Below are 143,555 nucleotides of genomic sequence, written 5' to 3'. Positions count from 1 at the left end.
TATAACAGCACAGTTACTGGGTTTTGATCAGTAGAACAAGGCATTAGTATAAACTGATCTCTGGTGTGACCTTCTTGGCCAGCTTTTTGCTTTGCTTTGTTTTTGTTTTCTTTTGCCAGCTCTTATTTATACTTGGCTTCACCAGTATTTCTTTGCTGCTGCTACTTTTCTTTCATTTATTCTCTCTGATGTGTTGATATTTAGGCTCCCAGACAAGAGTAGGTGGGAACCAGAAGAACAGTCAAGATAACAGGCGAATTTAAGTAAAAAAAAAAAAAAAATCGTCTTCCTCTTTCATTGATAATGTCTTATTTCATGAAGACTTGCATTGTTATGATTGTCTTCTCACAGTTCAAATGACAATACCAGTGTCAGTACAGTTATGAATAATATACTAATACCTAATATGGCTTTAAAATAACTTTTAGACATTTAGAAATCACTGGACCCCATCCAGGTTCTATCTGACTTGTTAAATGTACTTTGACTATACTTTTACTTACTAATGTCAAGTGGGGAGTCTAGAACTGGAGTGGGAGTCAGGACACCAGCTCTTCTCCATTAATAAGTTGTATAGTCTTTTGATCCTAATAAGGGTTGGACTAGTTGATCTCCAAGTAGATCTATAGCTCTAATTAAAAATTAAGTCAGGGGCGCCTGGGTGGCTCAGTCGGTTAAGCGCCTGCCTTCGGCTCAGGTCATGATCCCAGGGTCCTGGAATTGAGCCCCACGTTGGGCTCCCTGCTCAGCAGAGAGCCTGTTTCCCCTCTCCCTCTGCTACCCCCCACTGCTTGTGCTCTCTCTCTCTGACAAATAAATAAAATCTTTAAAAAAATATGTATTGTGGGTTTACTGTATTTTAGGTATTGCAGTTGGTCAGAGGCATGGGATGAAGTTGTAGCTTTTGGTTCCTTCCCTAAATCTGGTAAGGAAGGGAGACTATTCAAAGGGAATAAACAGAGTCCTCTGTTGGAATGAAGATGGAAGACAACAGTTCTCCTCAAGGTTGTGAAGGTACACAGGCTATAACAGAAAATGCTGCTTTAAAATTCTGACCCTATAATCCTCCTTGGATCTAGAGAGGAGAGCAACATCTGTAGATCTCCTTCTTATACCCAACTGTTCTCTAACTGTTCTTCTTCCTGTATTACTGTCCCTGTCATTTATTAGGTTTCGGCTACACTGCCTTCCCATTCCTGGAAAGAACTAAGCTTTTTCCTAGCTCAGAACCTTAGCATTCACTGTTCTGCCTGGGATGGACCTCTTCCTTCAGTTCTTCTAATAGGTGACTCCTCCCTTCAGATTTCAGTTTCAATGTCACTTTCCCACCACCCTATCTAAAAATAGCTCTTTTCCACTCATGTCACCATGTTTATTTCTTTTTAGTGCTTTCTTCTAATTGAAACTATTATATTTAATTACTTTTTCTATACTCCAATATAAGCTTCTTGGGGACAAGAACAACTTCCTCCTCCTCCTCTCTCTTCCTCCTCTTCTTCTTCTTTTCTAATTGACTCTATCTCCGCAGCTTAAAACAACACCTGCCATTTAGTGAGCACTCATTAAACATATGTTTAATGAACAAATATTTGGATCCCTGTTTGGATCCCAGAATCCAAATATCTGGCTCCAGGAAATACTCTCATTTATTTGATCTATCTATCTATCTATCTATCATCTATCATCTATCTATCATCATCTATCTATCTTCTATATCTATCTATCTATCTATCTATCATCTATCATCTATCATTATCTATAGATACACTACTTAGAAGGGGAAAACATAAAACACATTCCTTCTTAGATTTATCCTTGCTTTCTTTGCAGCCTTAGACTAAAAGTTTCATTTATTTTCATTTCATTTCACTTTATCTATATTTTAATGCTGATTTGAGCATCAACAATAACAGAGATGAACTTTATTTTTTTATTTTTTTTAACGATTTTATTTGACAGAGAGAGAGGGAGAGAGAGAGAGAGAGAGGAAGCACAATCAGAGGTTGTGGCGGAGGGAGAGGGAAAGGGAAATGGAGAAGGCTCCCTGCTGAGCAGGGAGCCCAATGTGGGGCTCCATCCTGGGACCCTGGGATCATGACCTGAGCTGAAGGCAGACACTTAACTGACTGAGCCACCCAGGTGCCTCCAGAGATGAACTTTAAAACATATATAAAGGTGTTGTCCCACTCCACTAAATAGGAATTTTATAGGTACACAAAGAACACATTTAACTAGTGTGGGGCCAACCCACAGATCATGGATTTTACAGAAATTTCTGCCTTATAAACTTGGTTTAGGATTTTTGCAGCTAAGTTAATGAAGGATATTGATATGCAGTTTTCTTTCCTGTAATGTCCTTGTCAGAGTTTGGTATCAGGGTTATGCTGGCCTCAGAAAAGGAGTTGGCAAGTGTTCTCTCCTCCTATATTATCTTAAAAAGTTTGTATAGATTGGGGTACCTGGGTGGCTCAGTTGGTTAAGCGTTTGCCTTCAGCTCAGGTCATGATTCCAGAGTCCTGGGATTGAGCCCCACATGGGGCTCCTTGCTCAGCGTTGGTATTATTTCTTCCTTACATTTTGGTAGAACTTACCAGGGAATTCTGTAGCCTAGAGGAGTTTTGGGGTGGGAAGATTTTAAATTTTCTGTTCAATTTCATTGATGTAAGATGTTCAGATTTTGTATTTCCTCTTATGTTCATTTCAGAAAGTTTTTTTTTTTAAAGATCGATTTATTTATTTGAAAGAGAGAGAATGCACACAAGTGGGGGGAAGGGCAGAGGAGAGACTCTTCAGGCAGACTTCCTGCTGAGCGTGGAGCCCGATGTGGGGATTGATCACACAACCCATGAGATCACGACCTGAGCAGAAACCAAGAGCCAGATGCTTAACTGACTGACCCACCCAGGCACCCCTCAGAAAGTTGTTTTAATGGAAGGTGTCCATTTCCCCTAAGTTGTCAAACTTACTGGCATGAAAGTTGTTCATATATTTCTCTATTATCCTTTTGATGTCTGTAGGATTTGAAGTGATGTCTTCTTTCCCATTCCTAATATTGTTAATTTACATTTTCTCTTATTTTCTTGATTAGTATTGCCAGGGGCTTATCAACATTATTAATCTTTTTAAAGAACCAACTATTGCATTTCTTTTTTTTTTTCTTAACATGTTTTGATCGTATCAATACAATCATCAGGTGACACTTTGGAGACTGATTAGTATATCCTGTGAGGTACTATAAGTAAAACCAAAACTCTCATCAGCCTGTGATCGATAGTATTTTCCTACATAGGTTTGACATAAAATCACTGCCTGATGTTACTGTGACTTTTTATCAAGATCATCTGTCATCACGTTACTCACATCCAAGCTTCTGCAGGTCTGAAATTTTCTTCCCACTTGCATATGAAGTGGGAATTCCAGTTGATAACATTTTTGTTAAAAAAAGAAAGAAAGAATGAATGAATGAAAGAAAGAAAGAAGGAAAGAAAGAAAGAAAAAGGAAAGAAAAGAATCAACTGAGTCAAGTTGTCTTAGTCTTAAGAATTTCTGGATTTCGTCCTTGGAGGAGGTTGGGATCTTCCCAAGGTCTGGGTCCTCGAATATTCTTCCAGTCATCAAAAGCAGAATCCTTTATTTTCTCATGCTCTGATTCCAATGATACTTTATTTATTTTCAGTTTTTTTTTCTAATTCAGGATCAATCTTAATTTTCACAGCATCATAGCAGATTTGTGAAAATTCACAAAGACCAAAAGAACCTCCAACAATCAGCAACAGCATGGGGACTCCATAGCAAAGTGTCTTGTTCTTGCACAAGGTGTGCATCACCGCACGTACAGACATGCCTGAACTCTCCCACGCGTGGACGCCTAGTCCAACAGGCCCAACGCGGCCTCCCGAATCCAAGCTCCCTCCCCAGGAGGAAGTCCTTGACTCGCCTCCTTTCCTTGGCCTCCAGCTATTGCATTTCTTGATCTTCTCTATTGCTTGCCTATTTCTATTCCATTGACTTCTATTCTTATCTTTGTCTTCCTTCTTTCTACTCTGCATTTAATTTTTTTTATTGTGGTAAGGAACACACAAAATTTACCATCCTAACCATTTTTAAGTGTGCAGTTCGGTAGCAGTTAAGTATATTCACATTGCTGTGAGACAGATCTCCAGAACATTTCCATCTGGCAAATCTGAAACTCTATATCCATTAAATAGTAACTTCTCTTTCCCCCTTCCCCCAGCTTCTGGTAACCACCATTCTATTTTCTGTGTCTATGAATTTGACTTAGATACCTTATATAAGTGGAATCGTATGGTATTTGTCTTTTTGTGACTGGCCTATTTCACTTAGCACAGTGTCCTCAGGGTTCATTTATGTTCTAGTGTGTGACAGGATTCCTTTCCTTTTGAAGATGGATTAATATTCCATTTATCTGTCCGTGGACATTTGGGTTCCTTCTACCTCTTGGCTGTTATGAATGAACATGAGCATTCATATGTGCTATGAATGTGAATATGCAAATATTTCTGAGACCCTACTTTCAATTCTTTTGGATATATAGCCAGAAGTGAGATTGTTGGGTCATGACAGTTCTAGTTTCAATTTTTTGAAGAACCTCCATACTGTTTTCCATAGGGGGCTCACCATCTTGCAATCCCACCAACAGTGCACAAAGGTTCCAATTTCTCCACATCCTCACTCACACTTATTATTTTTTTTAATAGTAACCATCCTAATAGGTGTGAGATGCTACCTTGTGGTTTTGATTTGCATTTATCCGAATGTTGAGTATCTTTTCATATGCTTATTGGGCATTTGTACATCATCTTTGGAGAAATGTTTGTACAAGTCCTTTCCCACTGTTTAACTGGGTTATTTGATTTTTTGTTATTGTTGTAGTCATTCTTCATATATTCTAGATATTAAGAATATATATTGAGTTGAAGGAGTAACATATATTCTGGATATCTTATCAGATATATGATTTGCAAATATTTTCTCCCTTTCCATAGGTTTCCCTTCCACTCTGTTGTGTCCTTTGATGAAGAAAAGTTTTGAAGTTTGATACAGTTCCATTTGTCTATCTTTGCTCTTGTTGCCTGTGCTGTGTGTCATTTTTGTTGAAATCATTGCCAAGTCCAAAGATTTTCCCCCTATGTTTTCTCCTACAAGTTTTACAGTTTTAGGTCTTAAACCCATTTTGAGTGAATTTTTTGTATATGGTGTAACATAATGGTCCAACTTCATTCTTCTGCAAGTGGATATTGTTTTCCCAACACCATTTGTTGAGAAGACTGTCCTTTCCCCATAGATTTGTCATGGCACCTTTGTTTGAAGATAATGTAATCACCTACGTGAGGGCTTTTAATTTTTTTTTTATTATTTCAGAGAAATTTTAAGTTCACAGCAAAGTTGAGTGGGAAGTACAGTTCCCATATATCCCCTGCTCCCCTCCACATGGTAGTATGGTTTTATTTCCTGATGTGAACTTACACTGCTGATTTTAAAACTCTTCTTTTCAAATATATGCATTGAAAGCTACCGATCTCCCTGTAAATACTACTTCAGCTGTATCCCATAAATTCTATTATAATTTTCTTCTAGTTCAAACTATTTTTAAGTTTCCACTGTCTTCTTTGACATAGAGGTTTAGAACTACGTTGCGTAGTTACCATATATTTGTGGATTTTCTGACTATCTTTTTGTTATCTCTAGGTGAATTTCATTGTGGTTAGAGACCATGCTCTAATTTCAAGCCTTTTAAAATTTTACACGTGCTTTATGACCCTGCCTCACAAACTTGATTTTGTTTTGTTATGATGGGGTAATGATGGTGCGTTCAGATGAGCATTTTTTCTGCTTTGGTCATGTATACACTGTGGTGGTTCAACACTGCTTTTAAAAACTAAAACAGCACCCCATTAATCTGGAGGGCCTCTAGGCTCATACCACAGTGTCTGGATGCGGTCAAAGCCAGAGTACTGGCTAGCTGCACCACCTGTTTTAGGAAGCCCCCCCACCCCTCACGTACTGGCCGGACAGCACAGCTCAGGTGGCTAGATTGCAAGATATCCGTGTACTTTACAAAGCAACGGATGTAGCACTCTCACATTTTCCCCACTGGCCGGCTCTTCAGAGGCTACAGTGCTAACAAGTTCTCAAAACCCAGCAGCTCTCAGTGGGAGAGGGAGCTGGATAGTTCCAGAAAGATGAAAGAAGAATGCCTCCTCCCTGGATGAAGAGAACATGTACCTTGCAAGGCCTAAGGAAGCAGCGCCTCGGGTAACAGCTCCCCTTCGCCTCAGCTGCCCAGTAACCCACCCGGGGAGAGGGCCTGCAGGGCGGAACAAACCCCTCCCGCCTTCTTCTCCAGCTACTCAAACTTCCACAGGGAAGAGGAACTGGGAGTGGCAAAAAAGCCCGTCAGCGAACCGCTCCCCACGTGACCGAAGAGAGGGCGAGGAGGGCCTGAGGAGCCTGCGTCCACTCAGGCCCCTCCCACCTTACGGCACTCGGTGGCCCCGCCCCCTAGGGTATAGGGTGGAGCACGAGGCCCCGCCTCCAAACTGCCTCTCCTCGAGAGCCAGGCTGGCCAGTGGGGCGGGGCAAGAGGCCGGGAGGGGACTGGAGCAGGGGGAGGAGAGGAAAGGAAGGGAGGGATCACGTGCGGCCAGCGGCTCGAGGTCACGTGACGGGCGCTTGGGCGGAGGGAATCTGGACTAGGAGTTCTGAGGGAAGCGGAGTGAGGTGGTGGGGACGCGGCGGCGGCGCTGACAATGGTGAGTGCGCGGTGCTGCCCGCGCGCTCGCCTCCAGCTCTGGCCTCAGAGCGCGCGGCGGGACGGCCAACGGCTGGCTTGGTGTCCCGGGTGGGGCGGAGGGCAACGTCAGGAGGGGGGCAGCCAGCAGGGCGGGGAGCGGGGTTAGGCCTGTCTGGCCGCCGCGGGATCGGGGAAGGGCGGGCGGCAGTGCCGCCTCTTCCCGGTCTCGCAGAGGCCCGAGCACCTGCGGGCGGTGGCGCGCTCTCCTGGCCATGTCGGAGCCTCTGCCCGCCTTCCTCGACCGGCTTTGGGGGCCCTGGCTGGGTACTCGGACCCCGCCTGTGCGGGGGCTCAGCGCCGCCTCCCCTTCCAAGGTAGCCAGTCCCTCCGCTCCTTCCGGACAGCCTTGCTTCCCTTCAGGTGGAGTGACCCGGGAGTCCCCCAGTTCCGGGCTGGGGTGGGGGGGACTGGGTCACTCTCTTCCAGTGTGTCACGGGATTGATAAACTCCACGTTTTTGTTTTTATCTCGATGTGGTGACATTCGGCGATATCTTGACCCCAGTTCAGCCTTGATGTTGACACTTGTAGAACGGGAGAGAAAAAGGAAAGGACATTGAAGTGGGGACGTCTTTAATTCAAAGCACACTGGTTTTGTGCCCGCTAGTTTAAGCTCTGGCTCTCATTTCCTTCCCCAAGCCATTTTCTTGAAACTTAACGCTTTGGGATGTTGAAATGGCCTAGGGAACAGAGAAGGGAGGGAAGTCAGAGTACTCTAACCAGTTAGTGGGAAGCACTGGCGTGGGCACGATACCTTTAACTTTGTGTTGGCTATCTCCTCTAGATTGGATCTCATTTAGCTCACTTTATGGTATTCGTTTCATTTAGCAAGCATACGTTGAGCGCCTACTGTGTGCTCTCCTGATACTATCAGCTTTCCCAAAACTCACCGGTTCAGTAAACTGCTTGAGACTTTTGGCTGAAGACGAAGCTAGGTTTACTTAAAAAAAAAAAAAAAAAAAAAGTTGTTTTGAATAAATGCATTTTAAACTCAGAAGGCGTGTTGATTTGATTAAAATTAGAAAAGTAAAGACAGGCATATTCATTCTTAAACTTGGGGCCTTTTTTTTCATGCAACAAATAATTATTTGGGCGTACCCAAGGGCCGCTAGCAAAACTGAAACAGCCCTTGCTCTCTTGTAGCTTACAGTCTAGAGGGAGGTAAACATCTCTATTTGTGTAATTATTTGTTTAACGTGGAAATAACAGTTGTGATAAATCTAACAAGTATTGGGAGACCTTGCCTAGTCAGAGAGGGAAGTCTTCTTTAATTGAATATACTTTGCCAAGAAGACTTAAAAGCTTTTTTGCTTATTTTAAAAATTAGTTTAAGAGCAATTTTCAAGTTACTCGTCAAACATTAAATTGTAAAGCTTTATAACACTGAAATGGGCATAAATGCAATCTGTGCATGAAAATTTGCTGTTTCATTGCTTGTGTAAATTTTGAGAGTCTCCCTTTCCACTCACCTTGAGTTGCATTTCTTTACATCCACTGGAAGGAGTGAAATTTCTTCAGTGAGGGCTAGAAAATTTGTTGACTTTTAACATCCACATGCAATTTTGCTGGATGGTAATGCTCAGTAGGGGTTTATGAATTATATGAAAAATCTTAAATTGACCTACAGGTGATAATGAGGGTTAGGCTACAAGTAGAAAACTGTAAAAACAATGCTATAATCTTTTAATAGTCATATATATTGCAGTCTAGTTATTTAAAGGCTACCTGAGTTTTGACTTGTATATTCCTGTCTAATACTGCTCCTGAAAATCTCATATTCTGAATGCTCACTTAAGCTATCTTTGCCAGAACTGAGTAGTCTTTCACTGTAAAATTTTTTTTTGTAATTTCAGCAAAAGTCTGTGTTAATGTATCCTAACCTTTACAGTTTGCATTCCCTTTCCACCTCTTAGTCTTCACCATCCTGTCAGTTATGTATTTTGTTTCCTCTCTATATATCAGGAGAATTATTATAATTTGTGAATAATTTTAAAAAAAGATCTTAAGTTTTCTTTTACATTTTCTTTGAAATGACAGAAGATGCACATCTTGCAATAGAAACTTCAAAAGCAAGACTTTGGGTAGAGAAATCTTTTTCTTTCAACTCCTTTTAGAAGGAAAACAAAAAAGACAAACTTTTCTCAGATATTTTTTCTCTTTGTCGTCTACTTGTTAAATGTAAGACATCAACAGTTTTCTTGAGACTTTTAGTAAGACTAGTTCATTTTTGATGTGTCCTAGTGTGAAAAACTGGATGTTAACCTGGTGCTCAATTCTCTGTAAACCTTGTCAAGGTACTGTAGCTTATTACTCAACCTATTAGGCATGTGTTGTAACTAAGCTTTTAAAAATACCTTCTAGTCTCTCCCCATCTTAGTGTTTTGATTGTGTTGAAAAGTAAGTGCTTTTTAAATTTTTAGTTATGAAATACTTCGTGCATACAAAAAGTAATAGAGGGTAACACATAGCTTTCACATATTTTTAATGCCTAGGAATTTTTCATTTTTATCTATGGTGTCAAAATAAGACTGTTTACGTTATTGGTTAATTGTGAAGTTTTATAAGACTTCAGTCTCTTACACCACTTTAATTAGTGGCAATTTTGATTTTGTTATTTTTGATTACTTGATCTTTTATTTTTATTTTTTTTTAAATATTTTATTTACTTGACAGAGAGAGACACAGCGAGAGAGGGAACACAAGCAGGGGCAGTGGGAGAGGGAGAAGCAGGCTTCCCGCGGAGCAGGGAGCCCGATGTGGGGCTCGATCCCAGGACCCCGGGATCATGACCTGAGCCACCCAGGTGCCCCTGATTACTTGGTCTTTTAATATCAGCTTTCAAATCCCAAGTTCAGCACTTTGTGTTAAGTATCCATATGTGGAAAAAGTTACCATAGTATTTCCTTTTATCCGTAAAACAATTTTTATAGTTTTCAAATCTCATTTTTCCCAGAAGCATCTCTGGGATGTTTTAAGGGGGGATGAGAAAATTAAATTTTATTTTCCTGCTTCTATTTTATCTTAAATGAGGCTGTTGTCTTCTACCCTTTCAGAATTGCTCTTCCCATAGCAGCTTCCCCCTACCCTGGCTGGCTCTGTAGTTTGCACATAGTCGAGAATTAGTAAATATCAGCAGCCTGATTTTTGAGCTGCTGTACATTTTCATATCTGTAGCCCTTAGGAAAAAATACACCATTTTGAGCAAGTTTGGAGTACAAAACTTGGAGTATGAAAGCTGACTGGGAAGGGGCATTGCATGTGACCTATCATTGATGTTTTTCATTCTAAGTTCAGAATAGTTTTCTGATTAAAATTAATTTTATGGTTAAAATTGACTTTGTTATTTGTAATGTTGCCAGGAAAGATTAAAACATTGGTGTTATGCACAAACAATGAAACATGGAACACTACATCCAAAACTAATGATGTGGTGATTAACATAACAATAAAAATAAGAAAAACATTGTTGAAAGGAAAAAATGCTGTGTCTTTGTAGTATGTCACAAGTACAAATCTGGCAATTCTTTGAGTTGATTTCTTGAAATTATAATCTTTTTGTTAATAAAGGATTAATAACAAAAAAGCAAGCTCAGAGTTTAAGGAAACACTGTCTACTTTGATCATAGTATCACCCTGTGTCCTGCAGAGTTTTAAGAGGATCATTAGCTTGCTTGCTGTTACTCTGCCACCTGAGGACAGAACTGAGGCTTGATGCAAGTTCTTGCTCTAGACTTAGCTACTGCACCAAAGCTAACTTCCTCAGGGAGGTCTCGTCTTTCCAGATATTCCGGATTTAACTAATTTCTTTTGTGTATCCATTTATTTTTTATTATCAGGACAGTATGTGTTTTATTCAAAATTAATTTAACACTCAATAGGTATTTGAATGCTTTCTACTAAATGCCACACACTACCCCTAGCCACTGTCTTCAGTGATGAGCAAAGGATAAAGTATCTGTCCTCATGGAGTTTACAGTTCAGTCAGGGATTCAGGTATTGAATAATCACATGTTATCACAAATGATGAAGTAATAAAACTACATGGTGTTGTGAGGCCTAAATTTGGAGACTCTGGTTTCAATTTAGGAAGGTATGGGAGGCCTCTTTATGGAAATAAGTCAGACTGAGACTCACAGGCTGAATTAGGTTAAAGATACTTGGTCTAGGACAAGAAGGAACCTGGCAAATTTGATTAACTTGGATAATTTGAGACTGGTGTGGCTGGAGAGATGGATAGAGCCAGATATATGTAGGCCACGTTAGGGAATACAGTGTGTGTGTGTGTGTGTGTGTGCGCGTGCACACACGTGCACATGTTTAACATTGAAGTACAAAAAAGTGTGCAAATAAGTATATAGCTTGATGTATTTTCACAAAGTGAACAAACCTATGTGTGAAGTGCTCAGATAAACAACTTAATTAGCACCCCAGAAACTCCCTCTGTGCTTTCTTCTAACCACTTCCTGACTTCTGATGCTATAATGTATGCTACATGTTTTTGGCTTTTTAATAAATGGAATTATATAGTATGTGTGAAAGTTATCCTGTGTATAGTTGTGTCTCATTTCTTTGCCTACTGTATGAATATAGAATAAAATTTATGTATCCATTCTCTTGTTGGTGGATGTGTAACACATCCTGTTCAGACCTATATAGCAGTACGTTTTATAGTAAATAGTACATTGTAATAATTCATTTGGATTTGTACACATAATTTGGATTGTATGAGTTCTGCATATGAAATAACAGCATAGAAGTATAACTAAAGGTAACTTTTCAAATCCAGATGTTAAGAATTAATTTTTTAGATTTTTGGTATATGGTAGTAATTGATTATTTATAGTGGTTACCTATGGAAATGATTGAAATTATAGCATGTTTAAATTTTAATTTTCTTTTTGTTTTTTAAAAAACTGGTAAAAAACATACAATATGAATTTGTCCTCTAACAAATTTTAATGTACAGTACAGTATTAGCTGTATGTACCTTGTTATACTAAATTTGTTTAGTTTTGATGTAGAATTTAATATAAGTTCTTATTTCCATGTTGTACTTACAGATTTGTAGTCTGTTTAACTGTAGGTCAGAGATAGATAGATTTGAATTACAAAATGTAGTGACAAAACATAATTATGAGCATTTTCCTTTTATTTCAGAGTTTTCTTGGAGGCTTTTTTGGACCCATTTGTGAGATCGATGTTGTCCTTAATGATGGAGAAACCAGGAAAATGGCCGAAATGAAAACTGAAGATGGCAAAGTAGAAAAACACTATCTTTTTTATGACGGAGAATCTGTTTCAGGAAAGGTAAATCTTTTGTTTGTGAGAAGTACCTAGTTGTAGGATATTAGAATTAGTCATCAAAGTTGTCTGTACTGTTTCTAAATATGAATGATTTTGTTAGAGATGGAAAGTTTTTTTAGAAGGTCAGCTAAAATCCTTGATTCATTAGAACATTAAAGGAAAGATTCTTAAACCGGAAGGGTTACAGGGGCAGAGTCTAAAATTGCAAGCAGAATTTTGTGTTTGTGACTGTGCATCTGTTTTGCTTCACTTTCTCCAATGGGGCTGTGATCCACTCAGAGTTTGTTTCTCCTTTTATACATTAAGTTGAGTTAGATTGGAGATAACTCTTTAGTATATCTTTAAATGTTTCATTCTTTATAGCTTATCTCTCTGCACTACTACCATTGTGTCTGTTGATCTCATTCCTTGGTACTCTGTAGAGGACTTAATGTACATTTGGAATGTATCTGTGCATGGTCAGGTACATCTGTGATCCCTTCTGTAAGGTTTCACTTTTCCCTCTTTTCCTTATCAAGTGAGGTATAAAAGTAATCTTATACCTTAGCGAATATGATTAATACTCATTAATCATAATTTTTTTTTAAGTAGGCTCCAAGCCAAACATAGGGCTTGAACTCACGACCCTGACTGAGATCAAGAGTCCAGTGCTCTAGGGGTGCCTGGGTGGCTCAGTTGGTTGGGCATCCGACTCTTGACCCCAGCTGAGGTCTTGATCTAGGTGTGGTGAATTCAAGTCTCACATTGGGCCAGGTGTGGAGCCCACCTGAAAAAAAGAAAAGTCACGTGCTCTACTGGCTGAGCCAGCCAGGTGCCCCTTTTTTGTTTGTTTTTAAGTCTAGTAGGGAACAATTACTGTCTGGTTTAAAGTGATCTTATGTCATCTGGGCTAGTTAGGAGTTTGTGGCTGATGTTTTTAGGACAAATAAAGGAAGATGGGAATTGAAGGGGAATAAAAGCTACTTCAGTGTGGTTTATAGAAAATAGTGTACCTTCAGATTACATTTTTGGCGTCATATGTAGTCCTAATCAATAACTACAGATTACATTTTAAAAAATGATAATTTATGGATAAATATTTTCTGTTACTTAGAAGATACTGTATCTGGAATCTGATTATTTATTGACCTGAAATTTTTTTCATTTTTAACCTTTTATTGTAAAATAAAACACATATTGAAAACCACAAAACAAATAATCATAAGGCATGTTTTCTTGTAATCACTATTCAAGGAGAACTTTGCCAGCTACCCCTGTGTCTGATCCCAAACATAGCCTCTTCCTCTCAAAAGAAATCACTATGCTGATTTTATAATAATAAAGTTCCTTGTGTTTCTTAATTGTTTAGTCTTGCTCCCTTAAACAGATTGATATGGCTTTTAAATCTCTTTTAATCTCACATTCCCTCTTCATGCCTTTCTGTTCTTATACTTTGAAGAACCTGAGACACTCAAACTATAGAGTTCTCTGTGATTGCATACTCATGATACAGTTGTTGCCTGTAAATTGGTAGCTGTTTCTAGAAGCTTGATCAGAGTCAAGTTCAGTTCTTTTGGCAAGAGTATGTGTGGTGGTGTGTTTTTTTTTTCCAGAGGGGTACATGATGTTTGGTTTTCTCTTTTTTGCAAGTGTTGTAACTGCTATTAATATTGATTCCTGGCATACCTTTAGAATAGGTTATTAAATAGGTGACTTATGAGTACTTTGAAAAGAAAACTTTAAAGAAAGAGAGGAAAACAAGCATTGGTTACCTGTGACCCAGCATGTTCTCTAAGAACAAGTCTAGGCTTTCTGAAATACCTGAGTATAATAAAAAGATCATTGGGTTAGAGTTGGAAGATCTAGTCTTGACTTTACCCCTGACTTGGTAGGTAACTCTGGGCAGTCATTTAACTTTGTGGATCTCACTTTAAAATTAGGGAAGTTGGACTGAATAATTGGTTTCCAAACTTGGTTTTGCATTATAGTGTCTTTGCATAAAAATCCTTCATACCTTAGATATGATTTTGGATTTCTGAGAGTCTGACATCCCAACCAAAGCAAGAATAAATTCCTTTTATGATTCTTGACATGTGAATTTCTGTCTGCACACTTTTTTTCCAAATCTTTTTTTTTTTAAAGAATTATTTTTTTAGAGCAGTTTTAGGTTTATAACAAAATTGAGAGGGAAGTACAGGTATTTTCTATATGCCTCCTGCCCCTACACATGCATAGCCTCTCCCATTATTGATCTCATTCACCAGACGGCACAGTTTTTACCAAGGGTGAACCTACATTGACACATTATAATCACCCAGTCCGTAGTTTACCTGAGGGTTCGCTCTTGGTGTTGTTATTCTGTGGGTTTGGACAAATGTATAATGATATATGTCCATCCTTATCATGTATTTTCATTGCCCTAAAAATCCTCTTTGTTCTGCCTGTTCATCTTTCCTGTCTTGCCTGCCAAACCACTGACCTTTATATTGTTCCATAGTTTTGCTTTTTGCAGAATGTCATGTAGTTGGAATCATACAGTATCTAGCCTCTTCATACTGGCTTCTTTCATTTAGTAATACACATTTAAGGTTCCTCTGTGTCTTTACAGCTTTATAGCTCATTTCTCTTTAGTGTTGAATAATATTCCATTATCAAGATGTACCACAGTTTATTTATCTGTTCACTTACTGAAGGACATCTTGGTTGCTTCCAAGTTTTGGCAGTTATGAACGAAGCTGCTGTAAAATCTGTGTGCACGTTTTTATATAGGCATAAGTTTTCAACCCATTTGGATGAATACCTAGCAGTGTGCTTGCTGGATTGTATGGTAAGCCTATCTTTAGCTCTATAAGAAACTGCCAAACTGTCTTCCAGTGTAATGCTACTATTTTGCATTCCTTCAGCAATGACTGAGAGTTCCTGTTGCTCCACATCCTTGCCAACATTTGATGTTGTTAGCATTCCGGATTTGGTCTATTTTAATAGGTGTGTAGTTGGTAATATGATGTTGAACATTTTTTCTATGTTTATTTGCCAAGTGTGTATCTTCTTTAGTGAGGTGCCTGTTCAGATCTTCTGCCTATTTTTTATTTTTTTTTTAATTTATTTTTTTCCACAGTTCACAGCACTCACCATAGCACATACCCTCCCCAATGTCCATCACCCAGCCACCCCATCCCTCCCGCCCCCCTTCACTCTATCAACCCTCAGTTTGTTTCCTGAGATTAAAAGTCTCTTATGGTTTGTCTCCCTCTCTGGTTTCGTCTTGATACATTTTTCCCTCCCTTCCCCTATGATGCTCTGTCTTGTTTCTCAAATTGCACATATTAGTGAGATTATATGATAATTGTCTTTCTCTGATTGACTTATTTCGCTTAGCATAATACCCTCTAGTTCTATCCACGTCATTGCAAATGGCAAGATTTCATTTTTTTGATGGCTGCATAATGTTCCATTGTATATATATACACCACATCTTCTTTATTCATTCATCTGTGGATGGACATCTAGGCTCTTTCCACAGGTTGGCTATTGTGGACATTGCTGCTATAAATATTGGGATGCAGGTGCCCCTTTGGATCACTACATTTGTTTCTTTGGGGTAAATACCCAGTATTGCAATTGCTGGGTCGTAGGATAACTCTATTTTCAACTTTTTTTTTTTTTTAAAGATTTTATTTATTTATTTGTCAGAGAGAGTGAGAGCAGGGGGAGTGGTAGACAGGGGCAGAGGGAGAAGCAGGCGCCCTGCTGAGCAAGAAGCCCGATGTGGGACTCAATCCCAAGAGCCTGGGATCATGACCTGAGCCAAAGGCAGACGCTTAACTGACTGAGCCACCCAGGTGCCCACTGTTTTCAACTTTTTGAGGAACCTCCATACTGTTTTCCAGAGTGGCTGCACCAGCTTGGATTCCCACCAACAGTGTAGGAGGGTTCCCCTTTCTCCACATCCTCGCCAACATCTGTCATTTCCTGACTTGTTAATTTTAGCCATTCTGACTGGTGTGAGGTGGTATCTCATTGAGATTTTGATTTGTGTTTCCCTAATGCTGAGTGATGTTGAGCACTTTTTCACATGTCTGTTGGCCATTTGGATGTCGTCTTTGCAGAACTGTCTGTTCATGTCTTCTGCCCATTTCTTGATTGGATTATTTGTTCCTTGGGTATTGAGTTTGATAAGTTCTTTATAGATTTTGGATACTAGCCCTTTATCTGATATGTCATTTGCAAATGTCCCATTCTGTCGGTTGTCTTTTGGTTGTGTTGACTGTTTCCTTTGCTGTGCAAAAGCTTTTTATCTTGATGAAGTCCCAGTAGTTCATTTTTGCCCTTGCTTCCCTTGCCTTTGGTGATGTTTCTAGGAAGAAGTGGCTGCGGCTGAGGTCGAAGAGGTTGCTGCCTGCGTTCTCCTCAAGGATTTTGATGGATTCCGGTCTCGCATTTAGGTCTTTCATCCATTTTGAATCTATTTTTGTGTGAGGTGTAAGGAAACGGTCCAGTTTCATTTTTTTGCATGTGGTTGTCCAGTTTTCCCAACACCATTTGTTGAAGAGACTGTCTTTTTTCCATTGGACAGTCTTTCCTGCTTCGACAAAGATTAGTTGTCCATGTAGTTGAGGGTCCATTTCTGGGCTCTCTATTCTGTTCCATTGATCTATGTGTCTGTTTTTGTGCCAGTACCGTACTGTTTAGATGATTACAGCTTTGTAATAGAGCTTGAAGTCCGGAATTGTGATACCACCAGCTTTGCTTTTCTTTTCCAACAGTCCTCTGGCTATTTGGGGTCTTTTTCTGGTTCCATACACATTTTAGGGATATTTGTTCCATTTCTTTGAAAGAAGTTGATGGTATTTTGATAGGGATTTCTGCCTACTTTTTAATTGGATTGTTTGTTTTCTTGTTGAGTTTTAAGAGTTCTTTGTATGTTTTGGGTAACAGTCCTTTACCAGATGTGTCTTCTGCAAATGTTTTTTCTTAGTCTATGGCTTTTCTTCTCATGGTATCATTCTCTTGGTTGTTACATGGTATTAATTTTGATTTCCCTGACATCCGTTGAAATTGAGCAACCTTTCGTAGACTTATTGACCATTTTATATCTTTCATGAAGTGCCTATTTTTGGGGGGTGAGGAGAGCTCGTTTTTCTACTCAGTTGACTTTTTTTCTTATTGGTGTGTAATAGTTTTTTGTGTGTTCTTGATAAGAGGCTTTTATGCTTCTCAATGTAGGGTCCTTTGTATATGTGTTGTAAATATTTTCTCTCACTTTCTGGTGTGACTTTGCACTATCTTACTGGTGTCTTTTGATGAATAGTTCTTAATTTTAATACACGGTAAATGTTATGTTTCCTTTTTGTTTGTGTGTTTTGTATCCTATTTAAGAAATCTTTGCCTACCTTCATGAAGATATCCTCCTGTTAGCTTTCTCCTGTAATTTTTTTATTTTACACTTCACATTTAGATCCTCAGTTTGTTTGGGGTTGCTTTTGTCTTTGCGACCTAGGAGTTAAGCCTAGTTTTTTTTTTTTTTTTACTCCCCTGTGTGGATATCTCATGAACCCAAAACATTTATCCTTTCCCTCACAGCACTGCAGTATCACCTTTGTCAAAAACAGAGATTGTGTGTTCTGTTCCATTGGTCAATTTGCAACATTTACTTTCTTTTCAAAAAAAAAAAAGATAGCCTATTGAGTATAATTCATATACCAAGAAATTCACCCTATTAAAATGTACAAGTCAGTGTTTTTTCTTTGTGCAGCCATCACCACTAATCCCATAACATTTCATCACCCCAAAAGAAACACCATACCATTAGCATTTACTTCCTTAGTGCCATAGACTGAATGTTTGTGCCCTCATAAAATTTGTGTTGAAACCTAATCCTCAGTGTGATGGTATTTGGAGATGGGACCTTTGGGACATGATTAGGTCATGAGGACAGAGCCCTTGAGAATGGGATTAGTGCTCTTATCTCCCTTATACCTTCAGCCATGTAAGAACACAGTGAACATAGCCATCTGTGAATCAGAAAGAGAGCTCTCACCACATCTGCTGGCCCACTGATCTTCAACTTCCCAGCCTCCTGAACTGTGAGCAGTAAATTTCTGTTGTTTATAAGCCACCCTGTATACAGTATTTTGTGACAGCAACCTGAATGAACTGAGACACCTAGCAACCACTAATCTACAAATCTGATTTCTTTCTGTATGGATTGACCTATTCTGGACATTTTATATAAATGGAATCATACAATATATAGCCTTTTCTGTCTGGCTCCTTTCACTTAGCAGTTGCTTTAAAGGTTCATTCCTTTCAAAAAAATTGGTAAAAATTATATATAATAAAATTTGCCATTTTAACCATTTTTAAGTGTACAGTTCAGTGGCATTAATTACATTCACAAGGTTGTAGAAGCATCACCATTATTTCCAAAATTTATGCATCACCCCACACAGAAACTTTGTAGCCATTAAACAATAACTACCCATTTCCTTTTTCTCCCAGTCCCTGGATACTTCTGGTCCACTTTGTTTTTCTGTAAATTTGTTCTAGTTATTTCTTAAAGATGGTCATATAAGATTTGTCCTTTTGTGTCTGACTTATTTCCTTTAGCATAATGTTTTCAAGGTTTGTTCATATAGTATGTATCAAACCATCCTTTCTTATGATTAATATTCCAATATATATCCATGTGGAATATGGATATACCACATTTCCTTTATCTTTTCATCAGTTGCAGACGGTTGGGTTTCTACTTTTTGACTATTATGAATAATGCTATACATTTGTGCACAAGTTTTTGTGTGAATATATGTTTTCATTTCTCTTGTGTGTATATGTAGGAGTGGAACTGCTGGGTCATATGTTAACTTTGTGTTTAACTTTTAGAGGAACTGCCAATCTTATCTAAAGCAGCTGCACTATTTTACATTCTTTCTAGCAATCTGTGTGGGTTCCAGTTTCTTCAGTTTCTTGGCAGCACTTAGTGTATGTATTTATTATGGCCATTTTAGTGGGTATGAAGTGGTGTCTCATTATGGTTTTGGTTTGCATTTCCCTAACGACTAATACTGAGCACCTTTTCACATGCTTGCTGCTGGAGAAATCTTTGGAGAAAAGTCTAATCATATCCTTTGACCTTTTTTTATTTGGTTGTCTTTTTATTGTGAGTTACAAGAGTTCTTTACATATGCTGGATACAAGTCCATTATCAGTTATATTTCACAAACATTTTCTCCTGTTCTCTGAATTGCCTTTTTCTTTCTTTTCTTTTCTTTTCTTTTCTTTCTTTCTTTCTTTCTTTCTTTCTTTCTTTCTTTCTTTTTCTTTCTTTTTCTTTCTTTCTTTCTTTCTTTCTTTCTTTCTTTCTTTCTTTCTTTCTTTCTTTTTTTCTTTTCTTTCTTTCTTTCTTTCTTTCTTTCTTTCTTTCTTTCTCTCTCTCTCTCTCTCTCTCTCTCTCTCTCTTTCTTTCTCTCTCTCTCTCTCTCTCTCTCTTTCTTTCTCTCTCTCTCTCTCTCTCTCTCTCTCTCTCTCTCTCTCTTTCTTCCTTCTTTCTTTCTTTCCTGTTTTCTTTTTGGGTCTTCACTTTCTTGATGGTGTCTTTGAAGCACTAAAGTTTTAAAATTTTGATGAAGTCCCAATTTATCTATTTTTTTGTTTGGTTGCTCATGCATTGGTGTTATCTAAGAAACCATTGTCCATCCAAAGCAGTGAAGATTTATACCTCTGTTTTCTTCTGAGAATTTTGTAATTGTGCTTCTTACATTTAGGTCTTTGATCCATTTCAAATTTGTATATGGCATGAGGTAGGGATCCAACTTCATTCCTTTGTATGTTGATATTCAGTTGTTCCAGCACTGTTGTTAAAAAGAATATTCATTCCCCGTTGAATTGTTTGGGGACTCCTGGGGACTCTTAGAGCATATACATTTTAAAGTTAAAATTAATTGTTATCTGCTAAAAGTTTTTTGAGAGTTTTTGAGGCATTTTTTTTTTTTAAGATTTTATTTATTCATTTGAGAGAGGGAGAGAGCATGAGCAGGAGGAGGGGCAGAAGGAGAGGGAGAAGCAGACTCACCCCCTAAACAGGGAGCCTGACGCAGGGCTTGATCCCAGGACCCTGGGATCATGACCTGAGCCGAAGGCAGACACTTAACCAACTGAGCCACCCAGGTGCCCCATTTTTGAAGCATTTCTTAAGACAAGTGGGACTGTGTAGATTATTACAAGATAAATAGAGAAATTCTGAAAAGGTACTTACTCAGATTTTTTTTTAATCCTTGGGTAGAGTATTTACTGCTTTGGTTCATGTTCAAGTGACAATTCTTCTTTAAGTCTAGAACAGTTGGACTGTATCCTAAATTTTTTATGATATATATTTGAGCTAGGTTTCCTCTTTTTGAAATACAGCTTGTATCACTATTTACCTTCTGAATAATTTTGAGAGAGTCTTACTGATTGCATGTTTAATTATTGAGGCACAATAATTGTGAAAAATTTGATAGTCATTTGGGTATATTTTTGGTGGGTTCATAAGGTATAATTCCTTAAGATTCTTTTAGGTTGGTCAGTGATAAGTAAATTGTCTTGAAGTGGTGTTGCCAGGGCCAAGCCACCTATAATGAACTCTCTATTCCTTGTTACAAAAGTGAACAAAGGTATATGTTTATTCTGAGATTGTAGGGCTTTATAGTTTTAATTCCTTATCTTTTTTAAAAGATTTTATTTATTTATTTATTTGAGAGAGCACATGAGAGGGGGGAGGGTCAGAGGGAGAAGCAGACTCCCCGCTGAGCAGGGAGCCTCATGCGGGACTCAATCCTGGGACTCCAGGATCATGACCCAAGCTGAAGGCAGTTGCTCAACCAACTGAGCCACCCAGGCGCCCTATAGTTTAATTCTTTAAACAAAGAATATTATCGCAGTATCTTTCATCAATATGAATATGGACCACATTCTTCTGGTAGCAGTTGGAAATTAATTTTGGATAACCACAGTATTCAGCAACAATAAAGTGCAGATATCTCAGTAATTCATTGTAAATGATACTATAAATGGTGTGTAGTACGTTGATGGACGTGTGTCTTAAACACAGTGTAGATGAATTTTACTCCTTACACAGCTCCTGAAGACAGCATTATTTGAGACATCTACAGAATATTAGATGCTGAAAAATGAGTTTGAGATTGGCTTGTTAAGGCAGTGAATATGTTTTATATACAGTTTCCCTATGTTTTGTTTTCATGGCCTTTTAAAGAGGTATACATTGTCTCACATTTCTCAAATTACTTATAATAAAGGGAAAAAATAGTAACTTTAAATTGGAGAAACCTGGTAGATCACCTTGATTAAGTGATCAAAGTTAAAATCACGCTTGGCATCATGTACTTCCTAATAAGATACACTGAGAAGGACACAACTTCATTTCTGTGGTATTCTTGCCAAAAATGCATAAGCTGAGTCTAACTGTGATAAAATATCAAACAAACCCAAATTGAGGGCTGTTCAACAAAATAAGTGACCTGTATTAAAAAACATCAAGGTCAAGAAAGGCAATGATTGCGGGCACATGGATGGCTCAGTTGGTTAAGCGTCCGATTCTTGATTGTGGCTCAGGTCATGATCTCTGGGTCCTGAGATTCAGGATTCAGTCCCATGTTGGGCTCAGTGCTGAGCCTAGACGTTCTCTTTCTCTGCCTCTCCCCACCTGCTTGTGCGTGTGCTCTCACCAAAAAAAAAAAAAAAAAGCAATGACTGAGGAATGTTTGAGATTAAAGGAGACTAAAGAGACATAACTAAAAGTAATGTGATCCTGGATTGGAGCCTGGATAGGAGGAAAAAAGGGTGTAAAGTACGTTATTGGCACAGTGTTGGAATTTGAATATAATCTATGGAGTTATAAGTTTCCTGATTTTGATATTTGCACTGTGATTAAAAGATTATTTTCTTAGGTACACATGAAGTGTTTATGGGTAGGGGAGCATGATGTCTCCAAATTATTCTCAACTGTGGAAAAAAAGTTGTATATGTATGCACAGACGTCTATATATAGAGAGAGAGATGATAAATCATATAGGACAAAACATAAACATGATGAATCTGAATAAAGATTATGTAGGATTTCCTTGTGCTGTTCTTGGAACTATTTTATGTTTGAAATTATAAAAGTTACAAAAGTGTAGGAGTTAGTATTAAAATTCTTTAACTCAGTTCACATAGTTTCATTTATGTTTCTATGCTCCCTTGCAGAACAGCTTTTAAATAAAAATGCTTAATTATGCCTTCCAACCCTGGGATCCTTCAGATTCCAGAATATCTTGCATTAAGCTTAAAAGCAATTGTGTTTTGACATCAGTGGGAGACCAAGGACAATTTCAGAGTTTAGGCAATTTGGTAGAAAAATGGAATAACTTTAAATTTCTACCTTAATAGTATGGTTTCAAAGTATTTTTTGAAGAACTGTAAATTTAAAAATATCAGACACAGCCATGTTTCGATGAAGACATTCCCCAAATCTGTTGCCAGATAGACATTTTAAGAAGTACTCTGTTTTTATGTGCTTTATTAGTGTAAATTAGAGAGTAGCTCTAATTACTGCCTGGCTTGTGAAATAGCTGGGAGTTAGGCTTGTATTATTTGTAGTTCAAACCTAAAATTCAACTTGTTAGTATATGTGAATCCTCTGATATACTTTTTTCAAGTATTTTTCTGACTTTGAAAGTATTGACCATTGTAAAAAAACAAAACCTTGAAAATTACGAAGAAGACAAAATTACTCATAATTATACATTCCAGAAGTAACTGCTTTAAGAGTATTTCTTTTGTGTAATTAAAAAAAATATAATTGGCATTATGCTTGTATACAATTTGACCATGCTTCCTTCATGTAACATATCATGCACATCTTCCCACATCATTAAAAATTCTTTGATCTTATTATTTTTAAACATTAATAATATTCCATCATATGATGTACCACTATTTAATTATTTGCTTCTTTCTCTGAGATATTAATTTGGAAGGCAAGTAACTAACTCATTCTGGTTACAGTATGGAAGATAAAGAAAAGTGAATAATTTTAGTTAATATAGTTTACAAACAGAAGTAATTGGATCTCTGTTTTTATTGGCCCTTGATTACTGTTACCTTTTGAGAAGCATTAGTTAAAAAAGCTTTTGAGAGTCATGTTAATATTTTTTATAGTAAAGAATAAATCTGAAAGTATGTTTTTATGTATGTTAGCTAATCCTTAAACATTTGGAAAATTTTTTTAATATGTCTGTACTTTATAGATACTTTGTCAAACTAAAAGATTTATAAAATTAAGGCTTCTATTTGGCAGATGTAAATTTAGGATTTCAAGGTTATATATTTTACTTCCAAAATATGTAAGGTAAATCATACAAATACAAAATTTCAGTCTTTGGACATTCTGTTTTTAGAGTGAGTAGCAGATTCAGGGGAATAAACATTGCTTTTAAGGTTAGGAAATATAATATATTTTTGGTTACAGAGAGCTAAAGTGGTCTTTTAGGTAAATTCCTGAAATTAGTGATTACCTTACATTAAAATGCTATTGTGTAGAATTGTTTAACTATTTGACCAGAAAACACATTTGATTAGTTGCAAATTTTCCCTTTTTTTGATTTGAGTCTTTATAGTTCTCCAACTTAGAAAGGATTCCTTCCTAACAAAGCAGGTGCTTTTAAGTGTATGTGTAAGTGATTGTATATGAGTAAGTTATACCTTCTCTGGTGCTGTAAAGTCATAATGATCTAGGTATGTGGTGGTGTCTCAAACTTCAGAAATGAATACCTGAAATATTTATATATTGCATTCATCTGGAAGGAATCTATCAGTAGGCCCACTCAAAGGATTGTTAACATATTTTATAATTTCATGTTTTGGCAGGTAAACCTAGCCTTTAAGCAACCTGGAAAGAGGCTAGAGCACCAAGGAATTAGAATTGAATTTGTAGGTCAAATTGGTGAGTTTTAAAATAGTATTACTTTTTTTTTTTTTTTTAATAACTGAGTTTGAAGAGGGTTGGATTTGGCACTTAAATTCTTGAATTACAAATTAGTTTTGTGGAAAGAAGGAATTGATTTTGCATAATAAAGGAGAGGATTTATTTTATAAACATTAAATCATGTTTCTTTGAATTGTGTTAAATACTTGACTCATCCTGCCTTTATTTGTTATTAAACTTAATTACTAAAAATGAAAGGAGTTATGTAAATTACCAGCCTTGAAAAATAATTCGAGTAAATTAGTTGACTCACTGAAATTTCCATCTGCCTACATTTTTCACCAGCTTTACAATTACCAGTGTCACCTTCATCCTTCACTTTCTAATTACCCACGCCATTTGTCTTCCTAACCTAGTGTGTGCCTGTAGCCAGACTCACCTGTCAGAAAATTCCATGTGAAAAAGAAAGGTGTAATTTCTTCTTGACTTAGATCAGCTTGTGTACATTTCCACACATGTATTTCAGAGGCATTCTTGGTTTAGTAGGAGTTAAACTGTATAAATCTTTTGGTATGGCAGATTGAAAAAGAGAAAAAAAATGGATCTTTCTATTACAGTATACATAACTAGGTTTTAAATCTTGCTTTCTAAGATGTACTATACATGTTTAAAGTATCAAAATTGGAATTGGTAGATATTTGTTTATATATCTATTCCAGATGAGATTATACTTGAGGGGCAAGTTATAGTAATTCACTGATAGTTGGTAAGTCTTTTGTATATTATAGTTTTATCAAGGTAATATATTTGCCTAACTAAAGCAAAACAATAAATGCTTTTTGCCTTGAAGGGAGGAAGTTCAAATAATTCCTGGAAATGTGTCTGTTAAAGCAGCTTCATTTTGGGCAAGCCTTAACTACATTAAAGGAATGAATACATCTTTTATAATAGAAATTTTCATTGTGCTGTGCGACTGAATTTTTTTTTTATGCTTAGGTGGAGCATAATGAGGATAATGGAATTTATTTCATAGCTCTAGTATATTAAAGACAAATCCAACTAATTCTTTTGGTAAAAATTATTTGCTTTGGAGGTAGAAGTTTGGGTTTTAATGAAATAGGTATTAAATGTAATTGGTCTTTTTTGCTTTTTAAAATTTTGTAGAACTTTTCAATGACAAGAGTAATACTCATGAATTTGTAAACCTAGTGAAAGAACTAGCCTTGCCTGGAGAATTAACTCAGAGCAGAAGTTATGATTTTGAATTTATGCAAGTTGAAAAGCCATATGAATCTTACATCGGTGCCAATGTCCGCTTGAGGTATGAATATGTATTGACAAACTGTAGATGGTGTCAAAACCAGAAAGTAATGGCTACTATTGAATGTCTTATTAGAATTTCTGATTATAATTCTGGACTGATAGACTTCAGATTTTTAAGAATTCTGCCAAATATTTTGTCTTGTCTAGCTAATGTTCACCTGAGGTAATAAGAGCCTTCTATCGTAGATTTAGAGACTGCCATCCTGAGAAGTTTTAGTCATATAATTCCTTTGTATGAATCATCCCCTAGGTACTTCCTTTTGTCTTGTAAACAGAATTACCTCAAAATCCATTAGTTTCCCAGCAAATCTCATTTGGTATATGGTAAGAAGTGATAGAGATTGGGAGGGAAATCGGAGGAGGAGACGAACCATGAGAGACTATGGACTCTGAGAAACAAACTGAGGGTTCTAGAGGGGAGGGGAGTGGGGGGATGGGTTAGCCTGTTGATGGGTATTAAGGAGGGCACGTACTGCATGGAGCACTGGGTGTTATACACAAACAATGAATCATGGAACACTACATCAAAAACTAATGATGTAATGTATGGTGATTAACATAACAATAAAATTAAAAAAAAAGTGGTAGAGATTTCCTCAGGAAGGCATGACCATAGCACTTCAAATGCATCTAAAAATACGTACACTCTTCTTAAAATTGCACTTTGTATTTTTTTTTTTTTTGATAGTGGGAGCATTTAAAGATTAGAACTCTTTAATGAAGTAAGTTGATCCCAAAGGATCAGTAAGGAGAAAGCTGAGTTGCAGTCAATGTTTGCTTATTTAAAACACTAAAATTTATAATAGGAGATTTAACTTATCTCTCTGTTGGCTTTGTAGGTATTTTCTTAAAGTGACAATAGTAAGAAGACTGACAGATTTGATAAAAGAATATGATCTTATTGTTCACCAGCTTGCCACATATCCTGATGTTAACAACTCTATTAAGATGGAAGTGGGCATTGAAGATTGTCTACACATAGAATTTGAATATAATAAATCAAAGTAAGTACCTTTAACAACAGATAACTTAAATGATCAGGGAAAATTTAAGAAATAAGCTTTTCAGGTCTTTGTAAATTGGTCAGAGTAGGGATAGAACTGACATTAATTTGATGTTAACAGCCCAACGAAATCTCTGAGCAGAAAAACTATCTTCTTGACTCAGTGTAGGTGTCTTTCATATTCAATTCCTAGTAAGTCTCTGCTTGGTCATTTTTTGTAGGGGATCTTACCATCTCAGAAGGCAACTAATCCCTTCTGTCTGTAAAAATTTTCCTTACTGGGTTGGTATAACTTTAGCTTAGTCATTTCTTTAAAACTGAACAAAAATGCTTTTTTCTGCCTACATAAGCAGTACATTTTCATTATTGAAAATTTTGGCAATGTAGGGGCGCCTGGGTGGCTCAGTCAGTTAAGCGTCTGCCTTCGGCTCAGGTCATGATCCCAGGGTCCTGGGATCAAGCCCCGTGTCCAGCTCCCTGATCAGCAGGGAGCCTGCTTCTCCCTCTCCTCTCCACTTGTGTTTTATCTCTGTCTCTCTCTCTCAAATAAATAATTAAATAAAATCTTAAAAAAAAATAAATAAGAAAATTTTGGCAGTGTAAAAAGATCACATTTTTAATTTTTTTATTTTTTGTTTTACCGCTTAATCATAAGATCTCTTGCATATCTTTTCACAAGAGAGGGAAAGGTATATATTATGTTTATATAATGTATTTTTACAGAAATAGGCTCCTGCTTTGCTTATTGTTGAATACCTTTTTAAACTTTATTATGGAAAAATTCAAGCATAGACCAAAGTGTATGAGCAGTACAGTGAATCCTCAGGTACCCAGCGCCCAGCTCCAGTACTTGTCAGTATACGGTCAGATCTGTTTTACCTGGATCCAGCCCCACACTCCCAACAGATTATATTGAAGCCAATTCCAGACATAGAACTTCATCCATAAAAATTGTGTATTATTTTAAATATAATACTGTTATATTTAAAAATATTAATAATTTCTTAATACCTGTACATATCCAGTCAATGTTCACATTTCCTTGATTATCTCATAAAATGTCTTTTTTCACCTACATGGTTTATTCACATCAGTATCCAAACAAGATTTGTTCAAATCCAGGGCATCCGGACACATTGCATTTGGTTGTTTGACTCTTAAATTTCTTTTAATTTATTGTAAGTTTCCCCCTTATTTTTTTCCACTAAAGTTTATTTGTTGAAGAAATGGATGTATATTCTTTTATCCCCTTCCTGTGTGTTCTTCTGTTACATGACTTGTCACTCACCAATTTATATTACTAAAAATGTGATATAAACATGCCTTCAGAGTCTTAAATTATATTGTTAATAAAATTATCAAATTGTTTAGGACCTAAAACTTTGTCACTGGAAGCCTCCCTTCAGGCCAGCATAATACATTGATCAACTCCTGGGATATTATTTTGAGATTCAAACCTGGGAGAAGGTTGAAAAGCCCTCTGGGGATTGTAGTAATTTCCAGATTTATTAGCACGTCATTCCAGAGTAATTGGGAAAGGACTTTGATGATTAGATATCATAGCAACAAACTCAGCCTGTGGAATGTCTCTTTGTGGGCAAGTGCTTTGTTAGCTGCACTACTCTAGCACTTAGAGTAATAAGGACACTAAACTCTTGTGTAGAGTTTTAATGTTCAGAAACATCTTTATACACCAAATAAATATTGCAGGCATAACAATCTTAATTTTCTCTGCTTAAGTTCTTTGGACTCTAACTTCTAAGTAAAGGACCCACAGTTAATCAGGCTAATTCTTCCCTTTGAGGTGTATTGATGGTCAAGTTAAAGCTTGATTCCTATTTTTATAGCAAAGTGGTGAATACTTTTTTGAAAAAAAAACATTAAATAATATGACTAGCCAAAATGGTATTTTTTAAAAAGATTTTATTTATTTGAGAGACAGCAAAAGCAGAGGGAGGGACAGAGGGAGAGGAGCAGACTCCCCGCTGAATGGGAAGCCACACACAGGGCTTGATCCCAGGACCCTGAGATCATAACCTGAGCTGAAGGCAGACGCTTGACCAACTGAGCCACCCATCTGCCCCCAAAATGGTATTCTTAAATAGTTACTGTCATAAAGATGTCTGACATAAAGAGGTCTACTAAAGCCTTTCAGGACATATTTCACTCTCTTTTTTTTTTAATATTTATTTATTTTAGAGACAGATGAGAGAGAGAGAGCGAGAATGAGCGGGAGGGGAAGGGGGAGAGGAAGAGAGAATCCAAAGCAGACTCTGCACTGAGCATAGAGCCTAACATGGGGTTCAGTCTCACAACCCTGAGATTGAGACCTGAGTTGAATCCAAGTCAGACACTTAACCGACTGCACCTCTCAGGTGCCCCTTTTTGATTGTTTTTTTAAACTGATACTTGGTAAATGAGGTATGTTCTTTCCCCAAAGGTATCATCTAAAGGATGTGATTGTTGGAAAAATTTACTTTTTATTAGTAAGAATAAAAATCCAACATATGGAGTTGCAACTGATCAAAAAAGAGATCACAGGAATTGGTAAGTTAAAAAGAGTATTTGAATTAAAATACCTGTTTTAAAAAATTTTTAAATCTTAAAATATTGTTTAGATATACAATAAATATACATACTGGATACTAACTTTGATACTTAATATTGCTTAATATTTGTGCTTTCTTAAAAATTAATTTTTGAATAGGTTACACATTCACATGGTTCAAAAATAAAGTGTAAAAGACTATATAGTAAAAAGTGTCCTATTTGTGTACTCCAGCTACTCATAGGTCATATGTTTATAAGTTTTTATTTTTTTTAAGATTTTATTTATTTATTTGATAGAGAGATAGCGAGAGCAGGAACACAAGCAGGGGGAGTGGGAGAGGGAGAAGCAGGCTCCCCACAGAGCAGGGAGCCCGATGCGGGACTCGATCCCAGGACCCTGGGATCATGACCTGGGCTGAAGGCAGACGCTTAACCGGCTGAGCCACCCAGGCGCCCATATGTTTATAAGTTTTAAAATGCTTCTTGATATTTATACATATACAATAACTACCTTTATATTATACCCTTCCCCCTGCTTTTAAGTTAAATGTTTATGTACAATATATATTTTGCTTTTTCACTTAATATGTCTTAGAGATCTTTCCATATCAATGTGTAGAGTACTTCCTCATCTTTTTTATAGTATTCCTTTCTATGGATATACTAGAATTTAACCAGTCTGCTACAGGTTGTTTCCAGTCACTTGCTATTCCACACAGTGCTAAACTTAATGTCATTTTGTATGTGTGCAGGTGTGTGTGGGAGATAAAAATCTTAAAAGTAGAATTGTTATTTCAAAGAGTATATTCATTTGTAATTTTGATACGTATCAGTTTATCCTCTTTAGGGGTTGTATCAATTTGTATTATTACCAGCAAGGAATGTAGAAGAATGCCTCTTTTTCCTCTTATTCTTTTTTTTTTTAAAGATTTTATTTATTTATTTGAGTGAGCTAGAGAGAGAGTATGAGGAGGGGGATGGGGCAGAGGGAGAGGGAGAAGCAGACTCCCCACTGAGCAGAGAGCCTGACAAGGACCCTGGGATCATGACCTGAGCCGAAGGCAGACGCTTAACTGACTGAGACACCCAGTTGCCCCTTTTCCTCCTATTCTTACCAATACAACATTAGAAAATTTTTAGCTGATCTGATGAGTAGGGAGAGAAAGTTCCTCGTTGTAGTTTTAATTTAGTTTTTTCATTCTGAATGAGGGTAAGCATCTTTTCATGTGTATAAAAGCTATTTTTATTTCTTTTCTATAAACACTGCCTATCTATATCCTATGTTCCATCTCTTTTGGATTATTAGTCTTTCCTTACTGATTTGTAGAAACTCTTTATATATTAGGGAAATCAATTCCTTTTCCTGTATTAAAAGCAGCAAAAGGGGCACCTGGGTGACTCAGTTGATTAAGCATCTGCCTTTGGCTCAGGTCATGATCCAGGGGTCCTGGGATTGAGCCCCATGGTTGGGCTCCCTGCTTCTCCCTCTCCCTCTGCTGCTCTCCCTGGTTATGCTCTCTTGCTTGCTTTCTCTGTCAAATAAATAAATAAAATCCTTCTAAATGAATGAATGCAGCAAAAATTTCCTTAATTTGTCTTGCTAATGATGGCTTTTGCCATGTAGTTCTTTTTGTGTAGTCAAATTTACCAGTTTTTCCTTTTATAGACTCTAGGTTTTATGCCACAGAAAGGCCTTTTTCACACTGATGTTCTAAAAGTAATTTTCTGTGCTTGATTCTCCTAAAATAATATAATCTGGGGATTTTGTTTAAATTTTTAATTTCTTCGGAATTTGTCTTGATATGGATTCAACTTTAGTTTTTTCCAGATGGCTGACCATTTGCCCCAGATTTATTTATAATTGCTTTTTAATTTTAATTAGTGTATAGATTTAATTTGTCTCATTTGTTGGATTTTTGCTGAAAATAATTTTAGGCAACACTCTTTAAGAATTTATAATTGGAATCATAATTAGAATCATCTGTGATTTCTTAATCTCCATTTTCACCTGCTAATAAAAGTTTTAAGGGATTTAAAGATATTAAAATCAAATGTCAGGTTCCTTTTTCTTTTTTTTTTTTCGCATTTTTTAAAAAATTTTATTATGTTATGTTAGACACCATACAATACATCATTAGTTTTTGATGTGGTGATCCACGATCCATTGTTTTCCTATAACACCGGGTGCTCCATGCAGTACCTGCCCTCCTTAATACCCGTCACCGGGCTATCCAACCCCCCCTTCATCCCCCCCAAAACCCTCAGAGTCCATAGTGTCTCATGGTTCATCTCCTCCTCTAATTCCCCCCCTTCATTTTTCCCTTCCTTCTCCTAATGTCCTCCATACTATTCCTTATGTTCCACAAATAAGTGAAACCATATGATAATTGACTTTCTCTGCTTGACTTATTTCACTTAGCATAATCTCCTCCAGTCCCATCCATGTTGATGTAAAACTTGGGTATTCATCCTTTCTAATGGCTGAGTAATATTCCATTGTATATATGGACCACATCTTCTTTATCCATTCATCTGTTGAAGGGCATCTCGGCTCTTTCCACAGTTTGGCTATTGCAGACATTGCTGCTATGAACATTGGGGTGCATATGGCCCTTCTTTTCACTACATCTGTGTCTTTGGGGTAAATACCCAGGAGTACAATTGCTGGGTCATAGCGTAGCTCTATTTTTAACTTTTTGAGGAACCTCCACACTGTTTCCCAAAGTGGCTGTACCAACTTGCATTCCCACCAACAGTGTAAGAGGGTTCCCCTTTCTCCACAACCTCTCCAACATTTGTTGTTTCTTTCCCCCGTCCATTTTTGCCATTCTGACTGGTGTAAGGTGATATCTCAACGTGGTTTTGATTTGAATTTCCCTGATGGCTAATGATGATGAACGTTTTTCATGTGTCTGTTAGCCATTTGAATGTCTTATTCAGAGAAGTGTCTTTTCATATGTTCTGCCCACTTTTTTACTTGATTATTTGTTTTTTGGGAGTTGAGTTTGAGAAGTTCTTTATAGATCTTGGATACCAGCCCTTTGTCTGTAGTGTCATTTGCAAATATCTTCTCCCATTCTGTGGGTTGCCTCTTTGTTTTGTTGACTGTTGCCTTTGCTGTGCAGAAGCTTTTTATCATGATGAAGTCCCAAAAGTTCATTTTTGCTTTTGTTTCACTAGCTTTTGGAGATGTACTTGAAAGAAGTTGATGTGGGCGATGTCAGAGAGGTTACTGCCTATGTTCTCCTCTAGGATTTTGATGGATTCCTGTCTCACATTGAGGTCTTTCATCCACTTTGAGTTTATCTTTGTGAATGGTGTTAGAGAATGGTCGAGTTTCATTCTTCTGCATGTGGCTGTCCAATTTTCCCAGCACCATTTATTGAAGAGACTGTCTTTTTTCCATTGCATATTTTTTCCTGCTTTGTCAAAGATTATTTGACCGTAGAGTTGAGGGTCCATATCTGGGTTCTCTGTTCTGTTCCATTGGTCTATATGTCAGTTTTTGTGCCAGTACCATGCTGTCTTAGTGATCACAGCTTTGTAATATAGCTTGAAATTGGGCAACGTGATGCTCCCAGCTTTGTTTTTCTTTTTTGACATTTTCTTGGCGATTCGGGGTCTTTTCTGATTCCATACAAATTTTAGGATTGTTTGTTCCAGCACTTTGAAAAATGTCATTGGAATTTTGATCAGGATGGCATTGAAGGTTGCTCTGGGTAGCATAGACATTTTAACAATGTTTATTCTTCCGATCCATGAGCATGGAATATTTTTCCATCTTTTTGTGTCTTCTTCAATTTCTTTCATGAGTGTTCTGTAGTTCCTGGAGATCCTTTCATGAGTGTTCTGTAGTTCCTGTAGATCCTTTACCTCTTTGGCTAGGTTTATTCCGAGGTATCTTATGGTTTTTGGTGCTATTGTAAATGGAATCGTTTCTTTAATTTCTCTTTCTACAGTTGTATTGTTAGTGTATAAGAAAGCAACTGATTTCTGTGCATTGATTTTGTATCCTGCCACATTACTGAATTGCTGTATGAGTTCTAGTAATTTGGGGGTGGAGTCTTTTGGGTTTTCCACATAAAATATCATATTGTCTGTGAAAAGAGAGAGTTTGACTTCTTCTTTGCCAATGTGAATACCTTTTATTTCTTTTTGTTGTCTGATTGCTGTTGCTAGGACTTCTAGTACTATGTTGAACAATAGTGGCGAGAGTGGGCATCCTTGACGTGTTCCTGATCTTAAGGGAAAGGCTCTCAGCTTTTCCCCATTGAGGATGATATTCGCTGTGGGTTTTTCATAGGTGGATTTTATGAACTTGAGGAATGTTCCCTCATCCTTATACTCTGACGAGTTTTAATCAGGAAAGGATGTTGTATTTTGTCAAATGCTTTTCTGCATCGATTGAGAGGACCATATGGTACTTCTTCCTCCTTTTATTAATGTGTTCTGTCCCATTGATTGATTTGCAAATGTTGAACCACCCTTGCATCCTGGGGGTAAATCCCACTTGGTCGTGGTGGATGGTTCTTTGTATTGTTGGATCCTATTAGCTAGGATTTTGTTGAGGATTTTGGAATCCATATTCATCAGGGATATCGGTCTGAAATTCTCCTTTTTGATGGGGTCTTTGCCTGGTTTGGGGATTAGGGTAATGCTGGCTTCATAGAATGAGTTTGGAAGTTTTCCTTCTGTTTCTATTTTTTGAAACAGCTTCAGTAGAATAGGTATTATTTCTTCTTTGAATGTTTGGTAGAATTCCCCAGGTAATCCATCAGGCCCTGAACTCCTGTTTTTTGGGAGGTTTTTGATCATTGGTTCAATCTCGTTACTGGTTATTGGCCTATTCAGGTTGTCAGTTTCTTCCCGTTTCAGTCTTGGCAGCTTATAGGTTTCCAGGAAGGCCTCCATTTCATCCAGATTGCTCAGTTTATTGGCATATAGTTGTTGATAATAATTTCTAATAATTGTTTCTATATTCTTGGTGTTAGTTGTGATCTCTCCCCTTTCATTCATAAGTCTATTAATTTGGGTCCTTTCTCTTTTCTTTTGGATAAGTCTGGCCAGTGGTTTATTGATCTTATTAATTCTTTCAAAGAACCAACTTCTAGTTTCGTTGACCTGATCTACTGTGTTTCTGGTTTCTAATTCATTGATTTCTGCTTTAATTTTAACTATTTCTCTTCTAATGCGTGGCTTAGGCATCGTTTGTTGCTTTTTCTCTAGTTCTTTAAGGTGTAGAGTTAGTTGGTGAATTTGGGATTTTTCTATTTTTTTGAGTGAGGCTTGGATGGCTGTGTATTTCCCCGTTGGGACCGCCTTTGCAGTATCCCATAGGTTTTGGACCGATGTGTTTTCGTTCTCATTGATTTCCATGAATTGTTTGAGTTCTTTGATTTCCTGGTTGACCCAAACATTCTTGAGCAGAGTGGTCTTTAGCTTCCAAGTGTTTGAATTTCTGCCAAATTTTTTCTTGTGATTGAGTTCCAGTTTTAAAGCATTGTGGTCTGAGAATATGCAGGGAATAATCTCAATCTTTTGGTATCAGTTGAGACCTGATTTGTGACCCAGTATGTGGTCTATTCTGGAGAAAGTTCCATGTGCGCTCAAGAAGAATGAGTATTCTCTTGTTTTAGGGTGGAATGTTCTGTAAATATCTATGAGGTCCATCTGGTCCAGTGTATCATTCAAAGCTCCTGTTTCCTTGTTGATTTTCTGCTTAGATGATCTGTCCATTGCTGAGAGTAGAGTATTGAGGTCTCCTACAATTAATGTATTATTATCAGTATGACTCTTTATTTTGGTTAACAGTTGGCTTATGTAGATGGCTGCTCCCATGTTGGGGGCGTAGATATTTACAGTTGTTAGATCTTCTTGTTGGATAGACCCTTTAAGAATGATATAGTGTCAAAAAAAATGATATAGTGTCCTTCTGTGTCTCTAATTACGGACTTTAGTTTACAATCTAATTTGTCTGATATAAGAATTGCTATCCCAGCTTTCTTTTGAGGTCCGCTGGCATGGAAGATGGATCTCCATCCCTTCACTTTCAGTCTGGATGTATCTTTAGGTTCAACATGAGTCTCTCATAGGCAGCATATGGATGGGTCCTGTCTTTTTATCCAATCTGCAACCCTGTGCTGTTTTATGGGAGCATTTAGGCCATTCACCTTGAGCGTGATTATTGAAAGATATGAATTGTCATCATGTTGCCTGTTGTTTTTATAGATTGTCCCTGTAAATTTCTTTTATATATCACTCTGGGGGGCTTTCTCCTTTTATAGAACCCCCCCTTAATATTTCTTGCAGGGCCGGCTTAGTGGTCACATATTCTTTCAGTTTCTGTCGGTTGTGGAAGCTCTGCATCTCTCCATCCATTCTAAATGACAGCCTTGCCGGATAAAGTATTCTTGGCTGCATGTTCTTCTCATTTAGTACCCTGAATATGTCTTGCCAGGCCTTTCTGGCTTGCCAGGTCTCTGTGGATAGGTCTGACGTTATTCTGATGTTCCTCCCTTTGTACGTAAGGAATCTCTTCCCCCTAATTGCCCTTAAGATGGTTTCCTTGGTTCTAAGATTTGCAAGTTTTACTGTTACATGCCGGGGTGTTGGCCTGTTTTCCTTGATCTTGGGAGGGGTCCTCTCTGCCTCTAGGAAGCAAATGTTTGTTTCATTCCCCAGATTAGGGAAATTCTCAGCATGATTTGCTCAAATACATCTTCTAGTCCTCTCTCTCTTTCCACTCCCTCCGGGATTCCAATTATTCTGACATTGGAATGCTTCATGGTGTCACTTATTTCTCTGATTCTATTTTCATGGATTCTGAGTTGTTTTCCCTGGCCTCTTTTCCCTTTTTATCTATTATATTGTCTTCCAGGTCCCTTATTCGTCCTTCTGCCTCACTTACCCTAGCTGTTAGATTACCTAGATTGGATTGGATCTCATTTATAGCATTTTTAAGTTCTGCTAATTCAGCTTTCATTTCTGTCCTTAGAGACTCTATGTTGCCATTAATTGATTTCTCCATTCTAGCCATTGTCTTCACAATTGCTAGCCTAAATTCCATCTCGGACATCTTGGTTATATCTGCATCCATTTGTAAATCTGTGGCATAAGTCATAATCTCTGAGTCTTTTCTATTTTGGGGGTTCATCCTCCTAGTCATTCTGTTGATGGGTGTTTGAGGGAATGCATAGAGTCCAAATTATTGACCAGAACCCAAGCAAGATGCACCTCTTTTCTTGGGACCTTAGGGTTGCTGGCCTCTTGTTTTCCCAGCCGGTTTTCTGCGGGAGGGGCCTGCGGCACTGTTACTCAGGCAACCCTGTTTGGGCGAAGTTGCCCTGCCCCCCTGTGGCGGGGGATGGGCTCAGCGGGAATCAGTTTTTGGGGCTTTTGTTCTCTGGCGGCTTTCCGCATCTCTTCGCGAATCAGAGAAGAGACTGTTTCCAACCCTCTGCCTCAGAGCAGAGACCGCAGTCTGTTCTTCAGTGAGCTCTCCAGGCCACACTGTCTCCGTTTCTGTCTGTGCTGCTATAAACTGCAGAGTCCTGGATTGTGCACCCCTCCGCAGCGCTCCCAGTCCTGCCTCCAGGTCGGGGCACGTCTCTGACCTTTGTGCTTCTAAAACCGCCAGCTGCCCCCAGATCGCTCGCTGGACCCCACCGCTCCGGGTTTCCGCACCGGGGGCTGCCCTAAAGTCCTTTCCCTGCCACTACCGGTCTGTGAGTCTGTACCCCATCCCCAGCGCGCCAGGCTGTCGCTCACCGGCGGTGTAGGATCCCCACGGCCAGGCACCCTCCTGCTGCCGTTTATCCTTGGATACCTGTCCGCTGAATCAGGGCTCCCCACTTCCTACCTCAAAACCAACCGCCTGCGATATTCAGTTTGTAGAGCTCCAGATCTTCCTACGTCTCAGGCCGGTTTCGTGGGTGCTCATAGTTGTCTGGTAGATACCCAGCTCAATTCTGGGGACCAGTTGAAATAGGGTCCCCTACTCCTCCGCCATCTTTCCTTCCTCTCTCCTTTTTCTTGTTTAAAAGAAATTAAACATTTTTTCTGGTTAAAAATTGTGTTGATTCTAGAAAAGTTTAAATAAAAAATAATCTGTTTGGATTATTTTTTATATATTATATATAGTAAAACTTGCAAATCTTAGAACCAAGGAAACCATGTTAAGGGCAGATTATATAATTATAATCAATTCAGAACAGAGTTTAATTGTCTTTGCATATTATATGTTTTACAGCATTGGGATCATTAATGTATGTTTTGATATACTTTTTTCATTTATCATATCATTGACTTTTTACAGATGTCTGGGGTCAAATAATCTCTTATTAGATGAACATCCAAACTTAAAAGAACTATGTCAATCAAGTACTCAGTTTGATGTTTTCTCCAAGTTAGAGTTAACTAACTCTGAAAGAAGACAGTTTGAATGTTGCAGAGAAAACTAGCATGACAGTGGTTATTTCTTATGTGTATTGCTAGTTTCTATTTTAGCAGATACTAGAAATGATAGAAGGAACTCTATGGAGAAGATTCTGAACTATATATATGGTAAGAAGAGAGTGAAACATTCAGTCAAGTGATAAGTATGTTAAGTGTAGATCAAGAAATAGAAAAAAATGATTTTCACAAAATGGGAAGATAAATTAATACTAAAATAATGTAGTTGCAAAATAAGATATAAGGTTGGAAATTGTATTTTGGAAATATTTAACTTAATGTCATTTACATTATTATTTTTAACATCGTTTACATTATTGTGCTAGGACCCAGTACCACCACAGAAACAGAAACAATTGCTAAATATGAAATAATGGATGGTGCACCAGTAAAAGGTAACATACTTTTCATTTACTTCTTTTGTGTGATAGGTAGTATAAACGGCAGTGTTCATGGCAGTTTAATTAGCAATAATCGTGCCTCGGATAAACCTCATTGGCTACGATACTGCCACTGCACAAAGCTTTGTTCATGGCAGTTTAGTTTGAAAGTGTTTATGCAGTGTAAAAGTATTTGTGAATTCTTAAAGTGGTTCTGATGATGATGTTTTTAAGATCGTCTTTGTATAGATACTGAAAGACTGTAATAGTACTTCCTAGTCTGAAATAAGGTTTAATTTTTTACGCAGTTTAAATTTTAGTATTTAGGGGCACATGGGTGGCTCAGTTGGTTAAGCCTCTGTGTCTTGATCTTAGCTCAGGTCTTGATCTCAGGGTTGTGAGTTCAAGGCTGGCACTGGGCTCCATGCTGCGCGTGGAGCCTACTTAAAAAAAAAAGAAAGAGAGAGAGAGAAAGAAAGAAAAAGAAAGAAAAAATCTTTAGTATTTAGAAGAGACATTTATATATTATCTCTTATCTAATTCTGAATTTGTAATATTTTGATTGTCTTCTGTTATGATAGTTTATCTTGGTAAGTCTTTTTTACTCATGCTGAATACAAGGTGCTGTTTAGCTGAGCATTAATTTCTGTGGGATTCTGTAATCCTTATAGCTCCCAAGAAAACAAGCAGTTCCATTATTATCTTCAGTATCCAAGATAATAAAGCCAGTATTTATAATTTTACCTTTTTAAAGATTTTTAATTTTTTTTGAGTAATCTATATACCCAACAAGGGGCTCGAATTTACAACCCTGAGATCAAGAGTCACATGTTCAGGACTCCTGGGTGGCTCAGTCAGTTAAGCGTCTGCCTTCAGCTCAAGTCATGATCCCAGGGTTCCAGGATCCAGACTGACGTCAGGCTCTCTGCTCAATGGGGAGCCTGCTTCCTCTCTCTCTCTGCCTGCCACTCTCCCTGTTTGTGTTCTCTGTCTCCCTTGTCAAATAAATAAATAAAATCTTAAAAAAAAAAAAAAGTCACATGCTCTACTTACTGAGCCAGCCAGGTACCTCAGTATTTATCATTTTACATCTATATCTTTGGCTTTTTCTCATTCGGTTAGTAATTATTTCAAAAAGTAGTTATCATTTACTGAGTGCCAACTATAGATGAGGCATTGTACTCTGAGGTGCTCCAATGTTTCCTTTGAGTTAGGTGATGGTATCTTATTCTACAGATTAAACAGATACAAAGAGGTTAAAAAACTTGTTAAAGTGTAGGGGAGGCAGAACTTTACCTCTACCCATCTTAGATTTTCAGCTGGGACTCTCAGAAGGACAGATTAATAAAGGAAAAAAAAGTTTATTAATGTGTGCAGTGCACATCATGCAGGAAAAACCTCAACAAAAAATAACTCAAAACAGTGGCTTAGAATTTCAGCATATATAGCATCAAAAGAACAATAAATTTCGAGATCTAACTGGAAAAAGGAAAGTAGTTGCAGGCTTCTCCAGGGGTGTGGCAAGCTGTGTGAAGGTAAATAAATCTAAGGGAGGAAACAAATGGAGTAAGGTTTGTTTGCTCATTCCTGATCAGCCATCCCTGGGCTGATAAGACTATCTTCATTAAAGGGAGAAGTTATAGCCTGCCTTTAGGCAGAAAATGGGGAGCCTTTTCTGTTCTTTGCTGCTTCATTATTCCCTTCAGCTCAAAATAATTTTTATGTCAAAGAGGCAGATTTTGTGGTGACATAATCTGGTTTCCTTTAATAGCTAATCATTGCAGAATTGGATTTGAGCCCAGGTCTTTCTAACTTTAAGACCTGTGTGTGTGTATGTGTGTGTGTGTGTGTGTGTGTGTGTACATACACTCCTGTTAGGCAACATTACTTTGTAAAATTTCAGCAGCCACAAAGTTTTATGTAAAGTAGTGGATCATATATCTTTCAGGAAATGGATGTGCATAAGAAAAGTATTACATATAAAAGATTCAAAACAATATGCAAATAATTACCCTTAAGAAAGAAGCCATGCGAATCTGAATAGTAGTCTTTTTGGTAACGAAGGAATAATCATCATTCGGAACATGTTTGTTGCTTTGGATGAATTAGTTAATAAGTATTGAAGAACTTACACACATGATTAGAAATTATGGTAAACTTCATGAAAACAGCACTTACCTGCTGGCACTATTCTAAGCTTTTTACATATATTGACTCATATAGTCCTTACAAATCTCTACAAGATGGATATTATTGCTGTTTTCCATTTCACAGATAAGGAACTTGAAACAAAATGGTTAAGTGATTTGACCAAGGTCACACAGCCAGTAAGTTGTAGAGTTGGCATCTGAATCCAGGCATTCTGACTCTAGAGCAGTGGTTCTCATCTAGGGGCAGTTTTGCTCCACCCACCACCCCCTGGACATTTGTTGTTGCTTGGAGTTATTTTTGGTTGCCACTCTTGGGGAATGCTGCTGATATCTGGTGAATAGAGGCCAGGGATGCAGCTAAACCTCTTGCAGTTAATAGAACTTAACCACAATGAAGAATTATTGGCCCAAAATGTCAGTAGTGCTAAGGCTGAGAAACCCTGGTCTAAAGTTTTTGTTATGGGGTGCCTGAGTGGCTCAGTTGGTTAAGCGTCTGCCTTCGGCTCAGGTCGCAATCCCAAGGTTCCAGGATGGAGCCACGCATCTGGCTCCTTGCTCAGCGGGGAACCTGCTTCTCCCTCTGCCTGCAGCTCCCCTTGCTTGTGCTCGCTCGCTCTCTCTTTCTCTGACAAATAAATAAAATCTTTAAGAAAAAATTTTTAAATAAGGTTTTTGTTAAGCTGCCATCTCATGAAGAACTAAAGTGTTAGTGTCTTCTCTATAATGCTTAGTTCTAGGTGTTATGTGACCATATTTTCATCTTTAGAATTAAATGAAAATTGTTTTTCTTTCAGGTGAATCAATTCCAATAAGACTATTTTTAGCGGGATATGACCCAACTCCAACAATGAGAGATGTGAACAAAAAATTTTCAGTAAGGTACTTTTTGAATCTAGTCCTTGTTGATGAGGAAGACAGAAGGTACTTCAAGCAGCAGGTACGGTGCCACCAAGGCTGATGTTCCACCAAGGCTGATGTTTTGTTCTATGACAGTTCTAAAAACACCTGGAAAGCACTCACTTTTCTAAGCTTTACAGTACTGAGCAAGTGGGAGTTTCTATGATAAGAAATTTAAGTGTGAATGGAATAGTGTTGTGATAGATCTCTTCCCTGTCATTTTGCAGGACCCCAGAATGGGCTGTAATTTGGCAGAGCTTTTATTTTTCTTTTGAAAGTTTTGTTTTTTTTATAAAAATAATACCTACTGTTTGTTAAAAAAATTAGGCAATAAAGAACAGGTTAACAAAAATTCCACCACCATTGTGATTAGTTTTCCAGACAAACTTGTATATGTGTATTTAGATCATATGTGTGTTGTTCTTTAATTTGCTTTTTCATTCAGGAGTGTCTCGAATATCTTTCCTTTATCAACAGATGTAGATTTCCGTTAGCACTTTGAATGATTTCATTAACTTGATGGATTCTGGTTTTCCATTCTGTTGTAAATTTACCTGAGATGACCCAAATCTAATACTTTTTTATATAAAATGTTTATCATAAAACTAGTTCTCATTTGAAAATCAAAAGCCTTTGGTGAATTTTCAATGAAGATTGTGATTGGAATGGTCTTTTATATTATGAACCAGATTAATAAATATTTGAATGTCAATTGAGTACTCAAAACTAAATTAGAAATTATTCTGCACTGAGTATTGTGAAGAATACAAAATCTACCTTTTATAAACGTAGTTTGTCCTCAAGGTCCTCACATTGCATATGTGTGGAAAGAGAAAAATTATAAAAGCTAATTAACAGAAAACTTAAAATTACAGTTTGACAATTTAGAAGAGAGAAAACCTTTTCTGTTGATATTGCCATAATGCTGTAAAATTAAAAATAGATAATTTGTAACTCAAAATAGATTATATAGGGGCGCCTGGGTGGCTCAGTTAAGTGTCTGACTCTTGATTTCAGCTCAGGTCATGATCTCAGGGTCGTGAGATCGAGCCCCACATTGGGCTCTGCTCTGGGTGTAGAGCCTGCTTGGGATTCTCTTTCTCCCTCTCCCTCTGCCCTTCCCCCCTCTTAAAAAAAAGATTATATAAACTTTACAGTTTCCAAATCAGTTACATATTGTAGCCTTATTGAATAAATACATTGCTTCCCACGGCATTCATTTGGATGTTTGGTAACCAACATAAGCAGCCTGTCATGACTTTACAAAGCAAATTTAGGAATTGTTTTTTTTTAATTTTAGGAATTTAAAAGAGATCTCAGGATGGATTGGTTGGAACAAGATTTGGATAGGCAGAGGAATAAGCATTTGAAGAAAAAAATATATAGGAGAAATTGTAGGGCGGGTTTATTTGGAATGCATTGGGAGGAGAGCGTTAACTGTTTGGCTGGTGAGGGAACAGAGTGATGTTGGTAAGTTGGATAAAGGTTATGAAGGACCTTGAATGCCTGGTCTGAGATTTATCCTAGAGGTGTTGAGAACTACTAAAGTGCAGTCGAAGCCGAGTTTTAGCCAAATCCGGTAGTGATTGGAAGGGTGGGTTAGAAAGGGGCCTCAGGCACTGGAGACCGAGCTGTCTACCAAGAAGCTCTTAGTGTCTGAGGTTGAAGTGACAAAGGTTTGAACTTGGATAAGGGCAAAATAGCAAACCAAGGACAAATTTTAGGAATTCTTGAAATCAGTAATAGCTAGAATCTTGTGCCACATTGGATTGGCAGTGTTGGTGTGCATAGGTGCTTATGAGAGGGAAGCAGGGCTGGCAGAAGGGGTGGTCCAAGATTAGAACTGGAAGAAAGTAGGTCACTCAGCAAAGAGAACAGCTTTTGTTGGGAAGAATCTAATTTTGTTATAGTTAAAATTGAAGTGGCATTATTTCCATGGTGAAGATTTAAGGCATAATATGAGAATGTTAATTTGTTGATGTCTTGCATATGTTTTACTAGGAGATCATTTTATGGAGAAAAGCTCCTGAAAAATTGAGGAAACAGAGAACAAACTTTCACCAGCGATTTGAATCACCAGAATCACAGGCATCTGCTGAACAGCCTGAAATGTGAACTGAATAGGAGAAAAAAAGAAAAACAAAAAACTCCTATATCCATTGAGATTAAGTTCAGCAGGTTAAAGATGGTTGCAGCTTGTAGTGGGGGAAAAGGCCAAAACTCCATTTATAATAGTCTTCCTTTATCTTACAGTGCTGCATTTATTTTATGATACAACTAAATGTTCTTCATGTATATACATTAAAAAAAGCGCTTTCTTTGAAACACTGGAACTTTCTTAAGCTGCCGTTTTTTCTTCCTTTTTTGTGTTTTTTTTTTTTTTTTTACTGCACACTTTGACCTGATAATAAGCACTCAGATATGCATAAACATTAAAGATTTCATGTGAGTAGGCTGGTATTTGTAATTTTGCTTTTCTTCGTAATGTTGATTATAAATACTTTTCTCCTTTTTCATGCTAATAATTACCTCTTCTCTACATGCAAAAAATTAAGTATTTCGTGTTCAAATAAAAATAGAAAAATTGAATGGGCCTTAAATCCTGCAAAGATTTAAAACATGGCATCTCAGTATTTTTGAGAAATACATTTGTTTCTACATGTGTGTTTGAGAAATACATATGGAGTGTTTCACTGTAGGTGCTTTTGATTCCACCATTCCATGGCTTCCTGAATTGTATCCTCTTTGAAGTCTTCTGTTTTGTGAATGTTAAAATTTTTCCCCGAGATTATGTGGCATGTCACCGTGGCCTGCTTGCTTGCCCCTTCCTCCCTTCCTCCCTCTTTCTCTTCCTTTTCTCTTTCTTTCATTTCTTTTCTTTCTATCTTTCTTTTTTGCCATATTAAGTAACTATTTTGCTACTACTATCCAGCAGGTACCACTGTATGTTTTCTGCAATGTAGAGTTGACTCTGTTGGCATTTTCGAATTTGCTACAACTAGATAATTTTTCTGTAACTACTTTGAATTTTTTTTTTAATTTAAGGCATCTTTTTACCCCATACATAAAATTATAATTTTCTTGCCTTCACAAATACTCTCTTCCCTTTCCAGGGGAATATTTGAGGATGGGGAACTCAGGAGGACCTGTGAAGCATGTAGTTATCTAGATCTGGACAATTTCATGTTTGTTAAACTGGAACTTTGGCTAGTTCAAACTCAAATGTAATTTCACCCACTCTGTTTAAATTTTGTTAACACTAAATTCAAGTCATTTGTTCAAAGTTCCAAAAAGAAGGTTTTAGTTGTCTGTTCATATGTGTAGGGTCTGATCTCAGATACACTAAATGTGGAGTGTAGGAACTAAAATGAAGCCTGCTGTGTGAAACTACTTTCACTTAGGGTTCACTGGTTTTTGTACCAATATTTTTTTATACACTTCAGCGCAAGTCTTGTCAGTTAACCTTACTTTATGAGTAAGCTAAGTAACCCAAATTACATTTCTTTAAACTTGTTTACTACTATGGCACTTTGATAAAATGGTCAGTAACCAACTTCTTTAATGGCAAAAGGTTCCATGTACCATGTGCTGGAGCATCTATTTTAAATGTGGCTATCTGTGAATGGTAATGTTTTCCTTCATGTAAGTGCCTGTTCAGAGTTTCAAAATTTAAAGATGCCAAATATTTTCATGGTCACTTGCATGTAGTAATCTAGAAAATATTCGAAGAAATTTTGAAAACAATTGTGTTTAACCAGCCTCAAATTGTGCAACCATGATGTATAATAAAGAATTTGAAATGATACTGAGCTTGCTATTTGAATGATTAAAATGTTCTGTTCTCAAATCTCACTGTCAGATTTATTCATTGAGGACAGGATTGCTCATAGTTTAGGAAGCTATATTTGTTACAAGAAGTTTTTATAAATATTGTCAGTTTCAATTTCAAATAGTTATATAATGCTTTTAATTAGGTGACTTAAAACACTCATAAATAGGATGCTTATTCACTTTGCTTAATACTTTGTTGCATAACCAATTTGAAGAATAAAAATTTGAAATCAATATTTGGTGAATTGAGTAAAAATTTGGCCAGTCAACTAGAAATAAACTGAAAAAGAGATTTGTGTTTTTAATAAAAAGTACAGAGGCTCGAGCGCCTGGGTGGCTCAGTTGGTTAAGCGACTGCCTTCGGCTCAGGTCATGATCCTGGAGTCCCAGGATCGAGTCCCGCATCGGGCTCCCTGCTCAGCAGGGAGTCTGCTTCTCCCTCTGACCCTCCCTCCTCTCATGTACTCTCTCATTCTCACTCTCTCAAAATAAATAATAAATCTTTAAAAAAAAAAAGTACAGAGGCTCAGTTAGTGGAGTATGTGACTTTTTTTTTTAATCATTTATTTGAGAGAGAGCGTGAGTGAGCAGGGTGAGGGGAAGAGGGAAAGAGAATCCTCAGGCAGACTCCCTGCTGAGCATGGAGCCCAACCTAGGACCCCTGAGATCATGACCTGAGCCAAAATCAAGAGTCAGCCGCTCAACTGACGGAGCCACCCAGGCACCCTGAGCATGTGGCTCTTAATCTCAGGGTAGTGAGTTCAAGCCCCATGTTGGGTGCAGAGATTACTTAAATTAATTTTTTAAAATGCAACATCCAGTGGTTCTCAACCCTGGCTGCATGTTCAAATCAGTTTAGTTTTTTAAAATAACCATGTCAGGTCCTACCCAGACCAATAAAATCAGAATTTCAGGGGTCCGGGTCTCAGCGTTAAAAAAAAACATCCAGGGCTGAGAACCACTGTCTAAACCATGTAAATGGTGGTTTCTGTCACTAGTGAAGAGGTTTTTTTTGTTGTTTGTAGTTTTAAACTTTTTTAAAAAAATTATTTATTTTAGGGGCGCCTGGGTGGCTCAGTCGGTTGAGAAGCTGCCTTCGGCTCAGGTCATGATCTCAAGGTCCTGGGATCGAGCCCCATGTCAGTCTCCCCGCTCAGTGGAGAGTCTGCTTCTCCCTGTCCCTCTGATCTTCCTCCCTGCTTGTGCTCTCTCTGTTTCAAATAAATAAAACAAAAAATAAAAAAAAAATAAAAAAAATTATTTATTTTAGAGGACACGCAAGCAGGGGGAGAAGGAGAGAGAGAATCTCAAGCAGACTCCATGCTGAGCTGGGAGCCGGATGCAGGGCTCCTTCTCACGACCCTGAGATAATGACCTGAGCCAAAATCAAGAGTCGGATGCTTAACTGACTGAGCCACCCAGAACTCCCTGAACTTTATTTTTTGAAGCAGAACTAAAAAAAATACAAGAGGGACACAGTTTAATCATTCTGAATTTCTGTTAGCAGACTCTGATAGCAAGAACCTCATGAAATAAAATGAAGAGTCACGGCGGGGGGTCCCTCTCCCTCTGCCCCTCCACAAACTCCCCCCCCCCATGCTCCTCTCTAAAAATAAATCTTATAGGCACCTGGGTGGCTCAGTTGGTTAAGCATCTGTCTCCAGCTCGGGTCATGATCCCAGGGTCCTGGGATCGAGTCCCACGTCGGGCTCCCTGCTCAGTGGGGAGTCTGCTTCTCCCTGCCCCTCCTCCCTGCTCATGGCTCGCTCTCTCAAAAATATTTTTTTTTAAAGATTTTTATTTATTTATGAGAGAGAGAGAGAGAGAGAGAGAGCACGAGAGGGAAGAGGGTCAGAGGGAGAAGCAGACTCCCTGCTCAGCAGGGAGCCCGATGTGGGACTCGATCCAGGGACTGCAGGATCATGACCTGAGCCGAAGGCAGTTGCTTAACCAACTGAGCCACCCAGGCGCCCATCTCAAAAATATTTTTAAAAATTAAAATTAAAAATCTTTTAAAAAAACATCAACAGGGTGCCTGGGTGGCTCAATCAGTTAAGCGTCTGCCTTCAGCTCAGGTCATGATCTCAGGGTCCTGGGATCCAGCTGCACGTCAGGCTCCCTGCTCAGTGGGGAGTTTGCTTCTCCCTCTCCCTCTGCCCCTACCTCCCCCTGCCCCACTTGTGCTCTCTCTCTCAAATAAAATCTTAACAACAACAAAAAAAAACATGAACAATCAAATCAGTTTTTAGAAAAACTAGAATTTTAGCAATTCTTGACCCTTCCGATCAGGCAGTCCCGCTCAGTTTACACCCTCTTAAGTTTTCTTTCAAGAATGGTAAATTATCATCTACTTTCCCTACTCACACATTTCCTATCTACTTTACCTTTCAATTCTCAATTCTAAAGACGAAAAAGCATTAATTTGTCATACTTACGGTTTTTCAGTTATACATAAACATGGAGGTTAACATCTAAAAGATGTTAATTCTAAACAAGCACCTAAACAAAGGTTTTTTGAGTTTGTAAATCCAGCACCTTGGGCTTTTACAGAAACCACAGTGACAAATTACAGAAATCAAGAATCATAGTTTTAAATGCAATCATCAGATTAAAAACTAGAACACTTAACCGATTCTACCTTGGGCTCTATTAAATTTGAGAAGCAGCTCCCAAAGGAGTTTTATTATTTTGAAATCATAAAAGAGGGAAAGTACATAATTAGAAATAAGTGGCTGGCAGGCAGTTTTGAATTGTTGGGGAGGAAGAACTTTTCCTCTCTTAGATTCTGTGTTTTGGGAGCGTGCTGATTAAACTGACAAAAGACAAACAAGAGAAAAGACTGACTTAATGAGTATGAGGGAGTTCACAAAAATGTGACTTAGAGGGGTAGTTAGAATTTGGGACCTTAAATATCATCTTGATAGGGGAAAGGGGATGAAGGACACTTATACGTGACTTCTTCATAGGGGAAGTTGGGGGTAGAAAGGGCACTTATGGGAAAGCAAATGACTTAAGAAAGATAAATGGGCCCTTAGGAGAATTGATGGAAGATAGAATAGTTTTGTGACAGTCTGTTTAGGCGTGGTGCCAACTTCTCACTGTACCTGGTGATGAGATCATCTTCCCTGGTTGCTCCCTGAGAGGGGATTTATGATAATTGAGTTCTTTTGGGAGGCTTTGCTTTGAGGCAGAGGATTTCAGGAACTCAAATGCCTTCTCAAAATTTTTATGCCACAGGTGGCATATTCCAGACTCCTTCATCAATATGGATCAAGTAATTGGAATACTCAATTCTAAGTACTAGGTGAGTCAGTAACATCTTAATTTCATTCCTTTTGTATTCAACGGAATCTGTTGAACAGACATAAAGGCACCAGGGGCTTGTACTAGCCTGAATTGGAATATAACATATTTTAAGTTTCAGATCAAAGGCATAATGAGGAAACTGTGCACCTTTTAATAGATCCTTTTTACGGCTTGGGACCTTCCATGAGCATAATTCTTAGTCACTCCCCTATCCAGATCTTTAGTGACTCCATTCCAGGAGAAAGCTTAAACTCCATACTACGTAACAGCTCCCGTTTTTCTAAACCCCTTGGAGGATGCCTGCTCTCCTGTCTGCACGCCTGCTAGCTTTTTGTAAGGCTCTGCTGGCCAGTCTTGCCAGACACCATTTCCATCTCCAAATCAAAGAGCTAGATGTTCTCTGTCGTGCTGCCCAGCCATGCTGTGCACACCTCCGGGCCTCTGCTTACCACACTTTTATAAAAGACTTTAATTTTATGGATTTTAAGCCTCTTGGCTCAGTCTTGTTTTAGTGTACTTTGTGCTTATGACATAATATACTTTCAGTATCTGAATAAATTAGTGAACCTTATTTTCCTAGTGATTATAAAATTAGGTGTCCTCCTCTAGAAAAAAGCCTGATGAGGGACAGAAACAGAAAAATGTTCACTGTTAGCCCAGAAGGCTGCCCTATAGCCTGCACAGTTTCAATAAGGGTCAAATATGCACTGGTTGCTACATTCTTTTTTTTTTTTTAAGACTTTATTTATTTATTTGAGAGAGAGAGAGAAACAGTATGAGAGGGGAGACGGTCAGAGGGAGAAGCAGGCTCCCCCGCTGAGCAGGGAGCCCGATGCGGGACTCGATCCCAGGACTCCAGGATCATGACCTGAGCCGAAGGCAGTCGCTTAACCAACTGAGCCACCCAGGCGCCCTGGTTGCTACATTCTTAAAAGGTCTCATGACGGGCACCTTGGTGACTCAGTTGGTTAAGCAACCGACTCTGTATTTCGGCTCAGGTCATGATCTCAGGGTCCTGGGATCGAGCCTAGTGTTGGGCTCCCTGCTTGGCGGGGAGCCTGCTTCTCCCTCTGCCCCTCCCCCTGCTCACTCTCTGTCTTTGAAATAATAAATAAATCTTTATTTTTATTTTTTAAAAATATTTTTTTAAATTTATTTGACAGAGCGAGAGAACACAAGCAGGGGGAGCAGTAGAAGGAGAGGGAGAAGCAGGCTCCCCGCCGAGCAGGGAGCCAGATGTGGGTGGGGCTCAGTCCCAGGACCCCGGGATCATGATTTGAGCTGAAAGCAGATGCTTAACCATCTGAGCCACCCAGGTGCCCCAGTAAATGAATCTTAAAGTCTCGTGAGTACCTGTACATCTCACTGAGTTAATATCGAGCCAAATAATAAGCACCAGAGAAATCTTATGGAAGTAGTTTTGTGAGAAGAAATTTGAAGAAAACCCTTATGATCTAATGCTCCCTGCTTATCCCGTCCGCCTTGAACACTAAGCATGTAACCACCACCAGCTTCATACGGCAAAAGTGCAGCACTCGCTGCCCAGGAATTCCTGTCCCCGTGCTACTTAAACTTACTAAGTTGCACCATAAAATGTCTCAAGAATTACTTCTTGAATGGCAAGCTCAACGATGCCACAATTTTGGTGGCCTGTACAGGAATTATGAATGAATCCAAGAGCCCTGATGCAGCTTGGTAAGTCTTCTTTATCCCTGGTCTTTGTTTTTTACTTGTTCCTTTTCAGAGATGTCCTGAATAGTACAACGCTTTGGAACAGGTCTTGCTGAGTGCTCAGGAGAGAACCTCTTGCCCATGCCCAAACTACAAGGAGGGACAAACTCCTGCCACCTGGCTGGATGGACATCAGTACAATGGCTGTAATGGTGTTGGGCTCAGAAATCAGGCTCTTCCTGTTTTACCTGTTAATACTTGTATTCTTCTCAGGCATGGGACAGCCATTCATGGCATTCGGATGGCTGCCAATCTTAAGACTCCTGTGTAAGGTTTCTTCCTAAATAACCCAGTGTGATCCCTCGATGAGCATAAAGTCCAAGACATGTCTGACCGTTTGCTTCCTGAAAGGGACCAGAGCTATTACCCAGTTGGGGCACTCACCCAATGGGGGACCACTCCTTTGGGACTGGATCATGGATAAAGCTCACGAGAAAGTTGCCTGGATTAGACAGGGGTTCCACACTTTCATTTCTTCATGTCTCTCATTTGTCCTTACATGGGCAACAGTCCTGCTATTAGAATGAAAGTACTTCTAGGGGACCTGGGTGGCTCAGTCAGTTTAGCGTCTGCCTTCGGCTCAGGTCATGATCCCAGGGTCATGGGATCAAGTCCCGCTTGGGGATCCCTGCTCCGCGGGGAGCCTGCTTCTCTTTCTCCCGCTCCACCTGCTTGTGTTCCCTCTCTCGCTGCGTCTCTCTCTGTCAAATAAATAAAATCTTAAAAAGAAAAAATGAAAGTACTTCTAGCTTAGATACATGACATTTAATATGATATAAAATAGCTGTCCCTTCTTAACAAAGGCCAGGACCTCTACCCCATCCATTAATACTAGATCCAGAGGCTTTCAAAGGGTATTAATATTGGTGGCCAAATATATTGGCTCCCCCAAAATGGAAAGAGGCAGCCCCAGTCTCTGTGGTGTTTCAGTCCATTCACCAGCCTTTGTGGTCTAGGGTGCAATGGGGAAGGGAAGGGAGGTCAACATCACTTCTCAGGTAGTACCAAGGTGTCAGAGCGGTTGAGAAGAGGGATGCCTCCCACCACCCTGAACCCCAGGAACCTTTGGCAATATTCCTGATGGGATGCCATTCAGAAGCCGAAGGGGATTTGAGGTAAAGTACTCTCTTCGTTTTATAGGAATGGACTATGAGATCAGCTTTCTCGATCCTAAAGGATTCCCTCTTGGGCTGTCTCCTAGTATACTGGAGTCAATTTGGATTTTAAAAAAAAGCACCCCATGCTGTTGGGCTATAAAATAAACCTAACCCCCAAGATGTGCAACTCTTGTAAACAGGTTGCTGTCAAGATCCTTACATGCCTGCCTGTTTTTCCTAAGTCACTAGTCTCCTCTTTGTTTGCTTCTTCTTTTGTGTGTCAGATCTGGAATATACTCTTGAGAGGACTGGATAAATGTTGTCTGACTCTTGTTGTATGTGGGGTTTTCTCCATCGTTCGTTTCCCAGGTTAATGGTTAGGATAATTGGAACCAATTATCTGGTTAGTTCACCTTGGGACAGGGACTTTAAGGAATATTCCCAAACAGCTGCCAAAACTCCCTTTGTTTTGGGGAGGTTCCTTGTCTTCTCTGGTCCAACATGGACTGCCCATTTTCACTTTTTTAAAATAAATATTTTATCTATTTATTTGAGAAAGAGAGACAGTGAGCGAGAGACAGCAGGGGTGGGGTGGGGAGGGAGAATCAGGCTCCCCGCTGAGCAGGGCTCGATCCCAGGACCCCGGGATCATGACCTGAGCCGAAGGCAGAAGCTTAACCAACTGAGTCACCCAGGCGCCCCTCACTTTTTGTGGGTGGAAAAAAGAAAACATCCATCTGCTCATCTGTCAGAGCTGAAGAACTTTCGGACCAGGAGTCCTCCTTCTCTGCCCTCTGGGCTTTTATCCGCTTCCAGGCTTCCTGGCAGCACCTCACCTACTCTGCGCCCCCCTCTCCCTCCTGTTCCTGCACCACTGGGAGCCGCCTTACATAACCAGCTCCTGTACCATCCCCTGGCGTCACTGGTCGCTGCTTCTCCTACCTTCACCATCAAGGAGCCAAGAGCTCCCCACTTCTGCCCCCTTCAGATTTCCCCACGGGAGCCCCAGGTAAAAATTGACAGTGGAGAACAAATTGACTTTTAGTGGACCCAGTGTTACATATACAGTATTTAAGCTAATTTAAATTTGTTAGTTTAATTAAGGTAGACATGGGGCGCCTGGGTGGCTCAGTCGGTAAGCTTCTGCCTTTGGCTCAGGTCATGATCCCAGGGTCCTGGGATCGAGCTCCGCATCGGGCTCCCCCTGCTTGTGTTCCCTCTCTCGCTGTCTCTCTGCCAAATAAATAAAATCTTTAAAAAAAAATAATAATTAAGGTAGACATGTCTTTAGAATTAGCAGCATTAAATATAAAACTTGTATTCTACCAAGGTTTACTAAAGGTCAAATAAGCTCATGTTATCTCTGTTGCCAGTTGTCAGCAAAAAATGACTTAACACGAGGATTAATTGTGTTTGTCTCATCAGAGTTTTCATGGGTAATTGTTAAAAAAAAACCAAGTAGGCTAAATAAAAAGGTTTATAGGTAAAACTTCTTTTTCTTTTTAAAGATTTTATTTATTTATTTGAGAGAGAGAGAGAGAATGAGAGATAGAAAGCACAAGAGGGAAGATGGTCAGAGGGAGAAGCAGACTCCCCGCTGAGCAGGGAGCTCCATGTGGGACTCGATCCCGGGACTCCAGGATCATTACCTGAGCCGAAGGCAGTCGCTTAACCAACTGAGCCACCCAGGCGCCCTATAGGTAAAACTTCTAAATAGCTTTCAAAATCTTTGGTAATCTGAAATTTTGAAGTTTTGCTAAGTTAAATGAGAAATCAAATTCAGGGGCACCTGGGTGGCTCAGTCGTTGGGCGTCTGCCTTCGGCTCAGGTCATGATCCCAGGGTCCTGGGATGGAGTCCCGCATCGGGCTCCTTGCTCAGTGGGGAGCCTGCTTCTCCCTCTCCCTCTGCTGCTCCCCCTGCTTGTGCTCTCTCTCTCTCTCTCTCTCTGACAAATAAATAAATAAAAATCTTAAAAAAAAATTCCTTGGGACGCCTGGGTGGCTTAGTTGGTTAAGGATCTGCCTTCGGCTCAGGTCATGATCCCAGGGTCATGGGATCAAGTCCCGCTTGGGGCTCCCTGCTTAGCGGGGAGCCTGCTTCTCCCTCTCCCTCTGCTGCTTCCCCTGCTTCTGTGCTCTCTCTCTCTCTGACAAATAAATAAAACCTAAATAAAATATATATAAAATTCTTTTAGTTTTAATATGTCCTGGCATAAGGTCATTACTTCAACTATTGAAATGTTGTGTGTCATAGAAATAAGCAGATTTCCTTGTCAATTACATTATGATTAATTCTTATATTGGATCTTTAACCATGTCCATTGCTGAAGGGTTTTTTTTTGGTTATTTATAGTTATTGTTCTGATGCTCTTGCAAGTATGTTTTATCTTCAAAGAGATTCATAAAAAGGACTTTTAACAAATGCGGGTTTTTGGGGTGCCTGGGTGGCTCAGATGGTTACGCAACTGCCTTCAGCTCAGGTCATGATCTCCGGGTCCTGGGATTGAGCCCCGCATCTGGCTCCCAGCTCAGCAGGGAGTCTGCTTCTCCCTCTCTCATTCCCCGTGCTTGTGTTCTCTCTGTCTCTCTCAAATGATTAAATAAAAAATCTTTTAAAAAATGAAGGTTTTTGATATCTTTAAAATGATAAAACTTAACTGGGAAAAAAATAAAAAAATAAAACTAAACTGGGTAAGAATTTCCAGAACTAACCAAAAAAAGCTTCATCCAAACAACTAGAATTAGTAATATGGGACTAAATGAATTGAGGAAGATGATTATAGTTTTTGTGACTCTTGCTTTTTTAAATATTTCTTGGGGCGCCTGGGTGGCTCAGTCGGTTAAGCGGCTGCTTTCAGCTCAGGTCATGATCTCAGGGTCCTGGGATCGAGCCCCGCATTGGGCTCCATGCTTAGCGGGAGGCCTGCTTTTCCCTCTCCCACTCCCCCTACTTGCATTCCCTCTCTTGCTGTCTCTCTGTCAAATAAAATCTTTAAAAAAAAATAAAGATTTATTTCTTTATTTGGGGGGGGAGAGGCAAAGGAAGAGGGAGAGAGAAAATCTCAAGCAGACTTCCTGCTGAGCACAGAGCCTGACATGGGGCTTCATCCAGGACCCTGAGATCATGACCTGAGCTGAAATCAAGTCGGATGCTTAACCAATTGAGCCACCCAGGCACCCTGAGCATGTGACTCTTGTTTGAAACATTGCTGATTCTCTAACATTTGCTCTGCCAGATTTAAGGAAATTTTCTCTTAAGATACCCATGACTTACAGAAATGTGAAAAAGTATTTCTTTGTGAGCAAATTTGAAGCATTTAACTTTCCTCCTACCTGAACCCTCTAGGATTTAGAAATTCTCAGTGAGTATTCTTTCTTTCATGGCAACTACAGTTATTTGTATAAGTTCAGTAAGAATCTGTTTCCCTTCTAACAGGACACCATTGGAAACATTGGTTATATTACCAAGACTTTGACTGGCATGTCATATTAGAGAGAGAGATGCATAGACTCAGATATGACCAGACAGCTTTAAGGAATTAAGGTAGACTTTATGAAGCCCATGGAGCCCCTTGGAAATACTGGCTTGATATCTTGCTTAGAGTTCCCGGCAGCCTTACCAGGTGAGTAAAGAATGTCACTTCCTGGCAGGTGCAGGAACTTTGGGATATTCTGGGGACCTCGAGAAGAAGAATACATCCTAACCTACAGGTATTACTGGCAAGTCTGATGACAAGTATTTGGCTTGGCTTTGGTTTTGAGAGGCTATTAAAAGTTCAATCTAGAGATTCCTTGTGAAAAGTTCCAGCAAAGCAGATTTAAAGGATCTACATGATCAATTACTCTTCTTGAGGAGCTTATGTAAATAAAACTGGACTTGTTTTACAAATGAATTAGTCTTGATTTGGCTCTCTCTGGAAATAAGGGTGAATTTAGAGATAATGGATGGCCCCACCTTCCTTATAACTGGATCAGAGACTATACTTGGGATGCCCTTATTTCCCCAGACAGCTCATCTCTCACTTTCTAGCGTTTCTTCATAGTTAGGATATTGTTAAGGCTAAACATCAGGCAAAGAAGGATTCTTCTTTTTTTTTTTTTTAATTTATTTATTGATTTGTCAGAGAGAGAGCAAGCACAAGCAGGGGCAGGAGGGGCAGAGGGAGAAGCAGGCTCCCAGCTGAGCAAGGAGCCCAACGCAGGATTCAATCCCAGGACCCTGGGATCAGGACCTGAGCCAAAGGCAGATGCCTAACTGACTGAGCCCCCCAGGTGTCCCAAAGAAGGCTTCTTTTTTAAAATTTTTTTATTGTTATATTAATCACCATATATTACATCTTTAGTTTTTGATGTAGTGTTCCATGATTCGTTGTTTGTGCATAACACCCAGTGCTCCATGCAGAACGTGCCCTCTTTAATACCCATCACCAGGCTAACCCAACCCCCACCCCCTCCCCTCTAGAACCCTCAGTTTGTTTTTCAGAGTCCATCGTCTCTCATGGTTCGTCTTCCCCTCCGACTTACTCCCCTTCATTCTTCCCCTCCTGCTATCTTCTTCTTTTTCTTTTTTCTTAACATATGTTGCGTTATTTGTTTCAGAGGTACAGATCTGTGATTCAACAGTCTTGCACAATTCACAGCGCTCACCGTAGCACATAGCCTCCCCAATGTCTATCACCCAGCCACCCCATCCCTCCCACCCCCCACCATTCCAGCAACCCTCAGTTTGTTTCCTGAGATTAAGAATTCCTCATATCAGTGAGGTCATATGATACATGTCTTTCTCTGATTGACTTATTTCACTCAGCATAACACCCTCCAGTTCCATCCACGTCATTGCAAATGGCAAGATCTCATTCCTTTTGATGGCTGCATAATATTCCATTGTGTATATATACCACATCTTCTTTATCCATTCATCTGTCGATGGACATCTTGGCTCTTCCAAAGAAGGCTTCTTAATGGTGTATCCGGTGTATCCCTTAGCCATATTTGTCCTGGGAGCCACCTCTATCGATGTAAAATTACCAACAGAGGCTTTAGCCAAGCATACAGCTTCCACCTTTAAACCCAACACTAAGTCACCCACAAATCTGAAACGTGACCCTCCAAAACCTAATGGCCCTTGATGACTGCAAGTCAAAGAAAAAGTTATTATTGCTAATATTGAGACTAAATGTTTTGTGTATATCCCGGATGACTCTGCTAATGTCTCCAAAGTTTTAGCAGACACGCACACCATACCTAAATGGTAACTTTTTTTTTTTTTTTTTTTACAATGGGCACAACATTACACTGAGCTACAAAACCAATCTTTGCCTTGGATTTGTGGCTTGCTGCCCATATCAAGCACTTCAGGCCTCCCTTGGTGGGTTTCTCCATCATAAGGCACAGATTGGCATTATTTACATCAATACGTAGCCGATATGATACATCACCCCAATAGGGATATTCCTACTACTAAATCAAATTGGTGCTCTTAAAGACTCTACAATGTCATTTAATGACTGATTAAATTCCTGGTCAGCAGGTGAACTAAGGTCTACTTTAAAGGGTCTTCTTATCACACTTCTTATTTTTATTACGTTAATCTTAATATGTTGTCTTTCACTTTGTTCTCTCTTGTTGTTGAGATACATACACGCAGTTCCTGACTCCTTCACCCAGACGACAGATGATCCTTACTACTTGAAACAAATTTACCCCAGTGTCACCTCTGGACTCTACAACAATTGCCTTCTGTAATAGTTACTTGTAGACACAGACAGTGATCAATTTTGATCCATGGATAGGGACATCTCTATGACCCCTGTCAGCTTGGAGAAGTTACAGAAGATAAGCTCTTTGTCCTTCAACAACCTTAAAGATTTAAGTACTGAAAATTCATCAGGAGGGAAATGATGACGGACAGAAACAGAAAAATGTTCACCTTTAGTTCAGAAGCCTGACCTATAGCCTGCAGTGTTGATAAGGATCAAATACATGCTGGTTGCTACATTCTTTTTTTTTTTTAAAGATTTTATTTATTTATTTGAGAGAGAGAGAATGAGAGATAGCACGAGAGGGAAGAGGGTCAGAGGGAGCAGCAGACTCCCCGCTGAGCAGGGAGCCCGATGCGGGACTCGATCTCAGGACTCCAGGATCACGACCTGAGCCGAAGGCAGTTGCTTAACCAACTGAGCCACCCAGGTGCCCATGGTTACTACATTCTTAAAGGGTCTCATGACTACCTGTATATCTCACCAGTAGTTAAGATCAAGCTGAATGATAAGCAACAGAGAAATCTCCAGAAGTAGTTTTACAAGTCGAAATTTGAAGAAAACACTTATGATGTAATGCTCCCTGCATGTCCCCTCCCCCCTTGAACATAAGCACTAACCACCAGCTTCACACAGCAAAAGTGCAGCACTTTCTGCCCAGGGGTCCTCTCCCTGCGCTACTTAAATAAATTTACAAAGTTGTACTGTAAAACATCTCAAGGATTCTTTCTTGACCATCATGTTCAACAATCCTGCAGCAAGTCCAACTGTAATAAAATTATGGATAAGAATTATTATGCACCTCAGCATTAGAATAAAGGAAACAGACCAGGTTCTCTAGGAGTTTTAACGCCCTGGGAGGGAAAACAATAAAGAGCAGAGCAGGACCATGATGGTGCTATTTACAAGTCCCACAAACGCATCTTAAAAAATTCACTTAGGTTAAACAATTTAGTATTTAGGTCATGATAACCTTGTTTTGGAAAAATACTAGAAACTACAGAATTTGGTAGGCAAGATGTGAGGGGAGAAATATACAAGGATGTGCTTTTGTGAAACCCTCTATACCAGGTTTTAATAGCAAAGGCAAAGTAGAGAGAACTTGCTTATTTTATTCCCTGTCACCTGGGTTATTTTTACTTCCTCCACTTCTTTCCCTCTCCCCCATTTATTTTGTTATTTATGTATATATTCAGCATGTTTTCTGAACGTATGTGCTGTTTCATTGGCCCTACCCTGATGGAACTATAATCCAGGGTACTTCTCAAAGTGTGGCTCCCACACCAGCAGGGTCAACATCACCTGGAAACAAGTTAGAAATGAAAATTCTTGGCCCCCCCCCCCCCAGACCTACTGAATCACACTCGGGTTAGGACCCCAACAGTTTTGTTTTGTTTTTTTTAAAGATTTATTTATTTGAGAGAGAGAGAGAGGGAGGGAGGGAGGGACTGAGGGAGGGGCAGAGGGAGAGGAAGAGAGAGATCTCAAGGACTCCCCGTTGAGCCCAATGTGGGGTTCAATCCCAGTACCCTGAGATCATGATCTGAGCAGAAATCAAGTCAGACGCTCAACTGACTGAGCCATCCAGGTACACCACAACAATTTTGTTTTTAACAAGCTTTCCAGATGATTCTGATGCACCCAACGTTTGAAAACTACACTTCAGGGGTGCCTGGGTGGCTCAATCTTGAAGCGTCAGTCTTCAGCTCAGGTCATGATCCCAGGGTCCTGGGATCGAGTCCTGCATCGGGCTCCCTGCTCGGTGGGGAGCCTGCTTCTCCCTCTCCCACTCCCCCTGGTTGTGTTCCCTCTCTCTCTCTCTGTCAAATAAATAAATAAAATCTTAAAAAAAAAAACTACACTTCACCCTTGAACAAAGCAGGAGTTAGGGGCACTGATCCCTGTGGAGTAGAAAATCTGTAACTTCTGACTTCCCCAAGACTTAACTAATGACTGGGAAGCCTTACCGATAACATAAACGGTAGATTAACACATATTTTGCATGTTATATGTATTACTGTATTTGTACAATAAAGTAAACTAGAGAAAGTGTTAGGAAAATCATGAGAAAATACACGTACAATATTGTACTTATCAAAAAAATCCATGTATTAGTAGATCCACAAAGTTCAAACATGTGTTGTTCAACTGTACTAGAGACACAGTTATGACACAATTCTAGTGCTAGACAGCAGTTGCACTGGGTCCCATGGCACACAAGAGAGGCACCCAATGTGTTCAGAGGTACGGAGGTGAGAAGTGAGGACATAATAAGTGGTGTGTACTTGTGGCATTAATAGAATGATAGATATGGGGAACAGAGAGATGATAGGAGGGCAAATTTTGAAGGGCCTTGGATGCCATACAAATGAATGGAGTATGGGCTTTATCTCAACACTTACTCAGAATACACTCACAGATTTTAAGCAGGAATAAGTTAATCAGATTTGTGTTTTTCAAATTTAATTTAATTTGAAAGAGTGTGTGTGTGCATGCACGCACATGAGTGGGGGGAGAGGCAGACGGAGATAGAATCCCAAGCTCACACTGAACGTGGAGCCTGACTTGGGGCTCCATCTCATGACCCTGAGATCAGGACCTGAGCCAAAATCAAGAGTCAGATGTTTAAATGACTGAGCCACCCAGATCAGGCACCCCCAGATTTGTGGTATCGAAAGATCCTTATGGTGACTGTGCAAAGTTATGGATGGAGGCTTGAGAGCAGGCAAGGATACCAGTTATGGTTATTGCATTCATTCATGCAAACACTTATGGAGGCTCTAATAGGCTCTAATACGTACTAGTTGCTGATAAATATCTCCCAAAAGGGAATGACAGCTCTCTATCCCGTAAAAGCAAAAATTTTATGTTGAACATTCCCATTTGAATGCTTATAGAACTCTATGAATGGCTGAAGAGGAAAACCTATATATACTATCATAAAACTCAGACCACAATTTATACTTGCAAGTAGGTGCAAAGTTACCAGTTAAGAATTTTTTTTTAAAAGATGTTATTTATTTGACAGAGACAGAGAGGGAACACAAGCAGGGGGAGCTGGAGAGGGAGAAGCCTGGGGTTTCCATCCCAGGACGCTGGGATCATGACCTGAGCCCAATGACTGAGCCACCCAGGGGCCCCCAGTTAAAACTGTTTTAAGATATTTTTCCTGTAAAACTGTATTAGAGTACATTACTACATCCCTAAGATTATTAACAACTGCTGATTCTGGCCCAATAATTATAAACGGTTGTCAGGCATATTAACAAAAGGAATAACATCAGCCTCATTGCACATTAAGTATTTGGCTCATTCATTCTCCCAGTTTCATGGCATTTTCTGTAATATTTAAATTATCTAAGGATTTGTTAAGTCTCTCCATTCCATATACATGGGGTCTACCATAATTCAGACACACTAATCCACCAGCTTCAGCTAGAAATTTTGCTATAGTTATAATTGGTTTTCCCCCGTTTTTTTGGGGGGGTGGGTAGTTGTTCCAGTCTATCCTAGACACTTACTAATTGACTGCTCAAACATTTAAAAACTATTTGCCAAACACAGAAAGAAGCCTGCCTTAATTCTGGTATTTAAATTTTTTCAGTATGCCTTTTCCATAGTTAAGCCTCTGCTTATATCCTTTCCTCTGACTAGAATTTCCTTACAACTTCCCTATTTGTCTTGTTTGTTTGCTCTAAGTCTGGCAGAAACTTCCTTTAGGATCTGAAATTGCTCCTTTCTTTAAACTCTCATTAGCCTAAGATTAACATGTATTTGCATTGCTTAACTTGTACAGTTAGTATCACCAAAACCAGATCTGAAACTTTTGGAGAATAAGGGGTTATCTGCTTTTTTTTTTTTTTTTAAGATTTTATTTATTTATTTGAGAGGGAGAGAATGAGAGACAGAGAGCATGAGAGGGAGGAGGGTCAGAGGGAGAAGCAGACTCCCCGCCGAGCAGGGAGCCTGACGCGGGACTCTATTCCGGGACTCCAGGATCATGACCTGAGCTGAAGGCAGTCGCTTAACCAACAGAGCCAGAGCCACCCAGGCGCCCAGGGGTTATCTATGTATATTCTGATGTTTGAAATATATTCTGTGGGAGTGCCTGGCTGGCTCAGTCGTGGAGCAGGCAACACTTGATTTAGGGGTCCTAAGTTCCAGCCTCACCTTGGGGGTAGAATTTACTTTGAAAACATATCTATATATTACTTTTACTTTAAAAAAATATATAAATATATATATATATATATATATATAGAAAGGCACATTGCCTATTAGCAAATGGTTACTGGTATCCTATTGGAAATGCGATATTACCTATTACATGACACGTCCTTTCAAGTTGCAAGATATTAATGTTTTAGATATAATGAGAGAGATGTGGAAAATATAACAGCGTATTTTGAATTAACATGTTGCAAGCTCCTATGACAGTATTCAACTTATGCAAATGAAACTACACTTGGCTGGGATACAGAGGACTTATTTTTGCTACGCGGTTGTGACATCTCAGCTGCTTGGATGATGTACACAAACTGCTCACGTTAAAGAACAAGTACTTACACAAGCGTCACACAGGGGGTTTACCTAAGAACTTGCAGAAAAAAATTCCTTAGCTACGTTCTGAAGGCCAGATCAAGTTATGTTCTCTAACGCTACTCTAACAGAAAACGGGAGTTAATAATCCAATAAACTTGAGAAACGCTCTTTAGAGAGTCAGCTAGCCACGCTGGTGCCCACAACAGACAAACGCGCGCGTCTGTCCCCCAGCCTTAACCGGCGCCGCTGACCGCGCTGCCCACGTGCTTCTGAGCTCGCGCGCACCTACCACGCTAGCTCGCGACACGTGACACAACTCGCAGGCCCCCGCCCCATCTAGTGACATCTCCGACAGTGCCTGATTAGTTTCTTATCTTTAGAGAAAGCTGGTCCAATCAGTAATGAAAAAGAGAAAGAGAACCAGAACTTATATTTTCTGGTTTTTATTTCTAAGCTTTTCCTCTTCTTTATGAGCAATCTCACGACACTACCCTTTTTTTTTTGATCGGGCGTTATCCTGGGCAGCTCCCCTGCTCGGTCTGGGGCTTTCTGAACAGTAGGCGCTGGCGGGACGCGTCATTGTCTACCGCCAAGTCCCAGGCCGCTGCAGCCAGCCTCCTTTAGGGCTTGTGGCCTCGATGTCCTTCCCCCGGTGTGTCCTGTTGTGGGCTCGGCTCCCGGCGGGGCGCTGGGCTGGCCACCGGGCAGCTGTCTGCTCTGTCCTTCGCGCCCGCGGTGAACCCCTGCCTGGGGCTCTGGGGCGTGTGTCTACCGTTGCCTTGGCCTCCTCCTCCTCTTCGGCCTCAGGAGGTCCTAAAGCCCCGAACACGTCCTTGTTCGTGCCTCTGACTGTGAAACCGCAGGGCCCCAGCGCGGATGGCGACGTCGGGGCCGAGCTAACCCGCCCTCTGGATAAGAGTGAGTGCGGGAGCTAGTGAGGGCTGCGGGGTCGATGCGTGGCCGCGAGGACGCTGCACCCTGTTCCCCTGGAGACCCGTGGTCCCCTCGAGCGCTGTCATCGTGCCTGTCAGTGTCTGCCTGTCGCGCTGGTTTGTGAGCCCCTCAAGGCTTGGGACTGCGTTTTACTGAGTCTTTTAATATGCCGCCCCAGAAGTGGTCTTTTCCCTTTCACTGCGCTCCTCTCGGAATGGTATAAACCATCATATAAGTAATATCGTCTCTCATGGTTCATCTCCCCGTCCAATTTCCCCTCTTTCATTCTTCCCCTTCTGCTTTTTTTTTTTTTTAACATATATTGTATTATTTGCCAAAAACTTATTTGTATGTCTACTATATGCCAAACACTGTTGTAGTCACACAGTAGTGCTGAATATCTACCTATCTATATTTCTAGGTTGATTATAATGAATTTAGCCATGTGAATATGGATTGACGGCGAGTAGAGAGATGGTGCATATTTGTGATAGTCACGCAGCACTTAAGTTACCGGTCTGATTTACAATTTACTTACCTTTTGTCCATTTCCTAGCTGGTAACATGAGCATAATATTTTCTCTGCCTACATCTCTGGATTGTGAAAATCATCAGAACATGTTAGGAAAAGCACTTTGAAAAATGTAAAGGGATGAACAAATGTAAACTAACATTATTTGTACTAAACACATTTGCCATTTGAGAAATGGAATTAAAAGTTGGGTTGTCGGGGCGCCTGGCTGGCTCAGTCGGTTAAGCATCTGCCTTCGGCTCGGGTCATAATCCCAGGGTCCTAGGATTGAGCCCCGCATTGGGCTCTCTGCTTGGTGGGCAGCCTGCTTCTCCTCCGTCTGTGTGCCACTCTGCCTACTTGTGCGCACGCTCTCTCTCTGTCAAATTAAAAAAAAAAACAAAACAACAAAACAATAAAAGTTGGGTTGACACCCTGCAGTAAGAATCTGATACATGGAAACTGGGAATACTATTCCCCTAGAAGCCCAAATAATCTACCCTACCTATAAATCTAGGTTGATGTGAGGATTTAATAAAATAACGTATTTTTAGGTTAGTGTATCAACAAGGGCTTTTTTCCTTTAGGCTATAATAGCTGGTGTAAAATTCCTTATACATGTTTCTACTTAGAATCAGCTGGTTCCACCAGAATAGTATTTTTAAGAACTTTGGGCACTACTATGAATTTTTAAGTGTTTGGAAGTTCTAGCAATGAAGTACAATTACCTTTGATGGCAGAGTAGCCCTCCTCTTTCTGGGAAAGGTGACTAGGCTGGAAGCTTTGGGCAGTCTCAAGTGGAGCAGCAAAGGAGGACAGTAGTAGCATCCAGACATTGAGATCAGCTACGTGAGCCCTGGCTGACCACGGGTGGCAGATGTACCAGCAGAGCATGATCTTCTTTTGATTTTTGTTTTTTAAAGATTTTATTTATTTACTTATTTGACAGAGAGAGACACAGCGAGAGAGGGAACACAAGCAGGGGGAGGAACACAAGAGGGAGAAGCATGCTTCCCGCTGAGCAGGGAGCCTGATGAGGGACTCGATCCCAGGACCCTGGGATCATGACCTGAGCTGAAGGCAGACGCTTAACCACTGAGCCACCCAGGCGCCCCTCCTTTTGATTTTTGATTAATCACTGGCTTGTTTACAGGAGGTGGCAGCAAAAAAATAATATTCTTGGTGGATTTTATTAGCAGTTGTCACTCCCAGGGAGAGTATCAGATTAATTGAGGCAGGTTGTGTGGTAGTTTCCTTATAGATTCTAGTAGTGGAAGATGGGTAGATGCACATTGGAACTTGAATTTGTAGAGCTGTTGCAAGAGGGTTGAAGCCCCTCGCCTCCCTATTAGTAGAGTGAACTGGAGTCAGAGTTTGGGGGAAGCTTGTCAAAACTTGGACTGATTTGTTCTGGCATACCACTTGATGAAGTAGGGAATTCGGGTATAATGCTAAGGGGGTCAAGATTATGGGGACAGTCCCTGTATAGACGTTAGGTGACACTTTTCTGTTCAGAGCACATCTAGCTTTCTGGATGAGAATCATGGTTGCAGGAGGGACCTTATGAAGGAGCAGAGGCTTAATAAAATTGTAATTTAATGCAGGATATCAGGCACAGACACGTTTGGAGATGTAGAGGATAGCTGAGGCTCCTCCGTCTCAGTGCCGATGTCACACCTGTCACCTGAGAGCGAGGCAGAAGGGTCTGAGGCATTTGGTCTGATGCCCCTGTCTGCTGCAGTAGTTACCCTTGGAGCAAATCTAGGGTTTTTCATTCCCTTTGTGATGTTATGAAAGGTTCAGCATGTTCTACATCTGAAACTTATTTTATACTGTATGTTGCCTAACTGGAATTTAAATAAAAACTTGGAAAGGAAAAATAAAGGTTCAGCATGAGTTCTGGCCACTACTAGAACAATGTTCCCGCACATCATAGTCAATGACAATGGTAGTGATACTAGTTGTAATAGTAGAGGGAAAGGAGCTAAATGCCACCGATAAGGAATGATGCTGCTTTTCCTTTATGGATCCTAGAGATTTTCTTACCTATTCTGATCACTTCTCTCCACCTGCATTTCCACTGTGGCTTTGGCCTTTCCAGCTCTGTTACGAAGAGAGGTTGAGTTGTGTACTTTTCCATCTGCTTCTCCAGCCCTCGAGTGAGCTGTAGCTTTGGTGTCCTGAAGTGGGATTCTCTTTAATGATGGATGCTTACAGTGAAACGAGAGAATTAAAATATTGCTAATGGCTGCTTTGTTCTTCATCGCGACGTAGGTGGAGTAAGGTGGACTGTTACTTTGTGTAACACTCAGGTGAGGTAGATTCACATTTTAGAAGTCCTGATGGACTATCTTGAACATTTTGTTTTTTCTTCAAAAGAAAATGTAACCATTTAAAAGGATGCAGCTGGCTTAGAGTTTATAGTGGGCCTCTTAATTTTAGCAAATGTAGCTGAGTCCCACTTTAGCCATATTAAATCCCAGGCTCCCAGGCTCCCGTTGCAGGAGGCTGGAAGAAAGCTGTATGTTACCTGGTGAAAGTTGTAGTGACTGAGTCATTTCTACTGTGGCTGAAATCCAGAGGGTGTCTCCTTTAATCACTGTTAATTTAATTTAATTTTATTTTTTAAATTTTTTTTAAAGATTTTATTTATTTATTTATTTGAGAGAGAGAGAGAGAGAGAGAGAGCACATGAGGGGGGTGGTTAGAGGGAGAAGCAGACTCCCTGCTGAGCAGGGAGCCCAATGTGGACTAAAGATTTTATTTATTTGAGAGAGAGAATGAGAGAGAGCATGAGAGGGGAGAGGGTCAGAGGGAGAAGCAGACTCCCTACTGAGCGGGGAGGCCGATGCGGGACTCCAGGATCATGACCTGAGCTGAAGGCAGTCACTTAACCAACTGAGCCACCCAGGCGCCCGTAATCACTGTTAATTTTAATGAGAAGTAATTGTGATAAAAAATCAGGTCATTCTGTTAAGAATAGTGAAACTTTTACAGCTTAATTTTTTTAAAAAAGATTCTATTTATTTATTTGACAGAGAGAGACACAGCGAGAGAGGGAACACAAGCAGGGGCAGTGGGAGAGGGAGAAGCAGGCTTCCCGCGGACCAGGGAGCCCGATGTGGGGCTCGATCCCAGGACCCTGGGATCCTGATCTGAGCCGAAGGCAGATGCTTAACTGACTGAGCCACCCAGGCGCCCCTAAAGCTTAATTTTTATGAAAAGCAAAACTTATGTTTTCATATACTTTTGTAGTAAATTAAAAAATATTTAGTGGTATTTCCATTAATTTTTTTTGCAGTTTTCTTTTAAAAAATTGGTAGTGGATTTGGAGCATGCTTTTAGATAAAGTGTTGATACAGAGATTTTTGTGTAGGTAATATTCTTTTTTTTTTTTTACAACAGCTTTAAAAAGTAACATATATGCCATAAAATTCATCCATTTAAAGTGTAATGGTATGTTTGCAGGGTTGTACGACTACCACCATAATCTTAATTTTAGAACATTTTCATGACCCCCAAAAGAAATCCCATACCTAGTAGTAGTCACTCTACATTCCCCTATCCCCACTTCCCTTCACCCAGCCCATGGCAACCACTAATTCACATTATGATATTTCATATAAATAATATCACACAGTGGGCGCCTGGGTGGCTCAGTTGGTTGAGCGACTGCCTTCGGCTCAGGTCATGATCCTGGAGTCCCGGGATCGAGTCCCACATCGGGCTCCCTGCTCAGCGGGGAGTCTGCTTCTCCCTCTGACCCTCTTCCCTCTTGTGCTTTCTATCTGTCATTCTCTCTCTCAAATAAATAAAATCTTTAAAAAAAAATAATATCACACAGGATATGGTCTTTCTTGACTAGCATCTTTCACTTAGCACAGGAAACCTTATGCTTGAGTATCCTTGAGTATCTTGATTCTTGCGTAACACTGGAGTGTTAGTTATGGAAAATGGGTTAATTCTTTTTTCTATTTTTTATTTTTAAAAATTCATTAATTATTTTATTATTGTTTTATTTTTTATTTTTTTCTTAAAAATTTTTTAATTGTTATGTTAATCACCATACATGACATCATTAGTTTGTGATGTAGTGTTCCATGATTCATTGTTTGTGTATAACACCCAGTGCTCCATGCAGAACATGCCCTTTTAATACCCATCACCAGGCTAACCCATCCCCCCACCTCCCTCCTCTCTAGAACCCTCAGTTTGTTTCTCAGAGTCCATCGTCTCTCATGGTTCGTCTCTCCCTCCGATTCCCCCCCTTCATTCTTCCCCTCCTGCTCTCTTCTTCTTTTTTTTTTTTCATTAACATATATTGCATTATTTGTTTCAGAGGTACAGATCTGTGATTCAACAGTCTTGCATGATTCACAGCGCTCACCATAGCACATACCCTCCCCAATGTCTATCACCCAGCCACCCCATCCCTCCCACCCCCCACCACTCCAGCAACTCTCAGTTTGTTCCCTGAGATTAAGAATTCCTCATATCAGTGAGGTCATATGATACATGTCTTTCTCTGATTGACTTATTTCACTCAGCATAACACCCTCCAGTCCCATCCACGTCGTTGCAAATGGCGAGATCTCATTCCTTTTGATGGCTGCCTAATATTGAAAATGGGTTAATTCTAAACAAATGTGAGGTCTTCAGTTTGTATGGAGTCTATAGTTCTGCAGAACTTCCCCAAGCAGTTGTATGTGCTTTTTTCCAGTCTTTTATTTGTAACTGATTTTTCCACTATTGATGGAAAGAGATGATCGCCCCCACTGGGTTCAAAGTCACAGATACCCAGAAATATCAGGATAGCTGCCGGTGATAAGTGATATACATGTAGGTATCTCACATTTCATTGCGGGCAAATCTAGTGCCTAAGCCACTGATTTTAAAATTCCTCATTATGCAAAACAAATTTTTATTAGTGGGATGCTTTATTCAGGCTTAATTTCTTCATTAAGTATTGTGTGTATTGTCATTGCATGAAAATGCGGTTGGTACTTGTGCAGGAGGTAAAAATACAGGCCACTTGGCCTTTCTGTGTTTCTTGGGCCAAGACTATCCTCCATTTTGGCCTGTCTTCCCAGAAATACAGTGTGTGTGGCTGGATCAGTAGAACTTTTATCCCTGGAATAATGCACTGGTATTTAATATGTACAATGTTAATACAATTGCAGCTTGATTGATTCAGATATTTTCACTTATGAAATTATTGATTCATACTGGCATGTTGCTTCGGCAGACATCTGACTCATCCTCCCCTCCATCACCCTTGAAATATACAGTCTTCTCAGCCTTGCTTGAGTACTTACAGTGACAAGGAGCTGGCACTTTTTTGAGGCAGCCCCTTTCCACTGTTCTGTTAGAAGTTCTTGTATAAATTCCACTGAAATCTGCATCCCTCACTTCCCACTGACTGTAGTTATGCCATCTAGAACAAAATAAGTGTAGTCTGTTCTTAAAATCATCATCTTCAAACTAAAGATCATCCCTGACCTCTTTAGTCATTTGAGTGAAAGCATGGCGATCTGGTCCTTGCAGTACTGGTTTTCTTTCTAGATACCTTTTAACTGTTCACTATTAGATGTTTAGAAAGGTTGTAAGTAAATGAAACAGAATATGGTCATGTGAGAGTGGCCTGATGGAGGCTAAGGGCAATGTCTAATCCTCTGGCACCTTGCTTATTCCTCTGCAGTATAACAGGAATATTCTATTATTTGAATTTATAATTTTTCTAGACACTCTGTTGCACTATTAAACCATAAAGAGCACGTGATCAACTAAAACCTTTAAATACTTGAAACACTGAGTAAGCTGTTGCCTTGAGTGTTATGAATTCAAGTTTCTTTGTTCTTTGGGCATTTCTCCATCTAGAAATCCAATGTTAAGCACATCTTTCTTTCAGATGAAGTAAAGAAGATCTTAGACAAGTTTTACAAGAGGAAAGAAATTCAGAAACTGGGTGCTGATTATGGACTCGATGGTAAGGCTAATAGCATTTCCATTAGAGATATTTTATTACTTCATAGATTACAGCTTTGTCATTCTTGTGTGAGACCGCGTGTGCCCAGGAAACAAGTACATACGTGTTGTCTGGAGGATGTCCCTGACCTTCGCTTCTGTCTTGACAGGAGTTTGGCAAGATGCACCCGGTGAGCCGGACACACAGCAAAGGAATTGTGTGTTAATTTTTCCTTCATGTGGTGCTAGGATTTAGTGATATTTATTAGGCCAGATCATAATAAACCAGCTGTAGGGCCCCCCTCTGCCCCCAAAGACAGAGGACACTTTGATGAGTTAGTTGTAATGTGTATATGTACCTTTTAAATGAGAAATGAAATGAAAACTAAGCCTTACCTATTTTGGTTTTGTGTTTCCCACAGCTCGTCTCTTCCATCAAGCTTTCGTCAGCTTTAGAAATTATATCATGCAGTCTCATTCTCTGGATGTGGACATTCACATTATTTTGAATGATATTTGCTTCAGTGCCGGTAAGTGTTTAGAGATTTTAAAAAATCTCTTTTAAAATGTGTTGAGCATATTTTGTATTTCTTCCCATGCTTCATGTCTATTTCTCTGTTCAGAGCTTGTTTGTTATAGAGTGGGGCCTATTCACACCGTCTGTAAATAATGGTATGCTTTCATAGGAGGCCTTCTAGGTCATTTTGCTTCTACAGTGGATCCTTGAGCTAGTCATCAAATCCACCATATATCTTAGACTGGAGGAAGACTGGGGTCTTGATCTATCACCTTCTGCTCTCCACTATGTGTTATGTATGGGCCATAGTGAAGTGAACTCTCACAGAAGATAGAATCAGCATGTGGCGGATTCCATTTGTTTCTGCCACTGACTTTTTTTCTCCCTCATGTCAGGACAGAGTTTTTGCGAGAAAAGAAAAAATGTAAGAACATCACTGTTGTGTTCCCATCGGCAGTTTGGCTTTGGTTATATTTTCTATATGTAAAGTGTTTGTACCTGCATTTCTCTTCAGTAACCATAGGTCTTCTTGCTAATGTATATTTCCAGGTTCTTTAATTTAACTTTCACCAATGCTGATCTTCACCTGTTTTTATCAGAAGAGTAGAACATGGTGGTTGACAGCCAATTTGCTATTTTCCTAGAAAATGTAAGTGAAATTAAAAAGAAAACATAAGACAGAGCAGGATCTGAGAAAAGGATAGAGTTCCTTGCTCCAGAATTTTTCTTTTTATCCTGGCAATCTCCGCTTGACTACCTTGCTAAGAAGGAAAGTTTCACTAAGTCTGGTTATGGATAACATGTAGATTGCACCTGTTAATGCAGTGTTGTATTTTTCAGCTCATGTGGATGATTTATTTCCATTTTTCTTGAGACACGCGAAACAGATATTTCCTGTGTTGGAATGTAAGGATGACCTTCGTAAAATCAGTGACTTGAGGATACCACCGAACTGGTTAGTTTCTTTGCTTGTGGATTTGATATTAGTTTCTAATCTTGGGAGATTAGTGATCATTACATTTTTTTATTGGAGGCTGGATGATAAATCATAAGGAGTCTAGGAGTTGTTTCCCCTAGAAAAACAGGCAGTTAATTCTGGTGTCTGCCCTTGATTCTGATCAAGCTAGGTAGTAGGTTTTACTAGGACAAATTAGAGTAGCCCTTACGTTAGGGTGTCGGCCTTACAATTAAAGTATGGCCTTTCTAGTGTCAGCCAAATGCCTGGGTGTTAATGAGCTCTCTCACCACTATCGCCATTGTGGCTGGAGCACCCAACATCTAGGGCTTTCCTCTTTCTGCTAAAACCCTTAGCAAGCTGCTTTCTGCTAGACCCTGCACATGTGCAGCCCAGCCCTTGGCCAGGGACCCAAGGGAAGTCTCACATAGACTTCAAGGCACCTCCTCCACTGAACCCTTTCTTGTCTTCCACACTATGCCCTTTAAATCCCACCTGCTTTAGCATCTCTGACTTTGATCTCTACTGCTCAGCTCATTGGGACTGTCATACTTTGTTTGGGTTCCACCTCCCTGTGCTCTACTGGAGTGCAGTAGGACTCATCTCAAGTGTTCCTTTGTTTCAGGGCTGTAGTCCTACACTGCCTGTTCTTTATGTCCTCAAGCAGCTGTGGCATGTATTTTGTCCAGTTTTGTACTTGTTTGTGGTGGGAGGGCAAGTCCCGTACCATTCCTCATGGCTGGAGACAGAAGACTCAGTCATTATATTATATATGTTAAAATTCAGAAACCTAGGAATATTTACTTATAGGGTCATGTATTTAGAGGTGTGGAAATGATGTCAACATATCTGTGGAGCTGATAGCATTTTAAACTTACTGTAAGTAACTCTTGAAGAGAAGGGACTTGTACAATGGCAAAAATACCCAAGAAATTAATTTGCATTTAGATTTTTCTGTCCTCTAGTTAGTAAATGCCAATCTTGGAAAACAGTATTTTTTAATTTTTTTTATTTATTTGGCAGAGAGAGAGTGCAAGAGCAAGTGAGCACAAGCAGGGGGAGTGGCAGGTAGAGGGAAAGGGAGAAGCAGGCTCCCCACTGAGCAGAGAGCCCGACGTGGGGCTCGATCCCAGGATCCTGGGATCATGACCTGATCCAAAGGCAGAAGCTTAACTGACCAAGCTACCCAGGTGCCCCAAAAATCATTATTTTACTGTGGATCTGAAACTCATTTTATTTAGTTTCCCAAAAGATCCTGTCAAGTGAATATTAACAGGATGTTTCATTGGAATAATTTTCAGTTGATACCTTTGCCAGGATGGATTTTCAGGTTAATGGGAATAAGCTGTTTACCTACTTATGTTTTAGGTACCCAGAAGCCAGAGCCATACGGCGGAAGATAATATTCCATTCAGGCCCCACAAACAGTGGAAAGACTTATCATGCAATCCAGAAATACTTGTCAGCAAAATCTGGAGTGTATTGTGGCCCTTTAAAATTACTGGCACATGAGATCTTCGAAAAGAGTAATGCTGCTGTCAGTATATTACCAAATATTTGCTCTTTTTCTTGTTAATTTGGGAGGGCTGGGCAGGGTGAAGGTCGAAGGTGGGAAAGGGCATATGTAGTAATTTACCACTAATAAAAGTTGCTATAGTTCATTGTACTTTGTAAGATGTACGATTATTTTATGTACAACTGGCAAAGAAAAAGAAGCTGCCAACTGAACTCTGACCTGCCATTAGGCTACCTCCTGATTTCAGAGATACTAAAATGTGAAAAGTGTATTGGAATGAATGAAATACAGTATCACAGAATATTTCACCAATACAGAGAAATGCAGAGAATTACATGCAAATAACTTGAGTCCACTACCCAGCTCCCATCGGATTCTAACATTTCGCCATACTTCTTGTTTTATTTATTTTTTTAAGAAATAAACTATTGATAAAGTTGAAACTCCCTCCGAGGCCCTCCTTTGCTTCCTCAGAGTTAACCTACTCTGTTATGGTATTTAACTTACCTTTTTTTTCAATTAGACCTCTGATGCTATGAACTAGAACTAATGATAAAGACTGAAGCCACTTGTTTAGACCTGTAAAGGACTGAACGCCCTGTCGTCTGAGGCATTGTTTCACTAAACGGGCCACGTTCTGGTTCATTGTCTTATTATGACTTTATAATGTGAGATGAACAGGTTTGGGAAGATAATTTGCATTCTCTATTTTTTGTTCTGGATGACTTGTGTAATTTGACATACATCCTGCCTCCTTATCCATAAATAAAAAAGAAAGTATTTCCTCAGAACAAAGACTTTCTTTGACATAACCATATGGTATTTCTCGAAAGCAGGGTATTTAATATTGATAGAATACTATTACTTAATCCACAATCTATATTTAAATTGCCAGTTGTCGATAACACCACCACCACTCTCTTCCAACCCCTTAGGATTCTGTCCAGAGTCTCAACACTCTATTTTGTTATCATGTCTCTAGTTTCCATTAATATGGGACAATTCCTCAGGAACCTTCTTTTATCTTTCATAACTTTAACATTTGGAAAACTACCGGTCATTTGTGTTGTAAACTGTCACTCAGTTTGGATATATCAGATGTTTCTTCATGATGAGTTCAGGCCTCTAGGGAGACTAGCCTGGATTGCCTGTACTTTCCCAGATTTAGCACCTGAAGCCCTTCGTCCTGAGGAGCCCCTCAGTCCTGGGTAAACTGTTACACCATACTATTAATGCTGCTCCTTCTCAAGGAATTCTATTAGGAGGTCTTTACGTTCTTAGATATTATTTATAATATTCTTCTTGAATATAGAAATCCATGTTCATTTTATTTTACTAAACCAAAATAGTACAGAAACATACAAAGTTAAAAAGCGAAACCGCTACAATTTCTCATGTTTGTGTTACGTGAGAATTTTGAGATGTTTCCAAGTTTGTGTAGGTTATGTAAGCGAGCCACTTTTATTTTTCATAAATTTGATGGTAATGGCGAAAATACTCAAACATCCAAAACTTCTTTTTCTGTCATTTTAAAGGTGGTGATAACTCCAGATTTCTTTTTGTCATCCTAGGGTGTTCCATGTGACTTGGTAACAGGGGAAGAGCGTGTGACCATAGAGCCAGATGGGAAACAGGCTGCCCATGTTGCTTGTACAGTTGAGATGTGCAGTGTTACAACTCCTTGTATGTACATGCCATTTAAAACACTATGGTTTAGTAATTTTTTTATTTGAAAATACAGATGAACAGATGAAATGTGTTTTTATTGTAAAAAAAATATTTAATTGAGATGAGTAGGACAACAGATACCCACTGCTCACCACCGCTGATAAATGCCAAACTCTATGGTGTTTGCTTTTCAATGTTGCTTTCCCTTTCTCTCTCCAAGGATCTAAAATGTTAACAAGTATGATATTTCCTTTGTACCACTCCCCGATTCAATTCCTCTTTTGATCCAACTGCTATCAAGTATTTGGTATATATCTTTCCTGTCTTTTTTCATATCACTGATACGTATAAAATAAATAAATAAAATTTATTTATTTTAAGAATTTTTTTTTAAAGATTTGTTTATTTGAGAGAGAGAGTGTGTGTGAGCAGGGGGAGGGAGAGGGAAAACAGACTCCCCACTGAGCACGGACCCTGAGATCATGACCTGAGCCAAAATCAAGAGTCAGATGCTTAACCAACTGAGCCACGCAGGTGCCCCAAGAATTTTTTTAAAGTTTATTTATTATGGGGCATCTGGGTGGCTCAGTCAGTTAAGTGCCTCCCTTCAGCTCAGGGTCCTGGAGTAGAGCCCATGTTGGGTTCCCTGCTCAGCGGGGAATCTGCTTCTCCTCCACCCCTGCCTTGTGCTCTCTCTTGCTCTCTTTAACGTAAATAAATAAAATCTTAAAAAAAAAAAAATGAAGTTTATTTACACTCAACGTGGGGCTCAAACTCCCAACCCCAAGATCAAGAGTCGTGGCTCTTCCAACTGAGCCAGCCAGGTGCCCCTAGATTGTGTATTTTAAAAACATTGACGTGATTACCATATTGTATTGTTCCACAACTTGCTTTTTATTCTGTACAACATGTTTTTAGATCTAGTCTTGTTTTACGTGTATCATATCGCATGTTTATCATATATATCATAAATACATATATCAAGTTTATTCATTTAAACTTACAACTAAAATTCCATCTTATGACTAAAATTCATTCCCTCCCCTACTAAAGAATATTTAGGTTGTTTAAGTTTTTTACTAATGGGTGCCTGGGTGGCTCAAGTCCGTTAAGTGCCTGTCTTCGGCTTGGGTCATGATCTTGGAGTCCTGGGATTGAGCCCCGTGTCCCGGCTCCCTGCTCAGCAGGGAGCCTGCTTCTCCCTCTCCCTCTGCCCTCCTGCTCGTTTTCTCTCTCTCTCTCAAATGAATAAATCAAATCTTAAAAAAAAATAAAGTTTTTCACTATTATATGTAACACTTCAGTGAACTTCTCTTTAAGTAGTTTTGACAATATTTTAAATAAAAATTAATTTCTTCTTACCAGTAAGCAATCATATCTTCATTATAGAAAATATAAAAATAAATGCAAAGAGAAGAAAATCTACAACCTCTCAATTCTACCCATCTAGAATCAACAGGTGTTAACCGTGTGGTGTGTATTTTCCAGATTTCTTCTGTGTTTGTGTTGTGTATGCATATACTTATGTGTGCATTGTGGGTATGTATAGTTAAATAGGTATTATATATTATGTACTTCAGTTAGCTTTTTTCATTTTAATTTTTCTGAGTAAATGGATAGTTTTTAAAAGATGAGTTTATTACAAAAGTAATACATTGTAAAAATTTAGATAGCACAGAAGTTTATAAATCAAAATTCCCTCTTCTGTCCCCTTTTTTCTAATCTTGTTTGTATGTACCCAATTGCAATAAGTGATTTTTAATCTGACGGTTTTTCAGTATAAAGTGTGCTTGCTTTTGTTTCCTAAATGTTGTTGTGGGCATATTAATTTTTTTTAAATGTGCTTTTCTCAACTCCTTGGTATTTGAGGAAGAAAATTAAAATATAATTTATATGACTTAATAAAATAATATGGTCAAAAGCATTTTGGCATTAGAAAATAAAATGAGGTACTAATTTTTGCCATAGTGATGAGCCTAAAACCCCTAAGAATGAGCTGGAGCTCAGGAATGACTCTTGCTCTTCCACTTTCTCCTCCTGGCATCTGTCTGGGTTCCTGTGATAGAGAACCTTCCTTTATAGCAAGGCTGTCTGTCTCCTCCTTGTTCCTGGAAGTATAGATACTTTCTCTTTTTTACTACCCTGTGGGTGTGTTCTTTTTTTTTTTTTTTTTTTAAAGGTTTATGTGTTTACTTTAGAGAGCGTGTGCATGCATGCACAAGCACGGGGAGGGGCAGAGGGAGAGGGAGAGAGAGAATCTGAAGCAGACTACCCGCTGAGTGTGGAGCCCTATGCAGGGCTTGATTCCATGACCCCGAGATCATGACCCTGAGCTGAAATCCAGAGTCGGACACTCAACCGACAGAGCTCCCCAGGCGCCCCTGGGTGTGTTAGTTCTTATTAAGCAGAGTCTCCAGGCTGCCTCTGAGATTGCAGAGAACAGGACAAAAGGACCTACTACATGCTAGATGGCCTGGGTTTGAATGTCATGTTTTTCGATCTTAACACTTATTAACTGCACATGCTGTGTAACCTTGGGCCAGTGACTTAACTTCTCTGGGCCTTAGTTAATTCTTCTGTAAAATAGCCATGATACTTATTGTATAGGCTTGTTGTCAGGATTAAATGAGATATAATTGTAAATAAAGCACTTAGAACAAACCTGCCAGAAAAGAAGTGCTTAGTGAGTGACGATGGTGATGATGGCGGTGACGAAAGCTTGAGTTGTGGTGCTATAATTTGTTCATGACACTATTTAAGTAGATTGTATTGCTCACGATAACCTCTTATTGTAGATGAAGTGGCCGTGATTGATGAAATTCAGATGATCAAAGATCCAGCCAGAGGATGGGCCTGGACCAGAGCACTTCTAGGTTGGTGGCCTGAATGCTAAGACCTGTGCTTTGTGACATCTGCACGGAGATGCATTTCTCTGCTTCACATTGCCAAATAGAGTCATTAGGATCCTCTCTTTTTGACACAAATCAAACAAAAAAGTCAGCCTAGTGTGAGTTCTTATTTCCTAAATATTATTTTAATAATGGAAAGTCCAGTTTTCTTACTATAAAGTTAGCTTAACCAGTTAATTAAAGTTAAAATGTTCAAATCTTGCCATCTTTACACAACCAGGATTAACATTTTGGTGTTTTCATGCCAATCTTTTTTTCCTTGGAAATACGGTGTTTTGTGAATTATTTTGTATCTTGCTTTTTTTTTTCAGTTTTCTTGTTTCATAGACTTTTTTTCACACCACATATTAATACTGCATATTCTTCACTGAAGAGCTGCACTATTTTTTTTCCACAGAGTTGAACATTTTTTCCTGTTACTGATAGTGCTACAGTAAAAATTTTTGTGGCCATAGCTTTTCATTTATTTATTTAGTTATTTCTTTAGGATAGGCGCCTGGAATTGGAGTTTCTGAGATCTGTGGACATGAATGAACATTTCCATTGCTTGATATTGGAGTGGATTTTTTTTTTTTTTTTTTTTTTTAGAATTTATTTGTTTATTTGACAGAGAGATAGAGAGCACAAGTAGGCAGAGCGGCAGGCAGAGGGAGAGGGAGAAGCAGACTCCCCGCGGAGCAGGGAGCCCGATGTGGGGCTCGATCCCAGGACCCTGAGATCATGACCTGAGCCGAAGGCAGACGCTTAACCGACTGAGGGATTTTTTGATCAGCGTGTTGTAGGGCAGGTGTTTTCAAATTTAAAAACAAATAGCTGAACTCCTTCAAACAAAGTGTATACATTAAAGTCTGCGTTTTAAAATAGATGACAGTGGATCTGCTCAGTGGTAAGGAGCTTGGAGTTTCATTTACCCTCCAGCCCTCAGCCTCTGCGGCACCTTAGTGATTCCGTGGAGCCTAATTTGAAAAATTCAAGTATGAGATTCAGTGCTAACCATCAGAATGCGAGGTTCTAGTCCTGGCTGGTTTCACCCTCTAATAGACTCAAAACCTTGGCCAAAGCAGTTTAAAAACTCTGAGATTCATAAAAATAGAATCTTTGCCCACCAGAATGTTGTAAATTTGAGGTTTGCATCAAAGAGATAATATTGATGAAAACGCTTGGTAAAGTTGTAAAGCAATAGGTAAGCAAACTTAAAGTATTTTTGCTATATAAGGTATTACATGTCTAATTTCATATCTTTAAAAAACTGATTTTGCATTTAACAGGACTCTGTGCTGAAGAAGTCCATTTGTGTGGAGAATCTGCGGCTATTGACCTGGTTACTGAGCTTATGTACACGACTGGGGAGGAAGTAGAGGTACTAGATTATAGGCTTTGTCTCAAGCTACGCTATTGGCGTAGCAAATAGCCTAGAGTACCCCAGCATTGGCTTCGTAGGTCCCACGTAGTGGCAAAATCAGAACTTAACTAAAAAGAACGCTTCATTTTCTCAGTTGACTAGATCATACATACTTGGTTGAATATCATGATCCGAAATCCTGGCAGAATGGCCATCATACCCTAAGCCTTCCAAAAGTACAGGAGACTTTTCATCTTTTCTTGACAAAATCTTTTGGAGTTTGAGCAGATCTCTTTAGAATTAACTAAGTCAGGAATGTTCGAAGTTTGAGGCTTAGCAAAAGTTCATGGTTTTCTGAGCCTTAGATGTCCGGTATTAGGACCTTTGATATACATCTAATTGCTAGAGATAGTTCGTATCCCTTTCTGAAATTCACAGGATAGAAAGTAACTGGTTTCCTTTTAATCCTACGTTTTGTTTTGTTTTTTACTATAGTTCTTGAGTAAGATGAAGACATGTTTAAAAATGGGCCCATTAGTTTTGTGTTCAGCTTTCAGGGAGAGGCTGGAATTGTAGTGGAAGAAATTCTGGGTTTCTAGGCTTTGCTTTTATTAGCTTTTCATTCTTAGGCAAATCACAGAAGGCCAGAACGGAACGAATCCTTATCAGACCTGATCTTTTCTATGGGCTCTATTTTACTTTTTCATAAAATGGAACTAATAGTTAATAAGCATTCTGAAGTTACCAAGTTGCCATGAAAATTGAATATATATGAAAGTGCTTTGAAAATTTGTGAAATGCTGTATGACATTTTATGGATTTAGAAATACCAATGAGAACTGATGGTAACATTTATAATAAGAAAATAAATGTTTTTCTGTATTTTCCTTTGAAAAATGTTGGAACTTGTCAGTTACTTTTTTTGTTAAGATTTTATTTTTTTATTTTATTTAGGGACAACACAAGCTGGGAGGAGGGACAGAGGATGAGGGAAAAGCAGACACCACCCCCCCACCCCCCACATTCCCCGTTGAGCAGGGAGCCTGATGCAGGGCTCGATCCCAGCATCCTGGGATCATGACCTGAGCCAAAGGCAGATGCTTAACTGAGCCACCCAGGGGCCCCAGTTTTTAAGCTACGTTTCATTGCAAGTTTTTCACTTAGTTATTAGTCATAAGAAGTTAAATGTGTTATTTTACAATATCATGTCTTTATTGTAGGTTCGAAAGTATAAGAGGCTTACCCCCATTTCCGTGCTGGATCATGCATTAGAATCATTAGACAACCTTCGGCCTGGGGACTGCATTGTCTGTTTTAGCAAGAATGATATTTATTCTGTGAGTCGACAGATTGAAATTCGGGGATTGGAGTCAGCTGTTATATATGGCAGTCTCCCACCTGGTAATTATTGGCTTTCATCGTGACAAGGATATGAAGTCTCTTATTTTTGCCATTTATGTCGAGCCGTGTATAGAAAATGCAGTAAAAGATATTGAATTAACTTGCTTGATACACTAATAATTTATTGTGGGTCGTATAAAATAAATTTCTCTGGTTCATCTTGGTAGGGATAGAAGTTTTTAAATTCATAGTTCTTGCTGCTATGTTGGACTGTATTTTAAATGTTGAGTTGATGATTTTCTTAAAGAAAGTCATTAAAGGGGCACCTGGGTGTGTCAGTCAGTTAGGCATCTGGCACTTGATTTTGGCTCAGGTCATGATCTCAGGGTTGTGAGATCGAGCCCCATGGTGGGCTCTGTGCTGGGCGTGGAGCCTGCTTAGGATTCTTTCTCTTCCTCTCCTTCTGCCCCTCCTGGCTCTCTCTCTCTAAAAACAAAACAAAACAAAAATATTAAAATGTGAAATATGAGCTTGGTAATTGTGTTGAAGTTGTAGTCCTGAAATCTCTCTCTCTCTCTCTTTTTTTTCCTAGAGAGAGAGAGAGAGAGAGCGAGTGTGAGTGGGGTGGGGGGAGCAGAGGGAGAGGGAGAGAGAGAATCCCAAGCAGGCTCTAAGCTCAGCGTGGAGCCCAATGCGGGCTCGATCCCAGGACCCTGAGATCATGACCTGAGTTGAAATCAAGAGTTGGACGCTTAACCGACTGAGCCACCCAGGGACCCAGAAACAATAAGAGTTTTATTGATAAAAATGGAGAGTAAGAGGTGAAGGGTTCCAAGATATACTTGGTGTGATGTGGCAGATTGAGAATGCTGAACTAACATAAACTCTTCTTATTTTAGGGACCAAACTTGCTCAAGCAAAAAAGTTTAATGATCCTGATGATCCATGCAAAATCCTGGTTGCTACAGATGCAATTGGCATGGGACTTAATTTGTAAGTAATTTGTTTTTAATAATCATGGATATTCAATGGGTTTGATGGCAGTTAAATATTTTCTAATTGGCAATAGAATGGCCAAACATTTAGGTTTAGGAGAATCTGAGATTTATCTTGTTTACATCTCTTGAGGGAATAAAAAGAAAATAGCACACAGCACTAGGAGTTTTGAGTGATACTCCCTACCACTAACCTGTTATGTTATTCTACTGTATTTTCAGTTCCTCAGCAAGTGTGTGAGTGCCCATTTTGAATGTGGGACTATCCATTAGGTTTTATGTCTAAATATTCCTCTCTGGGTAATCAAGGCATAAATAATAATTTATGAATTAAAGAACTATTCAAAGCTGTTAATAGCAGCCAACTTTTGTTTTTGTTCTGTTTTTTTGTTAGACCATGTGAGAGGGGAGGGGTAGAGGGAGAAGGAGAGAGACTCTCACTCAGACTCCCTGCTGAGCACAGAGCTCTCCACGGGGCTCGATCTCACAACCCTGAGATCATGACCTGAGGTGAAATCAGGAGTCTGACACTTAACCCACTGAGCCACCCAGGGATAGCAGCCAACTTTTAAAAGCAGTCTGAGAGCACTTTATGTGGTTTATTTGTTTAAAAAAAAAAAAAAAGTTTATTTTCAGGGTGCCTGGGTGGCTCAGTCGGTTGTGTCTGACTCTTGATTTCAACTCAGGTCATGATCTCAGGGTCTTGGGATTGAGCCCTGAGTCAGGCTCTGTACTCAGAATGGAGTCTGCTTGGCCCTCTCCCTCTGCTCCTCCCCCTGCTCGTGCTCTTGCTCTCTCTTAAATAAATAAATAAATAAATAGAATCTTAAAAAGGAAAGTTATTTTCTGTACCTTATTGAAGGATAATTTACGTACTCCACAGTTTACCCCTTGTAAATGTACAACTTAATGATTTTTAGTAAATTTACTCATTTGTTAAAAACTAACTAATGGGAAGAAAAAGAATTACTAACAAACCTCTTTTCCTTATTTTGTAAACAGTGGACAAGATTGTAAGCAGGCCTAAACTAGAATTGCAGTGAGCATTTCTACAATGACCCAAAATGATGGAGAGTTTTTTATTCAGCAGTCTGAGCGAGTACTTTTATTTCTATTTCAGGAGCATAAGAAGAATTATATTTTACTCCCTTATAAAACCCACTGTCAATGAAAAGGGAGAGAAAGAAATAGAACCAATTACCACCTCTCAGGCCTTGCAGATTGCTGGCAGAGCTGGTAGGTTCAGTTCAAAATATAAAGAAGGAGAAGTGACAACAATGAATCGAGAAGACCTCAGTTTATTGAAGGAAATTTTGAATAGGCATGTGGAGCCTATAAAGGTAAGGTGTACCGTGTTAATTACTTCTCTGTGGAGGACAGTCATTCCTTTCTTCACCTATCTTCTAGACTCTTCTGACACCTGGAAACAGAAATAAGCAAAAGAAAGTTTTGTGCCATGAAAGTCATGTTAAGAAAGCTCTGCTTTACTGCTTTGGAGTGGCATAGGGACCCCTTCATCAGAGAATGGTGTGCAAGTGAAAGATCCAGATGGAACAAGTTTAATGAACCTGATTTTCCTTTAGTTCTTCCTGTAGTCTAGCGATGGGTGGGGTGGGGGTATATTTGCTTCAGGTGGACACACAGCTATGTCAGCAGACCGAAAAACTATGAGAAGCTTGAATGTAGAAGAAACCCTTGAGTGTGGGGCAAAAACAGTACTAAGCAATACAGCTTTGAGCCAGTAAGGACAAGATTCAATTTTGGTTAGTGCAGTTAATGAGGCAGCAGCGTATGTATTTTAAACAAACTGTTACAATTTAAGTTGCTTGGAAAATTCACTTATAAATTAATGTGGCTCTTCACATTTTTCAGTGGCTCTGGTGAAGGGGAATAGAAATGAGATGATGCAAGGAAGCATTCCTGGAGGAAAGCTGTGGTTGAACTAATTTCTGCAGCTTTTGTTAAAAGTGCAGTTGATGATGACACACTCCCACTTTTCTCCTGTGCGCCTGATTTCCTGTGCTCATACTCCTTCTCCCTCCTGTGATTCATCTCTTCTTTCCTCCATTCATCCTTTGCTCTTTTTCTTTCCCATTCCCTTTCTCTCTGCATATCCTTACCTGTAGGCATTTATTAATACTGGAATACAGTTGAAGAGATCACTGGCCTCCAGTTTAGACATTCTTTCCTGTATTTGTCTGTCAGTTTTATTGCCTTGGCTAAAGCAGTTGGGTTTTCCTTGTTCATTTTTGTTCAGTGAAGATAATTGAGACCCTGGAACGCAGTTTTGGTACTCTTATCAGATCATCATAGATTTTAGGAGTATAACTAAGATGTATTCGAAAGAATGACTAATTACTCAGTTGGGTATAATTGGTTAGTTTTACTAAATCATCTCATCAGCTTTCTTAATTGGTAATAAATGGGAAAGTGATGTTGCTTTTTTCTTTTTTACTCAAATTCTTGTCATTTAACTCATTTGGCGAGAGCTTAGCCTAATATAGGACTTTATTTTGAAATAACTTAAGAAAAGTTGTCCTTTAAAAAGAAGAAAACTTGGGACGCCTGGGTGGCTCAGTCATTAAGTGTCTGTCTTCGGCTCAGGTCATGATCCCAGGGTCCTGGGATCGAGCCCCGCATCGGGGGTCCCTGTTCAGCGGGGAGCCTGCTTCTCCCTCTCCCAGCTCCTCCTTCTACTTCTGTTCCCTCTCTTGCTGTCTCTCTCTATCAAATAAATAACATCTTGGGGGGATGGGTTAGCCTGGTGATGGGTATTAAAGAGGGCACATTCTGCGTGGAGCACTGGGTGTTATGCACAAACAATGAATCATGGAACACTACATCAAAAACTAATGATGTAATGTATGGTGATTAACATAACAATAAAAAATTATTTAAAAAATAACATCTTAAAAAATAGAAGAAAACTTACAGTTGTTTTTTTTTTACTAAAGGCAGCCGGTCTTCATCCAACTGCTGAGCAGATTGAAATGTTTGCCTACCATCTCCCTGATACAACACTTTCTAATCTCATTGTAAGTAAGAAGTCACTTTTTAAATCTCTTCTAAAATCTAAAATTTCTTTTCTAAAAATGTTGATATGTCAGACAATTATTAATTAATAACCTCCTGGGCATCAGTGGATAGTCTGTTTTTGTGACATTGCTACTTGTGAAGTTTATCTTGAAAGTGAAAAAAATGTTCTCTGAAAATCTTCTGGGCCTTTTGTCCTGAGGAATTTTCTGAGTATTTCAGGTTGGGGAGGCTATGGGGGAGGTCTTTTAGCTTGGGAAGGCAGTGAATTAAGCAGGCCTTTCTAGAAGACTGTTACAGATTTAAAGAGATTGTCCTTTGTAGACTTGAGTTCTTTATTCATGCCCGCTTAGGCAGTCCAGTAATTTATTTCCCCCCCTCCCCCCAGGATATTTTTGTAGATTTTTCACAAGTTGATGGGCAGTATTTTGTCTGCAACATGGATGATTTTAAATTTTCTGCAGAGTTGATCCAACATATTCCATTAAGTCTACGAGTGAGGTATGTTTTCTGCACAGCTCCTATCAACAAGAAGCAGCCCTTTGTCTGTTCTTCACTGTTACAGGTGAGCCTTTGTCTTTATATTTTGAGTTGTTTCAAGTCCGTGCATTTCCCCAAACAATATTTTGTTATTCAGATTAAAACAGTTGGAGAGTATCTTTCTTTCTTTCTTTCTTTTTTTTTGAAGATCTTATTTATTTGAGAGAGAGAGAGAGAGAGAGACCATGAAGGGGGTGAGGGTCAGAGGGAGAAGCAGGCTCCCTGCTGAGCAGGGAGTCTGATGCAGGACTCGATCCTGGCACACTGGGAACATGACCTGGGCTGAAGGCAGTCACTTAACCGTTAACTGAGCCACCCAGGTGCCCTTGGAGAGTATCTTTTGATATGGGATACTGTATAAGAAGTTAAATATAAAGTGGCTCTTTTTTTCTTACAGGCAATTTTTTGGGATAATGGGGAACTGTTCCTTTGTATTTGGGTTTATATGGTAGCCTTTGTGAAGAAGCTAAAAGAAAAACAACTGTAATTTTTTTTCGAGGGGGTTCTTTGCCTAATGATACACTTCTTTTTTTTTAATTTCTTTTTTTTTGGGGGTCTGCTTTTTAATATTTGTTTGTTTATTTATTTATTTTAAGTAGACTCCATGCCCAACGTGGGATGTGAACTCACAGCCCTGAGATCAAGAGTCACATGCTCTGGGACGTCTGGGTGGCTCTGTTGGTTGGATACCTGCCTTTGGCTCGGGTCACGGCCCCAGGGTCCTGGGATTGAGTCCCATATTGGGCTCCTTGCTCAGTGGGGAACTTGCTTCTCCTTCTGCCTGCCGCTCCCCCGCTTGTGTGCATGCTCTTGTGTGCTCGCTCGCTCTCTCTTTCTGACAAATAAATAAAATCTTTAAAAAAAAAGTCACATGCTCTACCAATTGAGCCAACCAGGCGCTCCGATACACTTCTTTCTTAATGGCATTGGTTAATAGTTTTTGGAAGGAGAAGGGGAGTAGGGGTTAGCTGTGGCAATGGTATTCGGTTTTCCTAATTATAAGGCACCGAACCAGGGGTTGCTGTCTTCTATGAGTTTGGTGCCAAGCTTCCAGCCCCCCCTTTTTTTTTTCATTCATTTGCATAGGGATGCAAACCTCTGCCTTCTGAGGAGCACAGGATGCACCCAGACAAGGGGGGCAGGGAAGGGCAGTGGAAGCTAAACTTCCAGCCCCCTGCCATGTCCTCTTACCTTGTAGCGCCCTTGCCTCTCCCCCGTTGCCTCTGCCTGGAGTTCCATCCCACTAAACCCCACAGGCCTCCTCTTTGAGCCCTCCCCGGACTTAAAGAGTCTCACCACTGTCTTCTCTCTGGAACTCAGCATTCTGCGAACTAGCTGTGTTCCTACCAACTCTGTTTCTAGGTTATGTTCTAAATTACTTTGAAATCACATAAATAATACATAAATGCTTTCTCGCTGCACAAATTAAAACACTCCAGATAGGTTAAATTGGGTTACCACCCCCAATCCCAGTCTTTGACAGTGCTGTAGTTAACAGTTTGTGTCATTGCAGACCTCTTCCGTTGTGCTTGCCTACATATGTGTACATACAGAAATTGTAGTTTTGTTGTGTGGGTGTGTTTTCCCATAAATGTTATGATGAATTATTCTGCAACTTGCCTTTTTCTTTTCCCGTTAATATGTCTTAGAGGTATTGCACGTCCAGGTATTTACCTAGAAGATACGTTTCTTAGAGCTGACATTTATGGGAGAGTTAGTTAGCATAAGATTGAAGTTTATGGAACAAAGTCTCAAATGGTATAAACTGACCTGGATGGAGCGTGAATTCATGGCCCCGACCCCATTTATACCATCCTTCAAACAGCTATTCTAATGAAGCAGCATTTTACTAAGGAGTAAGAAGTCTGGAACGGTACAGGCCAACAGCTGCTTATATGTTCTGTTGTTGGTTAGCATGTGAAATTTAGAGATTTTTTTTTTTTTTCAAATATTTTATTTATTTATTTAATTGACAGAGAGAGAGAGAGACAGTGAGAGAGGGAACACAAGCAGGGGGAGTGGGAGAGGGAGAAGCAGGCTTCCCTCGGAGCAGGGAGCCCGATGCGGGGCTCGATCCCAGCACCCTGGGATCATGACCTGAGCCGAAGGCAGACGCTTAATGAACTGAGCCACCCAGGCGCCCTTCCTTTTTTCTTGATCACCATTATTACTGAACTATAAAAGAACTCAATGCCATTGATGGCCTCTGATGCCCCCCGGGATAGTTGTTTGGAATCAGTGTTCTGGGGAGCTCCTTTAGGGCTGGCTGCTGGATGGAGGTATCTGATAGGCGTCTCTCCCTTCTCTTCTCTGGGCAGCTCCATACTTAGCTCTTTTACATACTGGGTTTCCATAGTTTGTGGCCACAAATATTAAAGCCACTGTCTTTGTAAGAGAAATTGAGTTTGGCTTTCCTGCTTTAGCAGGTTAGTATGGTCAGATTTCCATCCTTCATGGCTATCCTGTTTGGCATTTATTAAGCTTAGCAGAATGCACAACTGAATTTAATAAAATCATAACATTTTTGTCTAAGATTTTATTTATTTATTTGACAGAGAATGAGAGCACAGGCAGGTGGAACGGCAGGCAGAGGGAGGGGGAGAAGCAGGCTCCCCGCTAAGCAGAAAGCCCGACATGGGACTCGATCCCAGGACTCTGGGATCATGACCTGAGCCAAAGGCAGACGCTTAATCGACTGAGCCACCCAGGCGCCCCAAATCATAACATTATTTAACCACAATTGTTCTAAAACTGCCTTGACTCTCTGAAGTATTGACCTTGCTTAGGTTAAACATTTAGAGAGAATTTTCCCTAATCAGGAAATGAACCATTTGAAATCAGCTTATTCTTGAAGCTAAAGATTTTAAACTCTTGCTCTAGAGGTCTCATATGGTTGTGGTCTGATGCATAATCCTGCCTAGCATTGTTGGGGAGTGGGAGAAGCCTGGTTTTCCAAGCACATTCTCCAACAGTGTCCTCTGGTTCCAGAAGGAGGTGTGGTGGTCTTATGGTACTGATGAGGAAACTGAAGCATAGAGTGGTGGCTTGGCCAAAACAATACAGCCGAGTGAAGAGGCGGAGTCTCTTTACCAGTTTGATTGACTCATATGCAACCTTGCACCAAGCCACCCCAAAGGGTTTCTTTATGATAAGAGAGGACATTAACAAGATATAGCTCATATTTGTAGTTATAGGACTATTGCATGAAGGGATAGAAATGAGAGTCTTTGATGTCTATCCAGAACTTAGAACATTAATATTCATAAAAGTTAACAGACTTAGGCTCTGGAAAGTTCGTTCTTGTACAACTTCTGATGCACGTATTATTGCCCTGGTTTTGGAAAATGAAGAAAACCCCCTCCCCCTTTTTTTCCTTAAAAGTATCTTTATAAATATTACATGTTCTAAAAAAATATAGAAAAGTATAAAGAATGAAAGATACCAGCCTGCTTATTGAAACATAACCACAGTTAATGTTTTGTTGTGTTTTCTTTTTCTAATTGCAGACGTAAGTGAATTTTGATTCTTTTACCAAATTCTTTTCTTCTCTTTCAGTTTGCCAGGCAGTATAGCAGGAATGAACCACTGACATTCTCATGGTTACGCAGATATATTAAATGGCCAATACTTCCACCTAAGAATATTAAAGACCTCATGGATCTAGAAGCTGTCCATGATGTCTTGGATCTTTACCTGTGGCTAAGGTATCAAATTTTTCCTTTATGTACTCTCATTTTTCTAAGTAATAGAGGAAATCAAAGATTTTATGAATATGGTCTTTTGCTCTTAAGCTAGAAACATTTTTGCAGGGTGTTGTTCTATGTTATATTTTTTGTCCATTTTGGCTGTTGAGCCTTGTTTATACCCATTCTAAAAATGACTGAGGGACTTATGATTCTAGTTAAGATAGGTAGGTGAGAAGGTTTACTAGATCCTTGCTATACAAAGGGTGGTCCCTGGACCCAAAGCATTGGCATCACCCGGGAGCTTGTTAGAACTAGAGAATATCAGGCCCACCCCAGACTTAATCAAACTGCATTTCAGCAAAATATCCAGGTGATTCACTTGTATATTAATATTTGAAGGGTACTGTGCTAAGTCAGTGATTTTCAAAGGTTGGGCATGTCCCACTGGGGGAGCATATCGGAATCACTTAAGATATGTGTGATGACCTACCCTCATAATGACAATATTCCTCAGGTGTGCTGGTGCTGAAATAAAGGTTGAGCAAACGCACTGGACCGAGTTTGCAACAGCAGAGTATTTGGGATCAATCAGTGTCAAGATGGAGTTATGTCAGTGAGATAAGTCCAATACTGTGAGAAGAGCTGTTGTTATAACATAATATGTCTCTTTCCCAGCTACCGGTTTATGGATATGTTTCCAGATGCCAGCCTTATTCGAGACCTCCAGAAAGAACTAGATGGCATTATCCAAGACGGTGTACACAACATCACCAAACTGATTAAAATTTCAGAGGCACATAAGCTGTTGAATTTGGAGAGCTTGTCAGCAGAGAACCAGTCACGATTGTCGGGAACTGTAAAGGGCCAAGCTAGAAGGGTGCGTGGCACCAAAACGTTAGGGAGTAAAGCTGCTGAGCCACCCAGCCCCAATGCGGGAGAGAAATCCCTTGCTTCCAGATTGGTGCAGCAAGGCCTCCTCACTGCAGATGTGCTGAAACAGCTAGAAAAAGAGTGGTTGACACAACAAATGGAGCATGGCAAAGACAGAACAGAGCCTGGGACTCACTCAAAAGGGACAAGAAGGAAGAAGAAGGAACCTGATTCAGATTAGTTTTATTTTTATTTTTGCAAATAAAAGTATTTTAAAACCCTTTTTTTCTCATATGTATTTACTCTCTGCTATGGTATTGTGGCTATCACTTTTTTGTTTTGTTTTGTTTTTTTTTAAACAAGTGCTTACTTGTCACCAAAAAAATAGCCTGGTCTTCCTTCCACTCAGGTCATGTTCTCGGTGATTCTAAAACACAACTGTTTTGTCTTCCCTTGCAGTTTTCTAGCAGGTTTTGAAGTACTTGCTTGAAAGCCCTCCTTGGATTATTGTGGTTTCAGCTGTACATCAACATGAGGCTTAGATGTCCACCTCAGTTCCAGCAGACCAGAGCTAGGTAATTTAATAAAATGTGGACAATACATAACTTGGTTAGGAATAATAACCAGTGGCTTGTAATGCTTTGTACATTGTGTTTGTGGACTAGTGTAAATCTACAGAATGGAATTGGGTCCTTTGAAAAAATGACAACTGTGAATCACAAACATACAAAACAATCATAAAACACCAAAGTTTCATACAGCTTAGAACCGGGAGTCTGTAATTACAATGCAGTCATTCTAGGTGTGTCCGACTCAGACATACTAGGATATAATGAAAAGTTAGGGTTTGTTAAGAGACAAGCAAATGGATAAATGAATCAGGCTATTTCCCTCCTCTATTTCAAAGCCATGTAAAATACATAAACTTGAGCAGAGATAGCAATGATTATAAATAGACTTCAGAGTTAATCACTGTTACTAAAGGCCTGTCACTTAACATGGGACAATTTCAGACAGAGATGATATTTATAACAGTTGTCTTTATGGGCAAAAATGCCAGAGAAAAAAAACTTTTGAAATAGTATTGGGCTTAGAAGACAATTCAAGAAGCTACTTTTGGTAAATTTGGGTAGAGGAGGTGTTCTTGAACTTGGTCCTTCAAGGCTATACTTTGATAGTCTACCCTAAAATTTGATACCATGTGCTCGATATCCACTTCATGTCCTTGAAAAGCCCCTGGTACTTATAGAAGCTTGGGAAAGTCTAGTAACTGCTTTGAACTGCCGATTGACATACCTACAATTTGCAGTGAAATTGATAATCCCTGCTGGAAAGTCTTTCTCAAGTCCTTGTAATCAGGCTGAGACATGTATGTATGTATGTATGTGTGTGTGTGTGTGTGTGTACATATATATTTTTAAATTTAATTTGTAATGTTCACAAATTTCCTTGTTTCTTTTAACAGCTACATTTTCATTTTCTTAACATGTATATCACTTATTGTCATCCTTTTAAAACTGGTAAATAGGGGCACCTGGGTGGCTCAGTCCTTTAAACATTTGACTCTTGATTTTTGGCTCATGTCATGATCACAGGGTTGTGAAATCAAGCCACACCATGGGGCTCCATGCTCAGCACAGAATCTGCTTAAGATTCCTCCCTCTCCCTCTGTACCCCACCTTGCTCTCTCTCTCTCTGTCAAAAAACCAAAACGAAAACAAAAAAACAAACCTGATGGATGGATGTTGATCACATTATATCTATAAAATTCCCTTTGCATATAAGTATTTGAAGTATAATAAATTCAAAACAAATTCATGATATAAATTCAAAACAAAGCTTACTTGGAAATAATAACTTTCCCCTAAGCCACACTTCGGTACATTAACTTAGCTCTAATTTGTATACATAAGCCAAATAAGCTTAAGCTATTAAATTTTTTTTTTTTTTGGTCAAAGGAATGTATACACAGCTTAAAAACCAGAGACAAGACTTTTCGACTCATCTATTTCTTCTAGTATTTACCTTATTGATGCTACATAATATGCATCTCCTACTATTTCCTGAGTTAAGACATTAGCTACTGATTTCCTGTTATTATTAGGTGAGGATTTTTAGCTTTCTTAAATCTTTACTTAAATTACTCATTCTCTCCATTAACCTTTTTTTTTTTTAAAGATTTAGTTACTTGAGAGAGAGCGCACATGAGTGGGGGAGGGGCAGAGAGAGAGGGAGAAGCAGACTCCCGGCTGAGTAGAGAGCCCGATGTGGGGCTCGATCCCAGGACCCTGAGATCATGACCTGAACCCAAGGCAGATGCTTAACTGATTAAGCTACCCAGGTGCCCCTGCATTTCCCTTTTGATATAGCTGTTACTCCTTTTTTTGTTTTTTACTTTTTTGGGTTGTTAAATCAGTATTTAGAAATTATGCTCATGACTTTTGTACTACTTCATAGGTCATTTCTCTAACTTCATTTTCTAACCTATCAAAATCTTAGTTTATCATAGTGTTTGTTTCTTAGAGCTCTTTATTATTATTTGGCAGTTCCTTTTTTCCTTTTGAAAGTAAGAGTAACAAACAATATAATGTCTATGTCTTGAGAAAAAAAAATTTTAGATACACATTTGAAAAGAAAGATTTAGATACACATCTGAGTCACGGCATTCAGAAGAATGAAGGGGAGTATAATGTTGAGGGGAAAAAAAAGGTAAGGGTTTTGTTGCTTCACACGAGAATGTTGGCATTCTAATAGCTGACAGTCCCCAGCTCTAGGAAAGTGGATGTGTTTGGTGCTGGGCTTCTTACGGAGACTTTTGTCCATTAGACGAGAAAAATCTCTACCTTGAGAGACGATGGAAGAAATACTTGCCATGACTTCGGTCTTCTAAATTCTGCACCGTGACTTAATCTCATCACCACCTGGTCCATATACCGTGACTTTACTCAGGGATCTGTACAAATTCATATAAATGATTTCCAGCAGCATTACCAATTCTGCCTGCTGTTATTCAATTTTTAGTAATATTAGAATTCATGTATTTTCACTTTTTTTTAACTAAATCTTGCCCTGATCTTAAAGCTTATCTTGCTCCTTTTCCTAGGCCAATGCTCTTCTTCTCTTACTAATGTAATACGTTATATCTTGTATTGTTATAGCAAAGTTTACAATGTATATGCATACATTACTTCATTTACTGACAGTCCTGGTACAGTATTTCTTAGAGGCGGTCATCTTCTTAGCTGAATTTAAACTGCCTGAAGCTAATTAAGAATGTAAAATGTGGGGTGCCTGGGTGGCTCAGTCGTTAAGCATCTGCCTTCGGCTCAGGTCATGATCCCAGGGTCCTGAGATCGAGCCCTGCATTGGGCTCCCTGCTCCACCGGAAGCCTGCTTCTCCCTCTCCCACTCCCCCTGCTTGTGTTCCCTCTCGCTGTGTCTCTCTCTGTCAAATAAATAAAATCTTAAAAAAAAAAGAATGTTGTAAAATGTTATCAGAGAATATAAACGTTTAATACTATCAAAATAAAAAATATTGGAAAATGTGTCAGAAAAGTACACCTTTAAATCATTCCCAGAAAGTCTTATTAGGAAGTTCCTTATAGATTCATATACGCTTTTTATCAATTATGACTTTTCCTAATTAGCCCAATGTTAAATTTCTCTTTTTGAACTTAAAACTCTTGCTAGGAAGAAAGTACTGAATTTTTTTGAGTGTCATAAAGCTCTTTCACCCCCTCCCTTCAGTTCCATTCTTTTTAGTTACCTTATTCTTGTTTCATGGATGCAATATCTTATTTCCCTAAAGATACTTCAGGTTTTTAAAAAACTTTTCTTCTGTTTTCTATATACATATATTTTTTTCTTGTTTGGTTTGACTTTTTTTTTAAAAGGTTTTATTTGAGGCGGGGGGAGGGAAGGGGAGAGGGATAGAGAATCTGAAGCAGACTCCACACTGAGCACAGAGCCCGATGTGGGGTTCGGTCCCATGACTGCAAGATCATGACCTGAGCTGAAACCAAAAGTCAGATGTGTAACTGACAGACACCCAGGTGCCCCTGGTTTGATTTCTGCCTTTATTTTGGTAACTTTTCTTTTTTTTTTTTTTTTAAAGATTTGTTATTTATTGGAGAGAGAGAGAATGAGAGACAGAGAGCATGAGAGGGAGGAGGGTCAGAGGGAAAAGCAGACTCCCCGCCGAGCAGGGAACCCGATGCGGGACTCGATCCCAGGAGTCCAGGATCATGACCTGAGCCGAAGGCAGTCGCTCAACCAACTGAGCCACCCAGGTGCCCACTTTTGGTAACTTCTCTTGAATGTCTAGTAATCTTTGGCTATGTTCATATTTAAAAGAGGAATTAAGCTAAGCTCTGTTGACACGGATAGAGCTTGTTAACTTCAGGGTTTTGATGTAGGTTGATTGGATCATAAGCTGGCTTTTTTTTAAACTAAGAAATAATAGACGTATAACATTGTATAAGTTTAAGCTGTACAAGGTGTTGGTTTGATACATTTATATATTGCACTATGATTACTAGAGTAGCATTAGCTAACATACCATGTTATGTCATATTTATCATTCCTTTTTTGTATTGAGAACAGTTGAGATTTAATCTCTTAGTAACTTCGAAGTTTATAATATACTGTTGACTATAATCACTTTGTTCTACCTGAGATCTCTAGAACTTATTTATCTACTTGTTATAACTTTGCACCCTTAAACAACATATCCCCAAATTCCTTATTCCCTAGTCCCTGGTAACTGCCATTCTACTTTCTGTTTTTACAAATTCAGTTTCTTTTTAGATTCCACCTATAAGTGATACCATACAATATTTGTTCTTTTCTGTCTGACTTATCTCACTTAGCATAATGCATTCAGGGCCCATCCATGTTGTCACAAATGGCAGGATTTCCCTGTTTCTCATGGCTGAATGATATTCCATCTTCTTTTTAAAGATTTATTTATTTATTTTAGAGAGAGTGAGTGTGAGATGGGGGGAGGGGCAAAGGGAGAGGGAGAGAGAGAATCTCAAGGAGATTCCCTGTAGAGTGTGGAGCCCGACACAAGGCTTGATCTCAGGACCCTGAGACCATAACCTGAGCTGAAATCAAGAGTTGGATGTCCAACTGACTGAGCCACCCAGGTGCCCCAAAGTTAATTAAAAAAAAAAAATTTTTTTTTTTTAAGTAGGCTCCATTCCCAGGGTGGAGTCCAACGCGGGACCTGAACTCATGACCCTGAGATCAAGACCTGACCCGAGGGGCGCCTGGGTGGCTCAGTCATTAAGCATCTGCCTTCGGCTCAGGTCATGATCTCAGGGTCCTGAGATCGAGCCCCGCATCAGGCTCCCTGCTCAGCGGGAAGCCTGTTTCTCCCTCTCCCACTCCCCCTGCTTGTGTTCCCTCTCTCCACGTGTCTCTCTCTGTCAAATAAATAAATAAAATCTAAAAAAAAAAAAAAAAAGACCTGACCTGAGATCAAGAGTCAGATGCTTAACTGACTGGCACCCCCATATTCCTTCTTTTATCCATTCATCCATTGACAGACACTCAAATTATTTCCATATTTTGGTTATTTGTGAATAGTGCTGCAGTGAAAATATGTGTGCAGATATCCCTTCATGATACTGATTTCAATTGCTTTGGATATATAGCCAGGAGTGGGATTTCTGCAACATGTGGTTCAGTTTTTAATTTTTTGAGGAACTGCCATACTATTTTCCATAATAACTACCAATTTACACCCCCACCAACAGTATATCAGGGTTCCCTTTTCTTTACATTCTTTTTTTTTTTTAAAGATTTTATTTATTTATTTGACAGAGAGATAGTGAGAGCAGGAACACAAGCAGGGGCAGTGGGAGAGGGAGAAGCAGGCTTCCCGCCGAGCAGCGAGCCCGATGTGGGGTTAGATGCCTAACCAACTGAGCCACACAGGCGTCCCCTTTTCTCCACATTCTTGCCAACATTTGCTATCTCTTGTCTTTTTGATAAAAGCCATCCAAACAGGTGGGAGGTGATATCTCATTGTGGTTTTGATTTGCATTTCCCTGATGATGAGTGATGTTGAACACCTTTTCATATAGGCCATTTGTATGTCTTCTTTGGAAAAATGTCTGTTCAGGTCCTTAGTTCATTTTTAAATTGGATTGTTTTCTTTATTGCTATTATATGAGTTCTTTATGTATTTTAAATATTAGTCCCTTAGCAGACGTGGTTTGCAAATATTTTCTACTATTCTGTAGATTGTCTTTTATTGATTATTTCCTTTGCTGTGCAGAAGCTCTTTAGTTTAACGTAGTCCCACTTGTTTATTTTTGTTTCTGTTGCCAGTGCTTTCGGTGACTTATCTAAGAAGTCATTGCCTAGACCAATGTCAAGGGTTGTTTTTCCTATGTTTTCTTCTAGGAGTTTTATGATTTCAGGTCTTACATTTAATCTTTGATCATTTTTGAGTTACTTTTGTGAGGGGTGTAAGGTTAAGGGTCCAGTTTTATTCTTTTGCTTGTGGACATCCAGTTTTCCCAGCACCATTTATTGAAGAGACCATCCTTTTCCCATTGTGTGTTCTTGGCACCCTTGTCAAAAATTAGTTAACTATATATGTGGGGGTTTATGTGTGGGCTCTCTACTGTTCCACTGATCTATTGGCCTGTTTTTAATGCCCATACCACAGTTTGGATTAGTATACTTTTTTTTAAAGATTTTATTTATTTATTTGAGAGAGAGAACGATCATGAGCAGGGGGGGAAGGGTAGAGGGAGAAGCAGACTCCCCATGGAGCAGGGCGCCCAGTGCAGGACTTGATCCCAGGACCCTGGGATCATGACCTGAGTCGAAGGCAGACGCTTAACCGACTGAGCCACCCAGGCGTCCGAGTATAGCTTTGTAACATAGCTTGAAATCAGATATGATACCTGTTCTTTCTCAGGATTACTTTGGCTATTGGGTTATTAGCTGGCTTTTTTAGTGTATTCCCCAAATATCAGGATCTATGGGGTTTTAAAAAAAATAAACTTAAAACATTTAGAATAGTTTTAGATGTGCAGGAAGTTGCAGAGATAGTACAGAGCTCTCATATGGCCTATACCCAGTTCCGCCTATTGTTAACATCTGACATCAGTGTGCTACATTTGTTATAATTAACTAAAGTCCACAAATTGTTTAGAGTTCCTTAGTTCTTAACCTAATGTCCTTTTTCTGTACCAGGATCCCATCCAGGATACATTTTCAGATTTAACTATCATGTGTCCTTGGGCTCCTCTTGGCCATGACAGTTTCTCAGACTTTTCTTGCTTTTGATGACCTCAACAGCTTTGAACTGGACTAGTCACATATTCTATAGAATGTCTCTCATTTGGGATTTGTCTGATATTTTTCTTATGATTAGACTGGAGTTTTGCTGTTTGAGGGTAAAGTGAAGGTAAAGTGCTATTCTGATCATATCATATCAAAGGTACATACTATCAACATGACATCCCTGATGATGTTGACCTTGATTATCTGACAGGTAGAGTTTTAGCAGATTTCTCTTGCAAAGTTAGTCCCTTCTCTCCCCCTTTCATATTGTATTCTTTGGAAGGAAGTCACTGTGTTGTAGCCCACACTTCAGGAGGGGGGTGTTATGCTCCACTTCCTTGAGGGGGAATTATCTACATAAATTATTTGGAATTCTTCTGCATGGGAGATTTGTCCTTTCTCCCCCATTTATTTATTTATTCAATTCTCTGTATCAGTATGGATTCATGGATATTTATTTTACACTTTGAGTTATAATCCAATAATACTTTTATTGCTCAAATTGTCCTAGCTTTGGTTATTTTGAGGTCTTTTAGTTGGTCCTTTGTATCCCTTTGACATGTCCCTAACTTTTTTTTTTTTTTTAAGCATTTACTTATTTTCTGGCACAAGAGGCTCCAGGCTCATTTTGTGTATACCTTGCCCCAGCTCTAGAACCAGACATTTTCCCAAGGATCCCAGGTTCCTGTGTGTGTGTGTAGAATGATATTAGAAACTAAGATCTGGGTACCAGATGTGCTTGTTGCCACTGAGTATCATTGCTTCTAGGGTCTCTCAGCTGACAGAGCAAGGAAACAGATGAGTACACTAACCCAGGTACATATGTTTATACATCCACATATGTATATATCCGTATGTATCTATAGTAAGCTAATCACGAGTTTATACTGTTGTCTTAAATTGTACTCCAGTAACATGAATCACGGTAGCCTTCTCCCTTGCTTGTCAGTAACCTCCCACTACAACAGTGAGAAAACCACCTCCTGCCAACCTGCCTCCATTTAATGATCCGATTCCAGTATCCATGTATAGTGACTTCAGAATAGTTCAGCCGTGCTCCCAGGGGAAACAGCTTTAGCAACCAGAGCACAGCACCCTTCCTTCTCTAGCTACTGTACCAGGGCCTGTGGGAGGTACAGAGAATAAACAAGAAACTTGCTAGGTGGACATTCTTTCTGTCATGACTTTAACTTAGTGAAACAGCAGGAGCAGGAACCCAAAGTTCTGAATGACTCTGTTAAACTGTAGCTGGCAAATGACCCGAGCAGGGCCTCAAAACCATCCTTCTACGGGAGGGATGACACTGGGGATGCTGGAGAAGTTCTGTATGCTCTGGGGCTGAGCGAACCTGAGCAATAGGTTCAGGGGCAGGTGTCTTATGCTCTGGGGCTGAGCGAACCTGAGCAATAGGTTCAGGGGCAGGTGTCAGGGGCCCTGGAGTAAAAAAAAGGAGCAAGTTTAGTTCCTGTGTGTGTAGTACATCTCCCTCTTCCCCAGGCTTCAGTTACTTGGATATAGTTCCTTTTGCTGTTGGTCAGGTCAGCATCTTTTCTCCCCATTCCCTTCAGTAAGGCTATCTCACACATTTCTAATACAGTTAGAGTCTTTTGTCAGTCTGCATTGCATCCAGGATCTCCTAAGTATTTTCTTAAATTCACATACATTAAATTCATTCTTTGTGCTATAAAGTTCTGTGGGTTTTGGCAGACATATTGGTGTTATGTATTTACTGTTACAGCATCATGCAGAACAGGTTCCTTGCCCTGAAACCTCCCCTGCGCTTCACTTATTTAATCCTCCTCTTCAGTCCCCTGACAACCACTGATCACTTACTGTCTCTATAGTTTTGCCTTTTCCACATCTAAGGCCATTTAGTGTTGCCAGAGGAAAAACCGAATCCCCCGACTCCTCCCAGTGAGGGAGAGAGGGATGTTTACAGATAGATGTCTGCTGGCAGAAACTGGGCAGAAAAAAAAGTGGTTTGGGGTCTCCTTGCTCAGTTTGAGGGTTTCACTTGGTGGCCATATTTTCAGCCTTGTGCCTCACTCCCACTGCTCATGGTGCCTGGTGGTCCCAAGTCCAGAGGCTTTGGGGTTCAATCTCTCCAGAGAATAAAAGCCCCAGCTCTCTGGTAAGGCTGGTGGTTGGTGGGGCACCCAGTACTCTAGGTGGAGTAGCACATCTGGTGTCTGCTTTTTTTTATATACACTTGTGGCCAATCTCCCATTTTTGGTTCTGTGTCTTGCCTCTTGCTCTTCCAAGGAACCAGGGCCTCCCATTCCTGAGGATTTCTAAAATTAAAAATGTCATTGCTCATTTCTCAGCAAACTCACTCTCTGCAGTGTTTCAGTGTTTCCTCTGCTAAGTTAGTCTCTGTCAGCTTTCTGTCTTCCAAAATTATGTTAAGATCTCTTACTACTCACTATTTCATTTCTCTTTGCCTTGGGGTTTACCCCATGTTTAACCACAGTCCTGTTTGCTTTCAGAAGTTTGCTATTTTGTGCAATTGAGATTGTAACTACTGTGAAAAATGTTAAAGCCACATGGATTGATTTCCTTGTATGACTTGTTTCTCCTTGATATGTATTTTGCAAATACAGCTCTTAATGTAGCTGTGATAAAAATAATTGTGTGCAATTAATTTCTTCATGAGCATTCCCAGTCCTCTCTTGGTCAGGAATAAACGTATAAAAAATGATCAGTAGCATTCTTTTGAAACTTGCTGAAGTTAACATTTCTGCTTCATTTGTGGTTGCTCCCATAGAGACACCATAGTAACTGTAACTGTTGGCAGGGTTTGGAAGTTTCTACATTGACTTTCTTGTATGGAAGTTTGCTCTCTTATACACTCTCTTACTTTTTCGCAGCAAGCGGAATGCCAGCAGGTTAGACTGATTTATATTTTGGACAACTTAGTTTTGGATTTATCATGAAAAAGAATATGGAACAGAATTCAAGATTATTTTCTTTAGTAGCAGTAGTAGAATATTTATAAAATTCCTAATCATTCCAGTAATTCCAGTAAATGGAACTGGTACCTTCTAATGGTTTGCAGGTGTTTTACTGAATGTACTGAAAGGGCTGCATACATTTTCTTATTCAAAGGGACCAAATGGGATGAGATGAAAGAGCAATTTTAAGAAGGGATTCCCCCCAGGTGAAGGCTTAGATTAAAGAAATCCTTTTAATGCGCCCACTGTGGGCCACATAGATTCTCTTATGTGATCTCGTTTACTTTTATTCTCAAAATGACTGCTGGGGTAGCTATGAACCCTTTACATATAGGAGCCTGGAGCATTTGTCTTCAGTGAGGGCAGAGCCAAAGTGGGATCCCAGGGCATGTGCACTCTCCATTGTGTTGCCTGCGGCTTTGGGCTGCTTTTCCCAGCTTAGGTCCCACGTTCCCCTCTACTTTCCTTCCAGGTTAGTGAGAGCCAGTATAACACATGGACTCTGAAGCCATACTACCTGCATTCAAATATTTATTCCACCATGTACCAGTTGGGCCTCATGCCTCAGTTTCTCCATCTGTAAATTGGAGAGAATAAAATGATAGTTGCTCTGGGAATTAATATTGAAGACACTTAGTATATATTACACAGGTGTTTACTAAATAAGTGGGTAAATTCTATTAAATTTCTAGTCCTCCTACCATGCTCAGTACTTTAAAGAAAGCAGATAATATCTTTAGGCCTTGCCATAAGGGAGAGTTCTAGGGAAACAGGTGTGTATAGTGGTGAGAGAGTTTCCCTTCTTACATGGAAGATTTGAGTCAGACTGGTACTACCCTTTAACCAAAATCTCACTCAGCGGTGCCAACCCTCAAATGAGTATTCTTTAAAATCTAAATGCTTATAAGACTCGCACCCAGATATCCTTGAATGGCTACCTAGAAATTTAATAAGAGTGAAAAATTCCAAGGGTTGGACTGGAATAATCAGATGAGGAATGGTAAAACAAGCAAATTATTTTGTCTTTATAAATCTGAGCTAGATGACTCCAAATGTATGTGATCCTTGTAATTGTGAAGCTTCTCAGTTTTGTTGGCTCACTCAGACCTGGAACGGAGATGCTGATGTGCTGACATTAGAAACGGAATGATGTAACAGATGAACATCCTCTGATATCCTCTGCCTGATTAAGATTCCCAAGGCTGCCTCTCTGGTGCACACAAGCAGCCATGACATTGTAGAGACCTTTGGTTATGGCTCTGGGTCTTTTCGTCCCCTGGCCATTGTACCCTCTTATCCCGAGTGTGAATAAATCAACGACAGTTGGTGCCACACTGCACTGCAGAGGTTACTTTTTAAAAGGAGGAATTAAGACAGGTCTTGTTACCACCTATGGGCAGGTGACCTGCCCCCAGATGTTATCTGCAGCCTGTACGGATGCAGGCAGAGCTCATCTGTTTCAGAATACCAACAATTCCACATGGCTTGGGGAACTGAATAGTTTTATTTTTATTTATTTATTTTTTTAAAAAGATTTGTTTATTTGACAGAGAGAGACACAGTGAGAGAGGGAACACAAGCAGGGGGAGTGGGAGAGGGAGAAGCAGGCTTCCTGCCGAGCAGGGAGGCCGATGAGGGGCTCGATCCCAGGACCCTGGGATCATGACCTGAGCCGAAGGCAGATGCTCAATGACTGAGCCACCCAGGCGCCCAGTTTTAGCAACTGAAGGTTAACCTTTGTTTGCTTGTATAATAGACAAAGTAAAGGAGCTGAAAGAGTTCATAGTCTGAGGGGTAAACAGATTGGAAAGGATAGGGTTTCTCAACCTGGGAGACAGTTTTATAGCAGTCTGAGGGAAGTATCTGGAGTAATTTTAATCGAACACGGTGCTTATGCTAGACTTGCTGTGGCTCATACATATGGTGGGTGGGGAGAGGGTGCTGACTGGAGAATCAGTGGCTTCTGAAGAGGCTGCAGTTGAAGGTTCTTTGATGAGGCAAGTGCTTGGTAATCACTGGATTCACGAGATTGTGTAGTAGAAAAGAAAACAAAGCTGAGGCTGCTAAGCCGACAGGGAACACACGTTTCTTCCCTTGTATTGAGGAGCAGGTGCTATGAAGGAGCGAGAAACATTGGGGTGCCCAGCAGACCTGCATTCACATCTGGTCAGTTGCTAATTTTAGGAGCAGTTGATTAATATTTGGGAAGTTATGGTCAGGGATGCCTTCATTTGTTATTTCCCCTCACTGGGAGGACCCCCTTGGAATGATATCTCTGTTATTTAACTATCCAAGTAATTGGAATTCTTGACAGTCCCCAGCAGAAAGCTGCTGCTATTAGTAATTGTCAGTTGATTATCTATTGCACAGAGGAAGAAGAGAGGCAATATTATATATCGGTTAAGAGCTGGGCCCTGGAATGAAACTCCTGGGTTTGATTCCTCACTGTACCATTTATAGGCTTTGTGATTTTCAGTATGTCACTGTCCCTTTTTGGGCCTCAGTTTCACCATCTATGAAATGGGAACAGTGCGTGTTCTATCCTTGGTAGCTGCTCTTGTTAATACTGTAGTTGTTGTTGATTTTGTTAGCTGACCAATGACTGTGGGAAGAGTGCAAGGTCTACTGTACCCACACATCGGCCCCTTTCTGTGCCCTTCCCACATCAAGTATGATGCATGAGATGAGTGAGTAAACCAGATGTCTTCCTGGCCTGAGACATTTCCTGTCTGTGACTTCAGTCTTTCCAGCAGCAGCTTTCCAGTGAACACCCATGACTTCAGTTCATCCTCTCTCATGGATATTTTTTCCTGGGTCCCCACCTGTGCAGTCAAGGTTTTCTGGCTTATCATTGTGGAATAGATAAATTTTTATCAGTTATTTTCCGTTACCATGGGCTGTTAGGCAAGAGATCTGCTCTGCCACAAAGGGAGGGATTTGCCCCAACATTCCTAAAGTCTCCCTGACCGGGGCAGTGTTTGGTCTTAATTAAGACAGTGCTGCAGAGGGGCAGGGAGTCCGGAGTTCCATCCCTGTGTTGAGAAGAAAAGGACTGGAGAGAAAAGGCCGAGACCAGACATTTGCAGAGCAGCTCAGCTGGTTGAAAGTTGGCTTTGTTTAATGCCCAGCTTCTCAGAAGATTTTCCTCGGCTGAGTGGGCTTGGTGGAGCCCTAGCTTGAGAGTGTTGCTTGGCAACGAGATCTTGTGGCACCCAATTCTCAAAGAGTCAAGCGACCCATCCCCTGCCTCCCCTCCACCAACTTTCAGCTACCATCCCAAGCCTCCTATTAGACAATCAAGTGTACGCCGGAGGGAGGGACCAGAGAGAGGGGGCGAAGTTTAATCATTGAACTCTAAGCAGCCTGGAAGTATTTAATCTGTAGCACCTAGTTCCTGGAGTCCTCCAGCCTAAACTGGAAGTGGGCAGCTCTCTGGAGACGCAGGAGTAAACACTGTACAGAAATCTCTGCCCCTCTCAAGAGAAACCAAGCTTGGAAAAAATGTTTGCGGTACACTTGATGGCATTTTACTGCAGCAAGCTAAAGGAGGATCAGATCAAGAAGGTAAGGACTCACAAAGCGGAGAGATACCCGATTCATTCTTCACTGACAGAAGTAATTGATACTGTGCCTGCATCCAAAAGGATTTAAGAAAGCTTATTAGAAGAGATACGGGGAGCAAAGGACCAGTAAAGAGCTCACGGGAGTGGGGGAGGAAGTGAATTCTCCACAGGCTGGACATTACACATTGTCCCGAGCCTTGCGTTTCACTTGGCACTTCCTGGTAGATATGGGATGGGAGGGGATGAGAGTCTTCAGAAAGGTTGAAGATGATTGTGTTTGATATAAGGGGTATTTGGGAGGAGAGGCTACAAAGGAGGGGAGAGAAATTTTGAGAACTTTTAAAGTAATTCACGTGATTCTTCATGTGCTTTAAGGAATATAAGCATGGGAGCCAAGAGGGGTGTGGGTTTTAATGTACAATAATTGAACTATTTATTATTGACATGTGCTGTTTGCCAAAGATGTGCTGTTACTGGTGTGCATTGGTTTGTCACTTTGCTCAAGAAACCTCTGCACAAAATATGTTCCAAGGCAGGCTGCTTAACAGTTGCCAAGCCTCAACTGGAGCTCACTGGCATTGTCTCCGGGAGGCCTGGCATGAGCCCAGCCTGCCCTGCTAGCCACTCCCTGGGTGCTGGTGTCTCTCAACTTCTAGATAATAGAAGCCCTCTCAGCAGGCAGACCTAGCCAAGGTCACCCAAGTATTTCAAGTGGAGTGAAGATTAAACCCAAGTCTCTGACTCCCCTAGCATTCTTTCCATTGTGCCACGATGCCTCCTGGCTTTTCGAACAGGGAGAGAGAGAGAGCGTGGCCCCGTAACAGCCCTCATGTGCTTGCTGGGAGAAACCTTCATGGAATTCTGTTCATTAGAGATTTGGGTTAGAAGTTATAGCAAATCTTAAAATATTATAAAACAATCTGATTTAAGCTGTCTTAATTTTCATTTATTGATTAGATTCACAGAGTCCTCTCCTGGCTTCTTAAGGAGGTAGAAAAGTCCTACACAGCACTGCTGAAGGATTCACTTTCTGTTATTACCTGCTTAGTAAGGAGGTGTCTCTCTAAACCCCAAAGGGGAGCCTTTGGAAACTACATTTGGTTCTGCAAATCCGTTTCATTTTCTTAGGCCTTTTGTTACATCCTAGAATCAGGAAGGGTGCAGGCTCAGGAGGGAGGTTATGCAGCCTCCGCTGATTCGTTCCAGGTCCTCTGGGAGGAGGGTCAGCCTTTGTCAAGGCCTGAAGTTGACCCTTCCCTGACCCCTTCAAGAAAGCTGAAGAGTGAGCGGGAGTCCGGATAGTCAGGAGCACCATGTAGCCACTTTAAGCAACATGTGACTGAGATAGGATGGGTGTCTGGTTTATGGGTTGCTAGATGACTCACAGGTTCTGAGAACACGGGTTCATGCACTCTTTCATGTGGGGAAAACACACCTGGTCAAAAGGCACAACAAGCCTTTCTCTCTCCTGGGTCAGGTAGCCCATCCCCTCCTCAGTTTCCATGCTTCCTACTTCCAGAGTCGTCAGGATCCTGGGCCATATTTGCCGCGAGGGTTACTATTCAGACCCTGGAAAATTTTTTTTTTTACATTTCCCTATACCAACATTCAAACTAAGACAAAACAAAATAAAATGGGAAAGAAGCAGGGGGAGGGAGGAAGGAAGAAAGGAGAAACCACTCTGGTAGCTTCTTTTCCAATTCAGTCTATTGACATTATTTGACCTATTGACAACATTGGGCTGAGTCTGGTCACTGACCTACAGATTGTTCACTCATAAGAGAAGGACTGGCTAGGTTTTCAAAATGTACTTTTTACAGTTGAGTAAGTCAACATTACGAAAAGGGGAAGTGTTACCTTTAATCCCACCCCTCTCACAAACACTGTCGGATTTGCCCTGTGGAAGCCCTTATAGTATGTTTCTACAGTTGTATCATACCTACAATTCTAAATTTTGTCTCCTTCACTTATTATTATATTGTAACCACTTAGGTACATTTCTCCCATTTCTTCATAATTATCATTCTAACATCTTCCAATATGCAATCCAGTTGGATATACTATAGTTCAACCTTTTCTCTCTTCAGCTACTTTTTCCCCCCAAATTTTTATTTAAATTCTAGTTAGTTAACATACAGCGCAATATTGGTTTCAGGAGTAGAATTCAGGGATTCTTCACTTACATACAGCATCCAGTGCTCATCATAACTTGGCTACTTTCAAAAACATTTTTAACAATTAAGATATTGCTTTGAAAAACAGAGGAATGTGTTTAATGTTCTCCATCTTTGGGATTATTATAAGGTTAGATTCCCAGAACTGAAATCACTGGGTCAAAGAGGTGAAACTTTTTATGGTTCTCTATTCATATGGGACCTTTGGACTAAGCGATCTCCAAAGTCACTTCTGGCCCCCATATTCTGTCATTCAGCAGGTCTGAGCTTACAGTTTTGAATTTGTTCTTCCTATGTTAAATGTGCTGCTCGTTGGCTCTTTTGTTTAGAAGATGTCCTGCTTTATGGTTTCAGAGTCTTTCCAAAAGTGTGCTTGGTTTTCTGCAACTCAAACACCCTCCCTTAGTGCCTGCAAAGAATGTGTCTGGCTACACAGGCCCCAGATCACCGCGTTGGATTTAAAATAGAGCTTTTTTTTTTTTTGCCCCAACATGTGTTTCATTCTTCCCTTCTAGCTACTGTACCAGGGCCTGTGGGAGGTACAGCGAATAAACAAGAAACTTGCTAGGTGGACATTCTTTCTGTCATGACTTTAACTTAGTGCAACAGTGGGAGCAGGAACCCAAAGTTCTGAATGACTGTTAAACTATAGCTGGCAAACGACCCAAGCAGGGCCGCAAAACCATGCCTTCTACGGGAGGGATGATACTGGGGATGCTGGAGAAGTTCTCTATGCTCTGGGGATGTGTAGCACATCTCACCCTTCCCCAAGTCCCAATTACTTGGGTCACGTCCCTTCCGTCGGGTTTCTCCATGTTTGTAGCTGTGCCAACCAATTAGTCATAAACAGACTCAGGGTGAGCAGGAAGCCCTTAATGAAGCATGACCTGGTTCCCTCCTATCTCTTCAAATGCACTGAAAGCCCAATTGTCCTTTTTTTGTTAATGGCTCTCTGACGGTTTTCTGGACTCTCTCTGGCTCCCACATCCCTGGAGCCATGGGTCATTTCACTGCCTTGGGTCTCCAGATTGGCCCTAGATTGAGCTGGGATGCCTGCCCACTGGGCCTGGCTGATGGCTAGGCACCTGTCCTGTGATATAGGTCATATTACCCTTGCACTTTTGGTGTAATATCTCTGTTGGACTCCTGCGTCCTGCATGGAGTTGTGAAGCAAAACCAGGTGGTGGGGCAAGGAGTATGGAGACGGCATTCCAGTCTCAGGGTGCCCCTCACCCACAGCTGTCCCACTGCTGCGTCATGGCTCTGGGCCTTGGGGTCCTTACCTCTCAGTCAGAAGCAAGAACTCTGGCCTCACCGGGCTGCCTCAAAGCAATGTCAGGGAGATTAAATGAGGTGACGTATGTAAAAGCACTCTGTAGACTTCCGCAGATGTTCTTAGCTTTAGAGAAAAGTGTGGGAGAGTGATTCCTCCAGGAATGTGCTGGGATCAAGTCTCCTTGTGACCTGGATGGGTAGAGAGGCTGCTCAGTATATGTATAAAGCAGGAGGGGCAAATACAGGGCATCTATGCCACTGTCCCTGCTCCTGCCCCCCTCAATAATCCATTCCAACGAGCCCTGGGAATCCAGGCTGCCACTCCAAATGATTAACATTAGCATGAGGAGGATGCTGTTCTGCCATTTCTTTTCTTTTTTTTTTTTTTTAAAGATTTTATTTATTTGACAGAGAGAGAGACAGCGAGAGAGGGAACACAAGCAGGGGGAGTGGGAGAGGGAGAAGCAGGCTTCCTGCCGAGCAGGGAGCCCGATGCGGGGCTCGATCCCAGGACCCTGAGATCATGACCTGAGCCGAAGGCAGTCGCTTAACCAACTGAGCCACCAGGCGCCCCTCTGCCATTTCTGATATGACACACTACCTTCAAGTGGACTGAGCATAGATAGCCATAGTGATTTTTATAACTTCCCTCCATTAGGGCAGTGGTCCTTTGCCCCAATTTCCTGGTTACTTGAGTGTCCATCCACTCATTTCCAGCAGCAATTTGAGCTGGCTTTAAAAATTAAACTTCATCTTAATTAAAACAACCTCAGTTAGAATGAAAATTTAAAGAACTAGAATTTACAGGTTGCTGTTGGAAACTGTATTTAGCTCTGAGCTTCCTAGTAGCCCATAAACAAAGGGAAACAATTCTGGGTATATATGGTCGTCGTTGGAAAAGAAAGGTTCTCTGCTTAGGAATTTAAGGTTCAAGCTCTAGCTAGTCTTTTGCAGTGGAGAGGCAATGGGACAATGGTGCAGTCCCTGAACTAGGAATTAGAAACCCTGAATCCTTGTCACTTTTGCCCCTCTATTGCCCCATCAGAAAAATGGGAGACTCCTTTCTTCCTGAGATCTTGCCCTTCAGAGGAATAAATTCCTACCTCCCAAACTTCCATTCCATTCTATTCTTCCAACTCCCCATCTGGTCTCCAGCTTGGTGAGGGGTCAGGAGAGGAATCTTTGGGATTCCACATCATGAAGCTATCCCCAGAGTCAGAAAAATAGCTTTGTGATGGGAGTGGGAATTTATAGCCTTGACAGAAGCACAACCCCTGCCCCCCCCCTCCCCCCGCCGCTGCCCAGCAGGCATCCCTGGTCACCCTGGCGTCTGTTGCAGGTGGACAGGTTCCTGTATCACATGCGGCTCTCCGATGAGACCCTTTTGGACATCATGGCTCGCTTCCAGGCTGAAATGCAGAAGGGTCTGGGGAAGGACACCAACCCCACAGCATCTGTGAAGATGCTGCCCACCTTTGTCAGAGCCATTCCAGATGGCTCAGGTGAGTGGGGCTAGGGGCTGCCAGGGACCCTGATCCCCCTGCTTTCTTCTTGGCTGACGGGTACCCGGAGTCTGCTCCTGTACCCTGGCTTATCTCTCCCACCTTCTGTGCATACTCTTCCCGAACTCCCTATGCTTCAGTCCACTCAATACCAAAAGTTTTGAGCCAAAGTTCAAATGTACCCTGCTTTTTCTCTGTGTGCCTTGGCCCCACACATTTTGTCTGTTTACTTGCTGGAGCATCCCAACATTCTTCCCCTCATGAACACCAACTTAGCTTTTCAGTCTCAGGGTAGAGGTCACCGCCTCCATGAAGGAGGATTTCCCATGCTGGGTTAGGTGCTTGTCCTGACACCTGCTGTGTGTGAGTTTCCCTACTGGGCTGATGCTCCATGAGGACGGGGCCTGTGTCTTCTTCACCACGTTGTTCTGAGCACCTAGCATGGTGCTTGATGCCTGCTAGGCCCTGAAATATTTGCCAAATAGATAATACATGGTATTTCATGCCTAAGTTCCTAGATTCCAGGCCCAAGGTAGTAAGTAAGGGAAGACAACATGATGTGGTAGAAGGAAGAGTAAACGATAATTCAAAAAACCTGGGCTCTAGGCCCAGCTCTGCCATTTCTCAGTGACCTTTGGCAAAATGTTTAGCTTTAGTTTCTTTATCTGTGAAATGAGAGAGCTGGCCTCTGTATTTGTTTTCTATTGTTGCTGTAATAAGTTACCATAAACTTAGCTGCTTAAAACCACACAAATTTATTCTCTCACAGTCCTGAAGTTCAGAAGTTTGAAATGAGTCTCACGGGGCTATAATCACGGTGTCCGCAGGGCTGCATTCCTTCTGGAAGCTCTAGGGTAGAATCTCTGGCCTTGTGTTTTCCAGCTTCCAGAGGCCACCTGTATTCCTTGGTTCATGCCCCTTTTTATCTCCAAACCAGCCAGATAGCATCTTTAAATTTCCCTCTGACCCTGACCCTTCTGCTTCCCTCTTTCACATTTAAAGACCTTGTGACTACATTAGGCATACCCAAATAATCCAGCATAATCTCTTAACCTCAGGGTCACCTGATGAGCAATTTCAATTCCATCTGTAACGTAATGTTCCCTTGCCATGTTGACTAACATACTCATGGGTCTGGGGATTAGGATGTGGGCATCTCTGGGGAACGATTACTTTGCTGACCACAGCCTAGAGACCTTTATGGATGGAATCCAGGAGGTTAGATCCAATTCCTCCATTCTCAGCCTCTGGGCAGAGCCAGAGGAGGGACAGGAAGTGGTATCTGCAAGGCACCTGCTGTGGTCAGGGGTGTTAGGAACTCACTGCCTCACATAATCCCCATAAGAACCCTGAGGTGTAACTGTTGTGCCCAGGTCAGATGAGAACACGGAGGACCAATGTCAGGGTCCCAGTGCTCTGAGCAAGCTCCAGTGGGGGCTTTGGGGCCCTTGAAGAAGCAGGGGCTGAAGTCTGGGGAGCTCTCAGGGACTTTGATTAGATCAGCTAGGTTCTGGCCCCTCTGGGCCAATGGCGGGGTCAAAGTAGCTTCTACCATTCAAGGGGTCTCCGGGAACTGTGATGGGGGAAGCCTCTTCCCTCACTGGTGGGTGCGTGACAGGGTGGGCTATGTCCACCCTGGAGGGACATAAGCTTTGGAGAGAGACAGTCCTGCTTTGAAATCTGCTTGAGTTCCAGGCACTGCTCTATGAGAGTGCCGAGGGACTGTGGTCCTTGACAGGTCATCCAGGGCCATTCAGAGTAAGCACCTGAGTCATGGGTGTGTCGGGGGGAGGGGGCACCAGGGCGAAGTCCTCCTGGCTTCCTGTGCTTTGGCTCCTCCTGCAGAGGTGTGTCCCCAGAAGCAAGGGAAAGTGCCTGTGAGGGTCTGGAGAATACTGGACTGGACGAGTCTTCCTGGCCCTGGCTGCTTCAGGAAGGTTTGGAAGTGAAATGGACCAAATTTTAGAATAACCCTCCTCAGGCCAGGAGGCACCACCTCCTTTCCTCACTGTCTCCTCACGTAATAAATATCATCACATAATATCTCACATCTCATCACATAATAAATCTCACCAGTGAGCCTGTTGCAGTGAGGTCTCGGAGCCCAGAGTCCCTGCAGCCAGGGGGCCTGGGTAAGTCCCAGGACCACTGCACTCCTGTCCGCATCAGTAAAAAGATCAGGGCTGTTAGGATCAGATGAAGTCATGTGGAAGGAGTGCTTTAAAATTTCCAAAATATTGCCCCAAGTCTTCCGTAGTTCCTGTGAGCTAGTGGTGTAATTTCATGGTCACTAACAAAAGCAAACAAATGCTACTAATCTGTTGGGGCTTCCATTTCAAAAACGTATGCAGTTTCCAGAGAAATACCGAGTTCACCTACTCTCTGTCCTCTCATCCAAACCTATGAGAGGAGGTAAACTGGTAGAGCCTTTCTGTCAGGGAGCTGCAATCGACTGTTCTTACCAAGTGCCTGAGAAGTGTGCCTTACCCTCTACCAGCCACAAAGGAAGGGGAACCGGAGGTGCCCATCGCATGCTTGTGAGGGGGACTCTGGTTCTGGAGGCCTGACTCCAGCTGCTGCTACTGAGGGGGGGGCCTTGAAGGGGCGCCCAGGGAGCCCTGATGTGGTCGGCTGATGGGCCCCGGGGTCTGCCCTAGGACAGGGGTCCCCTGCTCGCCCCCTAGTATAAGACTCACTTAGAGCAATTCCTAAACATATGGTTTCTTAGATCTCTCCCCCTGGAGATTCTGAATTTCCAGGAATCGGCACAGTCAGTCACTGTGCATCTTTGGGAGACACTCCACTAGGGAATGGGTAGGAGCAGGGGCATTTGCCCTGGGGACGGATGAGGAGAAGGAAACCTTGGAGCCCCTGAAAGGTCACAGGAGGATTATCTACAGAGGTGGATCATTATCTTTTTATTATTTAAAAAAAAATTTTATGGAGATATAATTGACATAACATCATATTAGTTTCAGGTGTAAACATGATTTGATGTTTGTACGTATCATGAAGTGGTCACCACAATAACGTTCGGCAACACACATAGTTACAAATTTCTTCTTTCTTCCAATGAGAACTTTTAAGATCTACCCTCTTAGCAATTTTCAAATATGCAACGTGTTATTCTTAACTGTAGTCACCATGTTGTACGTTCTGTCCCCATGACGAAGGTCATAATAATCTTAATAATTGCTGTAGAGATCCTGACGGTCCTTCTGCCACTGTTGCCTCTGCTGGGCAGGTCCTGCCTCCCTCAGGGTCCAGTGAGTCCTTTCTCTGGGGTCAAAGTCACAGAAAGGATCACACCTGGTTTACAGGAAATCGAGTATTGAGTCCACTGGTGAAGCCAGGTGATTGCACACTGACAGTGGTGCCGGAGGCCAGAGGAAGGAATGACTCCGTGCTACACTGCACGAGGGTTCACAGTCACTGAAGTGGGCTGCCTCACCTCCAACCTGAATTGCAGCACAGGAACCTCCTCTTTTATGAAAATCCTCCAGTCCATCCAGATTGGTGCCAGAGGCATTTTCCCCAAATCTCAATCAGAACTTGGCACTCCCTTGCTTAAAATCTTTCTGTGGCTCCCCCTCACCTTCTGGAGAAAGCTCAAGCTCTTTGGTGTGGGCCAGTTTTCCCAAATCCTTCCTAGTTTATCCAGAGACTACCTGCTAGCCTCATTTCTGTCACACCTCCCTCCTTCCTCCAAAAGCAGACCCTGCCCTCCCTATGTGAGCTCCTTCCTTGGCTCCGTTCCTCTCCCTGGGACCTGCTCTGGTTGCCTCCCTCCCTCGAGTTCTTCTGCACTCATCTCAGTCCCGCCTCCCCTGGGGTTTAGATAGGGCTCCCTGTGCTTCCCTAGCACTTGGCCTGCTATTTGGCAGAGTTGCACTCAGTAAATGTTCGTACATGGACTGTGTGATCTACCCTATTTCCTGCTCGACAAGATAACATCTGTGAAAGCATCTCTTGCTTGGTATGTGATGAATGCTAACAAAAGTTGCACAATATTAGGTCCCTGGATTCCCTTCCTGAATAAGAAATGGCTCCATCAGGCTTCTTTGGGGGCAGATCTAGGGAGATAAGAATCTTGCTTTCCAGATAAGCTCCACAAAAACAAAAGATCCTGCTAGCTGGGTCTGGAAATGACTAAGGCCCATGCTACTCTGACTGTGGTCCACAGACCAGCAGCAGCAGTACCTGGGAACCTGTTTAGAAATACAAAATCTCCGGAGTACCCTGCTAGCATGCTTGATCTTGGGGTCATGAGTTCAAGCCCCTGTAGAGATGGACTTAAATAAATAGAGAAATAAATAAATAAATAAACTAAAAACACACACACACACACACACACACACCCCAAAATCTCAGACCCCACCTCCACTGAATCACAATCTGCATGTTAAAATTCTTGGGAGATTCACATGCACATTCAAGTTTGCAGAGCACCGTCTCTAGCTCTTTGATTGCCAGGAGCACAGAACCCAGTCAAGCCAGGTCAGGAAAGGAGGTCTGTTGTACAAGGACACGGAGAGCACAAAGGGGGACACGTAGGGTCCTTTGGGACTCCGAGGGCAGGAGCTGTGGTCCTCTCAGGCCACAAGGGGACTGGGTGGGACTTAGGTCTTCCTCTGTGGTTTCAGCCTACATACATGGGGCCACCTTGGCTACCCAGCTGACCTCTGGTTTGGGGGATGCTTCCACTTCAGTCTTTACGATGAACTAGCAATTTCTCACTGTTTTATTTCACATTACACGGAGTAAATCTGAATGGCCAGCTGGTCCCTTATCTGCATGCAGCTGTATCTAGGGTCACGTGGTACAAAACAAGGCCACTGGGGGGCCAGACTTGTGGTCCTGGAATTTCACTCACATGTGCTTTGGGCGTATATCATGAAGCATGCCTGGTACCTGTTGCCACTTTTCAGGCACAGATAATTCTATACAAAGGCTTGTTGGTTTACGGGTATGCACACCTGCATTCTTATCCTGTATCTGTGGCCAATGCAGAAGACTGGCAGGCATCCTGGCAGGAATCCTGGCTGGATCCTGAGTTGAAGTCACTGAAGTGGGCTGCCTCACCTTAACACATGTGTCATATCCACCTTTTTATTAATAGCATCGGTCTTGCATGGGGCTGGGTCTGGCCCCAAATATGAAGATCCTTGGCTCCGTAGGGGCCATCCTTTGGTCCCTCTTTTCCCTCCTGGAGTGTTTTCTGTCTGTCCAAGAGACTGAGGCTTGTATGGGGCTCGGTTCCCTTCCTTGCCCGCCTCCCTGCCTTTTCCTCCTGCCTTCCTGGCACTTTGCCCGCACTTGGAGTATCAGCTCCTTCAGCCTGGTTGTGGCATGCTGGACTCGGCTCCACCCTCGAGGCCCGTGTCTGATACCACCTGCCTGAAGTGGGTTTATATTTGCCTTCTCCATGTTTACGCCCTCCAGCATGGCCTGGTGGGCAGATTTGGGTCATGCCCCAACTTCTAAAGCTAAGCTGGCCATAGAACAGCCTTCCATAAGTGATAACTTTTTTGTTTGTTTCTTTTTTCATAGAAAATGGGGAATTTCTTTCCCTGGATCTTGGAGGGTCCAAGTTTCGTGTCTTGAAGGTGCAAGTCTCTGAAGAGGGGAAAAGAAATGTCCAGATGGAGAGTCAGTTCTATCCAACACCCAACGAAATTATCCGAGGGAATGGCTCAGAGGTATCGGGCAGGGGCTCTTATGAAGCAGGGGATGGGGCATGGCCTTGGCATCAAGTTAACAAGTGACCATGCCTTAGCGCAGCATCCTGTACTTCTCTTCTTTCTAGCTGTTTGACTACGTAGCTGACTGTCTGGCAGATTTCATGAAGACGAAAGGGTTGAAGCATAAGAAATTGCCCCTTGGCCTAACGTTTTCTTTTCCCTGCAGACAGACTAAATTGGAAGAGGTAAGGTTCATGCCGGGGAGGGAAGAAGCTGGGCAGGATTTGGGTTTGGGGCTGGGGAATGTGGGCATGTTCAAGGAGTCAGGCTGGGAACAGGAGAGATCAGTAGGAGTCTTCTTGTTTTGTTTTTTTCTTTTTTTGCACAGTGAGGTGGAAATGTGAGGCAGAGAACTCGTAAATGCAGCAGCCTTGATTTTGCACTTGACGTGGGCACGGCACAAGGCAGCAGAACGGTTTTTACTCCTCAGTTCTCAGACTTGGTTGCATGGGAATCCACTGGAGGGCTTGTTAGACACAGATTGCTGGACCCCACCCCAGAATTCCTTAATCAGATTTGCATTTCTAATAGCTTCCTGGGTGACGGATATGGATGCTGGTGGTCTGGGGACCACGCCTAGCACCCCTGACATAGCCGACCGGAATAAGAGGAGGAAGGCTTGGGGAGTCTCACTCTCCAGTGAGCCCTTAGGAAGAGGATGCAGATGGGGTATTGGAATGACAATGTTGGGATGTACAGTCTCAGCTGGGCCACTACCCAGCGGGGGGTCTCATCTCTGTGTGCCTCATATGTTCAACTGATAAACAGGGAGAGGTCAAACCCAATCTTATATAAATCTGTGAGAATAGGTAAGGGGCCACAGAAAAGGACAATGAGCTTTCTGGGGTCAGGGAGTCATGGTCAAGAGTCAGGTATCCCCAGGCCACACACGTCTGGGGTGAGGGCCCATGATCTCCTCCTGCATGTGCCGGTCATGACGCCCAGCTGTTGGTCCGTTCATGGAGCACCTTGATATCATGCACTGCCCTGGGATGTGTTTGCTGTTGCTGGCGTGGGCCATTATCAGTGGGGAAGAGTGGAAAAGGAATGGGTTATCACGTCCCACAGACTTGTCTTTGAATCATGGCTCAGAACAAGCTGTGTCCCCAGGGCAAGTTACATAACTTCTTAAGTTCCTTGATTTTCCATCCAGAAAACAGGGATAATAATAGCTCCTTGCCGGGTTGAAGGGAAGCTTAGACCAAACCTCTGCCACCGGCCCCAGACTGTGCCTGGTGCGTCAGTGGTAGCTGCAGGGCCACGACAAGAATTGTCCCTATATCACTGGTCTCTTGGTGCTTTTGTACCTTGTCCCCTGACTCAACAGATGTTTCTGGAGGGCAGGCACTATTTCACATTATTCTTTTTTTTTTTTTTAAAGATTTTATTTGTTTGAGAGAGAGAGAGAGAGAGAGTGCGAGTACAAGCAGGGGGAGGGGCAGAGGGAGAATTAGATTCCCCACTGAATAAGGAGTCCGATGCGGGGCTCGATCCCAGGACCCTGAGATCATGACCTGAGCCAAAGGCAGATGCTTAACCAACTGAGCCACCCAGGCGCCCCTGTTTTATATTTTTCTCCACCTGTAGGGGCTATAGCATGATGTCTTGTGTTTTATAGGTGATTGTTAACTATCTGACAATTAAAAGTACAATCAATCATTTAATTGATTCCACTGAGTGGGAACTTGCCATGATCTATCTAGACAGGGGATGGGCTGAGGTTCACATTTTTATTATTTTATTGAAAAAAAAAGGATTGGAAAAAAACTAGTCTGAAGAAGGTTTCAGAGAATGTGAGAAGAGACCAGGTGGAGTCAGGCTGGGAGGTGTCGCCGTCTTTGTTGGCTGGAGGAGCAGAGGTCCCGGAATCTGTAGAGGAAGTGGGAAGAGGAGTCATGGGGAATCAGGCCCCGAGATGGAGGTCAGATTCACGGAGTAGTTAAACAGATCTTCTCTGAGCTCAGAAATGGAGACCCCAGGAAGAAGGAAGAGACTTCTCAAGCTCTGCTGGAATTCATCTGAGTTTGAGAACCAAACTTATATATCTTCTTGATACCCCGGGGGCTGAATGTATGGTTTGTTTATCCAAGATTTTGGCATTTTTCTAAGCCAAATCTCTACCAGCATCTTTATGTAATAATAATAATAGGGGCGCCTGGGTGGCTCAGTCGCTGAGCGTCTGCCTTCGGCTCGGGTCGTGATCCCGGGGTCCTGGGATCGAGCCCCGCATCGGGCTCCCTGCTCCGCGGGAAGCCTGCTTCTCCCTCTCCCACTCCCCCTGCTCGTGTTCCCTCTCTCGCTGTGTCTCTCTCTGTCAAATAAATAAAATAAAATCTTTAAAAAAAAATAATAGCAACACTGTACCTCAGATTTTGGCAGTGTATCTTGCATTGTGCTGAACTCTTTATGTGTATTATCTCATTAAAATCCCCAAGCAATCATAGGAAGTAGATATGATTATTTCCATTTCATATTTGAGAAAAATTGCAGCTACAGTTATGCTGTATGCATAGTTTTATTTATTTATTTATTTATTTGTAAAGATTTTTTTTAAAATTTATTCATGAGAGACAGAGGGAGAGAGAGAGAGAGAGAGAGAAGCAGAGGGAGAAGCAGGCTCCCAAGGAGCAGGGAGCCCGATGCGGGACTCGATCCCAGAGTCCTGGGATCATGACCTGGGCCGAAGGCAGATGCTTAACCATCTGAACCACCCAGGCGCCCTGTATGCATAGTTTTTAAAAAATATAATTGCATGTCCTTTTAAATTTTCCACTTAACTATATATTACAAGCATTTATTTTCCACTCCCCCATACATCCTGCTCCTAATGCATCCCACATTGTCCCTAGCACCCTTTTTTGGGGGATGCCGCCCTGCAGTCTCTTACTCCTCTATCCCATGAAGCAGGGATATTTCCCTGACCTATGAAGGCAGAAGTTAGGGAGGGCTGCCAGTAGGCAGCACTGTGGTACAGGGAACAAACCCTGGTCCCGGGTCAGGAGTTAGACCATTGCGTTCCTGTTGGACTCTGTCCTTCACTCACTGAGATCTAGAGCAGTTTCCGTCCTCTGTAAATCTCCCAGCTTTATCCGTAAACTGAGAGGATTGGGAGGGCGTGGTGGGGAGTTTGTGAGTTTGGGCTCAGCTATTTTTGACTGTGTGGCCTTGGGCAAATCTCTTAGTCTCCAAAATTCTCTTCCAGTCTGAAACATTCTGATTATTTGCTATTTTACAAAACTCTTGAGAAACACCAATTTTTAAAAACATTAAAAAAAAAGATTTTATTTTTAAGTAATCTCTACACCCAACGTGGGGCTCGAACTCATGACCCGGAGATCAAGAGTTGCATGCTCTACTGACTGAGCCAGCCAGGCGCCCCAGTAAACATCAATTTTATGCACATAATTGATAATGCAGGTAGAGAGCCATTTTTCTAAGTTGAACTTAAAGTTCCCAAGGGAGTCCTACCAGGTAATACCACGTTAGTTCTGTTCTGTGCACCTGGCAATCCATGCATTCTGTGCACATAATGCGTATCTACCACAGGCCAGGTATTCCCATCAGAGCATTCCTGTGAGAGGCATGGAAATGAGGTTTCTCCATTTCACAGATGAGTAAACTGAGGCTCAGAGAGGTTAAATGACTTGACTAATGTCTTATGAGTCCATGTCCTCGGTGATTGTTCTTTCTGCCATTATGTATATTGTCTCAAACTGCTCAGATGAAATAAAGATGTTTACGTGGTTTAGAAAAAGCTGAAGGAATGTTGTAAGAATTGGGGGTGATTCAGCTTCAAGAGGAGAAGCCCGTGGGGATGCGCTTTACACATGAAATTTCTGCCACTCATTCTCAGAACTGAGTGCCTTCTTCATTTTAACTGCCTCTGAAATCTTCCCCCAGGGTATCCTGCTTTCATGGACCAAGAAGTTTAAGGCACGGGGAGTTCAAGGCACAGATGTAGTGAGTTGTCTGACCAAAGCCATAAAAAAACACAAGGTGAGGGTTTTGCCTCCCAGTCATAGCCCCTTTCTCTCTAGGTGGGGTCTCCTACTGTGTCTGTCCTAGAAGGAGAATCAGAGAAGGAATTGATCTTGGGGCAGGTGTCATTGTGGTATAGATGTGGCCAGTTGTGACCAATTTGGGTAAACCTACCAGTAAGCCTCGGTACATGGTGCTTGTTCCAGTGGCTGTTGAAATGTGGCCCCATGCTTCCCTAGGACCTCCCCAGCTGCCACAGCCCCCTCAGAGGGTCTCCGTTAGATCATGTGCATGTGTGATGCCCTAATCACCTTTCCTTTTTGCTTAAAATATCGCTTTCTTTCCAGTCTGGCTGTCTCTCCTATTTTCTACTCTCTATTCATGGGTTATCTCTATTCGTTGATTAAATTTTATAATAATCTACACTGAAAAAGCAAGACATGCTCCTTGCTGAGCTGAGAAGTACACAAGTAAACCCAACTTATTTGTTATCCTGACAGCAAGAGCGATGCCCTTCTAGTCTTTTTTTCTCCTTAAAGATGCAATCATAATCTTTTGTATCCTGGGTTTTTCTTTTATTGTTTCATTTCACTTTAGAATGCTCCCCCAAACCTTGGGGAGCCATATTACCTTGGGGTAATAATCCAAGTTGACTTGTCAACATGGGGAACCCAGATGAGAAATCCCTGGTGCTGCCCATGGAGAGGACTTGGCTGAGGCTGGTTAAGCTGTCCCCGTGGGTGAGGGAGGGCTTTGCTCCCAGGAGAAACATGCTTCCCTTGGGGGTCCTTCCAATAAAGGCAGGATTCCTAGTGGTCTGTCCCTCATACTTCCATTGCGCAGAGGCCTTCAGCTGTAAAGCGGGAGCTTGGGTTCCACTCTTCAGTCCCCAGCTGTCCTTTCTCTCTTCTAGACCCCTGAACTTGACAGAGGCCCTGTCTCTTCCAGGAAGGGGCTAGTGATTGTCTTATCACCTTCACTGCTCTTGCTTCCTCTCCGGGCAAAGATAAAGGGATGATGCCCCCTTCCCACCCCTTGACGCCCTCTGGGACTTGTGTTCCATCAGGACATAGACGTGGACATCCTGGCCTTGGTCAATGACACCGTGGGGACCATGATGACGTGCGCCTATGATGATCCTTACTGTGAAGTTGGTGTCATCATTGGTAATTCAGTTTGACTTGATTTTCCAGGTCGGGAAAGGGGACTAGTCTGGGGCTTAGTTTTAGCAAATAGAGTCCATTCTGTGGGAGGGTTTTGGCACTTTCTGTTTATGAGACATAACGTAGGGAAATGGAAAATTAATGCATTCGTTTGACGAGTATTTGCTGAGTGCGTCTTGTGTGCTAGGCCCTGGGCTCTGCATTGGGTTTGCAGTGGAGTTAATACCTGGAGGTTCCGATATTTGTGCAGCTTTCAGTGGGGAGGCGGATGAAAGGCCTGAAAGGTCCAGACAGGTAATGTCAGGTCGTGGTTGGTGTGATGACAAGAGTGAAGCAGGCTGAAGTGACTGAGAGTGAGTGTGGTGGGGTGGTCACAGCAGGTCTCTCTGAGGGGGACACTTGAGCAGGGACCTTGGGGATGAGGAGGAAGGAGCAAAGGGGAGATGGAGAGGCCCTGGCAAAGCAAAGAGGAGACCTATGGCCTTTGACGTGCGATTGCATCTGGGATGCTCCAGGAACCCTAAGAAGCTGAACGGTGGCTGAACCAAAGTGACTGAAGGCTGAAAGGAGTGGGCTTTTCAGGCCAGAGAGAGTGGACAGGGCCGGGCAGATTGCACAGGATGTAGGACATAGTCACTGGGAGGCCTTTGGCTTCTATCCCAAGAGGAGGCAGGCAGGAAGGCACTGGAGGGCTTTGGGTGGGGGATGGATAAATGGGGTGTGCATTTTTAAGAAGCTCATTTTGGCTGCTGTGTCAGACAAAGAGACTTGACTACTGGGGGCAAGAATGGAAGCAAGGTGATCAGCCAAGAGGCCATTCTCCTATGCAGGTAGGACATGATGGGGCCTAGATCAGGGACATTGCAGCACAGCAGAGGTGTCTGCTGCTTGGTCCTCAGCACCTGACCTGGGAGGGGTTCTGCCAGAGGCGTCTGTGAGAAGGCGGTGTGGGGGACGATAAAGCCAAATGGATTGGATTTATCGGCTCTTCTTGAATAGTTCCTACCATCTCCCCATTCCCTTACCACTATTGGAGAGAGTTTTCGGAATTGTTCTTTTGTAATTTCCAACCCTTCTCCTCAGCTGGAGTTTCCAAGGGGCAGGATCATTACACCCGAGGGGCTTGATCTGCCTTTCTAATTCCGGAGCCCCACAGCTTGCGGTGGGATGGGCGCATGCCAGCCATGGCTTCTAGCCACTGTCCACTGTGTCTCAGTGACTGTGTCTGGTAGGCTGCACATGCCTCAATTGTGTCCACGCTTTTCTTAGAAAAGCTTTTTCCAGGTATTGCATTACATTCTGCTTCTCTCAAGACATTTCTTAGGCTTTAAAATCCTCAAACCAGAGCATTAGACAGGGGAAGATACTTAAAAAAAATAATTTTTTAGCAGCTTTGAGCCATAAAAATTTCTCTAATTTAAGGTGTACAATCCAGTGATTTTTAGAATTCCCCTAGGAAGCCATCTGGCCCTGGGATCTTGTTTGTTGGGAGATTTTTGACGACTGCTTCAATTTCCTTACTGGTTAGGGGTCTGTTCAGGTTTTCTATTTCTTCCTGGTTCAGTTTTGGTAGTTTATATGTCTCTAGGAATGCATCCATTTCTTCCAGATTGTCTAATTTGCTGGCATGTAGTTGCTCATAATATGTTCTTACAATTGTTTGTATTTCTTTGGTGTTGGTTGTGATCTCTCCTCTTTCATTCATGATTTTATTTATTTGAGTCCTTTCTCTTTTCTTTTTGATAAGTCTGGCCAGGGGACAAACCAGTGATTTTTAGTAAATGTAGAGTTTCCTAACCATCACCACAATCCAGTTGTAGAACATTTCCATCATCCCGGTGGGTCCCACACAGACTGCCCAATTTGTTGGCACTCCCCAGTATTCTAGCGTTTGAGGCATTTCCTTGGAGTGATTTTGTGTTTGAATAATGGAATGTTGCTTTCTTATGTGATAGCTAATCACTGTCAAAGATAAGGATGTAGCTTCTGCTAGGAACAAATTGTGGCAGGCCATGAGTAAAGAATATTTTTAGTATCAAATAGAGAAGAGGCTAAGTAGCTTAAGGAAAGGATTAAAAAAATTACTGTGGGTTGGTGATTTTTTTTTTTTTAATTTATAAGGTTAGCTTAACTCGTCCTCTTTATAAATGTGCTTTGTCAGCTTTTATACATATTTATCAGGGACTTCTTCACAATCGACCCCATTCATGACAGCAAACCATTAACATCTGAGAAGTGTAGACTTGACATGTCAGCTTTATTCCTCATGAACTCCCAGGCTTGCCAAAGCTGCTTCCCTCAGTGAGAACCGGCCCCAGGAAGTGGATCAAAAGCACTTTGTGGTACATTCAGAGGGCTCTCAGGCAGTTAAGAGTTCTCTGTGTCTTTGCCCAGCTGGGAGCCTTTTGGTTTTTGCGTATTTGCTCTGATCCCTCGTGCAGGCACTGGCACCAATGCGTGTTACATGGAGGACATGAGCAACATTGACCTGGTGGAAGGCGATGAGGGGAGGATGTGCATCAACACGGAGTGGGGGGCCTTTGGGGACGACGGGGCTCTGGAGGACATCCGCACCGAGTTCGACCGGGAGCTGGACCTTGGCTCTCTTAACCCCGGGAAGCAACTGTGAGTCCCCTTGTGCTGTCATCTGGGCGTTGGCATCGGTAAATACCCAGTCACCCAGGTACACCTTGAACCTGGGAGGCTTTCTAGTTGTGACCAGTTACCCGTCACAAGGAGTTTATGAGGCGAGGCTTGGGTTTCAGTTTCATCGGGCACCTGTGAAAGTGAAGGCAAGGGAATGGAGTGATCTCCCCTAGGTCATAACCCCAATGCTAATTCAGTCCATATTTCTGGAGTGTGTATGTGTGGGGCACAGGAGATACAGCTGGGAACCAGGTGTGACTCAGGTCCTGCCCTCTTGGTGCCTTTGGACGAGCAAAAATAGAACAAAACCAGTGTAGCCCAAGGGAGCAGGACTCAGGCAAGCTCCTCGTTTGTGTTTCCAGTGCTCCCTGCCACCCCACTTTTTCAGAGGCCTAATCATAGCACCTGCTGTGATGCCTTCCCAGCTTAGGTCTTGGGGAGTCTTTCTTGGCTCTCATCCCATGCTCGCCAGAAGTCCCTGGGTCTGCCTCAGCTCTGCCTGCATGCTGAGCCTCCAGAGCTGCACATCTGATTTTTCTTTCCTTTCTATGTGCAGTGTCTTACACATTATTGTAGTTCATTAAGTGTTTGTTGAATGAAAAGGCATTTAAAAAATTTAAATAATTTCAGGCTTACAGAAAAGTTACAAAAGTGGTACAAAATTCCCCTTCACCTAGATTCCTTAAATACTAATATTCTCTCTGTTTCTGTGTTTATGTAGATCCATACACATATACACAAAATGTCTGAATAAAATTACTTTTCTGAATCATTTGAGACTAAATTTCAAACATAATATCCCTTCATGGTAAATACTTCAAAGTGTGTTATCTGCAAACAAGTATATTCTGGCATATAACCAAAGTATAATTATCAAAATTAGGAAATCAACACTTAATCGGTTCTAATATTTAATTTACAGACCTTACTCAAAATTCACTAGCTTCCCCATTAATGTCCTTTATAAAAAAAGAAAAAAAGAATGGTCCTGGTCCAGGCTCAGTTCAGGATCACACATGACATCTTGTGGCCTTTCTCTTTAGCCTCTTTGAGCCTGGAAAGCCTCTGTAGTATCTCTTTGTTTTTCATACAAGCCGTTTATTATACAGAATATTCCTCAACTGCCCACTGTTTCCTCATGAGTAGATTCAGGTGTGTGTTTTTGGCAGGACTATCACAGAGGGACGTGTATCCTCTTGAGTGCATCATATCTGGAGGCCCTCAATGTTTGTTCATTACTTGAGATGCTCCCTCAGATCACTTGGCCAAGGGACTGCGTAAGAGGTTTCTCTCCCAGAAGGTTGTTATTATTCCTTCTGCTGTGAATATGTATCTGGTGAAGAGATACTTTGGGACTATGGAAATATCTCCTTTCCCATTAAACTTCCACTTTTAATTTTGAGCATCCATTGACGAATTTCTAAATCCATCATGTTTATTTGTTGTGATTCTCCTGTAAATCATGGCTTTCCTCTCTCTTCCATTGATCTGTTTCTCCTCATAGGAATACAGGGATTCTTTCTTTTATTTAATGGGGTATCATTTCTTCCTATCATTATTTATTTTGATGCTCAAATATTTTCACATTTGGCCAATGGAAGCCCCTTCAAGCTGGTCCCTGTGTCCTTTCGATGTGTTCCCATCACTCTTTACGGACTTCCTTATTTTCTGGCCCAGTAAATGTTCCAGACTCCTTGTGCATTTTGCGAGTCCTGGCCAATTTTCCAAGAAGCTCTGGTGAATAAATATTTAAAGTACCTCCTAGAAACAATTCAAACACTAGCACTGCATACCCAGAAAGCAAATTTTTGCTTTAGACATACCTGCTCCCCCAGGCACACACCCATTTCACTGGTGACACAGAGCAGTCATGGCCCAAGAAAGTAGGACCATTTTTTGGACCTTATCACCCTCACTCTCTCCATTTCACTTAAAATGAACTTCATTTCCCCAAACCCAACCTGGATTTCTTTTGACTGTATTCTGTTTCTGCGATGTTCTACAACTTTTTCTTTTTTCTTTTTTTTTTTAAGATTTTTTTAAAATTTATTTGAGAGAGAGAATGAGAGAGAGAGTGAGCACATGAGGGGGGGAGGGTCAGAGGGAGAAGCAGACTCCCCGCTGAGCAGGGAGCCCGATGCGGGACTCGATCCTGGGACTCCAGGACCACGACCCGAGCCGAAGGCAGTCGCCCAACCAACTGAGCCACACAGGCGCCCTACAACTTTTTCTAATGAAATAGATTAAGTTGATTAGAAAACAGGTTGTCCTTGATTTTGTGCCCTTTTATGTTTGGAGAATAAAAATTATATTTAGTTGTTTGCCTGGGAAATAGTCATTGCTTGTCGGATACAGATTCAGAGTCGAGGTGTAGGTAGCAGGGATATTTCATCTACACTATTATAGAACCTCTCTGGGGCTATAGAGCCTCTTAAGCCCAACTCCCAGATACAGCATCTTTCTCTCTTGGCCAGAAGCATGGTGTAGGCATTGGAAGCATCTGAAATTTGGATTTGTCACGCCATGGTTGGCGATCTTGGGATCACCTGAATTTCCTGAGTTTGAGGTTCCTTATGCCTAATATGAGAATGCTACCCCCATGGCCAGGGGTGGTTTGTGATAAAGATTCTTGGATTCAAGCACTTCATGAGCAGGAAGGAATCTTAGATCTCCTCTAGTATAATTCTCTCTTTTTATAGGTGAGGGGAGTGTAGCTCAGAGGAGATAAGTGAGCTCCCAAAGGCACCCCAGGCTGGGATGGGGCCTGAGGCCCCCTGAGCCATGGAGTGGTCCTTCCATTGTTCATGGTCCTGACGATGGGCCATGGCTCGTGGGCATGGGGAAAGGATGCTACATAACCATAACCATAGCTGTTACTGATCTGTTCACTAAATCATAGGTTTGAGAAGATGATCAGCGGCCTGTACCTGGGTGAACTTGTCAGGATCATCTTGCTGAAGATGGCCAAGGCAGGTCTCCTGTTCGGTGGTGAAAAATCTTCTGCTCTCCACACTAAGGGCAAGATTGAAACACGGCACGTGGCTGCCATGGAGAAGTAAGCTGCTGGCTGAGTCGCTTCACCTTGAGTCTGCAGAGGGTTAGGGTGGGTAGCCAAGGCATGGTATGTTCATGGTAGTGGCACAGCAGAAGGGACCAGATCCATCCCGATCTTCACCAGGACAGCTTCAGACCTGGGCCCAGGTTTGGGTGGGTTAGCAATGCCTTCCGTGACTCTGATGCGGCTTCTTGTTGGTTTCATTGGCCAGGGAGTCTGTGGTTGGAGATCTACTCATTTCTTATATTTTGTTGCCTTCCTTCTCCCCAAAGTGGTGACTTAAAGCTTTTTTAGGGTCCCAGACCCCTTTGAGGATCTAATTCAAGTTCTAGACCCTTTACCACAAAAATGCATGTTTGTACTCAATTTTCCTTGCAATATTAGGACATCCTTGGACCCATTAAAGCCCATGCATGGAATCTAAGTTAAGAACTCCTGCTCTAGCAAGAGGCTTCTCTACCTGGTACTGTTGGGGACTGGCCTTGGCTTTGGTGATTTGAGGCCTCACACAGAGGTCCCTGCAATGGGGAGATGGCTGGTGAAGGCAGCTGCTCCAGTCTACTCAGGGTCCTGTTCCCCTGGCTTAGAAACCCTGGCATTGCCCTGAGCTTTGTAATCAATTTAGATTCTGAGCTCAGCAGAGTGGCATCTGACTCCTAGAATCTGTTTTTGCAGAGCATGGCAGGGACTGAGTTTCTGTGGAAGGCAGAATATTATAAGGTGGTTAAAAGTGTGGGTTCTATGATCTCCCTGCCAGAGTTCAAATCCTGACCCTTGCACTTCCTAGCTATTTAAGTGTGGACAAGTAACCCGCTCTATGCCTGTCAAATCTTCAGACGAGTGCCTGGCACATAGTGAGTGTTCAGCAAATGGTGGCTGCTATGATCATTGTTGATATGGTTTTCATTATTATATCACGATGTGCCAGCTTATTTATTTTCATAATCCTGAGAGGTGGGAAAGCTGGTTCTCTGAGGGAACTTCCATGGGATGGAGAAACGTGACCCTCTCATTGCTGTCCCCTGGCCAGGTATAAGGAAGGCCTTGCCAATACAAGAGAGATCCTGACAGATCTGGGCCTGGAGCCTTCGGAGGCTGACTGCATCGCAGTCCAGCACGTCTGCACCATTGTCTCCTTCCGTTCAGCCAACCTCTGTGCAGCTGCCCTGGCAGCCATCCTGACACGCCTCCGGGAGAACAAGAAGCTGGCGCGGCTCCGGACCACGGTGGGCATGGATGGCACGCTCTACAAGATACACCCTCAGTGAGTGCTGCCTGGGGCGCACACCCCCCGCCAGTGAGTCTGCCCAGGACAGAGACCCAGCGTTCTCTCCAAAGTCCGCTGCTTCTCTGTGTGGCTGGAACCAACCATCTCCTCTCTGTGCTGAGTTTACAGGGCAAAGAGAGACCGTATTCATCTAGCTGGCTGGGTTATTTGGGGGGATCATTCTTAAAGAGATATTCTGCTAAGCCCAGTTGCCTGACTAGAAGGGCATCCATCCAGGTATTTATCCATCTGTCCATCTACCCATCCAGCTATCTGTCTATTACTATTGAATACCTACTAATATTGGAAAGTAAAATACACTCAGTTACAGATGGGGAAAAATCTGAAGGGCAGAGGTTGCCAAGTTCACAGGAAGGATACTGGTAGGAAAACGCAGGGAAATGAGAATTTCCCAGAAGGAGGGAGTGGGAGAGCCCCTCCAGCTAACAGAGGTGGTGTTGGGAGTCAGGCAGGTACACAATGGAAAAAGCTGGGGAAAGGATCCTTCCCCTTTGGACACAGATGATACTCAGCCAATACATTATGTGTGGACATGTCCTACTGATGGAAATATTAGTGCTAAAATAACCACTTCTTTGAGCCTCCAAGTGTCCCTTCCACTACCCTAGCTGCCCTAGTCCCTCCCCCAGTCAGCCCCCTGCCCCACCGTCATCTGGCAACTAAAGGGGTGAATCCAGCCCAGCAAGGCTCCTCAGGACCCCCATTCCACTACTATACCTGTGTCTGTTCCCATGGGCCAGGCCTTGGGCCTTTATGATTGTTACATATTTTACCATCGCCCCTGCCTTCAGATACCCGAAGCGCCTGCACAAGGTGGTGAGGAGACTGGTCCCGAACTGTGATGTCCGCTTCCTCTTGTCGGAGAGTGGCAGCACCAAGGGGGCTGCCATGGTGACCGCGGTGGCCTCCCGTGTGCAGGCCCAACGGAAGCAGATCGACAAGGTGCTGGCTTTGTTCCGGCTGACTCGAGAGCAGCTTATGGATGTGCAGAGCAAGATGCGGACTGAGTTCGAGTACGGGCTGAAAAAGGACACCCACCTGATGGCCACAGTCAAGATGCTGCCCACCTACGTCTGCGGGACGCCGGATGGCACAGGTGGGCCGCGCACAGACCTCCCATCAAAACTCCTTCAATCCAGTTAGGCTTTTAGTTTTATTTTATGTTTTTAAATTTTTTAAAAGAAGATTTTATTTATTTCTTTGAGAGAGAGAGAGAGAAAAAGAGAGAGCACGAGCAGGGGGAGAAAGAGAGGGAGAGAGAGACGCAGACTTCCCGCTGAGCAGGGAGCCCGACTCAGGGCTCGATCCCAGGAGCCTGGGATCATGACCCGAGCCGAAGGCAGATGCTTCACTGACTGCACCACAGAGGCACCTCAGGTTTTTAGTTTTAAAAGCCTTGGATTCATTTCTGTAATGGAGGGAAGGGGAGTAAGGTAGAAGGTCAGTGCTCCTTCCCAATCTGTTTGCCTTGGTGGATCCCAGGCATTTGCAATGGAAGAATACCTAAGTGAGGTTATATGCGCATGCCTGTGTAGTTGAGAACATGCCGTGTACCCCACGCTGCTGGCAAACAGAAGACCCAGGTGTTGTCCCCCGGAGTTGCCATCTGGATACTTGGACTCGTCTGGCTTGTCTCCTGCTTGCTTCCCTGCCTCTCTTCTCCGGGGGCTTGGCTCTTCCTCTCTGCTCTCATTGTTTTCTGCCCCTGACTTTTCTGATCCTTGATTCTTCCCTGTGCTCAGCCAAGAGGAGCCACTAAACAACGGGGTCAGGTCTTTAGACAAGTGACTTCACCTCTTTGAACCTCAGGAGCCTCACCTGGAAATAATGACCTTTGTAAAATGCTTTATATCTTGTAATTTGTTTTGGAATCTTTAATTTCATCTCATCCTTGCAACCACTTTGTATGTTACACAAAGAAAAAATGATCCCCATTTTATTGCTGCCAAAACTGAGACTCGGAGAGGTCAGATGACGTACTCAAGGTCGCACAGCTGCATTTGGGGTCTCTCAAAAACAGAGATCTTTTCCAGAGCCAATATCCTTCGAGTCTACATGGGAAAGAAACTAAGAGCAGTAAAAGACACTGTTCAAGTGTTTATTCATTCATTCCTTTCATCCTTCTGCCTTCATTTTTTAATTTTAATTTTTAAAAAATATTTATTTGAGAGAGAGAGTGAGAGAGAGCACGAGAGCAGGGTGAGGAGCAGAGGGAGAGACAGACTCCCTGCTGAGCAGAGAGCCCGACATGGAGCTCAATTCCAGGACTCCGTGATTATGACCTGAGCTGAAGGCAGATGCTTAACCGACTGAGCCACCCAGGCGCCCCTGCCTTCATTTTTCAAAGTTCCATTAATCATCTACAATATGTCAAGCTCTGGTCCAGGCAGGGTGATAGCGCAGGGAGGAAAACACAATCCCCACCCTTGTGGAGCTTACATTCTGTTGGGCTGGCAGACAATAAATGCCATATGAGGCCATGTAGCAGCAGGTGCTACAAAGAAAAACAGAGCAGGAGAAGGGGTTAGAGAGCTGGCTGGGAGTGATGTCTTTGGCAAATTCAAGAAACAGCAGAATGACCAGTATGGACAGAACAGAGTGAGAGAGGCAGAGGGCAAGGTGAAAGGTCATACAGGACAGACTCTGATGCTCTGCTATGTCAGAGAAATGAGAGATACTATTGGGGTGGCCCTGGATGATAGTGGGGGGCATTGGCCTCGACATGGCTTCTTATGAGTCAGGAGCAGGTGTGGGAATCCACAGATGGGAAGAGCAGGGGGCAGGAAGAATCATTTCATGCTCATGGTGAATAATTCCTGTGGGCCATAGAGATAAGATGGGAACATCCTCCAGATTTCACTGCGGTCAGTGTAGCCTGACTTGGATTCACCTTCAGAGGCTCCTTGAGCTTAAGTATCATATACAGCCTTTACCAGATACCAAGAAAAGCAGGCTGGCCTCAGACAGGCTCGAAGTGCCTGTCCGGCGCTGGGATGCTGTGCTGGGTGACCCACGCTCCTCTGGCTCGGGCGCCCCAAGGGAGAAGGCTTGAGTCTGCTCTGTGTTGGCGGCTCCTCTCCCTCTCAATGCCTCCACACGAGCCCCTGCTCTGTGCATGCTGGTGGAATGCAGCTCTCACTTTCTCCACCACAGAGAAAGGGAAGTTCCTTGCCCTGGATCTGGGGGGAACCAACTTCCGGGTCCTCCTGGTAAAGATCAGAAGTGGACGGAGGTCGGTGCAAATGTACAACAAGATCTTTACCATCCCCTTGGAGATCATGCAGGGCACCGGCGAGGAGGTACAGGCGGGGCGGGGGAGTTCTGTGCCCAAGGGGCCCGCCTGCCCCCCATATCGCTGCGGGCCTGGGATGACTGCTACTCTCTCTCTGCAGTTGTTCGACCACATCGTGCAGTGCATCGCTGACTTCCTGGACTACATGGGCCTCAAGGGAGCCCAGCTGCCTTTGGGCTTCACGTTCTCATTTCCCTGCAGGCAGACGAGCATTGACAAGGTAAGACAGCCCGGCAGCCTTCCCGACAGCCCGGTGCGCTGTCCACCAGAGGAACCTCGCGGTACCGCTGGGTCACTGTTTGTTGCCTTATTTAAGGGTCTCAGGTTCAGGGCAGCTGGGGAAACATAACTAAGCATTTGAACCATTTAATATTTTCTATTTCTTATGTTCCATTTTCATTGTTATGGAATAGCTCATTGTATGTATACACACTATTTTTAATTGCCACATTGTAGTTAAGAAAAACAGAGGCATGGAGAGGTTGAGTCAGTTGTCCAAGTTGCTACATCTATAAACAGTGGTGGAAGGTTCCAACCCAGGACACCCAGGACACCAACCTGAGAGCCCAGGCTCTTGCACTTTACCCTTGGGGAAACCAGGACCCAGAACCAATATCCTGGAACCATCTTGGCTATAATACACAGTACACCTACATATATATAATTAAAACCCCAAAATCAAGAAATAATATTCTTATTGTATGCGTTACACTCTATTTTTTATCCCATTTCATTTTGCATAGGAGAAACTCGAGCCACGCAGGTCTCATCTGATGGGTCGGTACAAAATCAGAACTGGAACAGATCTCTTCAGGGCTCTGAGAACACCATGGAAACACACATGCAAGCAGTTCCTTCCCACCCTATTATTCAGAGAATGGGGAGAGGGGGGTTCAAAGGGCTGAATTATTTGGTCATATGGCTAGCTCTTTTAAAATTAAAAATGCCAGAATGCTAAGAGCCAGAAGATCCATTTCTCAGGATTCCATTTCTCAAACATGTGCCGAGAAGGAGTGATCAAGGATGTTCACTATAGCACCCCCTTTTTAATAAGGAAACATGAGAAATCGCTCACATGGCAGCGGAGGATGGCTAAAGAAACTCTGGCAGAGCAATCATAAGGAATTACTTACTTGATCTGCATTTACCAGGCACATGCACAGTGCGTGCTCGGTGCCGGACACTGTTCTAAGTGCCTCACGGACACCACCCACCTGATGGGAGGCAGCACAGTGAACACGGTAGCTAAGAGCCTGGGTCTGGAAGCTCATCGAATCTTGGCTTCTCCACTTACTGACTGTGTGACCGGGGGCAAATTATTTAACCTCTCTGGACCTTCGTTTCCTCATTTGAAAAATGGGGATAAAAATAGTACTTATTTCATAGGTATTTTTTATTTCTATGCAGTTATATTTGAGGAATACTCCACGCAGTGAAGGGAGGGGGCAGATCCATATTAACCGACCCAGAAAGGTCTAGAAGATACGTTATTAAGTGGGAAAACCAAATTACAGTAGTCCACACACAGTGTGAATTTATTTTAAAATACATGTAAACGGAGAGAGAAAGTTTTGGAGGGAGTCCTATCTGCCTGATAGTAGAGGTTACCTCTCAGACTGGGGGGATGGTAAGTTAAAGGGGACTTTGTCCTTATCAGTAACACTTTAATTTTTTACAAGGGCAACATATTACTGTATGACTGCTGCCATAAAAAAATTAATACGCCATTCAGACAGCCGTGTGCCGCTGTCCACAGTCCTGAATGATCAATGCGTGCCCAGGCACAGCCACTCCTCCTGACCAGGACACCGGGTCTCTAGGCCTCTCCCAGGGATTCTGACAGATTCATGGATACACGGTTAAGAGGGAGGGGGAGACAAATGGACAGCTGGTAGCAAAGCCACTGATGGCTAGGGAGAAAAAAGAAAGACTTTCAAAAAATATTTTTGTGTAATTGCAACTAAGACGAAAGATTTTCAACTGGGGGTGAAACTCTGATGTTCTACATACATCCACCAGGGCAGGAACAAGGGAGCTGAACCTCCCAAGGACTGTGGAGAGAAGGAGGGAGACCAGGGCCGAGGGCCCCAGGGTGAGATGGCCATCTAGCCCACGGGGATGGGGGCACTGCCCTCAGAGCTGCTAGCCCCCTCCCCTATCCCAGGAGCTCTCCCGACCTAGATGCCCCAGCTTGACCTGTCCTCACCCCACCCCTGGTCCTAGGCTGTGGATTCTGAGGCTAGACTAACTCCTGTCTCTGGCTAAGAGTGTAATCTTGGGCTTTCTTTTAAAAAAAAATGAAAAATACTTTTTCTCGGTATTATAAAAATTATACATATGAACTTTGGGAAAACTAGAAAATATGGACACACAAAAAGGAAAGACTAAAAGGCACCCATAATCTTGCACCCAGAGAGAACCCCTGTCAGCTTCGTGGTGTGGGCATTGTTGCACACCTTTTTCTAGATATGAGTGTGTGTGTGTGTGTGTGCGTGCGCGCACGCGTGTGAGTCTGTGGTTTTTAAAAGAATAATGTCTGTATTTATTTAATGTGTGTTCACTTTACAGTGTATGGTGAACATCTTTCTCTAAGAGTCAATGTTCTCTGACAGCCTGATTTTTTTTATAACTGTTTAACATTTTCTATATCAATGCACAAGATAATAGATCTATATCATTGGAACGATAGGCTGCATCTAGTTTTTCATTGGCATGGAACCATGCTTTGATGGATGTGTTGTAGCTTTTATCTTTCATCACATCTTAATCTGTCCTTGGCTGAATTAGACATAGAATCACTATGATCCAGGCCCAGTGACTAGCAGCCGACCACAGCATTTTGTATCTTTTTGATGTTGAGGTTGTGTAGTGGTCCCAGCAAACTATTGCTCAAAAGAATTTCTCCTTTCTTTCAGGGAACACTCATTGAGTGGACCAAAGGCTTCAAGGCCACTGATTGTGAAGGGGAAGACATGGTGGACATGCTCAGGGAAGCCATCAAGAGGAGAAATGTATGTTATGGTGTTGAGGCTGATGCCCAACATTGCGCCTTCTCCCAGGCCCCTTTGCTCTGCCATCCTGTGCCCAGCCCTGTGCCTCTGGTCTCTGCCCCCCTTGGGCTGATATGCCCCTCCTGAGCCTGTTTGGCATGCACATCCTACTTATAGTATGGCTGCTTCCTTTGCAGGAGTTTGACCTGGACATAGTTGCACTTGTAAATGACACAGTGGGGACCATGATGACGTGTGGCCATGAAGATCCTAATTGTGAGATTGGCCTGATTGCAGGTAAGTGGTCAGGCATGTCCCATTAGCCTACTCCCGTCTGATCTTTTGGTGGTTTCCTTTTCACATAGTGTGGGGCTGGGGGTGGGGGTGGGGTTGGGTGGAGCATTGTTCCATTACACAGAGGTTCTAAAGCCAGCTTTGTCCAAGGCAGAGATTAAGTTAAGATTAGGATTCCAGGTCTCCTAATTTCGAAATCTTTACTTCATATCTTTCTCCTTAAGGGTCCTAAGCCAACGTTGTCCTTTTGTTGAGGAAGGAGAATAGCGTAGAAAGAGGGGTTTTCAAATTAGGGCCTTGGGGTAGAGGATCCAGAGTGGAAAGAGGCCACTGTTGTTTTGGGGCTGATTTTCATCAGCTCCAATGTACACCTCCTCTGGTAACTGACCTCTTCTGGCTGTGGGTGCACAGGATGGGGGAGAGTTGGAAGGAAACCTAGAAGGGAAGGGAGTGGCCTGACATGTGATACAGGCATTTAAGGGGCTTTGGGGGAGAATTCTGGCAGTGATTAAGGGCAAGGGTGGATTTCAGGGGGCTGACTCTCTAACTGGTGAGGGGATGGGTAGAATGTGAACAGGTGAAGATGGAGATGATGAGCATTCCAAGGAACGGGCACAGGTTAGTAATGACAGAATCTAGGCAAGTTGTTCCAGTTGGCTGTCCAGGCTTCCCGATGGTGAGCAGGGGGTAGAACAAGGAGATGGGGAGATAGTGAGACACCTCCAATGCCAGCTAAGAGGTTTCATCTCACTGTAGCTCTTACCCACTTTGTGACAATGGACAGGTTACTTACTCTGCCTGGGCTTGAGTTTCCTCATCTGTGGGGGGGGGCACCTAGAATTAGGAGCGCAAAGGGGTGAGATTTGTTGGATTGCATATAACAGTTGCCTGGACTGTTGCACTGAGAATAGTTCTGAGACCAGGTCAGGGGCAAAGGAGAAAGAAGGTGGCCTACAGCTGCCAATGTTTACTTCTCCAAGACTAGATAATTCCTCATGGTCCTGTCTAGCTCTGGCTGCTAACTGTGACTACTTGGGAGCCCATCTTGTGTACCCAGAGCTTAACAGTAATGGTGAGGATGCTGATGTAATGTGTTGGTGGTGACGAGGAGGGGGAGGATGGTGTTCTCTTGGGCACCACTTACTATGTGGAGGAAACAACTCACTGTTTTCTTTAGAACAAACCTATAAGGCAGGTATTATTTCCTTTTTACAGATGAAGAAATTGGACCTCTAAAAGATGAGATACTTGTCTACGGTCCCCTAGTTATGAATGTAAAGCTGGAATTCACACCCAGTCATACCTGACTTCAAGCCTAAATTTCTCTCCACTGCCCCCTCTGCCTCTTTAGGACCTGGTGATGTTTTTGAAGTCTAAAGTCCCTCCATGCTTCCTTTTAGGAACAGGCAGCAACATGTGCTACATGGAGGAGATGAGGAACATTGAACTGGTGGAAGGGGATGAAGGGAAGATGTGCATTAACACAGAATGGGGAGCATTTGGAGATAATGGCTGCATAGACGACATCTGGACCCAATATGACAAGAAGGTGAATGAGGGGTCCTTGAACCCTGGCAAACAGAGGTGAGGAGGGTGGATGTGTATATTTATGTAGTTGTGCAGTGTGTGACTTTATCAGATCGGGGGGGGGTCTACTATATTCATACCATAGCTGCTATAGCTTTGTATTTTTATTACTACTCCCCATCAGAGGTCAGGGAAGTGTCTTATTGGAATGAAAGCAAAATACAGGACAAGTTTCCAAGAAGTACAAAGAAGGGGTGGCTTTTTCTAATCACCATAAGGTACCATAAGGTCCAGTGGTGGCTCTGGAAGTGATTTAGACATGGTCACCAAGTTCATTCACTGTGGGCCAAGTGTCACAGAGCAGGGGCATGCTGACTTAGTGGGCCCTCTCGGGATGGGCTTCTAGTAGACCCAGTTTAGAGGTCAACATCCTCAGCCTTTCAAGGTCTGGCTACCAGGTTGGTGACCCCTGTTGTGCTGGGGGTGGGGAAGTGCGAGCAGGTGGCGGATGGGAGTACTGGTTCTCAACCATGATGTCATGTCCCATCATGGGTCACAGTTACTGGGGAGGTAGATTCTAATTACCAGCCATACTACTAAAAATACTGAAATCAATGAATGATTCTTTAAAAAAAATTGAGTACATTTTCGCTTGTGTTCTCATCTAGCTTCTTGAGTCAAAGAGAAAGGGGTAGGTAGAGATAGAGTTAGCATGCTAGGAATTGATAATTAACTCAGGCCCATCCATGACAGCACGTGTTGGCAAACTTTTTCTGTAAAGGACCAGATTGTAAATGCTTTACTCTCAGGTCATATGGTCTTTGTCACAATGAAACTCAGTGTCTTAGTGTATAAAATAAAATGAAAACATAGATTTATCCTGATGATGATATCCCAGTAGCGAAGTTGAACAGATAGGAAACATAATGAGATCCGTGGGCTACAGATGCCTTGGTAACTGTGGAACCGAGAATTCGGTACAGGAAGATACCTGGGCAAGGCCAGGACCAGCCTGAATGGTCCTTGGTCTTCCGTTGGCACTAGCCTTCATAGCTGGGAGGAAGGTGAGTTGTGGGAAGCCCAGCTGAACCAGGGGTTGCTCCAAAAAGAAGGGACCTTATCTCTGAATCCCAAGTTGGGGCATTCGAGCATCATGGCTCTTCTCAAGGGGTAAGTGCCTTCTGACTTAGTTTTGTGTCTGAATCCATTGGAGGCTCACATTTTTTAGAGTGAGAGCTTAAGGGGGCAACACATTTGAGTTTGCTTCGCTGTCACTATTATTTGAGTATTGGTTCCTTAGACTGCTGAGGTCCTGAGCAGTAAAGCAAATACAGGTCCAGCACACAAGTCTCAGACACAGCTTCCCACTTGACCCTGCAGGCCGTGGCAGTCCAGCTCCTCATCACTGTTAGTAACGCTGTCTCTCATGCCCATGCACAGTGCCTGGTCAGTGCCTGCTGGTTACAAAGTCCCTTTTCCTCTTGCTCCTTCCCTCATGGAGCTCACAGCCTGGTAGAAAGGGGGGCTTGGCTCCCTTCCAACATGTTTAAAGAACCCCTGGTGTGTGCAGTTTAAGTACAGTATTTCATGAAGCAGCATCTCTAATGGAACAGATTTCTTCAATTACAAAGCCAAGGGGAATCTAGTAAACCAGATTTATAATACAAAGCCAAGGAGAACTGGCTTTGGGACCTGGAAAGGGACTCGCTTTTGCTCAGTGCCTGCTGTGTACCAGATGCTGGCCTCCCAACACTCTTGTGAGATCAAGCTTTTGCTCTCTGTTTTATGGATGATGGCTCACAGTGTTCGCTCATGAGGCCAGTATGGGGCATTGTTGGGACCTGGCTTCTTCCCGGTCAACAGGGCTCCAAAGACTCGGCTGTCCCATATTGTGCAGACTTCTGCATTGCATTTCTCTGGGCCTACTGCCCACTCTGAACCACTCCAAACCAGGCAGTTGTTGGATGCCAATGGTATACCATCCATACCGAGACCCAAGGTCCTTTTGTGAACCACTCACCAGTGCTGATTTTCCTGCTTCTATCAACCTTATCCCCATTCTCCACACAGATACGAGAAAATGACCAGTGGGATGTACCTGGGGGAGATTGTGCGGCAGATCCTGATTGACCTGACCAAGCAGGGTCTCCTCTTCCGAGGGCAGATTTCAGAGCGTCTCCAGACCAGGGGCATCTTTGAAACCAAGTTCCTGTCCCAGATTGAAAGGTGATGTGGGATCAAGTTCACCTGCTCGGTGTGAGAGGCCCTGACTGGGATGTGCTGCTGTCAGGCTGGGGTCCAGCAGACTTGAGATTTAAAAATAGAAACAGTAAGAGCCTGGCTGGGCAAGGGGTTTCCTCCTAGAGCTGCTCTGTCTCTCTAGCTGCATCAGGGACCACAGCACACAGCTGAAGGGCCAGCCACGTGCCTGAGCCCTGAGCTTCCTAAACTGTTACACGGGAGTTAGCTTCGGCTAAAAAATGATCCTCTTTTGTTTCTGAAAAGATGATGTGTCCATAATATGAAAGAAAACTCTTTAAAGAAATCACCCATATAGTCATGATTAAATATAATTGTTTTGATTTTTGCATATTCCCTTTCAAGTTTTTAAATGTGTGTAAACATAATTGCAATCATACCACACATATCATTCTATACATTGTTTACTTAGTGTTTGTACGTGACAATTTTCAGTTACAATTCTGAAATAATTATGAAAATTTTTAACATATATAGGAGTAGAGGGAATGGTAAAATGAATCTAATATTTGCACCACTATCTTCAACAATGATCAACTCACAGCCAAACTCAGTCCGTTAATATACGCTTGCTTTTCCCACCCCCAAACTGGATTGATTTGAAACAAATCTCCCATTTTATGTCAGTTTATCTATAAATATTTTAAAATGTATTTCTAAAATATTAGTTCTTTGAAAAAACCATAACCTTCTACTCCTGAAACCAAGACTACACTATATGTTAACTATCTAGAATTTAAATAAAAATTTGAAACAAAACAAAACAAACAAAAAATCCTTAAAAACAAGTAATAAAAAAACCATAACCATGTACTATCATCACACCTAAAATAGCTAATGATAAACCTTAATCTCAAAATATCCTGCCAGTGTTTCTATTTTCCAAATTGCCTAAAAATAATGGTTTTTGTTTGCATCCATAGCCAAACAAGGTCCATAAAGTACAGTTGGTTGATATGTCTTTTAAAAATCTCTTTTAATGTATAGACTTCTCCTCTTGTTTCCCCTTGGAATGTATTTGATGAAGAAACTGTCATTGTATCCTAGAAGTTTCCTGTGTTCTAGATTTTGCTGATTACAGCATTTAGCATTTTCCTCTCCCCTGTATTTCTTGCAAACTCACAGGAAGACCCAGATGCCTGGTTAGATTCAGTACTGAAGTTTGGACAAGAATATTTCATAGGGGCATTGAATTGTCTGTCTGTCTTTTCTGATCTTAGCAGTCATTGATGCTCATTGCTTAGATCTGTGATTCTAAAATGATGACAAGTTAATGCTAACACTCCTGCATTTTCTAGCTGGAATACTTCTAGAAAGAGAAACTTCCCCATCTCAACTCTTTGGTGTAATTATCATTTTAAATGGCTGTGTAATGTTACATTATATTGCTATACTGTAATTTACTAAACTTTCCCTTTAGTATAAGATGTCTAGCTTGTAATTTATGGATTTCCGCAATTCTGTGTAACACCATCATATTTCTTTTTTGTGTTATCATTTGTATCTCACAGATTATTTCCTTAGGAGTAGAAGAGTTTGGTTAAAAGAAGCATTTCCCTATGGACACACTTTAAAAAATATGGTTCCAGTTTCCACCACCACTAGTTATGTACAAATGTGTCAGTTTCACTGCTTTTCCTACCAGCACTGGTTCTATCAGAAATTTCGTATTTGGAATTTCTGTCAATTTGCATTCATTCAGTTAATTTTACTGGTCTTTATGGCCAGATGCCAGCAAGCCAAAAATCACTTTGGGAGGAAAGGAAAACTCTTTAGAAGTGAAAGCAGTGTACTTAATGAGAGAGATCAGATGGACTGTTGCAGAGCAGATCTTGCCGTCTAAGGAGATGGTAGTAGAATCAGTAGCAGCAGCAGCAATTTTGTGATTGTGATATGTTGATCAGCAGATATCCAGCATCCTTTCTGTCTGGCTTCAACCCATTAGATTCAAAAGTGTAAGTTAAAAGTCATCACTTTTGATGACCAGAGGGATCCTCTTTTGCTGTGGGAGCAAATGGTTTCTTCCTCAAACGGACTATCTTTGCGTTGCCTTTTTTGTTGTTGTTGTTGTTGTTGCCTGAATAAAAAGGAAAATGTTCTTGGACAAGAGTAAGTTAGCAGGACCTATATGCCTCCAGAAATATTTGCTTCTGCCGCACAAAAGGTGTCTGCTTTGGATGCTTTGATTTCCTGTTTCTAGGTATTTTATTTGTTTTTAAACTTCATGGAATAAAAAGAAAATCATATCCAGTGTCCTGCCAGTTGGGAATGGGAGGTGCTGTGCTGACTGTGGCCCATTTCAAAGCACATTGTCCATTGGATGCAACAGGGATTCTTGGGGGGAATCCTGGTCTTCTACAGTCTCCAAGCCTGAGTTTAAGATTGCTTATGCTGTGTGACCTGAGGCAAGTCACATTACCTCTCTGGATGACAATTTCTTTTTTTTTTTTTTTTAAGATTTTATTTATTTATTTGACAGTGAGAGACACAGTGAGAGAGTGAGAAGGGAACATAAGCAGGGGCAGAGGGAGAGGGAGAAGCAGGCTTCCTACGGAGCAGGGAGCCTGATGTGGGGCTCGATCCCAGGACCCTGGGATCATGACCTGATCAGAAGGCAGACGCTTAACGACTGAGCCACCCAGGCGCCCCTGGATAACAATTTCTTTCCTTATAGAAAATAAATGCTCTACTGTTTAACCCCAGTGATTAGGGGAATGTACATGAAAGAACTAGGTAGACTGTGATGGGCTAGACTGTGGAAGGAATTTCAGGTTTTATTATTTTACATACTGAAAAAAATCCACGTTTTTTCATCCTATACAAATATTACTCATTCATAAACAAAAGGAAGGGGCATCTGGCTGGCTCAGTTGGAAGAGAATATGACTCTTGATCTCGGGGTTGTGAGTTCAAGCCCCAAGTTGGGTGCAGAGATTACTTTTTTTTTCTTTAAGATTTTATTTATTTGAGAGATTGAGAGTGAGAGAGAGAGAGAGAGCATGAGTGGGGTGAGGGGCAGAGGGAGAAGCAGACTCCCCACTGAGCAAGGAGCCCGATGTGGGGCTCGATCTCAGAACCCTAAGATCGTGACCTGAGCCGAAGGCAGATGCTTAACCTACTGAGCCACTCAGGTGTCCTGGGTGTAGAGATTACTTAAATTAAAAAAAAAAAAAAGGCAAAAGGAAGAAAAGAACTACCAGGAATCCTACCAGCATCTGAATAGATTTCCTTCTGCTCTGATTTTTTTTTTCTGCGCAAAGACAAACATTCAAAAACAAAAACAAACCAAGATCATATGGCACATAGTATTTTATCATCTATTTTTTTGACTTATATGTCATGAACATTTGCCATAGCATTAAACATTGTCACACAAGCTCATTGTTAGGGTCTACAAAGGATTCTATTCTCTGACTACACCACCATTTACCTGCTGAATCCACTGTATAACCAGACAGGTTGTTTCTCAGTTTTTCTCCCTTAATAACATTCTTCTTCCCTATGTATTCCTTGAGACAGTCAGGATATAATTTTACCTTGTTTAGCTTGGAAGCCAGAGCTCTATGAGTTCACTGGGAGATAATCAGGGTCTAGACTTGAGGCCAGCCTGTCCCCACGGCAGGTGCTTCTCTGCTTTGTGCTTATGTGCTTACGGTCCTGTGTGTGGGTTCCTGTTCACTGAGGTGCTGATTGTACTTTGTTTACTAATTTATTCACTTCCCCATTGAATGTACACAGCCCTATGCTGGTTACTATTGAGAATACAGTCTTACCCTCAAAGAGCATGTAGTCTAGATGGGAAGAGAAAACAGAAAATCAGAAAAAGTTAAGTAGAAGGAAAGTTGGCCTCCAGGTGAACAGGGCCAGAGTAATGGGAACTGGCATGCGCAGGGGCAGAGCTTAGACTTGGTGTGAGAAGGCATGTGCTCGAATCCCTGCTCTCTGCTGTCTGTGGGTAAGTTTCTAGCAATTCTGAACCTCAGATTCCTCTTCTGAAAACGTACACCCGATGTGTTGCTTGCTGAATCTAATAATAGCTTCTAGTGAGATAATAGGTTTGAACATGCCTAACACCAGAGGGGCCCACACTTTATTTTTTAAAGATGGTGGGACTTCTGGCGGCGGGGGGGGGGGTGCTGCAGGTGTCGCAGGCTTCCTTGAGTCCCAGCTGCTATGGCATTCTGCTCTAACGCAGCCATTGCCTGGATCATTTTTTCCCTCCCTCCGCCTAAGACCTCTAGGGATGTGGGGGCTGTGAGCCATGTGGAGCAGGGTCCAGGGCCCCAGGAAGCAGGTTCTGACGTCCTGCTCTGCTTGCCCGCAGCGATCGGCTGGCCCTCCTCCAGGTCAGGAGGATCCTGCAGCAGCTCGGCCTGGACAGCACGTGTGAGGACAGCATTGTGGTGAAGGAGGTGTGCGGAGCTGTGTCCCGGCGGGCAGCCCAGCTCTATGGCGCCGGCCTAGCTGCTGTCGTGGAGAAGAGGAGGCAAGACCAGGGGCTGGAGTACCTGAAGATCACCGTGGGAGTGGACGGCACCCTGTACAAGCTACACCCGCAGTGAGTGCCCCAGAGAGGCCCCCACTGCATCTAACAGATGAGATGGGAGCCCGCGTGGCTCTCTTTCCTAGTGGTTAGGATGTCGGAGAGCTCGCCATCCTCTCTGAACCCCATGCTCCTCAAGGCAGTAGTAATCTCTACCTCATAGGGCTGAGTAAGGATTGAGGTCCCAGTGCTCAACAAATACAAGTGATTAGTACTAAGTACTCCCACCAGACCTCACAGGGAGGTAATGAGAACTGAATATTTTGCACAGCACAGAGCATTTGTCAAGTGTGAACTGGTTATAACTTTCTTAGCTCAGAGTCAGTGGACAGAAGGATTAATGTAAGTTTGAATCCTGGCTCCATCACTTAGAGCCTGGGTGGTTCAGTCATTAAGCATCTGCCTTCAGCTCAGGTCGTGATCCCAGGGTCCTGGGATCGAGCCCCGCATCGGGCTCCCTGCTCGGCAGGAAGCCTGCTTCTCCCTCTCCCACTCCCCCTGCTGTGTTCCCTCTCTTGTTGTCTCTCTCTCTCTCTCTGTCAAATAAATAAATAAAATCTTAAAAAAAAAAGAAGCTGGAAGGCCTAGGGCCAGTTTCTTACCCTCTCTGAACCTCAGTTGTTAATCTGTAAAATGACAAAAATCTTACCTACCTCATAGGTTGTTGTGAGGACGAAGTTAAACAGTATCTGTAGAGTGTGTGGCACGTCACAAAAAAGTCAGCATTAAAGCTGATATTATTTTTTTGAAAGCTATTATTTTTATTTAATGTTTAACGTTTTGTTTTGGTGAAGAGGAAAAGTATTAACAAGTTCATAAAAATTTCCAATCATACTGAAACATATACACGAATATACTGTTACTGTAATCCTGGATCGTTAGCTCTTCCTGTGATGATGACTAATTATCCAAAATAAGGGACTGGTATCTTTTCTTGTTTTTCCCCTTAGAATCCCTTATTTATTTATTTATTTTTACATTTGTCTCATTTGTTTTATTAATGGAAAAATGACAAAGGAAATTAAATTTTTTATTTTATTATGTTAATCACCATACATTACATCATTAGTTTTTGATGTAGTGTTCCATGATTCATTGTTTGTGCATAACACCCAGTGCTCCACGCAGAACGTGCCCTCTTTAATACCCATCACCAGGCTAACCCATCCCCCACCCCCCTCCCCTCTAGAACCCTCAGTTTGTTTTTCAGAGTCCGTCGTCTCTCATGGTTCATCTCCCCCTCCAATTTCCCCCCCTTCATTTTCCCCTTCCTACAGTCTTCTTTTTTTTTTTTCACATATAATGTATTATTTGTTTCAGAGGTACAGGTCTGCAATTCAACAGTCTTGCACAATTCACAGCACTCACCATAGCACATACCCTCCCCGATGTCTATCACCCAGCCACCCCATCCCTCCCGCCCCCCGCCACTCCAGTTTAAATTTTTTTTTAAACCTGAATTTTCTGATCTGTGCTGTCTTCTGTCAACTCTTAACTACTTTCCTAGAATCATATAGACTGTTAAAATCTTAATTTGTAACTTATTGACCAGAAAGCATCCCATGGCCAATCTAACCACCAACGTCAATGTGCCAAAAGGCAGGGTTTTGGACCTACTTAGTAACCAGCACTTCACACGGCTTTCCCTTTGTCACCCACATCTCCGCCCTAACACTTTAAGGCTTATTAAAGGAAATAGGCCAATCTTATCAAAAGAGAGTATATCCTTAATGTTGAGGTTTTAGGTATAAGGGAATTGGGATTATAGAAATAAAAATGGTTGTAGAAACAACTTCTTGTCCTCTCAAATGAAACCCCTGGATAAACATCTTTATCTAAGTTGGTCCATTGTGCTGGGATTGTTTATGAAGTGATATATACTATGGAGTGTAGAGTTGAAGAACTCTAATTCTAGCAAAATTAGTTAAAGAATATTTTCATTACTTTGGTTCCAGAAGAATCACTTATTTCTGATGTGGTCCCTACAAGCCTCTCCCTTGAACCAAAATTTGACCAAGGGACAAAAACCAAGTGATCATTTCTTTTTCTTAAAGATGTTATTTATTTATTTATTTATTTATTTATTTATTTATTTATGAGAGAGTGAGTGAGCAGGGGGGAGGAGCTGAGGGAGAGGGAGAGGGATGTGGGATTCGATCTCATGAACCTGAGACCATGACCTGAGCCGAAATCAAGAGGTGGATGTTTCACCGACTGAGCCACCCAGGCGCCCCCTAATAATTGTTTTTAAACTGTTATTTAAGGGCGCCTGGGTGGCTCAGTCGTTATGCGTCTGCCTTCGGCTCAGGTCATGATTCCAGGCTCCTGGGATTGAGCCCTGCGTCGGGCTCCCTGCTGCTCCCTCTCCGTCTGCCGGCCGCTCCCCCTACTTGTGCTCATTCTCTCTCTGTCAAATAAATAAAATCTTTAAAAAAAAAGCCCCCCCAAAACTGTTATTTATTACACTTTGACTATATGTATATTCTGTATATAAAACACCTAGAATAGTCTCTGGCATTAGTAGGTGCTCAATAAAAGGTACAATTAAAAGCAAGCTGGAAGGAACAAACTAGTTTGGGATCATTCATAAATATGTTGATCCCATATGTAAGTGCTGATGATGTTTCTCTTTCTCTCTTTCATAGCTTTTCTCGGATATTGCAGGAAACTGTGAAAGAACTAGCACCTCGTTGTGATGTGACGTTCATGCTGTCCGAAGATGGGAGTGGAAAGGGAGCCGCTCTGATCACTGCTGTGGCCAAGAGGTTACAGCAGGCCCAGAAGGAGGACTAGGAACCCCCTTGGGCTTGGGCCCCATGTGCCTTGGATACTGGCTGGCCTTTCCTCCAGCAGATGCGTTGGTCAGGAACCAGAGGCAAGCTTCTAGCTGACTTCACATTCTGGATGGCCGAAAGAGAACCCTGGGTTCTCGGGTACTCCTAGCATTTGGTTACTTGGTGTTATTTTCAGGGGCATTAAATGACATTTCTGATTCGCATATTTGGGCCAAGGATGGGCCAACTTATAAAATCAAAGCATTTGGGCCTGAGAGATCCCCTTTTAGCAAATTTTCAGTTGAGGCTGGAGCTGCTAGTTTTCTAGGGCTTTGGGTCCTGTGGCTGTTGCCCACACGGCCTGGCTGGCTGGCTCCCCACTGTGGTGCTTCAGCCATTGATTGTAGTCGATCGGGTCCTCACTTGGGGATGCACATTTGAGAAGGATGGGGATTCATGTAATAAACTGGAGATCTAATCTAACTTGTCCTTAACTCATCATGCTGACTTGGAACACGGAAAGAGAATAAAGACTTGGGAGTATCAGCCCCAGGATGAAGAAGGGTTGGTTGCCAGGCAGCCCTGCAGGAATCTTTTCATGCTTAAAGTGAGTTATGTCAGCACCTGTAAGATTGCGTTTCTCAATATTGCATGTGTGATGGGGAGGGGTGCCATTTGGGGCACCTGTTTTCATTTTACATGTGGTTTGTGTTGCTACTGTGGGTAGTTGTTTTAAGGACTGTTAGGTATGTGGAATCCAGTAAATGAATAAAAAATATTTGATTTCCTAAGAATCTTTGCATGAGGTATCAATATTTCATTTGGGAGGCTCGCTTGCTAACTTCATGCTCTGCTGGTGGAATAAGGGACACCGAAGTTTCTGAGAGCATCCCTCTAGCCCAGACTTCTTCCCAACAGGGGGAAATATATGGAATATCTTCTAGAATACCTTTAACAGTTTATCCAAATCTCATTTGAACAAATACTTCTCGTGCCTGGGCATTTACCACATGATCCTACAGCCCTTGCTTTTGAACAGCTAAAGTTGGCTGGGGGTCCTTTTGATTTCCAAGCTGACGTCTACCTCACTGGAACTCAGCGCTCCCCACCAGTCCCATTAGGCTGCATTCTAGCCTCCAGAACTAAGTGGAGTTGACCTGTCCCCGACCATTTCCCCGCTGGATGTCCTTGCTTTTTCTCAGCATCCCCCGCTCCCCATTAATCCGAACCACCTGTGACTTCCTACCTCATCACAGAGGTGCCCGTATGTGTTTCTCATCTAGCCTAGGAGACTGAAAGCTCTTTGTTAAATACAGTTTTGTATTGCTCCAGTGAACCCAGGAAGATGCTGTTCTTATTAAACCCTTACTAGATGGA

The 143,555-nt window shown here is 41.6% G+C and overlaps 3 protein-coding genes, 1 non-coding gene and 1 pseudogene across 5 annotated transcripts; 3 read left to right on the top strand and 2 right to left on the bottom strand.

The window, feature by feature from the left end:
• Positions 1-3,520: 3,520 nt before the first annotated feature.
• LOC148162175 (cytochrome c oxidase assembly protein COX16 homolog, mitochondrial pseudogene) lies at positions 3,521-3,842 on the bottom strand (annotated as a pseudogene).
• Positions 3,843-6,665: 2,823 nt separating this feature from the next.
• Positions 6,666-44,619, top strand: VPS26A (VPS26 retromer complex component A). 2 transcript variants are annotated; one of them, XM_028109710.1, is made up of 9 exons: positions 6,666-6,773; positions 11,970-12,119; positions 24,003-24,078; positions 25,225-25,381; positions 26,223-26,387; positions 28,827-28,933; positions 37,714-37,782; positions 40,712-40,854; positions 42,816-44,619. In XM_028109710.1, the coding sequence occupies exons 1-9, from the start codon at positions 6,771-6,773 to the stop codon at positions 42,927-42,929; spliced, it is 984 nt and encodes a 327-aa protein (XP_027965511.1). In that variant the 5' UTR covers positions 6,666-6,770; the 3' UTR covers positions 42,930-44,619. The 2 variants fall into 2 exon arrangements, with proteins under 2 accessions (XP_027965511.1, XP_027965510.1); XM_028109709.1 differs by lacking the exon at positions 6,666-6,773 and adding an exon at positions 6,995-7,128.
• Positions 37,771-37,912, bottom strand: LOC114214235 (U4 spliceosomal RNA). Its single transcript, XR_003610362.1, has one exon. It is a non-coding gene; the product is annotated as a U4 spliceosomal RNA (small nuclear RNA).
• A 17,061-nt stretch (positions 44,620-61,680) lies between the features above and the next one.
• Positions 61,681-88,142, top strand: SUPV3L1 (Suv3 like RNA helicase). Its single transcript, XM_028109737.2, has 15 exons — positions 61,681-61,999; positions 68,434-68,511; positions 68,912-69,019; positions 69,847-69,961; positions 71,330-71,498; positions 73,049-73,160; positions 75,941-76,018; positions 77,323-77,414; positions 78,617-78,797; positions 79,637-79,730; positions 80,853-81,072; positions 82,687-82,767; positions 83,154-83,330; positions 86,861-87,009; positions 87,667-88,142. The coding sequence occupies exons 1-15, from the start codon at positions 61,720-61,722 to the stop codon at positions 88,100-88,102; spliced, it is 2,370 nt and encodes a 789-aa protein (XP_027965538.1). The 5' UTR covers positions 61,681-61,719; the 3' UTR covers positions 88,103-88,142.
• Positions 88,143-92,022: 3,880 nt separating this feature from the next.
• Positions 92,023-142,910, top strand: HKDC1 (hexokinase domain containing 1). The gene is made up of 18 exons (XM_028109651.2): positions 92,023-92,150; positions 106,466-106,628; positions 112,179-112,327; positions 112,435-112,554; positions 116,270-116,365; positions 117,414-117,513; positions 119,952-120,135; positions 123,056-123,211; positions 124,242-124,475; positions 125,291-125,595; positions 127,653-127,798; positions 127,892-128,011; positions 130,707-130,802; positions 130,979-131,078; positions 132,476-132,659; positions 134,673-134,828; positions 139,186-139,419; positions 142,050-142,910. The coding sequence occupies exons 2-18, from the start codon at positions 106,487-106,489 to the stop codon at positions 142,195-142,197; spliced, it is 2,670 nt and encodes an 889-aa protein (XP_027965452.1). The 5' UTR covers positions 92,023-92,150; positions 106,466-106,486; the 3' UTR covers positions 142,198-142,910.
• Positions 142,911-143,555: the final 645 nt, after the last annotated feature.

This window comes from Eumetopias jubatus, unplaced genomic scaffold (genome assembly GCF_037043125.1).
Source record: "Eumetopias jubatus isolate StellerSeaLion01/CBP00866 unplaced genomic scaffold, mEumJub1_p1.0 scaffold_17, whole genome shotgun sequence".
NCBI lineage: Eukaryota > Metazoa > Chordata > Mammalia > Carnivora > Otariidae > Eumetopias > Eumetopias jubatus.
This window is presented reverse-complemented; position numbering and strand designations above follow the sequence as displayed.

What these genes read in the sequence shown, in the direction of transcription:
- VPS26A (XM_028109709.1), top strand. Translation starts at nt 7,027, where the DNA reads ATGTCGGAGCCTCTGCCCGCCTTCCTCGACCGGCTTTGGGGGCCCTGG. An exon ending in GAGAATCTGTTTCAGGAAAG is followed by an intron (nt 12,120 to 24,002) that starts GTAAATCTTTTG and finishes ATGTTTTGGCAG; the next exon opens with GTAAACCTAGCCTTTAAGCA. An exon ending in GGTGCCAATGTCCGCTTGAG is followed by an intron (nt 25,382 to 26,222) that starts GTATGAATATGT and finishes TTGGCTTTGTAG; the next exon opens with GTATTTTCTTAAAGTGACAA.
- SUPV3L1 (XM_028109737.2), top strand. Translation starts at nt 61,720, where the DNA reads ATGTCCTTCCCCCGGTGTGTCCTGTTGTGGGCTCGGCTCCCGGCGGGG. An exon ending in TGCTGATTATGGACTCGATG is followed by an intron (nt 68,512 to 68,911) that starts GTAAGGCTAATA and finishes TGTTTCCCACAG; the next exon opens with CTCGTCTCTTCCATCAAGCT. An exon ending in TTGAGGATACCACCGAACTG is followed by an intron (nt 69,962 to 71,329) that starts GTTAGTTTCTTT and finishes CTTATGTTTTAG; the next exon opens with GTACCCAGAAGCCAGAGCCA.
- HKDC1 (XM_028109651.2), top strand. Translation starts at nt 106,487, where the DNA reads ATGCGGCTCTCCGATGAGACCCTTTTGGACATCATGGCTCGCTTCCAG. An exon ending in TCCGAGGGAATGGCTCAGAG is followed by an intron (nt 112,328 to 112,434) that starts GTATCGGGCAGG and finishes TCTTCTTTCTAG; the next exon opens with CTGTTTGACTACGTAGCTGA. An exon ending in CTGTACAAGCTACACCCGCA is followed by an intron (nt 139,420 to 142,049) that starts GTGAGTGCCCCA and finishes TCTCTTTCATAG; the next exon opens with CTTTTCTCGGATATTGCAGG.